The sequence below is a fragment of the Molothrus aeneus genome, chromosome 26 (genome assembly GCF_037042795.1).
Source record: "Molothrus aeneus isolate 106 chromosome 26, BPBGC_Maene_1.0, whole genome shotgun sequence".
Lineage (NCBI taxonomy): Eukaryota > Metazoa > Chordata > Aves > Passeriformes > Icteridae > Molothrus > Molothrus aeneus.
Window position 1 is genome coordinate 1259515 of NC_089671.1, and position 117492 is coordinate 1377006.

Sequence of the window (117492 nt, forward strand, 5' to 3'; positions counted from 1 at the left end):
TTTCCTTCCTCCAACATTATTTCCTGTTTTTTTTTTTTTTTTTTTTTTTCCTAATATTAAAGCAAGATGTTGCTGGAAAAACTCTCTCCCTTCCCCGTTTTTCCATCAAATTATTTTGCAGAGGAACATCTGGCAGCAGCTCACAAATGGGCTGCTCCCTCCTGCCGTGGTGGCAGTGCCGGTTCCCCGCAGCGGCCGGGGCAGCTGGCAAATGCCACCTGCCACCGCGGTGCCCGTCACCCCGTGCCACCCCATGCCACCGGCTGGCACAGGGGGCAGCAGGCACCGGGAGCCATCAGCACCGCGTCCCTCGCAGCAGACGGGGAGCTGGGGAGAGCAGAAACATCTGCCACGTCTCTCCTTGGACTCCGTTCCACCCCGAGCCGCTGTTTGCTCTGGTGTGAGGGGAACGGAGAGCTGGGATCGGATCCCAGCTCTGAGCCGGGCTCAGCCCGCGGCAGCCGGAGCCAAGGCCGGATCCCTGCGTGGGCTGGGAGCCTGAGCAGGGTTTGGGAGCGTTTGGAGGGTGATTGTGCATTGAATCCCCCGCCCTCAGCCGAGCCTGGGCTGAGCTCTCAGTGCTCCTCAGTTTTCCCCCGAACCGAACGGCACAGCCGGGAGCCATCCATCCCCTCCTTCCCCTCCACAGCCCATCCCGGCGATGCAACACCGGAATTGCTGCTCGGAGCCCGTGCTGGAGGATGTTAGGTGGTAACCATGGCAACGGCCAGGTTTCTCTTTCCTTGCCCTTGCCAATCACCTTGAGATGCCACCACGTCCCGGCCACCAAGCGGGCCCCTCGTGTCCCCCCGTGCAGAGTCCCCGAGCTGTCCCGGTGCATGTGGCAGTGCTGGGGATCCCCACCGTGTCCCAAGGGCTGGATCGGGCATCCAGCAGCACCCAGGGGTGCCCTCGCTGTGGGGCTGGAAGGAGGAGGGTCCCCAGCCCGTCCTGTGGCCGTGTCCCCGCGCTGGCAGCGTCCCCTCCCGCAGCCCCGGCGAGGCGCTCCAAGCAACATCTGCAAGTGCTTATCCCCGCAGCCGGCCTGGCCCTTCCCGAAATAGCTCTCCGGGATGGCTGCCCATGCCAGCACTGATGTAATTTGCTTTTATTTCCCTCCCGTCTGCTCCTTCCCCGCCGAGGCTCGGTTCCTGTCGGGCACGCTCCGCGCCGGGGGCTCTGCTGCCCTTGCCAGCCCCGGGCACTCCCGGTGATGCTCCCGGAGCCACGGAGGGGCTGCGGGGGTCCCGGTGTTCCGGTGGATGTGATGCCATGGGAGGCTCCTCATTTCCCTCCCTAGAGCCGGGACGAGCCTTATTTCTCCAGGGTGGGGTGAAATTAGGGAATTCTGGTGTCAGTTGGGATTGGTGCAAATGGGGTGGGACTGGGGGACAGCAGACCCCAAGGAGAATCCTGATGTTCCCACCGCTCCAGGAGCCCTGCAGAGGGGCGATTCCCTGGTTCTTCACTCTGGGACTGCAGGGTTTGCCCTCAGGGTGTCGCTGGGATGGGCACCCTGGCCGTGAGCAGCACCCCAGGGATGGAGCTGCCTTTGCTCCGCAGCTCCCGGCCCCTCTCCGTGCGCGGGGGGTTTAACTTTGCCACTTCCAAACAGGCAGAGACAGCCGGGCGCTGCTCCAGAGTGGAGCCGGCCAGCTGGCGGCCTCTCCTCGCCTGGCTCCGGCACTCCCTGGCTCCGGCTCCGGCGCAGACCTCGGGAGCAGCGTGTCCGTGCAGCTCCATCCCATCCCATCCCATCCCATCCCATCCCATCCCATCCCATCCCATCCCATCCCATCCCATCCCATCCCATCCCATCCCATCCCATCCCATCCCATCCCTCCCCTCCACCACCGTGGGGTCTCAGCCTGGGTCCGGCCTCTGCCTTTCATTGGAGTCACGGAGGAACGGAAATCCCGGGCAAAAACCCGGAGAAAATGGAGAAAATACCGTGTCCCCACCGTGTCCCCATTGTGTCCCCACCGTGCCCTCGGGGGACGGGCGGTGTCCTTGTCCCCTCGGCTCGCACGGCCAGTGCCCGCTGAGACCGTGTCCCCCGTCCTCCCCCCTGCAGGAACACATGGAACCACGTCCTCAAATAATTGCTTCATTACGGGCTAATTACTGCAATTAGCTGAGCAGAGCTCGTGCAAGGCGAGGCACGTCCCTGGCACGGATGGACCTGCGGGTGCTCCCACCTGGACCAGGGGGTGCCAGCGTGGCACCCTCAGGGTGTTCAGTCCCTGGGGAACTTTGGCAGGAGCCCAGGGCTGGGGGTGTGGGTCTGTGCCCATCCAGAGCTGCCCTGGCCGTGCCCAGCACGGGCAGTTTGCTGTGGGTCTGTGCCCATCCAGAGCTGCCCTGGCCATGCCCAGCACGGGCAGTTTGCCACAGGATGGGCACATCCTGATGTCCTGTGCCAATCCACGGTGCTGGTCCCTGGCTGCAGGTGAGGTTGGTGACATCCAGCACCAAGGATTGCTGCTCCCTCATGGCCTGTGGTGGCTTTTCCATCTGCCTGGCTGCTGGTGCTGGTGCAGGAGCCCATGGTGGCTCTGCTGAGCAGGAGCAAGGCCAGGCTCACCTTTAATCCCTTCCCAGCAGAGGCAGCTCCAGCTCTGGGCACTCCTGAGGTCCTGGGGTGGTTCTTGCACCACTCAGCACTGCCACCACCCAGAGCCACTGCAGGAGATGGGGTGCAGAGGGAACAGAGCTGACTGTCCCCATCTGTCCCCCAAACAGAGAGGCTGTGACAGGCAGGATGCACAGAGCCCCCATCCTCATTGTGACCCTGGTGTTGTCACTGCTCTGGTGCCACTGTGAGACCTGGCCGTGCCAGGACAGCCGTGCCCCGTGCCAGCAGTTGTGCTCAGCTCTGCTGTCATTGTCACGGCTGCGCTTATGAATAAATGAAGTGCGAGCAAAGCGTCTGCCTAATGGCACGGTGACAAATGTGTACCAAAACCGGAGGGAAAAGGGAACAATTTGAGGAATTCAATTATTTAACAGAAGCTTGTTACTGCCATTGCACTGGGGACCCTCCTGCAGCACGGCCCTGGCTCTGGCAGGAGGTGGCTGGGGGTGTCCTGGGGTGCTGTGGGGTTGTTGGGGGCCACAGCTCCCTGGGGTTGGGGACACACAGGGGCCTGGTGGCACTGAGGGATTCGTTGGCACCTCGGGAGATGCAGATGGACTCGAACTTTCCTGTGCTCAGCCTGATTCCTGAGGCTGGACATGGCCCAGGGTCTCATCCTGCTGGGTCAGGACCCCGTGGGTCCAGCCCTGGTGATGCCACACTCTAATGTCACATGAAATGGGGACTCACAGAGAGGGACTGGCACTTAAAATGGATTTAAATCAGTCCCACTGTCCCCAGTGCCCGGGGATGTGTGTCCCCATGGCCTGGCCATGGCCACGTGAGTGTGGCACGGGGGACAAGAGGCACCAGCTGCCTGTCCCTGCTGCCTCCAGCTGGGGGCTCGAAGGGTCCGTTCCTCCCTTTTGAGGTCACGAAGACCTCGAGCTCCATCTCCATCCTGCACGGCAGCCAGAGCTCCCTCCCCGCGGCTGTGGGGCTGTGCCAGGAGCCGAGGCCAGCACGGATCAGTGCCCACGTCCCTCCCCAGGCAGCCGGCGGTGACGGATCCTGGCAGGGGATGGCAGCGTGTGGATGTGGGCAGGCTCTGGCAGGGGCCGCGGGCTCAGGGGCAGCTCCCCGTGCCCGCCCCGCCGCTGCCTGGGGACAGCTCGCTCCGAGCTCCATATGCTGGAGGAGATGAGCTTTATCCACCTCCAGCCTCCTCTGGCTGCAGCCCAGGCTCCGGCTGGAGCAGGGATCAGCGGGGATCCTGGGCTCTGGCACAGCTTCCCCCCATCTCTCCTTTCCCTCCCTGCAGCTCCGTGGGGCTGGAGCAGACCTGGCTGAGCCCCATGGGACACCGGTGTCCCCTGCCTGATCACTCAGCCACAAAATCCCACCGGAGCGTGGCCCGTGCCGAGCACCATCCACCACCAAACCTGCCTGGGCCGTGCACCCACAGCCGGCCACACCGCGGTGACAGCCACCGCCCTTCCCGGCCCCAGGGGACACCCAGGGGAGCGTTTGGGGCCCTTCTGCCAAAGGAGCTCCCCAGTGCTGCCAGCAGCCAGGATGCTCTCTGGAATTCTCAGCTGGGATCCTCTCTGGAGCTCTCAGCCAGGATGCTCTCTGGAACTCTCGGCCCTGCCAGCAGCTGGGATGCTCTCTGGAGCTGTCAGCCCTGGTGGCAGCCAGGATCCTCTCTGGAACTCCCAGCCGGGATCCTCTCTGGATCTCCCAGCCCTGCCAGAAGCTGGGATGCTCTCTGGAACTCTCAGCCAGGATGCTCTCTGGAGCTCCCAGCTCTGCTAGAAGCCAGGATCCTCTCTGGAGCTCCCAGCCGGGATCCTCTCTGGATCTCCCAGCCCTGCCAGAAGCTGGGATGCTCTCTGGAGCTCTCAGCTGGGATGTTCTCTGGAATTCTCAGCGAGGATCCTCTCTGGAGCTCCCAGCCCTGCCGGCAGCCAGAAGGACGCCGCCGTTTGCCAGGCAGGCAGAGCTGGCAGGGCCGCGGGGCTGCAGCCGCTGCCAAGCCGGGGAGCTGTGCTGGGTACGAGCCCCGGCTGGTCCGCGGCTCTGGGTGCCCTCCCTGCCGGGCAGGAACGCGGGGAGCAGCGTTGGTGCGGGGCTGTGCGTGCCCGGGCACCCCCTTTTCCAGCACCCAATGCCCCATGGATTGGGGGCCAGCTCGGAGCCCCTCTGTCCCAGCCCCCAGCCGCAGCCGGCGGGAGCCTCTTTGGAGAGGAGAAAAATCGCGGCATCAATCCCAGAGAGAGCAGGGACGGTGATTTAGGGGAGCGGTCACCGCCGGAGCTGATGATGAGCTGCGAATGGAGGGGAGAGAAATCAGGCTGTGACACAAAGTGGCATCTGCTGCACAGAGCCACCCGCCCCGGGGAGGGGATAAATCCTGTCCGGCACGTTCCTGCTCTCCGGAGAGATGGATTTGGAAGGGAGGCAGAGGCAGGTGTGAGTTATTGGCTGAGGAGCACTAGTGCCAGCTGGCAGGGGACCCCAAGGATGGTGGCACTCCAGTGTGGGACGTCAGGGATGGTGGCACTCCAGTCTGGGATGTCAAGGATGGTGGCACTCCAATCTGGGACATCAGGGATAGTGGCACTCCAGTGTGGGACATCAGGGGTGGTGGCACTCCAATCTGGGACATCAGGGATGGTGGCACTCCAGTCTGGGACATCAGGGATGGTGGCACTCCAGTCTGGGACGTCAGGGATGACAGGACTCTGGTGTGGGACCCTAGGGATGACAGGATTCCATCACAGGACCCAGGGGTGCTGCTCTCCACTGTGGAACCCCAGAGATTCCAGGTGTCCTGTGTGAGATCTTTGCACCACACCGTCCCTCCTCTTCCTCCCAGTCCTTCTTCAACTCTCATTTCCAAAGAGGCCAAGATGAGGCAGGAGGAGGAGGAAAAGCAGACTCTGGAGCCAGGGGGTTTGTTGCTGCACATCCCTTCCCTGCGTGCCAGATGGGCAGAAGGAAAGGATCCATAATTCTTTATCTGGAGGTGCTACAGTGGGGCAGAGTCACCTGCTCCTGGTGATTCCAGCTCCAGGGTGGGGGGCTGGGGAAGGGGGGTACCCCCACTCTCAGGCTCCCCATGTCCCCATGTGGATCTCAGAAATGGGATCCAAACCAGGGAGCCTCCTCCCTCCCCTCTCTCCCTGTCTCACCTCCCTGAGCCCGACGAACCATTCACAGGGAGATGATGTACGACTTGCTTGCTCATCTAAGTTTTCCTTTAAATGAGGTTTTTTTTTGGAGCAGCCTCACAGATCGATCCCCTGTCACCCATGCTCTGCTCCTGCCATGGCTAACGGCAGGGAAATGGATCCCTGGGTCCTCAGGAGGGTGGGGGCTCCTCCCTGTGTGTGTCCAGAGGCTCTCTGTGCACGTGTGCCGGGGCTTGTGGCACACGTGGCTGCACATCAGCATTTCCTGGTGTGCACCCCGGCTCGGGCTGTATATCTGGGTGTGCAGAGCTTTATGACAACTGAAATGGAAAAGACAATTGGATGTCAAAACCTATCCCAGGAACCCATTTATACCCACTGACTTTTATGGGATTCCCACTGATTGATTCAAGCACCATAAAACTTCCCCCAGCAGCTCCCAGCCCTCGTGGCCTCGGTTCTGTAGGGATGGGATCGACTCCTCTGCCTGTATCCGGAATTCCTGGGGGTGCAGCTTCTCCCCAGATCATTGTGGGAGAAATTCCAGATCAGGGATGCAGCCAGCTTGCCATCCATCCCTCTGCTGGAGCATCAGGCAGCATGGGGATGGAGGCCTTGGCTGAATCCTGCATGCTTTCCTTGGGAAAATCCCTCCCAAGCCTCAGTTTTCCATTCTCAGTCACTTCTCCTCCTCACAGAGGTGAACTTCACACTCTGCTGACAAGTGACAGCCCTCAGTGCCACCAAGGCAGGAGCTGGGATGCTCCACAGTGTCCTCAGAGGGACAATCCATCACCCTGCACCCTGCACCATGGGCAGCTGGTGGCTCCAGGAAGCCAAAATTCCACGTGTGGGCACAATTCATCACCCCCAAAGCCCAGCAAGGCTCTGGAGTCCTCCAGAGAACGGGACAGCAGGTTCTGCTCACCCAAATCCTAATCAGAATCTCCCAACCCCCCATTTTTCCTTTTATTCCCCCAAATCCTAAGCAGACTGCAGAAATGGAGCTCTTCTGGATAGAAAGGAACGGAATATTTCCAGTTGGAAGGGACCTACATGGATCACCTCCCCCAAACTGGCCTGAGCAGAGGATGTCCTGGGAACCTGTGCCAAGCGAGGCCTTCCCTGAGCTCCCAAAAATAAAATATTTCCATGCCAGAAAGCTTTAAAAAAAGGAAATGGGAACCATAACGGAAAAGATGAGGAGTAAGGAGAAGAAATTGGAAATGTTAAATAGAGGAGAAGCAGCGGAAGGAAGGTTCTGGTGGGGGAAGCAGCGGGGAGGATGGGGGGGTGTCCCCAGGGAGGGCACGGCAGGGCTGGAGCAGGTCCCCAGTGCCACCAGGAGCCATCGGCGGGCACAGAGCCCGGCAGAGCCCGGGGCGCTGCGGAGGGAGGTGGCAGCGAGCCCTTCCCAGCGCCCCTGGAGCCCTTGGCACGGCTGGGAGCGGCTCAGCCGCCCTCCGGCGCTCGTGGTTGAGCGATCTGAGCTTTGCCGGCCTGCCCGGCTCTCCCGCCGGCTGCTGGGGGCGCTGGGGCCCGGGGGAGGCGGCAGCCCCGGCCCCTTCCCCCTCCCAGCACCTCCTGGCATGGAAACCGCGGGTGTGCGAGGAGAGCTGGGACACAATCAGGACACGGCGATGGCAGCGCAGGGACAGGCCGTGGGCGGCTGGCAGTGTCCCCTGCAGTGATGTGGCAGGAGAGGGTGACAGGCAGGGTCAGCCCTCCCAGTCCCTGGAGGGGAGGGGGCACGGCCAGCACTGCCGAGATTTGGGCTGGGAAGGTTTGGGGCAGGTTCCTGTCACAATTCCAGGAGGGTCAGGCAGTGCTGGGCGTGGGGAGCAGCTCTTGCATTGCCATGGCACTGCCATTGTCACACTGCTGTGTTTTGTGGCACCCTTGTGTCACCATTGTGTCACCACTGTAGTGCCATTGTGTCACTGTTTTGTCACCATTGCAGTGCCATTGTGTCACCATTGTGTCACCATTGCAGTGCCATTGTATCACCGTTGTGTCACCATTGCACTGCCATCGTGTCACCATTGTGCCACCACTGTAGTGCCATTGTGTCACCATTGTGTCACCATTGCACTGCCATTGTGTCACCTTTGCACTGTTGTGTTGCCATGGTCGTGTCACTGTTGTGTCACCACTGCATTCCCATTGTGTCACCACTGTGTCACCATGGCATTGCCACGACATTGTGGTTCTGTTGCCATTGTGTCATCATTGTGTCACTGTTGTGTCACCGTTGTATCACTGTTGCGCTGCTGTGTTGCCATTGTTGTGTCACTGTTGTGTCACCGTGTCACTGCCATTGTGTCACCACAGCACTGCCATTGTGATACGTTGTCACAGTGGTGACACAATGGCAATCACACAGTGACACGATTGTGTCACTATTGCATTCCCATTGTGTCACCATTCTGTCACCGTTGCATTGCCATGACATTGTGGTTGTGTTGCCATTGTGTCACCATGGTGCCACTGTTGCAGTGCCACTGTGTCACCATCCTGTCACTGTTGTGTCACCATTGCAGTCCCATTTTGTGACTGCTGCACTGCTGTGTTGCCACTGTTGTGTCACTGTTGTGTCACTGCTGGACTGCCATTGTGTCATCACAGCATTACTATGACACTGTTGTTGTGTCACCACTGCACTGCCATCGTGTCACTGTTGTGTCACCTTTGCAGTCCCATTTTGTCACTGTTGCACTGTTGTGTTGCCATTGTGGTGTCACCGTTGTGTCACCGTTGCACTGCCATTGTGCCACCATTCTGTCACCGTGTCATTGCCATGACATTGAGGTTGTGTCACCATTTCGTTGCCATTGTGTCACTGCTGTGTCACCACTGCACTGCTACACCATCCCCAGAGCACCATCCCCACAGGACCCTCCCTCTCCTGTCCCTCTCCTGTTCCACATCCCCAGAGCCCCCTGGTTTGTCCCGGTGTCCCCACCCCAAGGTCACATCCTTGTGGCTTTCCCCGCTCCCTTCTGGGCTGCTCCAGCTTGGTACAGCATGTCCTGGTGTCCCAGGAAGGGCTGAGCTCCGGTACAGCGTGTCCCAGTGTCCCAGGAAGGGCTGAGCTCCTGTACAGCGTGTCCCAGTGTCCCAGGAAGGGCTGAGCTCCTGTACAGCGTGTCCCAGTGTCCCAGAGCAGGGCTGAGCTCTGGTACAGCGTGTCCTGGTGTCCCAGAGCAGGGCTGAGCTCTGGTACAGCGTGTCCCAGTGTCCCAGAGCTCCTGTCCAGCGTGTCCTGGTGTCCTGGGAAGGGCTGAGCTCTGGTACAGCGTGTCCCAGTGTCCCAGAGCTCCTGTCCAGCGTGTCCTGGTGTCCTGGGAAGGACAGGCACACACCAGCCCTGCTCCCGCCCCTTCCCACCCCTCGGATAAAAGCTCTGCTCCCGGAATAAAGGATTTCAGAACCCGCTGTGCCTGTGTGGATAGAAACTCATTTGTTTAATAGGCAGCAGTTTGGCTTTGTCATGTTCATTTAGTTTTTAATGACGCACAGTTGTGCCAATATTGATTTTAGCTTATAGGGACTCAAAAAATTTACTATCTGGAATTATCTGAAATGTAGCTGTTTCATCCAGAGGGCAGCGAGATGGATCTTTCCCAGCCTCCCTCCCAGCAAGGTGGTGGCACCAACTGGTTGGGAAGGGCTCTGTGTCATCCCTGTCCCCATCTCACCAAGGGTATAGCCAGGCTGGGCCTCTTCCAGGGAAACTGAGGCACCAACGTGGTTCCCCCAAGTCCTGCCTGTGGGGTTGTGCTGGGGATTTGCTCCAGCTGTTGGGTCTTTCCCCCTGGATCCCACAGGGATGTTTTTTGAGGGAAGGAATGTGCTGGGAGAGCAGGGCCAGGGCTCAGAGCTGCCCCTTCACCCCAGCCCAAACCTCATCCTCCGCCAATGCTTAATGAGCCAACAGCTCTCAGGGGTGACCAGAGACAGCAAATCCCACCCAGGGCCCCTTGGAAGCAGAATTCCTCAGTGGGAGCCAGCCAGAATCCATTTCCTGAGTGTCTCCACACTCCCTGGGGTTACACAGGGTGATGTTGGGGCTGTGGGGACCCCAGGACCACCCAGAGCCCCAGGGGGAGCAGAGCAGAGCAGAGCAGAGCTGGGTGGGACAGCAAATCCAGCAGGATGGGTGGGCTGGGTGTGGGGAGGGGCTGGGCAGGGACCCTCCCTTCCTGCGGGTGCCCCCACAGCCCCATCCCAACCCAATTATGGGATAATTCACTTTGAGGTTTGGCTGCTGCTGATGGGATTGATTGAGGAGCTGGTAATTACATCTCCCTAAAAGGCCCCTGGGGGCTTTGTGGGAACACAAGAAAGGCTGATTTTTATGGGGGGACAGGCTTGGGGAGCCTGCCAGAGCCACGTGTCCCCCTCACAGTGTCCTCATTGTGCCCACCCCCCTGCCAGGCAGGGCTCTCTCGCTGCAGCCTGAGCTCGGTGTCATCCATTATGCAGGTCTGTAAATATATTATTTACTATTTCCCCGATTTTCACTCATTATTTATCACCCACAGGCAGGATCCTGTCAGGGACAGGGCTCCCCCCTTCCCTTGGCAGCAGAGGAGGGAGTTGGGAAGCTGCAGGCTGGGGGCCCCAGGTACCCCCTGGGCACACCTGGAGGACCCTCGGGTGCAGCTGGGTTAAATCTCATCCCTGAGCACACCTGGAGGAACTTCAGGTGCAGGGGGTTTAAATCTTCTCCCTGAGCACACCTGGAGGATTTCAGCTTTTCTGGGTGAAATCTCCTCCCTGAGCACACCTGGAGGATTTCAGGTGCTCTGGGTTAAATCTCCTCCCTGAACACACCTGGGGAAATTTCAGTTTTCTGGGTTAAATCTCCTCCCTGAGCACACCTGGAGGATTTTCAGGTCCTCTGGGTGAAATCTCCTCCCTGGACACACCTGGAGGATTTTCAGGTGCTCTGGGTTAAATCTCCTGCCCCAGTGCAGAGCAGAGTGGGGCTGTGGGCTCAGTGCAGCTGCCCTTGGATGCCCACCCTGTGCCAGGCAAGGCAATGCTGGGCCCTTTCCAGGAGGGATGAGCCGCAGGTGATGCCCACTGGGGACTGGCAAGGTGGGGTTTGGGTTCTGTTGCTTTTGTAGGGTTCTGCTGGCAGGAACCCCAAATTATGGGCTGTGAAAAGAGCCCAGGGCTGCTGTGGGCACCCACAGGTGTGTGGGTGCTGCAGGTGGGGATGGCAAGGTCAGGGATGCTGGGAGAGTGAGAGCACACATGACATCTCCTAAAAACTGATCTGGCGTCCCCCCCAAGTCTTTTTGGGTCTGCATTTCCAAAAAAAACCCCACTTCTCTGAGCTTTGGGTGTGGAAACCAGGGATGGGGTCACTGCAGACACTCTGGCTGAGGAGAGTGGGTTTGGGGGGGCTCTGGCACCCCCAGCCTGGCCCTGGCTGCTGAGGGGGTCAGCAGTGAGCGCCTCAGAACCCCCAGCTTCTGGAGCATGTGATGAAGTGAGAGCCTTGGATGCAGCCCCCAGCAAACCTGGCTGGTGCCCAGCTGCTGTTCCCGAGGAACGCTCCGAAGGTGGCCTTTAAATGTTAAGAAATCATGTTAAAATGAGCCAGAGCCTTCGTTTAAATTTTTAATCTCCTGATTTAAAAACTCAGCCCCGAGGTCTGGGCTGTTGCTGGGGGCTGGTGCTGCTCACTGGGTGTCTCTGTGCTGGTGGTCCTGGGCTCTGGGGTCAGCTCTGCAGTGGGGGCTGCACCTTTGCCCTCCTGCTGCTGAGTGGAGCCAGCTGTCCCCATCCTGCCTCATCCTGGGGCTTCTCCCGACCCTTTCCAGCCCATGGGAAAAGGAAAACTCGGCTTTGCAGGGCAGTGGAGGAGCAGTTTGTGTGTCTGGGGCTGGGAGGGTCCTGGTTCCATGGTTCCAGTGTTAGAAATGTTCCTTCCCCCCAATACCTGCAGCCTCAAAGGAGGAAACACCGATGTGAGCGAGGCAGGGAGGGTCTGGAGCAGCCAGAATGGTGTCAGGCCCACCCTCAGCCCCTCTCACTCTCCACCCAGAGAGTGAGGGGCTGTCCTGGGGTGCTCAGAGAGGTTCAGGGCAGGAGGAAGAACCTCAGTGCTGTCCTGGGGTGCTCAGAGGGGTTCAGGGCAGAAGGAACCTCAATGCTGTCCTGGGGTGCTCATTTAGGGAGGTTCAGGGCAGGAGAGGGAACCTCAATGCTTTCCTGGGATGCTCAATTAAAGGGGTTCAGAGCAGCAGAATGAGCCTCAATGCTGTCCTGGGGTGCTCAGAGGGGTTCAGAGCAGGAGGAGGAACCTCAATGCTGTCCTGGGGTGCTCAGATGGGTTCAGAGCAGGAGGAGGAACCTCAGTGCTGTCCTGGGGTGCTCAGAGGGGTTCAGGGCAGAAGGAACCTCAGTGCCAGCACCAGGGTGGGTTTGGGAGCCCTGGTGGTGCCAAACCCTCATTTCTGAAGGGGAACCAGGGCTGGTTGGGCTCAATAAGGGTCCCATGATCCCCACATCCCTCCTGGGAAGGTGGGACTCTTAACCCCCCCATTCCAGTGGTTTTTGGGTTACTTGGGCCCATCTGATGGGTGCAGAGGGGTGGCAGCCAGAGCCACGTCACCCTGACCCTTCGTGGCTCGTCCCCAAATCTCTCCAAGGACGGAGCCAGCTCCTGCTCAGCTGTGGGAGTCCTGCCCCCAGGGCTGGAGATGCTGCTCTGCTCTCTGCCAGCTCAGAGCCCCCTCAGCACTGAGCACGGCCTTGCAGGAAGATCTTAATTGGGCTGAGGTGCCCCAAGCAGCTGCTGCTGGGAGACAGCCCCGGGGCTGGGACGAGGAGCAGCCCTGGCAGGAAGGAGAGGGCGAGCTCCTGGTGCTGCTCCCACCCTCGGTGCTTTTTTAACTCATGAAAGATTTAAGATGTTTCTGTTCTGAGCCGGTTTGGAGGCTCCTTGCACAGCACCCGAGGGCAGCGTGGAGCCCTGTTTGATGCCCTTCGAGGAGAGGCAGCTTCAGCCCTGCCAGAAATGGGGCGTTTGCCTGCGTGTGGCCTCCCAGGGCTGGGGAGGGCCCTGAGGGCCCAGGGAGTGATGAGGTGGCTGTGACTCACCCGAGCTGCAGCTCTGGGGAGAAGGGACCTGCTAAGCCCAGGTTTGAAGAGAGCATTAAATGATTGCAGAGGCTGCTCTGGCCTGCAGCGCTACCCTGGGTTGACTCTTCCAGCAGAGCTGATGCTTCTGGAGAAAAAAGCCCCTTTCAATCTTAATTACAAAGGCAAGAAGGTGTCAGGGAGCCTTGCTGCAGCTGGAGTTATCCTCCCTGTTAGAAACCTGCACGTTATTGCTGGTCTGGATGGTTCTGGCTTCTCCTCCTGCCTGTGGGAGCTCGTTACCCTGCTGCCCGTGAGGCTGCCCAGCCTCCCGGATCCAATTTCTCTTCCCTGCGCCGGTGCTGACAGCCTGTGCTTCCATCCATCTCCTGTGCCCTTTGATAGCCGAGAAGGACTGAGCTCCTGGAGTCTCTCACTCACAGGCAGCGCTTCCGACCTCTCCTTGCGCTTCCCCGCCCTTCCCCGGCTGCCGCTCCGCTCCAGGAGCGGGGATGCTGCTGGGAGTCAGCGCCTCCTCTGAGGAACGCGAGGGATGCTGAGGACAGCCGAAGCTCTTGGCTGTTGTCCTGCAGCCTCTGGATAGTGCTGACGGTCCCCAAAGCTCCTGACAACCCAGCAAAGACTTTTTACATTTCAAACAAAGCCTTGATCTTTTTTTGGAACTTGCCTTGGTTTCAGACAAGAGTTTTTTAATTCAAGCCCAGCGCCGTATTTTGGGTTTGACTTTGATGCGCCCTCTTCAAGCAGGAGGCAAAATAACAGCGTTCACATCCGCAAATAGCCCCGGGCGGGCTCCTGCTGCCCGCGGCCGGCAGCTCCGGGACCGGCCCCGCCTTGGCCGGGCTCCGAGCGCTGCTCGGGGATGCAGAACTGCCCGTGAGGGCCGGAGACCCCCGGACAGGGGTCAGCGACGAGAGAGGAGCTCAAAAACCCCTTTTAGAGAAGCCTTGGAGGGGCAGGAGTCGTGCGATGTGGCTCGCGGTGGTCTGTGGGGATGCGCTGTCACGATTCCTGCTGTAATTATGAGCGGTGCTGCCCCAAATTGTAGGTTAAGTTGGGATTCTCAGAAATGCTGGTGGAGGAGGGGGCCAAAACTCGTGGGAGATGGAGAAACGCCCTGTGTGGGGCAGGGTGGCCCAGCAGCATGGGGAGGACACCCAGACATCACCTGGGATGCCCTCAGGGACACGGGTGGGGGGCAGAGTGGGGCCACGCTGCCCTCTCTGATCCCTGGGATGTGCCAGCAGCTCCAGGCTCTTCCACACGCTCCTGGAGACAGGTACAGGTGTGGTGCTGCCTGCTGGAACTTGCTCCTGCTTGGAGGGCTTTGGGCAGAGGAGAGCTGGCACAGAGCAGGCAGGACGGAGAGGGGAGGACGTGCTCTGGTGGGGGCACTGATGTGAGATCCAGCCTCAATCAGTCTGGGTGACCGTGGGGAGCCAGGTACCTGTGCAAGTGGGTAATAAACCACTCACAGCTCAGCAAGATTAATGGTAATAACCATAAATCAGTGCTGGCACCAGGGTCAGACCCGGATTTATGGCCCTGGAGACAGGAATTCCTGTTCTTCATGGAACAAAGCCCCGATCCTGCAGGGGCCTGGGAGCGTGCTGAGCGTTACTGTGGCTGCAGCGTGTGTGGAGGTGCCTGGGGAACGGGGCTGAACCCCCGATGGGGGCTGAGCTCACCCCTGGCAGGGCAGCCTCTCCCTCTTCTCACTCCAGCATCGGGAAACACCTCCCTGAGGGGTGAGCCAGGATTGCTGCCTCCCACAGCACATTGATCCCGTCATCTCAGCTGAGAATGCCAGCCACGGAGCTGATTAATGCCGGGGTGGGCAAGAGCTGGGTTATTGTTCAGTCTCTCTTCAAGAGGTCGATGGGAAATTTGGCAGTAGCTCTCCAAATACGCAACGTGCTCACAGGCGTTGTCCCCCCCAAGGGCTGAGCAGGATTTCCACGTGAGGGTTCCATTGCAGTGGAAATGCACACCGGGGACGGCACAGGCAGTTCTGTCAGTGCCTGTGGGAGAGTGCTCCCTCTGTCCCTGCCCTGGTGTGACCCGGCACTGCCGGGCTGGCTCCAGGCTAATCTGCTCATGCTTTCGTTTCACCCTGATCCTCGCAGGTCCCTTGGCTCAGAGGTGCCGTGTGTGTGCTCAGGAGGCTGATCCAGAATTCCGGATGGATATTTCCTCCTGTGCAGATGGTGCAGGTCCTTGGGTGTTAATGCTCGGTAGCAGCCGTGACTGAGCTGCTTTCCCCCACCTAATGCAAGGCACTGTGCTAGCAGAAAGCACAGACATCTTTGAAGGATGTGTGATCCTGTTGGGAGCTCTGGGCTTGAGGAATTGCGGGATCAGGCCTGATGAGGTGGTGCGTTGTCAGGGAGGTGCTGCTGGGTCATCTCTGGGGTCAAAGGTTTTGTTGGTTTTTTTGGGGTTTGTTTTTGAGAACCTTGAAACGTTTGCTCTGGTAATCCTGTGTCATTGAGTTCTGCCTTAGAGCTACCTGAGGGATGAGCTGTGTCCCCTTCGCAGGGGTCGGGTGCTGATGCTCTGCGTGCTGTCGGAGGGACTGGGGCAGCGAGGGGCGGGTTAGGGTGGGAGCTGCAGACAGCAGCCGCTGTTTCCACAGCGGGGGCACCGGGAGCGGAGGGGGGGGACCCGCCCGCTCCGCACGAACCGGGGGCGGCCGGTGGGGACGCGCCCGCTCCCTCCGCGGCCGCTGGGTAGCGCTCGGGGCCGCGCCGTCTCCCCGCCTCCCCGGCTCGGGCTGCCCCCGGCTCCGCCGAGCCCCGCCGCCGCCGCTCACTCCGCCGCCGCACAGCGCAGGAGGAGCAGCAGCGGCCGGAGCGCCGAGAGGGATCGGCGCGGCGCCGCCAGCCCGCCCGCCGCGCACCGCCGGCGGCTCCGAGCGGGACCCCGCGCCGCCGCCCGCCGCCGCCGCACTTTCCCCCGTTCCCCGCCAGGGACGAATCCTCTCTCTGTCGCCCGGAGCCGCCTAGGAGGGGATGTCCCTCGGCAAGAGCTGAGCGCTGGGGAGGGGCCGCCCCCCGCCCCCAAACTTTTCGCTCGGCCCCGGAGCGGCGGGGACCCGGCCCCCATGGAGCCCGGGCGGGCAGGAGGGGCCGGGGGCGCGGCGCCCTGCGCTTCCCGTCCCCTTCCCTGACGCGGGGCGCAGCGCTCGGGGAGGGGCTCGGCTGCCGGCTCCGCTCCGGATTTGGTGGTCCCGGCTCCGCACGTCCCTGGGGAAGCCGCCGATGGTGGGGAGCTGCCCGCGGACCGCCCCCAGCCCCACGAGGAGCCCTTCGCCCCGGCGCCTTCGCCTCCCCCTGAGCAGCGCTGCTGCGGGGATCCCTGCGCCGGAGCCGCCCGGATTATAAAGTCGGGGAAGTTCTCCCCCCGCAACCCCCCCAGCTTGTCTCGGCAGAGCCATGGCCCGGCTCCGGAGCTGGGGGCTGCTCTGCTTCGCCGTGCTCGCCCTGCCCGGCCCCCCAGGAGCCGGCGCCCAAGGTAAGGGGATGCGGAGGGCGGCGGGAGACGGGGGGACCCCGCGCTGCACCCCTCAACCGAGCCTATTGCCAGCCCGCGCTGGGAGATCGGTGCGCCAGCCGGGGGATGGGAGCCAGGCGGCTCCGGAGCTCCTACCGGGGGAAGAGCGGCATCCGTGATATTCGCAAAGCCTCCCCGGAGCCAGCACTCGGGGCCCGCCGGTGCCGGGTGCAGCGCGGTGACCGTGGTGGCTCAGGAGGACGAGCAGCATGGCTCTGTTCTGCCTCCCCCTTGCCCATAACTGTCCTCAGGCTGGGGATGGGGCGAACGTGTTGCTCTGAGCATGAGGTAGAGTCTGTGCTGGATCACCTTCGGGAGAGTGGGCAACCCCGAGGGGTGAGCATCGCCCATACCCCCCCACCCTGCCCCAAGGGTACCCCCGTTGTAGCACAAACCCCGGGCTGCGAGGCTGGGGGATTCCCAGGGAGCAGCTCATACCCTGATGTTGGTCCTGTCGACTTCCAGCCGCTGGTACAAACTGGCAGGGGCTGGGGGGGTCTGTACCCCCGAGACCCCCCTGTGGGTGCCTGGGGCTCCCACTGCACCCCAACAACCCCTGGGGGCTGCAGGGCAGGGTGAGCCCCTCTCTGCTGCTCTCCCTTTGGGCTCGGGCACAGCACAGGCTGCTTCCAGCTGCTCCGCTAGCCCACAGGGATATAAAAATAGTTCGTGGCCCTTCGGGGTGCAGCTGGGGTTCAGAGGGGCCGGGGGGACGCTGTGGTCCCCTCCCCTGCAGGCCCAGAGAGGAGGCTCCCGGCTGGCAGGGCTGCGGCGCGGCTGCCTCTGTCCCTGCGCTTGGGCTGAGCAGATCCAGACGGGAAATGGGGGGGCACAGCAGAGCGCAGCGCCGGGGGTCCTCACCCACGACATTTCTTGCCCTTGCTTGTGGCAGCGAGTGGAGCCAGGAGTCCCTGAGCGCTCCCGTGCTCCCGCTTCCCCTGAGCCTCCCCCAGCACTGCTATAATTTCTCAGTAATTAAGTTCAGAACATAACATCTAAAGCGGCAGTATATTATCCGGGCAGGCCCTGTGTGGGGAGCTCTGAAGGTCTCTTTGATTGATTCACTCCCTTGCCGAGTTTCTCTTCTCCTGCCTGGCGTCTCCGGCTGCCGGCTCCCCTGCGATCCGTTTGTTCCGTGCCCGCGGGACGGGCTCCTGGGGTCACCCACCCTCCTTCCATTGATCTGTGGGGCTGTGGGCTGGGAGATGTGGGGCTGCCCGTGCCCCAGCGCTCTGGAGGGGTGGGCAAGGGGCTTTTTTCTGCTCTCCTGGTGCAGGAGCTGAGCTTGGCGGCTCTGGCTCTCTGCGGCGCGTGTCACATCCTCGCGGACGCTGTGACATTGCTCGGTGCCCGGCGTGGCAGCGGCCACCAGCGAGCTGGGCGTGCTGGAGGGATCATTCCCAACGCCTGGCACGTGCCCGCCTCCCCTGCCGCGGGTGGCACTGGGGACACGCCAGCAGGGTCACCTCCCGCCCGCCGTGCCCGTGGGGTGCTGGCGCTCTCCGCTGGCACAGACAGGGAGCAGGGCGGTGGAGCTGGGAGCAGCCCGGCACAGGGCTCCTCCAGGCTCTGGTCTGTCCCACTGCGGTGGGGCAGGCAGGGCTGGCAGTGAGGGCCAGCAGAGCTTTGTGCCAGGGCTATTGATTCTGGCAGCCGAGGAAAACGGGATCAATCGGGGAGGGAAGGAGGAGGCGATGGAGCGAGACCTCCCCGGCCGGGGCGCAGGGGCTGCCCGGGCACGGGGTGAGGCACTTCCATACCTGTGCTTGCTTAAAAAAGGCCCCTTGCTACCTGTGAGAGACAGGATGGAAGTTTAATTACAGCCTGTCTGTGCTGTGTAATTATTAATTACCCGTGGCAAAAAATAACTTATTGATTAGGGGCCTGGCGCTAATTACCCGGAGCCCAGTGCGGAGCTGGGGGAAGGCTCAGCCGGCAGCGCTGCCTGGGCTGGAGCTGTCGCAGTGCGACCTGTGCTGGGCCTGGGGACTGTGCCAGGCCTGGGGGCACCCCACCATCACCCCTTGGGCTGATGAACAAGGCAATAAAGGGATCCCCAAGAGCTGGGGGGAGCCTGGGGGTCCCCAGCCCGCTCCTGCTCACTCTCTGTGAGATGCAGTTTCCCCACGGCCAGTGCTGGGGGCACAGCCCGGGACCCCCCGTGTGGGCACAGCACCTCTAATGGGATTGAGGAGGCTGTGGCCAGTCCCAGGAGGGATTTGGGCAGCTTAAGGTTCCAGACGGGATTTGGGGCAGGGGCCTGCCATGGGCAGCTTCCACCAAAGAGGCTTATTAGAGGTGGCAGCAGGGGAGTTCCAGCATCTTCTGTCCCTGTGTGTGGAGCCTGGGCACGTCTGCACACACGGTGCCCTGTGGGGCTGGGCAGGAGGGGGGCAAGGACAAGCCCCTGCCCTTGCTGGGGATGTAATGCTGGTGTTCACACCAGGACTTTGGTGAAGGGAGCTGCTGGTTCCTCTGTGCCAGTGGCATCAGGGCAGGAGGGGATGGCCCTGGCTCTCCTGTCCCTGCCAGCACTGCCACATTTGCTGGTGGCCTCGTGCAAGGCACCAGCTCTCAGGAAGCAGAGTGGCTTTTAGGGGAGAGGAAGGGAAGATTAAAATTTGATGCTGCTTGGGAAGCCATTAGTGCCTGGGCACAGCGATGATGAAATTTTGATGACCTGATCACCGTGAGGGAGGGGGATACGGTCCTGTCCCAGGCAGGCGGTGTCACTGTGCCTGTCACTGCGCTGCTCCCCAAAGCTTTGGGGAGCCAGCTGAGGAGGAGAACAGGCAGGATGGGAGCTGGGATGGAAATGGGAGCTCGTTCCCACCTCCAGCTGCCGCACTGGTGGGCAGGGAGAGCCGGCAGTGGCTGAGCAGCTCCTGCCCCGGTGCCATCCGGGGACCAGGGTGAGTGACAACGTCAAGTGCTGCTCGTCCCTCGGTGACGGGGACAGGGCTGAGGTGGCATTTCTGCTCAGCAGGAGCACAGGCAGGAGCTCGAGGAGAGCAGCAAGGAGGGAGCAGGCGGATCCTTGGCTGCTTGAGTACCTGGGAAAGCGCCGATAATTAAACCGCGAGGAGGGAGGCTGCAACGAGGGGTCACCCTGCCTCTGCCTCTCCACGAGCCGTGTCCTTGTCCCCAGCCTCTGCCTGTGGCTGGTTCCTGCCTGGGGATGAGCTCCAGCCACGCTCACATCACTGTAGGCCCTACACCAACTGGTCTGGGGTGTGTTGGTTGCAGCAGCAGCAGCACAGGCAGTGCCCAGGGTGAAACGGCCCCGTGGGGCAGCACCATGTGGGAGCAGAACCCGCTGGGTGGTGGAGGGTGCCCTCCCCTCTGAGCCCTCGTTAATGCCCCAAGCTCGTTAACGAGTGGCTGGCGCGTGGCTGGGTGAGAAACGGCCGGGGAGAAATATGCTGCTGTCAGTGGTGATGTGATTGTGCTAACGAAGGGAGAGCTGAGCCCGCGCCATGCCCGCCGCTGTGCCAGGGCTGGTGGCTCCACCGGTGCCTCCTGGCACTGGGCCTTGGACTTCCAAAGCAGCCGAGGGGATCCAGGAGCCCTGAGGGGCTGAGATGGCTCAGGGTGGGGGGCACTGGGGTGTCCTGGGAGCTTCTCTGCCAGTGCAGTGGAGGATGGCACGGAGCTGCTGGGAAGGCCGTGGTGCCAGCATCAATCAGGTGTGGTGGTGATGCCAGGGACCACCCTCATCCTCATGGCTGCTGCTTTGAGTTGGGGTTCCCCCATCCATGGGGGTGGATCCAGCCTCAGGATGTGTTCCTATCACTCTGCCCAGCCAGCAGGCAGGAATGTGCTGGCAGCAGCTCCCTGCTGTGCTGGCCATGCTTGGCATCCCTCCCACCCCACTTGGCATCCCTCCTACCCCACTTGGCATCCCTCCCACCCCCTTGGCATCCCCCCACCCTCCTTGGCATCCCTCACACCCCCTTGGCATCCCTCACACCCCACTTGGCATCCCTCCCACCCTCCTTGGCATCCCCCCACCCTCCCTGGCATCCCTCACACCCTGGGCATGCTGGTGATGCCACAGGCGTGGACACTGTCCTCAGCACCCTCCGTGGGTTTGGGGACCAGCTCTTGGGCGTTCATTTCCCAGTTTTGGGCGTTCATTTCCCAGCTTTGGGGGTGTGCCCTGCACCCCTCTCCCAGGGCTGCCTCACCTCTCCCCAGCTTGAGTCCCAGCACCTGCCTGTGCCCCGGGCAGGCAGTGCCCCCTTGGTGGCCCCTGCCCCACCCTCCCCTCGCCCCCCCAGCCCCGGGGGTGCAGGAATGCCTGCCTGGAAAGCCATGCCGGGCTCGGGTTGCCTGGGAACTGGGAAACCTGATCCCTGGGAACGGGGGCCGAGGGCAGGGGACATTCCCGGGCTGCAGCTGGTCCTCCCCGGCCCCCTTTGTCTCTCGGCTCTGATGGGGCCCCCAGGAATGGAGACTTGGGGTTGGGGGCTCTTGGCTCGAGCAGGGCCACCCCTGGGGACACTGGGGACGATCCGAGGTGTCACCTCCCAATGTGGATCAGTGTCACCACCACGGGCTGGGCAAGGGGACCAGGGCCAGGATGGACGGGGCTTGGAGGAACCTCAAGGTGTCCCTGCCCATGGCAGGGGTGGGACAAGAAGAGCTTTAAGCCCCTTCCAAGCCATTCCATGACTCTCTGAAGGCCCCAGGAGCAGCTGCTGCCCGTGCCAGCAGCTGGGCATCCTGGCTGGCCACAGGGAGGGCACGGTGGCCATTCCAGGAATGCTGGGGTCCCCTGTGCTGCAGCCACTCTCCCTCCCTGCCAGCCCTCATTGTCCCCACCGCCCACCCTGACATTCCAGGAGCTTCCCTCCAGCCTGGGCGGTGCAGGGAAACTGAGGCACAGGGCAGGGGTGGTGGTGGGGACAATGGGGCTGGTGGTGTCCTGCTGCCTGGTGGCACTGGGTGCAGCAGGAAGGGGACTTGGGCACACGTGAGCTGCTCCTTTGGCTCCCATCCCTCCCTCCCTGTCCATGAGGAAGCCCCGGGTGCAGGGAAGCCTTGACGACTTTGACCATTAGCAGAAGAAGCCGCTGAGCTAATTTTAGCCCTGGTAGCTAATTGCTTTCTGCACTGCTGGGTGAGCCCACAACCTGCCAGTCCTCAGCTGTAACCTTGAGCCCTCCCAGCTCCGTGCCCCTGCCAGGGCCGGGAGAGGGATGGGGATTCTTCTGTGGGCCCTGGAGGGGTTTCTCTGGGACATTGGGGTCTCCAAAGCTGGGAGGGGATGAGGATTCTTCTGTGGGCCCTGGAGGGGTTTCTCTGGGACATTGGGGTCTCCAAAGCTGGGAGGGGTTGGGGGTCTGGCAGGGTCCTGCTGCCTGTAGCTTGGAGCAGCGTCCCTTGTGCCTTGTGTGGAACAGGGACATGGAATGTGACAGGACTCTGGCTGTCAGGGGTGGCTGTGAGGTGTGGAGCCCCAGGGGTGGGACTCCTTCAGCTTGTTGAAGGGAAATGCTGGGTTTGGACCCCCTTAAGTGGGAATTGCTGGATCCACAGGGCATTTCCCCAGGGACACACGTGCTCCCTGTTCCTGGCTGCAGGGACAGGATGGCCTGGGGCACCTGTCCCTCTGTCCCCATCCTGCAGGGCCACCCCCAGGAACTTGGGGCACGGGCTGGGCTGGGCTGGGGGTTTGTGGGGACATTTGTGCTCCTTCCAGGAGCCCGTGTCCCCTGCAGGGAGAAACTGAGCGCTGGGTGACCCCAGGGGTCTCTGCAGGGTGGGACGCTCGGTGCTTCCCCTCCTCCTCCTCTTCCTCCCTGCCTGGGCTTATCAGGGGTCAGGCTCAGAGCTCGGAGGGAGGTGATGGGTCCTGCATGGATCTGGCAGAGCGTGAAGGGCTGGCTGGGCATGGAGCAGGACATGGGCACGATGCCAGCTGGGCCCAGCGTGGGGCTGGGATGGACGGATGGACGGATGGACGGATGGACGGATGGATGGATGGATGGATGGATGGATGGACGGCTGGAGGGGGCTGGGACCGGCGGGCACAATAGCTCTGGTTTCAGCACCCCGCCCCCTGCATGCCTGACAAACAGCTGATGGCCGTGCTGGGGATGAAATGGGATTAGCTGCTGCTTGCACAGGGAGCGAGCGCGTCCTGCCGAGGCGGACAATGCTCCCGCTGTGCCCCACCACAGCCCTGCCCCGGGCTCGGCGCTCTCCGTGCCCTGACTGTCCCGGGGGGGCCCTTCCGACCCTCCCGAGCTCCAGCACAGGCTCCCGAGGGTGCCGGAGCCGCTTCCAGCAGCTCCCAGCTCCCAGGGGAGCTGTTGGGGTGGCCGGAGCTCAGAGCTGTCCCGCTCCAGCGGGCACCCGGAGCCCCGCAGTGCAAGGGGGAAGCGAACCGCATGGCACGGAGGGCACGAAGGGCTTTGGCAGGGTGGGCACCCCTGCCCCGGCCCCCCCGGTGGGTGCCGGGACCCGCGGGCTGTCCCGGGGTGCGGCCGCAGCTGCGGCGCTGCCGTGCTCGCTGGAGTGAGCTGATGTTTATTCTGATAATGAGTTCTCAATGCATTCGCAAACTAATAAAATCAACTCATTAGGGTGGGAGGTTTCACTCCGAGCTCTGCCGCCGTCGGGAGAGCCCTCCCCGCCGGCTGCGCACCTGGAAGCGCTCGGCACCCGGCCCCGGCGGGGAGGGAGAGGATGGGTGCCTTCATCGCCTCCTTGTCTCGGTTTTCCTGGCGGTGGAAGCGAGCGGCGTGCGGGGAGCAGGGCACGGAGCTGCCGGAGCCCTTCCCCGGGGGACTCTCGCTCGCTTGGCTTCTCCCCATAAGCTTCACGTCAGGCTGGAATCGCTGGCTCTGGCTGGAAAAGCCCCTCTGGCTGGGAGAGCCACAAGTGTGTGAATAAATGCCATGAACCAGGGTTTGCTGCGCTGCCCTGGAAATTCAGGGCTGTCCGTGGGGGGATGCCAGGCTGTCTGTGCTTCCCCCACCCTGCCAACAGGGCTGGCTGGGAAGGAAAAGCTTTGGAATAAAAAAAAAAAGCAGCTTTTCCAAGGAAAACTCATGTTCGCCGTCATGCTACAGCTATTTCTGTTTCAAGTGAGCAACGCAACGACTAATTAATACTTAGGCAAAAGGATGTCTGGGCAACTCCCCAGTAAATGGGCGAGTGCCCGGGGCCCGCTGGCTCGGGGCCGTGCTGCAGGGAGGAGGACTCCGGCCTCCAGAGCCTTCATCCCGCCTGGCACGGGCAGGGGGGGCTGGCAGAGCCTTTTCCATCCCGCGGGGCTGGAAAAGGGATGGAGAAAAGCGACTCCATTGCGTCAGTGCCCTGGGAAGGGCTGAGCGGGGCTTTTCTTGTGGTTTCTCTCCTCTCTTTTTCTTCCCCCGCCGTTTTTTTGGGTTGGGCCTCGTTGGGATTCTCGGGGCCAGGCTGGGAAGCGGCTGCTGTGTGTATGTCTGTCTGTCTGTCTGTCTGTCTGTCTGTCTGCTGAGCATCCTGCGGGGCTGGGCTGGGGTGGGACACGGGTGTCCCTGGCAGGAGGGACATCTCAGGTGCTGCTGTGGCTCTGGCAGGGCAGGCCTGTGGTGGCTCTGCTTTCCCAGCCCTTCACGGCCGCAGGGCTGTGGTGTGTGTCCTTCCAGGAATTCCTCGAGGATGCGCTCAGCGTGTTCCATGGGGCCAAACCCAGCCCCGGGCTTGTGTGTCACTCCTTGGGGTGGGTGGCACTGGGGACAGTGTCCGGGTTCTTGGGACCTCTGCCTCGTTTGGCAGCTGCGTGTGGAGCTGTTCCTGCCAAATCCATGTGGGGAAACTCCGGGCTCGGCTGGGAATGGCTGGAAGGGCTGGGAAGGGCTGGGAAGGGCTGAAGTGCAGGACGGGGATGCACTTTGATCCCTCTCCTGCCCCGGGACCGTCCGGCCGCTGCCTGCTGCGGGGGGGGGGTCTGGCGGTGATGTCCGTCCATCCTTCCCTTCCTCCGCGCTTTGGAGCCTCTCCCGGGGGAATCAGCCGCAGGATCCGGCCCCTCTAATAGCGTTGAGTCACTCTCCGGGTGTCCGTGACTCACAGCAGTGACCCAGATACGGCGGAGCTGCCTAATCGCGGGCTCCGGAGCGTTTCTGCCGTCCCAAGGAGTTTGCTGGGGAAGGAGTTAAGTCCGGAGCCTCGTTCAACATCCCCAGCTGGGGATGGGGCTCTGTCCTGTGCGGGGATGGGCTCAGCAGGACAATGTCTGTCCGTGCCACCAGCAGCAGGGCAGTCCTGGGGGTGTCCCCAGGTCTGGGGGGATCCTGTCCCTTCTCCCCTCTGGGCTGAGTGGGCTCCTGTCCCATGTCCCCTCTGGGCTGGATGTGGCTCCTGTCCCTTGTCCCTTCCAGCTCCTGGCAGCTCCCCGTGTCTGGTTTGGAGTTCGGTGCCCCGGGGCCAGGTTGGGATCGCACTCCGGTTCCGCGGGGGCTGCCTGGGGCCTCGGAGCACAAAGCTCCTCTTGTGCCCCCCCGGGCCCGGGGCTGGGCAGGCACAAGGCGGCCGTGTGTGTGTTTGTGTGTGTTTGTGTGTGTTTGTGTGCGTTTGTGTGCGTTTGTGTGCATTTGTGTGCGTTTGTGTTTGTCTGTGACTGTTTGGGGTTTCCCGGGAGGGAAATGTTGGTTTTTCCAGCGGCGGGGATGGGCAGCACACAGCCCCGCTCTGTTCCCAGCCGAGGGGGTGAATAAATCCCTGTTTCCCGGCCAGGGCTGATGTTTCTCCGTTGGCTCGGGGAGCGTTTCAAGCCTTACCTTACCCACGTTGTCACCTGGCTGTGTCCCCAGTGCCACAGGGGGGCTGTCCCGGGCTGTGGTCCATGGGAAGCCTGAGGGGATGATGCTGGCACGGCCCTGGCTCTGCTGCAGCGGGCAGAGGAGGGTTTGTCACCAGCTTTGGGACCTCTGATGTCACCAGCTTTGGGACCCTGATGGCCGGGGACGTGGCCTGGGAGCTGCTGAGCTGTTGGGGAAAGGATTGCCAGGATGAGACTGCAGGGGAAGGGGATTCATCTCCAGCACCAGGAGATTCTGAGCCTTTTCCCAGCCCCCCTGGTCCTTGGGGAGCTGGGCTGCCCCCTCCCCACGTCCCCCATCCCTGGAGAGGCTCACCTGGGCATGGTGAGGCTGCCCGTGGCCCCCTGAGCCCGCCAAGAGCCCCGGCTGTGGAAGAAGAGCTTGTTATGGAGCCATCCTGCTTTTAATTAACAAATTAAAATCCTAGTTAACAATCCAGCCCCAGGGCTGTTGGAGGCTGGGAGAAACCGGAGCGTTTGTTATGGAAACAGCAGTTAATTAACAAATAAATAAATAAGTATGGGCCTGGAGACAGATGTGGGAGGAGGAAGGGGAGATGGCAGCGTGGCTGGGGTGTCCCAGTGGCCTGGCCTGGTGGGATGCAGGGAGGGAGGAGGATATCCATCCATCCATCTGTCCGTCCATCCATCCATCCATCCATCTGTCCGTCCATCCATCCATCCATCCATCCATCTGTCCGTCCATCCATCCATCCATCCATCCATCATCCATCCATCCATCCATCCATCCATCCATCCATCCATCCATCCATCCATCCATCATCCATCCATCATCCATCCATCCATCCATCCATCCATCCATCCATCCATCCATCATCCATCCATCATCCATCCATCCATCCATCCATCCATCCATCCATCCATCCATCCATCCATCCATCATCCATCCATCCATCATCCATCCATCCATCCATCCATCCATCCATCCATCATCCATCCATCCATCCATCCATCATCCATCCATCCATCCATCCATCCATCCATCCATCCATCCATCCGTCCATCCATCATCCATCCATCCATCCATCCATCCATCCATCCATCCATCCATCCATCCATCCATCCATCCATCATCCATCCATCCATCCATGGGGCTGCCATGCTCTGGGTGGGCATTCAGAGCCACTGAGTGCAGGTGGCTCTTGCTGGCAGTGCCAGCACAGATCTGGCCATGTTCCACTTGCCGGGGCCACCTTGGCTGGGCTCCTGGTCTCTGCTTGGGCTTTTCCTGAGCACTGCCAGCTCCAGGAATCACCGCCACAGCCTCCACCCCCACCCTGGGAGCAGGAATGCCAGGACAGATCTCCAGCAGAGATGGATGAGGTGTGACACCTGCAGCCCGCAGGTGACACCAGTGCCACGCTGGGGACCGCAGGAGGAGGGGACAGCACTGAGGGGCATCGCTCAGGGGCTGCTCTGCATCCCCAAGCAGGGATAGTGGTCACCATTGGTGTCACCTGTGCCCCAGGACAGGGCTATGGGGAGGCTCTGGGGGGTGCTGGCTGCTGCCAGGGAGGGGGTGCTGAGGCCGTGGCCTCCCTGGCTGTGCCCTGCAGTGGTCAGTTTGGATTAGCCACAGGGCTGTCACCCACAGGGCTGTCACCCACAGGGATGTCACCCACAGGGATGTCACCCACAGGGATGTCACCGAGAGCCCCGGGCGGTGGCTGCTGCCAGCAGGGATTGTCACCAGGGGTGGCTGCTGGGTGCTGAAGGGCCCTGTGGGGGTTTGGGGTCACTGTGCTGCTCCCCCAGGCGCTGTGGGGTCACCTGGAGGTCTCAGTGCCGGTGCCATGGGCTGTGGGATGTGACCCAGTGTCACAGGTTGGGGTGGCTGTGGGATGTGACCCAGTGCCATGAGCAGGAGTGGCTGTGGTGACCAACGTGGGGATGTGACCCAGTGTCACAGACTGTGGGATGTGACCCAGTGCCACGAGCAGGAGTGGCTGTGGTGACCAACGTGGGGATGTGACCCCAGTGCCTGGGTGAGGACGTGGGTGGCTGTGGGATGTCGCCATGGGGACATGACTCCTCTGCCAGCCCACAGTGGGGCCCTGCGGGGTTTTTGTGGGGTGAGGAGGGGGCAGAGCCCACGTCCCTCTGGCAGCTTCACCTTCCCAGAGGCTTAGGGGATGGAAATCAGTTTAAGCTGCAGCTCTGCAAATCCTGCGGTGTCACACGGGCGGGAGCCGTGCTCTGCTGAGCAGCTCCTCCAGGTTTGCCTTTGCTCAGCCTCCCCCTTAATCCAGTTACCACACCTCAGCAATCGGCTTAGGGCATGTAGGGAACCCCAAATCCCCTCTGAGGGAGCGCAGGGAGTGGCCCAGCAGTGCTGGAGCTCTGGGCTCAGCCCAGCTCCTCTCTGGGGTGGTGAGCCCAGCTCCAGCCCCCTCCTCTGCCAGCCCTCCTGGGGTCAGGGACACACATCCCTGCACCCTTTATGGGAGGTGTTCCCACATCCCCAGAGCTCCCCATCACCCAGAAATCCTTTTTCCCGTGTCAGGAGGTGCCAAAGCAGCTGCACAAGTACACGGGGGGGGCTGGATGGAGAGGAGCTGCCCATCTCCAGCTGGGCAGGAGCTGTGACCTGAGCCAGGGGACAGCGTGCCCAGGGCCAGCAGCCCCTGGTGCTGCCCGTGCCCCTTCCCCAGGGCAGAGCAGCAGCTCCCAGAGCTGTGAGCAGCTCCGAGAGGCACCAGAGCAAGGGCAGATGTGTTCCAGCAGCAGGGTCACCACAGGGCACTGGGTGCCAGCCTTGGAGCCTCCCAGCTCTTCCCCGAGCCCCCCGTGCCCCTCTCAGCCCACCGAGGGGCAGAGATCAGAAGGAAAATCATCTCCAGAGCTGTTTTCCACACTGCAAAGGACAGGGCTGGAGCAGCAGCCCCAGGAGCTGCAGGACACCACATCCAGGTCCCCCTCTGTCCCTGCTCTCTGGGAATTCTGTGGGGTCGGGGATTCGGCACCTCACAGGAAGGGCTGGGGATGGGTGGGGAGGAGGAAAACCTGGTGGGACAGGGATGGGGGAATGGCAGCATGATGCTCTCCAATGTTCTGTGGGGAGCAGAGCACCGTGAGCTCACCAGCCCAGGAGCTGACCCCCCAAAAGCTGCGCCCTGTCCCCACCACCTCCCAGCCCCATCCCCGGCAGCAGAACTCCCCGGCACGGCTCTCCCGCCGCCTCGGAAGCGCCGAACCCCCTCCTAAATAATTCAGGCAGCCGAGTGCCGTCCGCAGGGGCTGCGGATAAACGCGGTAAATGGCTGAGAAATGGAGCGTGTCCTCCGGGAGCCACCTCCGCGCAGGGTGGCCGGGCCCCCTCTCCTCCCTCCCGGCCCAGGTGGAGGCTCCGAGCCCGCCCAGGTGCCCGAGCCAGGGAGGAGGGGATGGAGCCGGGCTGCCGAGGCCACTGGAGCATCGGGAATTGCATTTCATGGCTGGGCAGGCTGGGATACCCACCCGGCCCCGCGCTCCGAGAGGAGATAAGATTTGATTAAGAAGGCTGCTATTAATTTATGGCAAGTACACTCACGGCAGTGGAGAGGTTGCTTTTAATTAATAGCCAGAAGGAGAGTTTTAAAGCTCTTGGTCTCAGTGGGGGGAGAAAGGAGGGAGGGGAAAGCAGGGAAGGAAGGGAACAAAGTAAGTTGGGAGGATTTAATGGTCACATCTGCAATTATAAGTCTTTTTCTTAGTAAAAAGGGCAAAAAAAGCCACATCAAAAGCCACGCCGTGGGTGGGGGCGTGTGGGGCAGGCGGGCTGGTCCCTGGGGATGGGATGGGATGGGATGGGATGGGATGGGATGGGTGGGATTGTGCCAGGTGCCTTTGGCACCGCTGCATCCCAGCCTGGGGGGACAGCAGGGGACAGCTGGGTGTCCCTGTGGCTCTGCTGGGCTCAGCACCGAGGGTCAGCGCTGGGAGGGATCTCTTGGAAGAAATTATTTATTGTGAGGGTGCCCAGAGCAGCTGTGGCTGCCCCTGGATCCCTGGCAGTGCCCAAGGCCAGGCTGGACAGGGCTGGGAGCAGCCTGGGACGGTGGAAGGTGTCCCTGCCATGGCAGGGGTGGCACTGGATGGATTCTAAGCACTTCCCCAACCCAAATCCCTCTGGCATTGGGTGACTCTGTGATTTGGGCTGTGGTGGTGCTGGGATGAGGAGGATGGAGCCGTGTGCCCTGCTGGGATCCCCTCGGAGGCTGCAGGCTGTGGCTCAGGCTGCCCTGCCCCTGCCCAGCTGTTGGGAGGAGGGCGAGCAGGGCTCAGCTAAGGTTCCCAAACCTCGCTGACTCATTCTTGGCTTCATCCTTGGCTCCCCCAGCCTCAGCCCTGTCCCCTCGGTCCCTCCTGGCAGCACCGTCGCGCTCCGTGGCTCCCCAGGTGCCGGCGGCGCTCGGCATTTCAATTCCGTGTTTGCTTTTTATGAAGGGGCTGGAGCCGTGTCTCAGGAATACTAATGGCTCTGGCAGCGCTGGAGAGAGCCTCCAACCCCCCCCGCACTGCCACCACCACCAGGGACCCCGGGAGGTGTCACCAGGGGCACCGCGGGGGCCGTGCCCGGCCGTGGCGGTGGCTCCGTGCCCTCGGGGACACGAGGGCCATGGGATCCTCCTGGTGGCTTTACCAGCACCCCCTGACAAATTGATGCTTCCCGAGCTCATCTGGCACCTGACAAGCCAGGAATGGGCTGTAGCCAAGGGGTGGCTGCGTGGGCAGGGATTCACCTGTCCCCAGGGCCACCACATCCCTGTCACCCCTGGGATGGCCATGAAGGATCCCTTGGGGCCACCTCTCCTTGTGCCACCTGAGGCTGTGACCCCCCCGGGCTGCTGGGGGTCACTCTGGTCCCCATGGGTGCTGTTTTTGGGGGGCTGTGGGTGATGCTCCCCCCTCCCCAGCCCCCCCCCAGCTGCGGCGGCGCCGAGGACCCGCGCGGCGAATATGTTCCACAAATGAATAATAAAAACAAAGGAAAATTACCCTCTTATTGAAACCCGTTTTATGAATAAAACAATTATTCTGGTAATTGAAAAAATGTGTCGTTAAATTAAATGCAGTGGTTCCTATTAAAATTTTAGTGGATTTCTTCTTCTCCTCTGTTTCTTTTTCCCCCCTTTTTTCCTTGCCTCCCTCCCTCCTGCCTCCGCTGGCGGCTAAAGGCTGGTAATTATAGCGGAGGGTTTCGCTTTCTCTTTATTGTTTTTTAATCTCTTCGTGCTGCGGAGCCAGCGAGAGCCTGATGCCGAGGAGATTTAGCTCCATCTCCCCGTGCTGGGGGGGGCTGTGGTGGGAGCTGCTTGGTACCAGTACCAGGTGGCAGTGCCACCACTCCTGGAGGGGTTGGCACGTTCTTTACTGGGCTGGCACCTTCCTTACTGGGCTGGCATCCTTCTTTATGGGTGATGGTGCCCTGGGAAGGATGGGGGGCTCTGGGAAGCTCCATCTCCCCGTGCTGGGGGGCCATGGTGGGAGCTGCTTGGTGGCAGTGCCACCACTCATGGCACCTTCTTTAGTGGGCTGGCATCCTCCTTCCCAGGCTGGCATCCTCATTTTTGGGTGGTGGTGTCCTGGGAAGCTCCATCTCCCCATGCTGGGGGGGGCTGTGGTAGGAGGTCCTCAGTGCCACTGCCAGGTGGCCATGCCACCACTACTGGAGGGGTTGGCACCTTCTTTACTGGTCTGGCATCCTCCCTTCCAGGCTGGCATCCTCATTTTTGGGTGATGATGCCCCAGGAAGAATGGGGGGGCTCTGGGAAGCTCCATCTCCCTGTGCTGGGGGGTCTGTGGTGGCAGTGCCAGCTGGCTGTGCCACCACTCCTGGAGGAGGTTGGCACCTTCTTTACTGGTCTGGCATCCTCCTTTTCAGGCTGGCATCCTCCTTTTTGTGTGGTGATTGTTCCCAGGAAGGATGGGGGGCCCTGGGAAGCCGTGGGGGCAGCAGGGACATGGCTCTGTCCCCTCTCTGTGCCCCAGGCAGGCTGTGGGCAGTGCAGGGGACACTTCCAGGGCTGCATCCTGGTGGGACCAAAGAAGGGTTGTTGGGAAGGAGGAAGAGGATGGAGCTGTTTTCCCTGAGGCAGGTGCTGGTGCCTGGTGTTGGCTGGGCTCTGCTGGGTACCTGGAGCCTGCAGGTGAAGCTGGGCTGGCTCCAGGACATCCCCCAGGTCCTGCTGGGCATCAGCTCCGTTGGGATTCCTGGGTCGTGGTGATCAGCAGGGACAGGCCGGTCACCTCGCCGTGGGTGGGACTGGATGTCACCCCAAGGGGGGCTGGCACAGACATGGGGACTGTACTGTCCCCTGCGTGGTGGTGCCAGGCAGGAGGGGACCCGGCTGTCCCACAAGCTTCGGGGGTGGCCAGGGGCGCCTGAGGGATTGGATCTCCTGCCCCCATCTCCTGCCCCTGAGAGGGACGGGAACAGGAGGAGGCTGCACCCCCCGTCCCCACCACCCCCTGGCAGCAGCTGCCGGGCAGAGCCGAGCCCTTGGCAGCCCCTCCGGGACCCCTCCCGGCTGAAAGCTCCCCGTCCCTTCCCATCAGGAGGGATTTGGAGGCCGAGAGAGGGGAGCTTAGTGCCCGGCTCGCCCATTAGGGCCGGGAATTAGGATCCATTACGGCTCTTAGGGAGCCCTGCCCTACATCCCGGCTCCAAACCCCCCGGCCCTGATGTAACTAAAGCGCGGGGGCCAAGGCTGCGATCCCATTAGGCGGGATTAGTGCCGTGCCAGGGCCTGGCATTAAAGGCCTGGCATTAAATTGTCATCGGCAGGGGAGGGAGAGAGCCGGGCCTGTCCCTGTCCCTGTCCCTGTCCCCCTTCCCTTTGCCAGCCCAACCCCGAGGGCAGGATGGGGACAGAGGGGTTTGGTGGCGCCTTTCTTTGCGGAGGGGACACTGCTGGCGTGGCAGGGGGTGGCAGGGGGTGGCACAGGAGCAGCGCAGTGTCCCGTGCCTCCGGCAGATGTGCAGATGTTGCCGGAGACGCCCCTCGCTGCCGCCTGTGTTTGGAAAGTGATGAATTTCTGCACCAACTAATTAGCCTCTAATTAGCAAGTGGAGTGTAAACAGTCACAACAGATGGGGGAGAGGCGGAATGAGCAGTAATGACCCTTCCGTGTTGGGGGGGACGTGGCTGTCATCCACCGCCAACCCTCCCCCAGGGCCAGGGCAATGGCAGCCCCGGTCCGTGCCAGCTCCGTGGTGACACGGTGAGAGCTCCATGAGCCTGGATTTGGTGGTGCCAGGGCCTGCCAGGGGTGGTGGGAGAGTGCAGCTGTCCCCAGGGAGCAGAGCTGGGACGGCTGGTGCAGCTGGAGAGGGAAACTGAGGCTGGGGGGCTGCAGAAGGGGCTGGTGATGAGGGGAACGGCCCTGCTCAGCACTGGGGCTCCTCACTCTTGTCCCCTCCAAGAGCTGGTGTGGCACCCCCTGGGGACACCAGGAACACCTGGTCTTGTCCCTGGAGACCTCTCTGGAGACCTGGAATTAAGGAGCCACCTTCCCCTCCCAGGATCCCTCCTCTCCTCCAGCCACCCCTGGCACTGGGTTGGGCTCCCAGGAGGATGAGGAGGATGAGGAGGGTGAGGAAGATTCCACCCGAGCTCCGTGCCACCTTCACCCCTCCCAGGGGACCCTCAGGACCCCCGCCCCGCTGTTCCCTGCCGTGGCTGGGCTGGGTTTGCCTTTTTGGGGGCACGGCCGGGGCCGGGGCGGCCGCTCCGCTGTGCCCTTGGCGGGCGGATCAGCACGGAACGATCCCATCCGTGCGGATTTAGGAGCCGCCTCTCCTCCTCTGCGCCGTTTTTCACCCCTTAATGCAGAACAGATGGCTCGGGCGCTTCAAAGCGTGATGAGCCTTAGCTGCTTAAAATCAAATTAGGATGGATGCAAGCGGCGGGCGGGCCCAGGGGAAGGTGCACCAGCAGCACCCTGATCCCAAACGCTTCCCAAATGCCTTCAGGACACCTCCCAGGGGCCTCCCAGGCGCTGGGTGCAGGGGGTGCACTGGGCACACCAAGTCTCAGTCCCACTGTGCCCTTGGAATGCTCAGTTGGGCACTGGCAGCACAGCCTGGTGGTCCTGAGGGATCAGAATTCCAGCACAGCCTGGCGGTCCTGAGGGAATCAGCATTCCCTGGGGACCAGAATTCCCTGGGGATCAGCATTCCCTGGAGACCAGCCCGTGGTGCCGTGCTTGGATGCTCCCTACAGCTGCATCGTGCCCAGTGGATGCCAGTCTGGTGCATGGCTCATTTACTGGTTTCATGCAGGAGGTGTTTGGATCCAGAGCTGCCATCTGGCTGTGCCACGTCCCCATCTGGGCACTGCCATAATCCCAAAGTCTCTGGGGTGGCGTGGGCGATGCCCCGGCCTTGCAGGTCAAGCTCTTCCGTGGTGTGGGGACACGTGGCGTGCACAGGTGGCACAGGTCCTGCTCTGGGGGGTTCCTGTGTGCCCTGTGGCACCTCTGTCCCCACTCCTGGGCACCCTGAGGGTGGCAGGGCTGCCCTGAGCCCCCCAGGCCAGGGAACAGCATGGCCACGGGTCAGGCTCACAGCAGTGGTGCCAAACCCCACAGCCAGGGCACCGAGCTGCCCGTGGGCATCGCTCTGCCCCTGTGCCACCCAGGACGTGCTGGGCTGCCATGCCCTGATGCCCCAGTGCCTGGATCCATCCTGGATCCGAGGCAGGGACACCAGGAGGAGCGAGGGCTGCCCCTTCCAGCTGGTGCTGCTGAAGGTCAGAGAGGAAGATTAAATGAACGAGCCACAAGCTGCTCCTTCCCTTCCTAATGACCCGCCTGGCATCCAGCACCGCCGTGCCTGCCCTTTGCCAGGCAGGATGGTGTAAATCCCCTGGGCATTTCCATGTGGGTGTGCAGGAGCCAGGAGCGAGGAGAGGGACCCCCAGTGCAGCTCTGGGGGTGTCTCTGGCTCCCACAAACTCCTGTCACACCCCCAGGGTGGTGGGCACTGCCTTGGTGCCGCTCACAGGGATCCGCGGCAGGAATTCAGCTCGAGCAGACAAGAAAGCAGAGCCCTACCCCAAAGAAAAAACCCAGAGCTGTGATTGAACGTGCACTTGAAAGCTGCTGGGGAATATGAATGTGCCTTTGAAGTAAAAGGGCTTCCATTTGTTAAGCAGAAAATGGAGCTGTGTGGTTCGATTTATAGTTTTACTTAGCAAATAAAACAGGAGAGGAGTAAGTGGTTGTGCCTCGCTCGGCTCGCAGCCCCTCCGCCCCTTCACCCCCCGAGTTAAAAGCTCCGAGATGCTACAAAGGGAGCTGGGAATAAAGCAAAGCAGCAGCTTAGATAAACCTGCAGCGAGCTGAGCCCTTGTGGATGGGCTGCTGGAATGGTTCAGGGGGGGACAAGGGACAGGGAAGGGGGCTGGGGTGGCCAGGTGACAGCAGGGTGATGCCAAGGGAATCATGGAATGCTTTGGGCTGGGAAGGATTAAATAATTAAATTTAATAATTAAATTAAATACTTTTGCTCCATGCCCTGCCGGGGGCAGCAGTGCTGAGTGCTCCATGGGTCTGTGGGATGTGGGGCCCTGATCCCTCTCCCTCCTCTCCCCACAGACGATGTCTCCCCGTACTTCAAGACGGAGCCGGTGCGGAGCCAGGTGCACCTGGAGGGGAACCGGCTGGTGCTCACCTGCATGGCCGAGGGCAGCTGGCCCCTGGAGTTCAAGTGGCTGCACAACAGCCAGGAGCTCACCAAGTTCTCCCTGGAGTACAGGTGAGTCTGGAAAGGGTGGTCAGGCCTCGGCAGGGGCTGCCCAGGGAGGTTTGGAGCGCCCATCCCTGGAGGAGAACTGGAGCTGGCACTCGGCTCTGGGCTGGGGACGAGGTGGGGATGGGGCACAGCTGGGACACGATGACCTTGGAGGTGTTTTCCAGCCTCGGTGACTCTGGATTCTGAGCGTTTCCAAGCATCCGTGGCAAATCCTGCCTGTCATGCTGGTCCCTGGCAGGTGCCAGTGCCAGGGCTGCCATCCTGGGAGGTGGCACAGAGGCAGCTCCTGGCAGCCCCGGAGCTGTGGCTCTGTTTGCAGAGCAAACGGGACTTTAAGCAGGTCAGCAGTGGGGAGGAGGTGTTTGCACAAGCAGATTAACACCTCAACACTGGGCTGTGCATCACAGCCCCCGGGGCTCCCTGTGGGAGAGTGCCCAGCTCCAGCCCCCTGTGCCAACTGCTCCTGGCACGGAGAGACTCTGGCCCCTTGGAGATGGCCTTTAAATCAAGGCGGGCACCTCTCGCCGTCTCCCGTGAGTGTGTGTGTCATCCTCTCTGTTTTAATCAATAATTCAGGTTGAGACAAGCCGTTCCCCCTTCCCAGCATCGAATCCAAAGGCTTCGTGTTGCTGTAGCAACGCTGGGGCTGCTCTGGGATGCTGGGAACGCACAGAGCATGGCTGGGTGATGGCTGTGCCCTGCTGGGATCCTGCAGCCAGGGCCCTCCTTGGGGACTGTCCCCTCCTGAGCGTGGTGGCTGCAGCTCTGCAGTGCCCTGAGTCCCTGGCTGGGGGCCCTGTGGGACACCCTTGTCCCTTGTCATGGTGTGGAGGTTCGGGGACCTGTTGAGCCCCTCAGTTCCCTGTTGGGGATGCAGCTCTTTCCCAGGCAGGGGAAAGGAGTCAGGACCTGGATCCCCGGCCCTGCTCTGCCCTGGGAGTGAGCTGGGATGCCTGAGGGTCACCTCCAAACCCAGAATGGGCATTCTTGTGGTGTCACATTTTATTTAAATGGTACGTGGTGTCAAAATGTAACACCACACATTCTGCCTCCTTTTCATGAGTTTCTCCTGGGTTTGATCTGTGCCTCAGTTGACCCTTCAGAAGGAAAGGGCCCAGCAGTGGTGTCTGTGCTCTGAGATGCCAGGCAGCTCCACATCCCTGCATTCCTGAAACCCTGCATCCCTGAGTTCCTGCATCCCTGTATTCATGCATCCCTCTATCCCTGCATCCCTCCATTCCTGCATCCCTCCATGCCTGGCATTTCTGAATCCCTGTATCCCTGCATCTCTGCATTCCCACATCCCCTCATTCCTGTATCCCTCCATCTCTGGATCTCTGGAGCTCACTGCATCCCTGCATCCCTGCATCCCTGAATCCATGCATTCCTGCATCCCTGCATTTCTGAATCCCCTCATCCCCACATCCCCTCATCCCCACATCCCCTCATCCTCACATCCCTGCATTCCTGGATCCCCACATCCCTGAATCCCTGCATTCCTGCATCCCCTCATCCCTGCATCCCTGAATCCCCACATCCCTGCTCCAAGGTGCCTCCCCTCCCCTGGAGCCCCGAGCTCCAGCACTCAGGCAGAAAGGATTAAGGAAGGAAGCGAGAACCCAAGCAAACAAACACGTGGGGAAAACCCAAAACCCAAACAAACCCAGCTCAGCCAACGGAGCAGAGAAGGCACCGTGCAAATCCCAAATCCCTGCTGGGCCCCCCTGGACCCTGCCAGCATCCCTTGGCTCTGCCCGCGGCTCCGTGGGGATTTGGAGAGTGGAGACGAGGGCTTGACTGTCGTGCCTGGCACTGGAGGCTGCTGGTGAGAAGGAGAAGGACCAAAATTAGTTATGATGGGCAGAAATTGAATTTTAATAGAGCTGTCGGTGGCGCGAAGCCAGCCCGCTCAGGCAGTGGGAAGGTTGTAATTAAAAGTTAACGAGTTTAGAAACAGAGTAATCCTTGGAGAGGGGAGGACTGGTGCTGATGGCCAGGGAGGCTCAGGGATGGTCTTGGCCATGTGGGGCTGAGGATGGCTCTGGGTTTGGGGTGCACCAGTCCCTCCCAGCTCGGTGCTGCTGTGTGTCCATCAGTCCAGGGACAGGAGGACATTCCCAGAGTCTGGCTGTGCCCATGAGGAAGGGTTTGGAGAGGACACTGTGCTGTGGGGGCTGGCTGGGCTTGGTGGCATCACTCATGGTCCCCAGCCAGCCTTGGTGGCATCAGCTCCCAGCTCCCAGCCAGGCTTAGTGGCTTCACCTCGTGTTTCTCAGCCAGGGCCGTGTCTCCAAGCATTCCACCCTCATCATCCTCACTGCTGCTCCCCAGCCCCTCTCCTGAGCAGGGCATCCCTCCGGCCCCAGTGGCCTTTGTGCATTTCCAATTTGGGGGGCTGTGGGCAGGGGCTGGCTGTCCCCCCGTCCCCCTGGAGCTGCCCTGCTCGGTGCTCAGGGTGGTTGGGGGAGCTCAGGGTGGTTGGGGGAGCTCACGGTGGTCAGAGCAGCTCGGGGTGGTCGGAGGAGCTCAGCCACGTTTCCAGGGAAGGAGCCGCTCTCCCAGTTTGGCAGCGTTTCCATGGCGACCGCCCTTTCCTTCCCGCAGCGGTTCCGCCGCCACCGGAGCGGCTCCCGGCGTTCACCGAGGGCCAGGTGGGCACCGGGCCGGGTCTGCCCCTGGCCCCGAGCCGGGCAGGGCAGCGGCGGTGCCTGTGCCTGGAGCTGATCCCTCAGGAGCATCCCCAGGAGCACTCGGCTCTCTGAGCATCCCGAGCCAACCTCCCCGAGGAGCATCCTGGGGGATTCGGAGACGTGAGGGATTCCAAAAGGCCTGGGGAGCAGCCCGGGGCTGTGTGCTTGTGGAGCCATCCCCCCTGGAGGACTGGGGGGATTGGGCACCAGCCTGGCTCTGTGTGTGACCATGGGTTCACCCCCCGGAGCATCCCTGGGGATGGAACATCCCAGCTTGGATCCAGGAGCATGCAGAGCTGCTTCCCTCAGGAGGATGCTGGGGGATGGAGCAGGATGAGGGAGCCCCGAGGGACTGAGCAGCAGCCTGGTTCTGTGTCTGTGTGTGTGTGTGGAGCCATCCTCCCCTGGGAGCATCCTGGGGGCTTTGGGGGGCTCAGGGATCAGCCTGGCTCTGTGTGTGTCTGTGTGTCTGTCTGTGTGTGTGTGTGGAGCCATCCTCCCCTGGGAGCATCCTGGGGGCTTTGGGGGGCTCAGGGATCAGCCTGGCTCTGTGTGTGTCTGTGTGTCTGTCTGTGTGTGGAGCCATCCTCCCCTGGGGGCTCAGGGATCAGCCTGGCTCTGTGTGTGTCTGTGTCTGTGTGTCTGTCTGTGTGTGGAGCCATCCTCCCCTGGGAGCATCCCTGGGGCTGTGGGGGCTCAGGAATCACCTGGCTCTGTGTGTGCCCATGGATCTGCGATCCCAGGAACGTTTCTACTGGATGGGATGGGATCAGGGACCACCTGCCCTCCCCTCCCTCCATTCCCTGCTGCTGGCACGGGGTACACGAGGCTGTTTTGCCATGAGATCCCTGCTCCCTCCCACAGGGACTCCCCTCTGGTGCCCATGAGGTGACAGCAGCCTGGGTGCCCACGCTCTCAGCTGGGTGCCCTGGCCCAGCTCTGCTTGTGCCTCCAGGATCTCTCCTGTGCTGGGCTCTCTGGAGCTGCTGGGATGAGGAATCACAACATGCAAATCAGGCAGCTTGATGTCTTTAATGAAATCCTCGGAAGGGAAGCGCTTCTCTGGTGAATTGAGGATATTTATTTCTCATACAAGAAATTTAACATGCAGATTAGTTGGGGCTGGTAATTTATCACATGAGATTGTCCTATTAAGGGCTGCATCGAGTCCTGCTGCCTTTGGAAATTACCTTACACATAGATTACCTCTGGACAGACTCCCATCCGTGGAGATGCATCCTCTGGCTCCTAAATCAGCCCTTGTGCCTCCCCTCATGGCCTCCACAGCTGGTGCAGGAGTCCAGCAGCGACTGAAGGATTCCCTGCCTCCTCTCAAGAGCCCAGCTCCCCTTTGCTGGAGCTTGGAACAGTGGCATTCCATCTCTGACTCGGGCTGGCTTTGCCCCAGCTCTGCTCTGCCAAGCAGGGCTGGCACAGCTGAGCCTCCCCATGCCATCCCATGCCAGCCCTGGGGTGGGTTTTCCAGCACGTGGTGCCTCTGATCCAGCTCCTTCTCCTTTCTGTGGGGGCTCACCCAGATTTGGGGCAGATTTGGGGCTCTTCCAAGCCCTGCTCCTCCCTTGGGCTGTTTTGGGGTGTCCCCTGGGGGTACAGGGACACAACTGGCTGCACACACAGCACTCTGAGGTGCCTTTATGGCCTGGTGAGGATCCCAAATGGGTTTGGTGCCCAGAGTTTGTCCCCAAATTATGTAAAATACGGAGGCAGGAGCCTCTGAAAATGCTAGGCCTGGGGCAAACAGGATGGATCGCCCCTGATTGCTGCTGGGAGCTCATCCCTGCTCTGGTGGGCCCAACCCTTTGCCAGCCCAGGTGTGAAGCCCATCCCTCTGCCTTGGGGAGCTAATTACCATGCAATGTGTTAATTAACGGCAGCTGAAGAACATTGGAAGGGTTGCAGCCAGGCTGGGTGGGAGTCCAGCAGGGCTTTCCTGGTTACTGTGGCTCCAGCCTGGCCTGTGTCACTTCTGGTGTCACCTCTGGTGCCACCACAGGCGGCAAAGCCCCAGGAGTGCTGGTGAGGAGCATGGGCAGCATGGGGGATGATTTTCCTGGGAATGTTTGTGCTCCAGGGGAGGCTCCTGCCCGTCTCTGTGCCTTGTTTGGAACTTTGGGGACACTTGAACGTTGGCATGTGGGCACGGGGCAGTGGTGCCAGTGAGAGGCAGCAGTGTCAGGGCTGGCAGGGGTGGCAGAGGAGGGAATCTCCGTGCTGGGATCCTAGAGGGGAGAGGACAGGGACTGCCGGAGCGGGAGATGCCCCCGGGGCTGGGAGGTGGCCAAGCTCGTGCTCAGCAATGCACCAGAGCCCTCCGGATGCCGCAACACGGATCGAGGCTCGCTCCGTCCCTGCTCTGCAGGAAGGAGGCTGATTAATACACGGGCATTAATTATTAAATGGCTCATTGTTCTGGCAGGGCCAATTGAGGCAGCGATTTACGGCGCTGCCAATTCCCACGGCCGAGGGAGGGAAAACACTCCCGGGCAGGAGGAGAGGCAGCGGCCACGTGGATCCAAAGAGAATCCGTTCCAATCGGGAGCTAATTGAGATCCAATAGCCCAGTTCAGCCGGGCTGATGGAGCTCCAGGGGGGCCTCGCAGCCTCATCGAGCGCTGGCCCGGAGCAGGGGCCGGGACACTGCTCGGATGCTTCGAGTCGTTAAACCTCTGCTAAGTGTGTTTTAATGCTCACTTGACATTTCATTATCCCACAGTAACTATTCAAACACGCGTCCCCTCCAGAATTAATTAGTCGTTATGCAGGATATTAATCAAAGGGGACTGTGGCAGTGCTGCTTCCACCCCAAATCCGATCCAGCTGTTGCTGTTCCTGGGCGGCATTGGAGGAACCTCACAGATTTCTGCGCTCTTCTGGCTTTCAATTTGATGGATCAAATCCTTTGGCTGCCGCTTTTCCCGGCCCTTCTCCACCCCCTCAATCTAAGAATAATTCGGCAGCGTCAGCCCCACGCTCCTCAGCAACCCTACAACAACAGAGCCACGGCAGCAGCCGGGGCTGGGGCACGGCTGGCATGGGGGCAATCCTGAAGGATGGCACGGTGAGGAGCTGGGCACGGTGAGGAGCTGGGCACGGTGAGGAGCTGGGCACGCTGCTGTGCCCTGCCCGGCTGAGGGACCGGGATGGATGGACGGACAGACGGACAACCCTTCAATAACAGAGCCACGGCAGCAGCCGGGACTGGGGCATGGCTGTGCCAGAGGGACGGGGGCAGTCCTGAGGGATGGCACGGCCAGGAGCTGGGCACGGTGAGGAGCTGGGCACGCTGCTGTGCCCTGCCCGGCTGAGGGATCAGGGATGGATGGATGGACAAAAGGATGGACAACCCTTCAATAACAGAGCCACGGCAGCAGCCAGGACTGGGGCCCGGCTGTGCCAGAGGGATGGGGGCAGTCCTGAGGGATGGCACAATGAGGAGCTGGGCATGGCCAGGAGCCGGGCACGCTGCTGTGCCCTGCCCGGCTGAGGGACCGGGGATGGATGGATGGACGGACGGACGGACAGGTTGTCATTCCCAGCGTGCAGCCATCCATCTGTCAGACAGATCCGGTGCCAAAGCTGCTGTTGCAGACCCGCAGCTCCCCGGGCACGGGGCTCCTGCCCCCGGAGCCCCCTCCTGACCGCGGGGCTGAGCGGGGCGCAGCCGCTTCCTGCCGGGGCAGGGGGGGTCAGCGCTCGCTGCTCCCCACGGACCGTGCCCTGTCAAGCTCCGTCTTCACAGAGAAGCCAAACAAACCCCTGGAACAGCGGAGTCAGCAGCGAGGGCTGCGCCGGGAGCCGGGCCAGCTTCACCTCGGTCCCGGCTGGAGCGGGGGCGGGGGGACAAAGCCACCGGGAGCGGTCCCAGCTGGAGCAGCTCCTTCCTCGCGTGGAACAAAGGCCCTGGAACCCCTGGCCACGAAGCCGTGGCACGAACTGGGGGTGGGGTGGCATCCCCCCCTCCTGCCTGCAGCGCATCCCCTGTGAGGGGTGACAGGAGGGCGACATTGGGGGTGAAATCAATCCCCGGCCCCTCCCAGCCAGGAGCGACGGGGGAAGGAAATCGAAGCCGAGCGCTCCTGGATGAAAGCCTCGGTGGAAGGCGAGCGGGGAGAACAAAGTCTGTGCCGGTTTGGTTGATGACTGCGGGCTGGGCTGCGCCGGGAATTGATTTCCTTTCTCCGGGCTATTTTCAGCTGCTGAGGTGTGTGTGCGAGTGCTGCTGCTTCAATAACTCCTCCAGCTCCCGTGTGTGGGGACCAGGCCCCCTAAATTGGATCTGCTGGCGTGTCCTGGGCTGGGGACAGAGCTCCCTGTGCCCATGGAGTGTCCTGCCCATGGGGACAGAGCTCCCTGTGCCCATGGAGTGTCCTGGGCTGGGGACAGAGCTCCCTGTGCCCATGGAGTGTCCTGGGCTGGGGACACAGCTCCCTGTGCCCATGGAGTGTCCTGGGCTGGAGACACAGCTCCCTGTGCCCATGGAGTGTCCTGGGCTGGGGACAGAGCTCCCTGTGCCCATGGAGTGTCCTGCCCATGGGGACACGGCTCCCTGTGCCCATGGAGTGTCCTGCCCATGGGGACACGGCTCCCTGTGCCCATGGAGTGTCCTGGGCTGGGGACAGAGCTCCCTGTGCCCATGGAGTGCCCTGCCCATGGGGACACGGCTCCCTGTGCCCATGGAGTGTCCTGGGCTGGGGACACGGCTCCCTGTGCCCATGGAGTGTCCTGCCCATGGGGACACGGCTCCCTGTGCCCATGGAGTGTCCTGGGCTGGGGACAGAGCTCCCTGTGCCCATGGAGTGTCCTGGGCTGGGGACAGAGCTCCCTGTGCCCATGGAGTGTCCTGGGCTGGGGACACGGCTCCCTGTGCCCATGGAGTGTCCTGGGCTGGGGACACAGCTCCCTGTGCCCATGGAGTGTCCTGCCCATGGGGACACGGCTCCCTGTGCCCATGGAGTGTCCTGCCTGTGGGGACACCGTGCTGCCAGGCCTGTGCTAAAGGTGCTCCCTATGACCCCGTTTGTGTCCCTCGGGCTGTGCCAGCGCTGGTGGCTTTGCGTTGTCCCCATCTGGAGGGGACACGGCAGCGAGGACATGAGTCTGTTTGGGGCCACACGTGTCCCTGTGCTGCTGTGTGTCCGTCCATCCATCTGTCCGTGGGCGTGCGTGTGCTCGGGAGTCACGGTGTGATTTATTAACGAGGACACGGCAAGGAGAGCGGGCCCATTACTCCTGGCGTCTGCAGCCCTTCCTGACAGCTCCGTGGAATTGAAATATCTTATTTAAAGCCTCTGGGGAGCGTTTTTAAATATCAGCCGTGACACTCAAGGTCTCGTTCCCAAAGGGCACCTCCCTCCTCCTCCTCCTCCTCCTCCTCCCGCGGGGACGGGTGACCCCGGCACGCCGCGTGGGTGGGTGGGCGGCCGGCTGGTGTCACCGCGGCTTTGGTGACAGTCCCGCCGGGCCAGGGGACAGCCCCGTGTCCCCTGTCACCCTCTGCCATGCGCAGGGAACGCGCTCCTCAGGTCTTATGAAAGTTTAATTTACGCTCGGCTCTCAGAAGAGCAAACAAAGCTCTGCCGAAAGAGCCCGCGGCGGGTTTTAACGCAAGATTAGATTTTTGGGCAAGGAGGGCTGAGCTTGCTTTATTTATTCCCTCTCTGCTTTATCTCGCAGCGCTCCCCGTCGGGGGCAGCGAGGCTGCAGCGCCTGCCCGGGCCCCGGAGGCTCCCCCGGCTCTTCCAGGGGGATGAAACTGCAGCTCCAGGGCTGGGGACAGCGCTGGTGGCAGCAGGGTCCGGCTTGGGGACCGCGGCGATGCTCGGGGGGCAGTCGAAGGGAGATGTGGTGATTTCCTTTATCTGCTCACCGGCTGCTGGCGCTGGCCGCTGATAAGAGCAGGCGGGAGGGTGATAAGGGGGGGTTCAGCCGGGATTCACCGGAGCAGTGCTGGACTTGGCCACTCTCAGATCCAGGCTGGGTGACACCAGCAGAACGCAGCGTCACTGCTGGGGCAGGGGCAGGGCTCAGGACAGCCCCTGCACCGGGAGGGTGACGGTCACCAGCTTGTGCACAGTGGAAGCACGGCCAGTGTGGGTGGCCGCGAGTCCCTGTGTGGCAGTGAGGGACACTGGGGTGTCCCCCAGCCTGCACGCACATCCATGTCCTACATGCACCTCCTCGGGGAAAGGAGCTCCTGGCACATGTGCAGTAAATCGGGAGGGTGTGCAGGACCTGCAGCCTCGCCGGGGGCTGTGACAGTGACACGGATGTCCCCTCACGGCTGGTTCCCCTCCCGCAGGTACATGATCACCTCGCTGGACCGCACCCACGCCGGCTTCTACCGCTGCATCGTCCGCAACCGCATGGGAGCGCTGCTGCAGCGCCAGACCGAGGTGCAGGTGGCCTGTAAGTGACCGTCCTGCCCCCGGCGCTGGGGGACAGCTCCGCTGTGGGTGCCAATCGTGGCCAGCACATGCAAACCTGCAGCATCCCCGGGGTGACGCTGGCAGGGACATTGGAGCATCCCTGGGGTGACATCCAGAGTGTCCCTGGGGTGGTGCTGGTGAGATTTAAGGAGGAGATGGCAGTGCTGAGGCCTGGGATGGTGGCTCTGTCCCCCAAAGGGACCTGCCCCTCTCTGTCACCCCTTGCTTCTGGGATATCCCCAGTCCCATCCCCTCAAACACCTCCTGAGGAGCAGTGACAAATCAGGAGGATAATGAGAAATTAATAAGGCAGCTGTGCTAACAACTAATGATAATGGCAAAGTCGTTAAAAAAGGATTCTTTACATGTTTTTAATTACAGCAATTAAGGAAGTCAATAAAAATCATCCCCTCTCCCACCCCCCCCTCCTCCATGCCCCCTGCTTCCCCCAGTCTCCCACAGCTGCTGTGTGCTTCCAGCTGGGAATGGCAGGGGGGATGGAGGCAGCTGTGCCACACCTTGTCCCTGGAGGCAGGGCCGTGCTGGGATGCTCCTGGCATTGGGACATGTGACGGTGTTCACAGGGGTCTCAGGATGAGGGAAGAGATGAGGATCTGACTCCATGTTTCAGAAGGCTTGATTTATTATTTTATGATGTATATTACATTAAAACTATACTAAAAGAATAGAAGAAAGGATTTCATCAGAAGGCTGGCTAAGAATAGAAAAAGAAAGAATGATAACGAAGGTTTGTGGCTCAGACTCTCTGTCTGAGCCAGCTGGGCTGTGATTGGCCATTAATTAGAAACAACCAACAGGGACACGCCATAGGGAGCAGAGAGAGGCTGGGGAGCCCCGAGACTGAGCCCTCCCTGCTGTGGCTGCAGCCTGGCTGTGGTGGGGACACCCGGGCAGGGGTCCCTGACCCAGCACAGGGGGGATGGATGGATGGATGGATGGATGGATGGATGGATGGATGGATGAATGGATGGATGAGGGATGGATGGATGGATGGATGGATGGATGGATGGATGGATGGATCACCACGAGCAGCTGGTGGCATCTGAGCCATCCCCCACCCTGAACCCCCAAGGAGGGAACCGGGACCACCCCTCTGCACCATCCCATGGGAGCCCATCCCACAAACCCCGTCCTGCTGCTCAGCCAGACCTGGCTCTGCACTCCTGGGCTCAGCCCCAGGCCTGGCACGGTTCCCTGCCCTGTTCTGCAGACATGGGGAGCTTTGAGGACAGCGAGGCGCAGCAGAGCGTGTCCCACGGCGAGGCGGCCGTCATCCCTGCACCCCGCATCGCCAGCTTCCCACAGCCCCAGGTCACCTGGTTCCGCGATGGACGGAAGATCTCCCCCAGCAGCCGCGTGTGAGCACCCCTGGAACCCCCCTGGATCCCTCCCCAGCATCACAGGGGCTGTATTTCCCCTTGTCCCCACACTGAGGATGTTTAACCAACATTGTGCTCAAGCCCAGGGACAGGCCCGGTGACTAATGGCTCTGTTTGTCACCAGAGAAGGGGATTTCTTAACAAAAGATGAAAACAAGAGGAAGGAAGGCGGGGGAGAGGGTGGGAGAGAGCCAAACATGGCACACAGGTGTCCCCACGGAGCTATGGCAGATCCCGGTGCTGCCAGAGCCCTGGGCAGCCGCAGGCAGCAGGAATTGAATTTGTAACCCCCATTATGCAGGAATTGAACTGGTCTCCTTTCCATTTGCAAAGCAGGATTGAGGAGATAAAACTCCTTTATCTCATATTTAATGGTAAAAAAAAAACATATTCCCCACAGCATTTTATGTTTCCAGCAGATTAGATTGTTCCAATAAGTAAAAAATGAAAAAAAAAGAGAAATCCTCAGAATCTTCACTGTCCCGTGGGCTGTGCTTGGACAGAGGGGTGCAGGGCTTGGTCCCCCCATTTTGGGGGGAGGCTGGGGGTCCCACGTGGGTGCTGGGTGGGCTCTGAGGGTCCCAGCTCGCTGGGTTCAGCCCCACCACGCTGCTCTCCCAGAGCCATCACGCTGGAGAACACCCTGGTGATCCTGTCCACGGTGGCGCCGGACGCGGGGCGTTACTACGTGCAGGCGGTCAATGACAAGAACGGGGACAACAAGACAAGCCAGCCCATCACCCTGACGGTGGCCAGTGAGTGTGGGGGGCACTGGCCCCCTCTCCCCAGCCCCTGCCTCGCCCCCAGGTTTAATTTGCAGTAAATCTCTTCGGAGGCTCCGGCTTCTGCTGACTTAACACTTCAGCTGCCTCAGAATTTATTTAGGTGCTTGTGGCCGTGCTGCAGGCGCTGCTGTGTCACAGGCAGAGCATCACCCTGCCATGCCCCGGGATGGCTGTGGAATGGGGGCTGCAGTGTCACCCCATGGACGTCCCCCCACCCCTGTCTGTGTCCCCCTGTCAGCTCCTGGTGCTCTGGAGCAGCCCCTGCCTGGGGGCCACCCCTGTGGCTTTGTTCCTCCAGTTCCTTTTGGTCCCCCAGGACTTCCAAGGGTCCCTCAGCCCATTTGGGTGGTGACAGCCCCTCCCATGGGACATGCCCTGAGGTGACATCAGTCCTGTCACACTCTCCCCCTCTCCCCTCCTGCTGCTCCACAGGGTTAGGATGGGTTATCCCTGTCTGTCTGTCTGCCTGTCTCCCATCCCCATCAATCTGTTCTCCCGTCCCTCGGCGTCCTGGAGCTCCATAAACATCCCAGGCCCTGTTTATGGATTCAGCTCTATCAGCAGCTTTCGAGCCCATCGCGTTTTTACAGCGCCTACATGAGGGTTTTTTATTGTTGCCATCATTTTGCTTTATGGACTCCCTGCTCCCTCCTCCCTGCTGCCACCAGCCTGGTGGCCCTGGTGGCGTGCCAGGGCTCCCACGGGGGGACACAGCTTAGGGTCACCCTGGTGCCACCAGGTCCCTGTCACCCTTGTCTCCTCCAATCTGGGGATTTGGGTGCCCTCTCTGGGGACACCCCGGGGTGGCAGGGGGTGCTCATGGCTGTCCCCCTGGCCTCCCTCTCCCCAGATGTGGGTGGCCCAGCTGATCCCATCGCACCCACCATCATTGTCCCTCCCAAAAACACCAGCGTGGTGGCCGGGACCTCGGAGGTGACCATGGAGTGTGTGGCCAACGCCAGGTGAGCCCTGGGGTGGGGATGAGGATGGGGAATCTCCCCGTTGGCATTGCCCACGGGAGATTTAGGGGCTGGGTGCTCCTAAACCCCTTCCCACCACACTCCTGGGACCTGTGGGATGGAGGGAGGCCCCTTCCCACCGGAGTCCTGCGGGATGGAGGGGGTGGGATCCTCCAGGGAAGGCTCTTGACACGCCCTGGCCCCCCAGGCCACTGATCAAGCTGCACATCATCTGGAAGAAGGACGGGGTGCCTGTGTCCAGCGGGATCAGCGACTACAGCCGGCGGCTGACCATCCTGCACCCCACCCTGAGCGACAGCGGCTTCTACGAGTGCCAGGCTGTGCTGCGCAGCAGCAGCGTCCCCGCCGTGACTGCCGGCGCCTTCCTGTCTGTGCTGGGTGAGCTCCTGCCCCTGCTGGGTCAGCTCCTGCCCGTGGGCACCTCCCTGTGTCCGTGCTGGGTGGGCTCCTGCCTGTGGGCACCTCCCTGTGTCCGTGCTGGGTGAGCTCCTGCCCATTGCCACCTCCTTGTGTCTGTGCTGGGTGAGCTCCTGCCCCTGCTGGGTCAGCTCCTGCCTGTGGGCAGCTCCCTGTGTCTGTGTTGGGTGAGCTCCTGCCCGTGGGCACCTCCCTGTGTCCGTCCTGGGTCAGCTCCTGCCTGTGCTGGGTCAGCTCCTGCCCATTGGCACCTCCCTGTGTCTGTGCTGGGTGAGCTCCTGCCCCTGCTGGGTGGTGTCCTGCCCATAGACACCTCCCTGTGTCTGTGTTGGGTGATCTCCGGCCCATGGGCACTCCCTGTCCATGCTGGGTCATCTCCTGCCCGTGGGCACCTCCCTGTGTCCGTGCTGGGTGAGCTCCTGCCCCTGCTGGGTCAGCTCCTGCCCACCAGCAGCCCAGACCACGCGTGCCATGAGCTGGGGCAGGGCTGGGAGGTGACAGGAGGGGCACTGGTCATCCCAAGGACCCTGGGGAGAGGCTCTGTCCCCGTTCCCATTTCCCGGTTCCCTCGGCAGAGCCCCCTCAGTTCGTCAGGGAGCCGGAGAGGCACATCACAGCCGAGATGGAGAAGGTGGTGGCCATCCCCTGCCAAGCCAAGGGTGAGCTGCTCCCCGGCACCCTCTGTGCGCCACCACCAGCCCCTGCCTGACGTGCCCGTACCCCTGCAGGTGTCCCCCCTCCCGAGATGGCCTGGTACAAGGACGCTGCCCTCCTGCAGCTGGAGAAGCTGTCCCGTTTCCAGCTGCTGCAGGATGGCAGCCTGCAGATCAGCGGGCTGCTCCCTGATGACACTGGAATGTTCCAGTGCTTCGCCCGCAACGCAGCCGGCGAGGTGCAGACCACCACGTACCTGGCCGTGACCAGTAGGTGCCACCTCCCCTTGCCCTGGGGGTGCCGTGTCTGGGCGGTGGGCCACGGACAGCTCAGGGAGCCCAGGAAACTCTTCTGGGTCAGGTCCGGGCTGGGCACAGCACAGGGAGGGGATTCAGGGGGGCTGTGCACCTCTGTGCCCACAGGCATCGCCCCCAACATCACGCGGGGTCCCCAGGACAGCACGGTGATCGATGGCATGGCCGTCATCCTCAACTGCGAGACCTCGGGGGCGCCGCGCCCGGCCATCACCTGGCAGAAAGGTACAGGGCTGGGGAGGAGCCTGGAACCCGTCCTCGCTGCCCGGCGGTGGCTGTGGTGCTGACGGGCCCTGTGTGTCCCCAGGGGAGCGGGTCCTGGCCAGCGGCTCGGTGCAGCTGCCCCGTTTCACCCTGCTGGAGTCAGGCAGCCTCCTGGTGAGCCCCGCACACCTGCCCGACGCTGGCACCTACACCTGCCTGGCCACCAACTCCCGCGGCGTGGACGAGGCCTCTGCTGACCTGGTGGTCTGGGGTAAGGGGTTCACAGTGGGCCAGGGAAAGGAGGGACCCTGCACCAACGGCTGTGGGGCCAGCCCGGTGCTGTGGGATGGAGCTCTCCGGGGATGGGCGCTGGGTTTTGGGGGTGCAAACGGGGGCTGTCCCTGCTGGTGCCACCCCCACAGTGCTGGTGGGTCATTGTGTCCCCCCCACAGCAAGGACACGGATCACAGACCCGCCACAGGACCAGAGTGTCATCAAGGGCACCAAGGCTGTCATGAGCTGCGGGGTCACCCATGACCCCAGTGTGGACGTCAGGTGAGGGAGAGGTTTAGGGAGTCCAGGTATGCCAGGTTGCCCACCTGGCTGCTGTCAGTGCTGTCCTGGGGAGGGAGATGGGGGTCTCCTTCCTCAGCCCCGCGCTGGTGGTCCTGCAGTGCCACCTGGTGCCCTGTGACAGCGAGACCGTGTCCCCTGTGCTCTCTGGGGGGCTGTGGGGCACCAGCACACCTGGCTCCCCCTGGCACAGGTACGTCTGGGAGAAGGATGGGGCTCCACTGGGCCCTGAGAGCGGCCCCCGGGTGCGCCTGGACGAGGTGGGCACCCTGCACATCTCCCAGACCTGGTCGGGTGACATCGGCACCTACACCTGCAAGGTGATCTCGGCCGGGGGCAACGACTCTCGCAGCGCCCACCTCCGTGTCCGGTGAGACCCCCCTCATCCTGCCAGCACCCTGGGGCTGTGCCCCCTCCCTCCTTCCCTGCCTAACCCCCCTGTCCAGGCAGCTCCCCCACGCCCCCGAGAGCCCCGTGGCCGCCCTGAGCCCGCAGGAGAAACGGGCCATCAACCTCACCTGGGCCAAGCCCTTCGACGGCAACAGCCCCCTGCTCCGCTACGTCGTGGAGGTCTCCGAGAACAGTAAGGGGCTGCTGCCACCCCCTGGCACCGCTGGCACTGGGGCAAGTCCCCAGTGTCACCCCTGCTGCAGGGGACGCTGCTTGGGGACCCTGGGACGGGTCAGCCAGGCTGGGGACCCCGGTGTCCTGCAGGCCAGGTCCCTACCCTGCTGTCCCCTCTCCCCCCAGACGCGCCCTGGACCGTGCTGCTGGCCAGCGTGGACCCCGAGGTGACATCGGTGACAGTGCGGGGCTTGGTGCCCGCTCGCTCCTACCAGTTCCGCCTGTGTGCTGTGAACGACGTGGGCAGGGGACAGTTCAGCAAGGACACGGAGAGGTGAGTCCCGGCCTGGGGGGGTCCTGGGGGGGCTGGTGACCCCAGTGCTCACCCTGCCCTGTCCCTGCAGGGTGTCCCTGCCCGAGGAGCCGCCCTCTGCGCCCCCCCAGAACGTCATCGCCAGCGGCCGCACCAACCAGTCCATCATGATCCAGTGGCAGCCGCCCCCCGAGAGCCACCAGAACGGGGTCCTCAAGGGCTACATCATCCGGTAGGTGCCAGCAGGGGTGCCCAGGGGCCCACACCTGGTGCTGGTGGGGACAGTGGCAGCTCTGATGGCCCCTGGTGCCCAGGTACTGCCTGGCCGGGCTGCCCGTGGGGTACCAGTTCAAGAACATCACCAACGCCGAGGTCAACAACCTCCTCCTGGAGGACCTCATCATCTGGACCAACTACGAGATCGAGGTGGCCGCCTACAACAGCGCTGGCCTGGGGGTCTACAGCATGAAGGTGACAGAGTGGACGCTGCAGGGAGGTAGGCAGGGGCAATCAGGGGCGAGCAGGGGCTTGGTGGGCACCCTGATAGCATCAGGTGCCATTGGTGGGGTGGGATGGGAGGGAGGAGGATGGGTGTGGAGCCCCAGGGGGACTGGGATGTGCTGGGCAGGGATGACCCGGGGGTGGGCACCCAGCTGATGGAGGGGACCTCGTGGAGCTGTCCCTGTGAGCTGTCCCTTCATCCCGGCAGTGCCCACGGTGCCTCCAGGGAATGTGCAGGCTGAGGCCACCAACTCCACAACCATCCGCTTCACCTGGAACCCCCCCAGCCCCCAGTTCATCAACGGCATCAACCAGGGCTACAAGGTGAGGGTGATTCCCAAAACCATAACAGCTTGTGGGGAAAACTTGGTCAACCCTCACAAACTGTCTTGGCTCCTCCTCGCTGAAATCCCCGATTTTAATTGGCTCACTCCTGACTGTTAAAATAATATTTACTGTTATTTAACACTTGCATGGGCTCGGAGTCTCCCATGCTCTGTAATTAATTCCAAATTGCAATTAATTCAAATTTACATTAATGAAATTGAATTAAAACATTAAACTTGTGTTTTAATCCACTCGAAAGAAGTTCGGGAATTTAATTGCCGCTGAATGAGATAACCAGCGTGAGTAGGATATTTAACATTCCTATTAAACGCCACTTAGTATTTTTGATTAGTATTTTTAGGGCCTAATTAGTGTTTAATTAAGTTGCTAGAGGCTATCTTGCACAATACCAATTAAATGCCCAGCCATCCCTCCTGGGTGCGGGCAAGGGGGGGATCCGTTATCGATGGAGTTAATCACAGCTCCGTAAACAGCGCCGGCATCCAGCGCTCCCCGCACCCTTAATTGATCGTTAATCAACGCCTAATTAATAAGAGGAGGCCGGAGGCGATGGTTTTGGCGCGGGGAACCTTCATGGCAGCTCCTTCCTCCTTTCTCGCCCAGCTCATCGCCTGGGAGCCGGAGCACGAGGACGAGGCCACGGTGGTGACGGTGCGGCCCAACTTCCAGGACAGCGTGCACGTGGGCTACGTGCCGGGGCTGCGCAAGTTCGCCGAGTACCTGACCTCGGTGCTGTGCTTCACCACGCCCGGGGACGGCCCGCGCAGCCCCCCTCAGCTGGTGCGCACCCACGAGGACGGTACGGGGAGGCTCCCGGCCCCCGGCATGGACCCTGCCCGCCCCCCGGCTCCGTCCAAGGGGGTCCCGTGGGTGCCGAGGGTGCTCTGCGCTTGGGTGTTGAGTGTTTGGGTGGTTTTGGGCAGTGCCTGGCCCCGTGGGACACCTGAGCTTCAGTGACATCCTGGATACGTCCCTGAAGGTCAGCTGGCAGGAGCCGCTGGAGAAGAATGGGATCCTGACGGGTAAGGGAGGCACCAGCAGGTGCTGGCTCTGCCATCGGTGCCTTTCCCACCCTGCAACACCTCCCCCTTTTCCTGTCCCATTCCCACTCTGCAGCACTGTCCCCTGTGTCCCCATGCCACCCCGCAGTCACACTCACATCCCCTTTTCCTCCCCCACAACATCTCCCCTTTGTCCTCTTCCCACCCCACAGCATCTCCCCGTTTTTCTGTCCCATTCCCACTCTACAGCATTGTCCCTTCTGTCCCATTTCCACCCCACAGTCACACTCATGTGTCCTTTTCCTCCCCCAGAGCATCTCCCCCTTTTCCTGTCCCATTCCCACTCTGCAGCACTGTCCCCTGTGTCCCCTTGCCACCCTGCAGTCACACTCATGTGTCCTTTTCCTCCCCCACCTGCCCTGTCCCACCTGCCCTGTCCCCACACAGCCCGTGGGGTGCGCGATGCAGGGGTGACACTGCAAGGGTGGCACTGCAGGGGTGACACGGCAGGGGTGCATTGCAGGGTACCGGATCTCCTGGGAGGAGTACAACCGCACCAACACGCGGGTGACGCACTACCTGCCCAACGTCACCCTGGAGTACCGCGTCACCGGCCTCACCGCCCTCACCACCTACACCATCGAGGTGGCCGCCATGACCTCCAAGGGACAGGGACAGCTCTCCTCCTCCACCATCTCCTCAGGGGTCCCCCCAGGTGAGCACTGTGGTGTTGGGGTGCTGGAGGGCTGTGCGTGGTGCTGGGGGCGAGTGGCTGGTGCCACCCACCCTGTCCTGTCCCCACAGAGCTCCCCGGTGCCCCCTCCAACCTGGGCATCTCCAACATCGGCCCCCGCTCCGTCACCATCCAGTTTCGCCCGGGTTACGATGGCAAAACCTCCATCTCCCGCTGGCAGGTGGAGGCACAGGTACAGGGGGGCTCAGGAAGGGGCTCAGGGGGTGTTTGGGGGTGTGGTGGTGCTCGCTTGGGTCCCAGGGTGAGGGAAGAGATGAGAATGTTGAGTCCATGTTTCAGAAGGCTTGATTTATTATTTTATGGTATATATTATATTAAAACTATACTAAAAGAATAGTAGAAAGGATTTCATCAGAAGGCCAGCTAAGAGTAGGAAAAGAATGATAACAAAGGTTTGTGACTGACTGAGACAGTCCGAGCCAGCTGACTGTGATTGGCCATTAATTAGAAACAACTACATGAAACCAATCCCAGATGCACCTGTTGCATCCCACAGCAGCAGATAACCATTGTTTAACCATTTGTTCTTGAGGCCTCTCAGATTCTCATGAGAAAAAATCCTAAGGAAAGGATTTTTGTGCCATGGGGGCAGCTCACCCCGCTCACCCCACTGCCACCCCACAGGTGGGCCAGAACGGCGAGGCCGGCGAGTGGGGGCTCGTGCACCAGCTGGCCAACGAGCCCGACACCCGCTCCATGGAGGTGCCCAACCTGAAGCCCTACACCTACTACAGGCGAGTGCCAGGCTGGTGCCATCCCTTGGCCCCTCACTGTGACCTCAGTGTCCTCCCCAGGGGACTGGAGCCCTCTTGGCCCACACCGTGACCCCCCTCTCCTCTCCTCCCTCAGTTTCCGCATGCGGCAGGTGAACATCGTGGGCACCAGCCCCCCCAGCCTGCCCTCCAGGAGGATCCAGACCCTCCAGGCCCCCCCGGACATGGCCCCTGCCAACGTCACCCTGAGGACGGCCAGTGAGACCAGCCTGTGGCTGCGCTGGATGGTGAGGGGGGGCCGGGGTCTGTGCCTGCGTGGCTGAAGGGGGGGATGGAGCCGGAGGGGCTGTGGGACATCAGGAGTGACAGTGGCTGTCCCTGGCAGCCCCTCCTGGAGCAGGAGTACAACGGGAGCCCCGATTCGGTGGGCTACAGGATCCGGTACGCGCGGGCAGACGGGCGGGGGCAGCCGGCGCTGCAGCTGATCCGTGACCGCGTGGAGAGGGAATTCACCATCGAGGACCTGCAGGAGTGGACCGAGTACCGGGTGCAGGTCCAGGCCTTCAATGCCATCGGCCCCGGGCCCTGGAGCCCCCCGGTGCTGGGGCGCACCCGGGAGTCAGGTACCGCTGTCCACCTGGGCACTGGGCACCCACCTCGGCCAATGTGGCCACTGACCCTCTCTGTTGCCCCCCTCCAGTGCCCTCCTCTGGCCCCAGCAATGTGTCAGCAGTGGCCACCTCCTCCAGCAGCCTGCTGGTCCGATGGAGTGGCATTTCTGAGGCTGACTGCAACGGGCTCATTCTGGGCTACAAGGTGAGCTCCTGCCCGTGGGCAGCACAACTTTCCCTGGGAGAATCACCCTGCAGGCTGTGGGGCTCCTAACTGTGCCACCCCCAAAGTGTGACACGGGCTGTGTCACACAGGCTGTGTCACACTGACTGTGTCACACTGGCCGTGTCACACGGGCTGTGTTTCAGGTGCTGTACAAGGAGAAGGGTTCGGAGGCACGTGCCCGGTTCTGGCTGGCAGAGGGCAATGCCTCCCACAGTGCCCAGCTCACCGGGCTGGCCAAGTACACCCTGTACGAGATCCGGGTGCTGGCCTTCACCAGGATGGGCGATGGTGTCCCCAGCCGGCCTCCTGTCCTCGAGAGGACACTGGATGATGGTGGGTGACAGCACCTGGGGGGGCTGGGTGATTGATCCCGTCCCATCCCTGGGTAATTGATCCCGTCCCATCCCTGGGTGATTGATCCCACCCTATCTGGGTGATTGATCCCATCCCATCCCTGTTCTCTGGGGTGATCCCTCTCCCCCTGCCCAGGACACCCAGGGCTCCCAGGGCATGGGGTCTTTTCCCCACTCCCCAGTGACTCCAATCTGTCCCCCTGCAGTGCCCGGGCCCCCCGTGGGGCTCCTCTTTCCTGAAGTGAGGACCACCTTGGTGAGGCTCATCTGGCAGCCCCCGGCAGCCCCCAACGGCGTCATCCTGGGTAGGTGGGGAGCACCCGGGGTGAGCCACTCTGGGATGCTCTGCAGAGGGATGCAGAGGTCCTGGGGGGGCAGGGATTGTCAGAGAGCAGCTCCCTGGGATCCCCTGAGCATCTGGGAGCCCTCAGGGATGCTCTGCAGAGGGATGCAGAGGTCCTGGGGGGGCAGGGATTGTCAGAGAGCAGCTCCCTGGGCATCTGGGAGCCCTCAGGGGTGAAATTCCCCGCTCGCTCGGATGTTGGTCCCGGGCTGGGTGTGAGCAGGTTGGGATGGAGGGGGCGGCACGGGGAGGGGTCCTGGCTGGTGTCCCCTCCCTAGCGCCACCCCTCCACTCCCTCCCCGCAGCCTACCAGGTCAGCCACCGCCTGAACACCTCGGCGGTGACCGCGGCCGCCGTGGAGGTGCTGGATGCCAGCGCCCGGCAGTTCACGGCCACCGGCCTGCAGCCCGAGGCCACCTACCTGTTCCGTGTCACCGCGCAGAGCCGCAAGGGCTGGGGCGAGCCGGCCGAAGCGCTGGTGGTCACCACCGAGAAGAGAGGTAAGGATGGGGGTCCCGGCCGGCGGCGGGGGGCTGGCGGTGCCCTCGCAGTGCTGCCAGCCCCTCGCCTCCCCCAGCCCGGCCGCAGCCCCCCGGGAAGCCGCTGGCGCAGCAGGAGGAGGTGCGGGCGCGGAGCGTGCTGCTGTCCTGGGAGCCGGGCAGCGATGGGCTCTCCCCCGTGCGCTACTACACCGTGCAGAGCCGCGAGCTGCCCGACGGAGAATGGGCCCTGCACTCCTCCCCCGTCAGCCACAACGCCACCGCCTTCGTCGTGGACAGGTGAGGGGCTGGGGATGCGGTGGGGGGTGATGCTCCGGGTGGTTTCCCCGCGCCTCGGTTTCCCCATGGCGTGAGAGGTGCTGTACGAGGCCAGAGAGCGATGGCGCGGTGGGAGGGAGTGGCTCGGGGGTGACCCCCTGGCTGCCCCGTCCCCATCCCGCTCTGCTCCCTGCAGGCTGAAACCCTTCACCTCCTACAAGTTCCGTGTGAAGGCCACAAACGACATCGGGGACAGCGAGTACAGCGAGGAGTCGGAGTCCCTGACCACCCTGCAGGCAGGTCAGCACCTCCTGGGGCAGGGACAGCAGTTCCGTGCCCAAGGGAACAAATCCTCCTTTGTCCTGGGCGTCTCCAGAGCCTCACCACCCTTTTCTCCCCCCCAGCCCCCGAGGAGGCTCCCACCATCCTCTCCATCACTCCCCACACCACCACGTCGGTGCTCATCCGCTGGCAGGTACCATCCCCTCTGCCCTGCCCTGCCCTGCCCGGGGAGGTGGCACCAGGTGGCACCTCAGGGTGCCAGGGAGCCCTGGGCCAGAGCAGCCCCTGACTGCCTTCCCTCCCTGCCCTGCAGCCCCCGGCTGAGGACAAGATCAACGGGATCCTGCTGGGCTTCCGGCTGCGCTACCGGGAGCTGCTGCACGACAGCCTGAGGGGCTTCGCCCTGCGCGGCCTCGGCCACCCCGGCGCCACCCGTGAGTGCCCCCAGGACAGGGGCTGGGGCGGCCTGGGGGTGGCAGGTGGGATCTGAGCAGTGCAGCATCCACAGCATCTCCCCGGTACCAGGGTCAGGCTGTGCCCCCTGGAGCTGTCACCAGTTCCCCCTGTGCCACCAGGTCTGTGGTCCCTAACGTCCTTTTGTGTCACTGGCTCTGTCCCATTGTGTCCACCAATCTGAACCTCCCAGGGGTGTCTGCACCTAACACAGGCTGTGTGACATCCTGCTGGGTGTCATCCTGCTGTATGTCCTCAGCCCCTGCAGGCAACAGGGTCACATCCACTCTGGTGGCAGCAGGGACACGAGTGACATGGGCAGAGCCAAGGCAGGACCTGGCCCTGTCCTCTGTGGGGACCCCAATGCACAAACCTGGCTGGTGGCACTCAGGGCATGGGGCTGGAGGATGGAAATGCTCCTCAGTGCTGTCACAGCCCCGTTGGCACCTGGGGGTGCCAGGGCCCTTTCTGGGGACCCCTGGCCCGTGGTGGGGTGGGGGCTGTGTGGGGATGGGGACTCAGAGGCAGGAGCCCCCCCTGCCCTGCACTAAGCCCCCCCGTTCTCCTGCCCAGCTGTCTATGCCGTGCACAACCTCAGCGAGGTGTCCCTCACTCAGTACGAGCTGGACAGTAAGTCACCACCCCTGTGTGTCCCCCAGTGCCACCCCTGTGTGTCCCCCAGTGCCACCCCTGTGTGTCCCTGCACTGCAGGGCCAGCTGGAACCCCTCTGCCCCATCCAGCTGCTCCTTGGGGACACCCCCTTCTTCCCAACAAGGGGGGCTCTGCCAGGTCCCCCGGGGGTAGCGGGGCTGCCCCATCCTGGGGAGGGTCCCACTCGCCCTTTGTCCCCCAGACCTGAGCAAGCACCGGCGCTATGAGATCCGGATGAGCGTCTACAACGCCGTGGGCGAGGGACCCCCCAGCCCCCCCCAGGAGGTGTTTGTGGGGGAAGCAGGTGAGTCCTGGCAGGCTCTGCCTCTCTTGGGGCTGCGGGAAGGGGGCTCGGCTGTCCTGGGAGCCCGAACCAGCGCAGTGACCTCGTCCCCTCCCTGGGCACAGTGCCCACCGCAGCGCCCCGGAACGTGGCCGTGCAGGCGGTGACGGCCACGCAGCTGGATGTCACCTGGGAGCCGCCCCCCTTGGAGAGCCAGAACGGCGACATCCAGGGCTACAAGGTACCTCCTGTCGCCTGGGGGCTGGCACCCGCCCGGGGGGCTCTGGGGAGGGGCTGAACCCCTGGGCGGCACAGGGTGGGGGGCACTGGGGGTGCTGTGCCTGATTTCGGGGAAGGGGCTCTGGGAGGATGTTGGGGTCCCGGGGAGATGCCGGGTGTCCCAATCCGGTGCCGAGCGGCGGCGGGGCAGCAGATGGCGCTGTCGGCCCTGGAATGCGACCGGGATGTGTCGGGCTATAACTAGAAATTGTCGGGATGCAGCTGGGATTTGTCGGGATACGGCTAGAATGAGTCGGGATGCACCGGGATAGAGCCGGGATGTGTCGGGACAGAACCGGAATGCATCTGGGATGTGTCGGGATGCACCGGGATAGGGCTGGGATGTGTCGGGATAGAGCCTGGATGTATTGGGGTGTGTCGGGATGCACAGGGATAGAGCCGGGATATATTGGGGTGTGTCGGGATGCGCCGGGATAGAGCCGGGATGTGTCGGGACAGAACCGGAATGCATCTGGGATGTGTCGGGATGCACCGGGATGCACAGGGGTAGAGCCGGGATGTGTCGGGATGCAGCCCAGGTGCTGTTGGGATGAATTAGGATGCAAGCGTGGCACCCAGCCCCGTGCTCCAGACACCTCCTGGTCCCCATCCATTGTGATTCCTCCTGCTTGTCCCCATCCCGTGGGAATCAGGCACGGCTCGAAGGCGATCTCAGCACACCCTGGCGATGCCAACCCTGCCTGATGCCCAGCACAGCCTGGAGCCCTCCTGGAGGAGAGGCTGTTCTGTTCCCTCTGACCACTTGGAGCCCGGGCAGGGACATTGGAGGGCTCAGGGAAGGCGAGCTGGATGGGACCCGCGCCCCATCCAGGTCCCCATGCCCCATCCTGCAGATCCACTTCTGGGAGGAGCAGCGGCAGAACCAGAGCACGAGGGTCAAGACCCTTTTCCTGCCTGAGACTGGCGTGAAGCTGAAGAACCTGACGGGCTACACCTACTACTGGGTCAGCGTGGCCGCCTTCAACGCGGCAGGTGACGGGCCCCGCAGCGTCCCCGTGAAGGCACGGACACAGCAGGCAGGTGGGGCCCGTGGCACGGCTCCCCCTGCACTCTCCTGCCCCTGGGCTCCCTGGGGAGGTGTCTCCGTGGCTCCAGCTGCAGGGATTTGTGCTGCAGTCCTGAGCAGAGCATCGCTGGGCTCACCCCAGTGGGTTCTTGGCGTGGGGTCACACGGAGGTGAATTTTTAATCTTGAGGATGGCGAAGGTTTTGGGAGGACACAAGGAAAGTCATTCCCCTGTGGAATCTTTGCTGCAGCAGGGATGGGGCCCTGGGGGTGTGAGCTGCTGATCAATCAGCATTAGGGTGGAGGCAGGGACAGGGGCTGGCTGGCGCTGGGGGTGTCCCCTGGAGCACTGAGCTGCCCCTGTCCCCCGGCAGCCCCCAGCGCTCCCGGCTCCATCCGCTTCAGCGAGCTGACCACCACCTCGGTGAACGTGTCCTGGGAGCCACCTCCGCTGCCCAACGGCGTCCTCGAGGGCTACAGGCTGGTCTACGAGCCCTGCACGCCCGTGGATGGTGAGGGCACGGCCAGGGGCAGCGGGCAGGGCTGGGGGGGACCCGGCTCAGCCTCTGTCCCTGCAGGTGTCAGCAAGATCGTGACGGTGGATGTGAAGGGGAGCAGCCCGCTGTGGATGAAGGTCAAGGACCTGGCTGAGGGTGTCACCTACCGCTTCCGAATCCGGGCCAGAACCTTCGCCTACGGGCCGGACGTCGAGGCCAACATCACCACGGGGCCTGGGGAAGGTACGGGGGACAACTGGGGACACACAGGCTGAGGAGATGGGCTGGGGGCTGGCCCGGCTCTGGGCCAGTTTGTGCCCCTGCCTCCAGCTGTGCTCTGGTGCCCAGGTGCCCCCGGCCCCCCTGGAGAGCCCTTCATCTCCCGCTATGGCTCGGCCATCACCATCCACTGGTCCAGTGGGGACCCTGGCCAAGGTCCCATCACCAGATACGTCATCGAGGCCCGGCCCTCAGGTACCACTGCTGCCTCTGCTCCGTGCCCAGCTCACGTGGGGATGGGTGGTATTTGCTCAGGTGGGGTCGGGTGTGGTGTGTGCTGGGTCCCCAGGATGAAGGAGGAAATGATGAATGTGACTCCATGTTCTTAGAAGGCTGATTTATTGTTTTATGATCTATATTATATTGAAGAATGCTACATTAAAACTATACTAAAGAATAGAGAAAGGATACAGACAGAAGGCTACAAAGAATGAAAACTTGTGGCTCTGGAAGGAGTCCCGACACAGCCTGACCATGATTGGCCAATAAGTCAAAACAATTCACATGAAACCCATCAAACAACAACATGTTGGATAAACAATCTCCAAACACATTCCAAAGCAGCAAAACACAGGAGAAGCAAATGAGATAATATTTTTTGCCTTTTTCTCTGAGGCTTCTCAGCTTCCCAAGAGAGAAATCCTGGCGAAGAGATTTTTCCAGAAAATATGATGGTGACAGTCAGGAGAGGGGAAACTGAGGCAGGGAGTGCTGACCTGGGTTGGGCGTTGGGACGCGGTGTCTGGGGGTGTCTGTGAGGAAAATGCTGCTGAGTGGGGCTGATGGCAAGGGCAGCACCTGCAGGGCTGGTGGATGGAGGGACAGCACCCCTGGCCTGGGGTGTCCTGCAGAGCCAGCCCCAAAATCCCAGCCCTAAAATCCCAGCCCCGTTGTCTCTTCCAGATGAGGGGCTCTGGGACATCCTCATCAAAGACATCCCCAAGGAGGTGACCTCCTACACCTTCAGCATGGACATCCTCAAGCAGGGGGTCAGCTACGACTTCCGAGTCATTGCTGTGAATGACTACGGCTACGGCACCCCCAGCACCCCTTCCCCCTCCGTGTCAGGTGGGTTCCAGGGCCCCCCTGTGCCAGAGGGAGGCTCCTGCTGTTTCTCTGCTCTCATGGCCATCACTGAACCCACCCCTGGCTCCTACTGCCAGCACCCCCTTTCCAAACCCCCCTCCCTTTCTGGGGATCCAGGCCTCCCCAGGTGACCCCGTGCTCTGCAGAGGGCTGTCCCCATGTCCCTGTCCCCCTCTGACCCTCCCTGCTCTGCCCTAGCCCAGAAAACCAACCCCTTCTATGAGGAGTGGTGGTTCCTGGTGGTCATTGCCCTGGTGGGGCTCATCTTCATCCTCCTCCTCGTCTTCGTGCTCATCATCCGTGGGCAGAGCAAGAAATACTCCAAGAAGTCGGACTCAGGTGAGCAAGGGAGTGTGGTGGGTGTGACAGGACCCTCCTGCTCCTGGGGGAGCCTCTTGGGGTCTCTCCCTGCCTTTGGGGGTCTGTGTGGAGTGGTGGGAGCCTCCCCTCCTGCCCGCCTTGGAGCAGCTCCTGCAGAGCCCCAGAGCCACCCCATAACCGTGCTGTGGTGTCCCAGAGAGCACTGAGAGCTCGAGATGAAATGAAGGGCTTGTCCCACAGGCAGCTGTGGAGGCAGAACAGCCCGGGGGCTCGCAGAGGTCACTGGGATTAGCCAAACACTGCTCTGTTTTCTTAGCTCTGTCAAGGGCTCAAATTGTGGGGAAAATCCAGAGCTCCTCGTTAAACAAACAGCTCAGAGTGAGGAGCTGGGGGCACTGGGGCAGGGCAGGGGGCTGAGCCAGGGCAGGGCTGGCACCTCCTGCCTGTCCCCAGGCCCTGGTGACTCTGCAACCACCACAACCCCCAGCCCCTGGGGCCATTCCCAGCCCCTCCCGGGCCCATCCCCATCTCCCCGGGCCCATCCCCATCTCCCCGGGCCCATCCCCAGCCCCACCCGGGGCCATCCCCAGCCCCACCCGGGGCCATCCCCAGCCCCTCCCGGGGCCATCCCCAGCCCCTCCCGGGGCCATCCCCAGCCCCTCCCGGGGCCATCCCCAGCCCCACCCGGGGCCATCCCCAGCCCCACCCGGGGCCATCCCCAGCCCCCCGAGCCCATTCCCAGCCCCCCGAGCCCATTCCCAGCCCCCCGGGCCGTGCTGTGCTGCCTGCAGAGGGGCTGGGGGAGGCTGAGCATCCCATCCCCCAGGGAACAGCTCCAAGGCTGCCGCCCTGAGCCACGGCGAGATGGTGAGCCTGGATGAGGGCAGCTTCCCCGCCCTGGAGCTCAACAACCGCCGCCTGTCGGTCAAGAATTCCTTCTGCAGGAAGAACGGCATCTACACCCGGTAGGGACCCCCCCACAGCCCCCTCCCCGGGCAGGGGGAGCATCTTTGCTCATCCCTGCTCTGTCATGGGGTGAGGAGAGCTTGGATCCCCAGGGGTGACCCCGATCTGCTCGATGTCCCCCCTGGAAGTCCCTGACAGTGGGATTGGGGTTCTTGGGAGGGGTTGGCACCGCTGAGGGTGCCCCCTGACGCAGCCCTATGGATCCTCGGGGTTGTCCCCAAGTGGCCCAACCCCGCGTGGCGGTGACCCACGCTGACCACCCCTCTGTGTGTCCCCAAGGTCCCCGCCCCGGCCCAGCCCCGGCAGCCTGCACTACTCGGACGAGGACGTGACCAAGTACAATGACCTGATCCCCGCCGAGAGCAGCAGCCTGACCGAGAAACCCTCCGAGGTCTCCGACTCCCAGGTGAGCCCCGGGGCCGCACATGGGGACAGGGACCAGGTTGGGGGGGTCTGGAGGGTGCTGGGAGCCCTCGCTGAGCACCACCAGCCCGTGTGGGGCTGTTCCTCTGTCCGCCCCGAGCAGTCCCGGGGCGCCTTCGGTGCTGCTGCTCCCGCCCCATCCCGCTCTGCAAGCAGCGGCATCCCCGCGGCTCGGTGGAAGCTGGCACAGCCCCCGGCCCCTCTGCTGGGGATGTGACGCTGCTGGGGACAGGGCACAGGGCACAACGGGTCACCGGGGGCTGTCGCGCTGCCCGGTCGCTGGTGGCAACGCCCGCGGCTCTGCCAACTCCACAAAATGCCACCTTTGTTTCGCCCCGGGGCCACGGGCAGCTGTGGAGCCCCGGGGAGGCCGCGGGGCTGTCACCCCCAGGATGGACCCCGAGGGGCTGACACCCGGGGGAAGGTCCTGTGGGTCCCTAGGGCTGTCCCCGAGCGGGAGGGGACCGTGCCCAGGCTGTCTCCGAGTGGGAGGGGACCGTGCCCAGGCTGCCCCCCCGCCCCTGCCCGCACCGGCTGTTCCTTGGCAGATACCGGCTCCTCTCGCTGCGGCCCGAGCGGGGCTCGAGTGGCTTTTGAGGAGCTGTGAAGAGCTGCGGGAGCTGGCGCTGGCGCGGGGCAGTTCCCACCGCTCTCAATGGGCCCTTTGTGCGCCGCCGGAGAAGCTGAATCCAATTACCGGCAGAGCCCAAAAACACCCTCCCCGCCAGCCCCGGGGGCATCGCGGCCTCGCCAGCGCTTAGGAACCTTTTGTAGGAGGTTTTGTTTTGTTTTAGCAAGAGGCAGAAACCCCCCAGCGATGCTGCAGCCGTCCCAGCCATTAAATACTTTAGGGATGCAAATACTTTCGGGGTGTGCTCGCCAGGGTTCCCAAAAGAGCACTGGGAAAGCACCGGGAAAGCGCTGGAAATCACAGAATTGTTCAGGCTGGAAAAGACCCTCTGAGATCACCGAGCCCCAGCTGTGCCCCATGCCCACCTTTTCCCCAGCCCAGAGCTCTGAGTGCCACCTCCAGCCCCTCCTCGGGCACCCCAAACCTCTCTGGGCAGCCCCTGCCAATGTCAGGCCACCCTTTCCATGTGGAAATTCCTCCCGAATTCCCCTGGCACAGCTTGGTTCACTCTGTTTGGATGACAAGTAAAGCCATCTTTCCAAGGGGGTCTTGGAGATGGAGATTCCCCAAGATTTAAGGTTTAAGAAATTAGGATTTCTCATCTTTAAGGTTTAAGAAATTAGGATTTCTTCTCTTTAAGGTTTAAGAAATTGGGATTTAAGGAATTGGAGCCCTTGGGCTGAGCTGAGGTGCTGTGTGCCCCTGCAGCCCCTGTGACACTCAGAGTGCTGGCAGAGGGGCAGGGTTGGGACAGGGAGGGACAGAGAGGGCTCAGAGCTTGGCAGTGCCAGCACTTTGTGCCCCCACGATAGGGCACAGGCTGATCCTGCTCTTCTTCCTGCAGCCTGAATGCCTTTTATTTACACTGGGGTTGTTCCCTCTCATTGCAGGGAGCAGAGCCCGACCCCATTGAATTTTGGGGCTGTTGGGAGCTGTCCCCTGTCACTGAAGGATATGAAAGAGCACAAGCTCACACCACTGTTCTCAAAGTGAAAAAAAGGAGAAGTTTATTTTCTGACTCTAACATTTATAGATTTCCAAAAGCGACAGTGGATTGGAGGGTGACAGTGCCACCTCTCCAGTGACACTGGACAAACCAACAGCCCATCAACTTTCTCTTCCTCCATAAAAGAATGCAAAACAATGAGTTATTTATGGAAAGGGTGTGAAAAAGTTCCCAACAAAAATATCAACATCCAAAAGCTTAGAAAAATCTTAAAAAACCAAAGCACCAGTCCCCACCTGAGCACCTTGCCCTGTCCTGTTTTTCAGGGCAGCGACAGCGAGTACGAGGTGGACCCCGGGCACCAGAAGGCGCATTCCTTTGTTAACCACTACATCAGCGACCCCACCTACTACAACTCCTGGCGGCGGCAGCAGAAGGGCATCTCCCGTGCTCAGGCTTACAGCTACACCGAGAGCGACTCGGGCGAGCCCGAGCACACCCCGCTGTCCAACAGCGCCTCCACGCAGCAGGGCAGCCTGTTCCGCCCCAAAGCCAGCAGGACTCCCACCCCCCAGACCCCCGGCAACGCCCCCAGCAGCCAGCCCGGGACCCTGTACCGCCCGCCCAGCAGCCTGGCCCCCGGCTCCAGAGCCCCCATCGCTGGCTTCTCCTCTTTCGTTTGATGTTGCAGCAGAAGAAAAAGAAGGAAAAAAAAAACCAAACAACAACAAAGAAACGAAACAGGAGAGGCGGGGGGAAAAATTAGGAAAAAAAGAAAAAAAAAAAAAAGAAATTGAAGAAAAGCCCCAAGAATTAAGAGAAAAGGACGAAGAAGAGGAGGAGGAGGAGGAAGGGGAGCAGCCCCAGGCTCCAGGGATTTGTGCTGGATGCCAAGCGCCATCCCTGCGGCTGGGAGCAAACCCAGGGCCCCTCCTTGGCCAAAGCTTCTGGGTCACAGACTCCTTGGAGGTGGGGCAGGGGGCTTGGGGTGCACCCACAGCACCCCTGGCACCCCTGGGGGCTGCCCCGGAGCTGCTGCTGGACCCCAGTGGGTGCTGGGGGCTGGGGAAGGGGCTCCTGCTGTGCCAAACCCCGGTGACTCCCCCAGGACATGGGGACAGAGACAGGGCCAGAGGAGCTCTGCTGATCTTAAACCTCTGGACTCGAACCCCTCGCTCTGGACGCCCCCAGAAGGATCCCAGGGGATGATTCATTGCTGCCCTCCTTGGTGCCTGGCCCAGCACAGCCCCCAGAACAGGAGAAGCCAGGACTGGAAGCCCAGGACAGCCCCAGTAGGGTGCACGTGGTGCTCAACCCCCAATTCTGCACCTCGGGGCTCTGGGGAGGACTCGGATGAGGCAGCTGGAGCCTCCCCTTGGCATTTCTGCTGGTTTGGGGCTTTTTCACGGGGTTTTGTGCAGGGCCCTGAGGGTGTTGGGGGGTGTTGATGCCCAGGGGGGGCCGTGGCTGTTTTGGGGGTGTCTGCACAGCCCAGCCCAGCCCAGCCCAGCCCCTGCAGTGCCTATGGGCGAGCCAGCACCAGCCTGGCAGGGCCAGGGCACCCTGAGCCGAGGGAGATGCCAATAAACAACCTGAGGACAAGTGTGTCCCCTCTCTGTCACCTTGCTCTGCCATGAAAGGCCCAATGCCATCTGTCCGTGTGTCCTGCTGTCCCTCTGGGCCTGTGGCAGCCCTGTGGCACCAGGGAGGAGCTGGGCAAGGGGTGCCAGAGGTGCTGGGTACAGCCCAGAAGGGTGCAGGGGCCTGTGGTGTCCGTGTCCTGCATGTTCCCATCGCAGAGGGATCTGGAAATGGGGTGGTGGCACAGGAGACCCCCCTGCACCGTGCTCTGGGCACTGCCAGCAGCAGCCCTGGCACTGGGGATGGCTCCTGGGCTCCTCACAGCCGCCCTCGCTCGCTCTGCCCTTCAGGCCTGGCAGGAGAATCCAGGCCCAGGTGCTGTGTTCAGGTTTCATCAGGTGCCAGCAGCAGGGCTGGCGGTGGGGAGGGCTCTCAAAGGGCCAGGTCAATGCTGTGGGGGCTGCACAGTCCCTGTCACAGCACCTGGGAGCCCCTGGGACCCTGGCCCTGGCGTGGGCAGGGGGTGCCAGGGGAGCCTTGTGTGCATTGGGCACCCAGTGCTGCAGCTCCTCCTTGGACTGGGAGAACTGGGCTGCAGTGCTGGCGAAGGATACATGCAAGGCGCTGCAGTTTTCCCCTGCTGTGGTGTCGTGTATAGACGCAGTGGCGGCAGAAGTGGCGTGACAGGGCACAGGGATGCCGGCTGTGGCCGGACAGCGGCACGCAGCGCCTCGGAACTGGGACTGCGCTGTATCAAAGCTGCGGCGAAAGCAGTGGGGGGTGGCGGCGGGGCCGTGGAGATAGAACTGCGCATGCGTGCGGCCGATCCCGGAAGCAGCGCTGTGGTTCCATGAGTCGGCGCGGAGTGATATCGCTGGTGCTGGGGTTGTAGCAACTGCGCGTGCGTGGGTTCCGCAGCGCGGGCAGTCATCATGGTGGCGGGCAGGCCGGGGCGTGCGGGAGGCGGCGGAGCTGTGGGAACGGGAACGGGGCTGCGGCTGCGGCTGTGGAAGGAAACACCGGGGCGTCCGTGGTTGCAGGAGGCGGCGGAGCCACGCCATCCAGCAGCTCTGAAGCGGGAGGGTGCGGTGGGGAAGGCGCGGCTCGGCCCGCCATGCAGCGGCGGCGGCAGGAGAGGGGAAGCGACCACGGGCGGCGCTGACGGGAGCCTGGGCTGGAGCGCCGCGGCGCTGGCATGGGGTGCCTCGGGTGGCTGGGGCGCCCCGGTAAGACAGTCATTAAAACACCCTAAAAATTATTTTAAAAGCCCTGAAAAAGCCCTAAAGGTATCCTAAACATTTCCAGAGAATTCCTAAAAAACTCCTGCAAAAAAACCCCTAAAATATCCCTAAAAATCCCTGAAAAATCACCTGAAAGACCCTAAAAAACTGTTTAACCCCTACCTGTAACACTGTGGCCACCAAACATCATCTCTACCTATTAATCGGGGTAACTACAAGACCCTCAAACACCACCACAATCACCAGCTTGAGTTGGTCTGGACAGCACCAAATAAAATGAAATAAAAAGCTTTATAAATAGAAAAATTAAAAATAAAAATTAAATAAAAAATAAAATTAAAAAAAAAGCTTTAAAAATGGGAAAATAAAAAAAAAATTAAATAAAATAGAAAATTTAAAAAATAAAAAGCTTTAAAAATAGAAAAATTAAAACTAAAAATTAAAAAAAATTTAAAAAATAAAATAAATGCTTAAAAAAATAGAAAAATTAAAACTAAAAATTAAATAAAAATGAAATTAAAAAATTAAAAGAAATGCTTTAAAAATAGAAAAATCAAAACTAAAAATAAATAAAAATAAAATTAAAAAATAAAAGAAATGCTTTAAAAATAAAAAAAATTAAAACTAAAAATTAAATAAAAAATAAAAAATAAAACAAATGCTTTAAAAATAACAACAACAAAACTAAAAATTAAATAAAAAAATAAAATTAAAAAAATAAAATGAATAGTTTAGAAATAAAAAATTAAAACTAAAAATGAAATAAAAACATTTAAAAAATAAAAGAAATGCTTTAAAAATAAAAAAATAAAAACTGAAAATTAAATAAAAAATAAAATTAAAAAAAAAGAAATGCTTTAAAAATAGAAAAATCAAAACTAAAAATAAATAAAAAATAAAATTAAAAAATAAAAGAAATGCTCTAAAAATAAAAAAACCCTAAAAATTAAATAAAAAATTTAAAAAAGCTTTAAAAATAGAAAGATCAAAAATAAAAATTAAATAAAAATAAAAATAAAACAAATGCTTTTAAAATAGAAAAATCAAAACTAAAAATTAAATAAAAAATAAAATTAAAAAATAAAATAAACGATTTAAAATAGAAAAAGCAAAAAATAAAAATTAAATAAATAATAAAATTAAAAAATAAAATAAATAGTTTAAAAATAAAAAATTAAAACTAAAAATGAAATAAAAAATAAAATTAAAAAATAAAATAAATGCTTTAAAAATAAAAATTAAATTAAAAATAAAATAAAAAAATAAAAAGCTTTAAAAAAATATAAATCAAAAATAAAACTTAAATAAAAAATAAATGCTTTAAAAATAAAAAAAACTAAAAATAAAAATGAAATAAAAAATAAAATTAAAAAATAAAATAAAAAGCTTTAAAAATAGATAAATCAAAAATAAAAATTAAATAAAAAAGAAAATTAAAAAAATGAAATAAAAGCTTTAAAAATAGAAAAATTAAAAATAAAAATTAAATAAAAATTAAAATTAAAAAAATAAAATTAATTAAAAATTAATAAAAAACAAAATAAAATCCGTAAAGTGCTCTAAAGTACCGTAAAAGTTCCATAAAATGTAGTGTCGTAAAGCGCGACTGTCGTAAAAAGTTCGGGATTACGACAGTCGCGCTTTACGGCACCTTTTACGACAGTCGCGCTTTACGGCAGTTTTACGACAGTCGCGCTTTACGGCACCTTTTACGACAGTCGCGCTTTACGGCAGTTTTACGACAGTCGCGCTTTACGGCAGTCGCGCTTTACGGCACCTTTTACGACAGTCGCGCTTTACGGCACCTTTTACGACAGTTTTGCTTTACGGCACCTTTTACGACAGTCGCGCTTTACGGCACCTTTTACGACAGTTTTGCTTTACGGCACCTTTTACGACAGTCGCGCTTTACGGCAGTCGCGCTTTACGGCACCTTTTACGACAGTTTTGCTTTACGGCAGTCGCGCTTTACGGCACCTTTTACAACAGTTTTGCTTTACGGCAGTCGCGCTTTACGGCACCTTTTACGACAGTTTTGCTTTACGGCAGTTTTACGACAGTTTTGCTTTACGGCACCTTTTACGACAGTCGCGCTTTACGGCAGCTTTACGACAGTTTTGCTTTACGGCACCTTTTACGACAGTCGCGCTTTACGGCACTCGCGCTTTACGGCACCTTTTACGACAGTCGCGCTTTACGGCAGTTTTACGACAGTTTTGCTTTACGGCACCTTTTACGACAGTCGCTCTTTACGGCACCTTTTACGACAGTTTCGCTTTACGGCAGTTTTACGACAGTTTTGCTTTACGGCAGCTTTTACGGCAGTTTGGCTTTATGCCACTGTTATGGAATTTTTACGGCACTTCACTTTACAGCACTTTACGGTTTTTCTTTTGTTTTTCATTTATTTTTAATTACATTTATTGTTAAATTTTAGCTATTTTATTTTAGTTTTTATTTTTAATTTTTATCTTTTTAATGCTTTGTATTTTATTTTATTTGGTGCTTCCCAGACCAGCTCAAGCCGGTGATTGTGGTGGTGTTCGAGGGTCCCCAGGACACGCGGAAGAGATGAGTGTCTTGACTCCACCTTTCAGAAGGCTGATTTATTATTTTATGATCTCTATTATATTAAAAGAAAATGAGATCTTAGAACTATAGTAAAAGCCTCGCGGTGGGGGGAAGAGAGGGATAGGGCAGGGTGAGCTGGGGAGTGGGAGGGCAGAGAGAGGGATGGGGCAGGGGCAGGCTGGAAGTTTGAGTAGGGGTGGGGGGCTGAGAAGGGGACACGACAGAAGAGGGCTGAGGGGAGGAGGTAAGGGTTAGGAGGGGGCAACTCCGTATCTCCCAGACCAAAGCTGCAGTGAAGTAAAACTCTGGTTGCTCTGGCAGCGCCAAACGCCTCCTGCAAACTGAATTCAGGAACTGGCATTCAGTTTTTAAACAGATTCTCAGTGTACATATCAGTTTTCCTTCTGCTTTATTGTTCTACAATATCCAGAATGTGCTGGCCTCATCAAGTCATCCCATGCTATGCACAGAAAAACTGGATTAATGGGGCTGAATCCTGGCAGCTAGCACTGAAACCAGTAGGAACTGGTGTGGGACATCAAGCACTAAAGCCATACAAGAGCTGCAGCTAGTACTAAATTGTTTACAGCTATTTTCTATACAAGGAAAAGTTGTGAGATATAAAAGGAGACGACAATTTTATATAGCAAAATGTACAAATAAACCTACAGGACAAGTACTTCATGACTGTACTGTTTTGACAGGACTTAATGGTTTTGATACCGTCTTTGCTGAACATTTGTTTTTTGAACAGGGGATCAAGGACTTCCAGTGAGAAACTGCATTCATTTTCCAGAAGAGTAGCATGTTTGTGGGTAAAACCTGCATGACACCCCTGATAGCCAAGCAAAAACCTGGTTTAGACAGTGCAGAATCAACAGGCCATGAACTGGAATTTGTTTTTAATATCTATATAAAAAACAATGAGCGATTTTCAGGTCTCTCTCTAGTCAGAACCTCAGAAGTCTGTATAAAGGTGCTGTACAATATATAAACATTTACACCCAGTAGATCCATACATTGCGTAGCGTTCCAAGGCCACATGGCTAAGTCCGATACAGGAAGTACAGATACAAGGTCTATGGAAGGAGAAATCACACACAGGTAAGACATTATCAGGTCACATGAACATATAGAAAAATACAGTTGATGGCAGGGAAATAATTTCAGTGGGGCTAATTCATCTGGAATTAAAGGACTGGATTTTTCACTATACTCAGTGGTCAGGCCAAGTGCACACAGCTCAACATCAGCCAACCTCTGGGGAAGAACACAGGGCATTTTCTACACAGGCTACTTCAAAGTATTAAATTTTCACAGTCATATTCCACCCAGGGAGTATTTGTACGTGTTATGCTACATAGCAACCCTGGTGTCAAGCAGGTGAGCACAGTTCAGAGCTGCTTTAAAGCCTTTTGCATTCCCAAAGTCTTTGTTTAAAAGCTGTTTGAGCACTCAGCTGTACTCGTGAAGAATTCCACTCAGAACTGCCTCACTGTGCTTTGTTAGCCTTCAAAAACATTTAATGTTTCAAAGCCAAAATGAGATATTCACTTGCAAAGAGCAAATTATGTTTGTATTTTAAGTAAGTAAAGCTCAGTGATTTACTCTTCTTTCTCCAGCAAAGGGCCTTCTTTCACCACTTTTCTCCAGTCATTAAAAATCTCAGATGTCAGGAAATAATCACTAAAACTGTGAATAAAATAAACCCCTTCCATTTCTATTGTTCTTACAGCTGTAGGACTGATGTGACAGTAGGTTCTGGTGGTAACATCCCTCTTTAAAACATCTCTGCCAGCCCAAACCATAGATGGGATGTCTCCTGTATCCTGTTTGTCACCAATGCTCCTTGATCACACATCCATAGTAAATAGGGGAGAGTTCTAAAATATACAGGCAAGAACTTCACTGAAAAAGCTGCTCTGGTAGCTGAGTCTGTCCTAAGGTCGGTTCTTACCTCTACAGAGGGGAAAAAAACCCCAATTCCTAACTAGCATTAAATAATTAAAGATGGGACTTCAGTATGAACTCCACACTGAGGCTGAGGGTGTCATGGTGCCACAAGTGAAACCAAAGGAATTGTGTTATTTAACAGAACTCAGAATCTTCTTTCCTCTCATGGATGTTTGCAACCCAAATCCCTGTGAATCAAGGAACTAAAGTGATTCTGCTGTGTCAGAAAAAGCAAAATTACAAAATTGTGTCAAATACATATACCAGGGTTTTGTACTAGGTATAAAAATTCCAGGAAACATATGAACTGAGCAGCATCAGCAGCTAATTTGCTGTCCTGGAACTGACAGAACCAACTCGCCTGTGTTCTCCCTGACCCAGCAAGAACACGTGGGTTTCCTGAAGTAAACATGCAACCTGCTCTAGAGAAAACACCTAAACCTGCCTTGTCTCTGACTGGCATCCATGTGGGAAGGGTTAGATTGACTGGATTCAGTAGATAGCTTGGCACAACAACAGCAAGTGAGTCAGGATCACATTGGCAACAGAGGCATTAAATAACTTTGTTCAGAGTTCACAATACTCGGGGAAGCTGCAGCAGTGCAACACTGGGAGCAGCAGACATGGCCTGCAAAGGGACATGGGGACAGCAGCTCAGGAAGGGTTTTACTTAAGCAATCTGAAAATCCTTCATGGAGTTTAGATAATTTAAGAACAAATCAAATACTTCCCCCCCACAACCAGTTTCTGAGGAAGAAAAAAAAAAAAAAAAAGACAACTGTGTGAGAAAAACCAATGCTTTAAATTACCCTTACTGGAAAATTAATCAAAACATGTTTGTTCTCAAAAAAAAAAAAAACCAAACAGCGTCTCTCAGTCTGTCACACCCGTTTTCCAGGCACCCCTGCTGCTGGGGTGCCCTTACAGCCACTGGGGACCCTCCAGGGCCCAGGAGTTATCAGTATTTTCCTTACCGGAGAATTCTTCTCAGGTTGGGAAGTTCCATCTTTGGTTTCATTGTGTCTCTCCATGTGTCTTTCTCCATGGTGTCTGTTCAGCATAAGAGCTTCCTATGTTTCCACCCTCTTTTGTTTCTCCATGGAAAGCAGTGGGATATTGGAAAGGCTGGAGGTTTTGAATCTGCTGGAACTTGTGTCTCCAGAGCTGGACTTGGTTAATAAATCATCCTCAGAGGCATTTCTCCTGGAGTCCCTAAAGAGGAGGTTATTCCCACTAAACAATGGCTCATGTTGGTCTGCAGAACACCCTTCTGTCTTTCCTGGGGTCTTCTGCTTCATTTACTGGGGGTGTCTGTGGGGTTACTGGGGGGTGACTGTGGGGTGACTGGGGGGTGACTGTGGGGTGACTGGGGGGTGTCTGGGGGGTTACTGAGGGATTTCTGTGGGTTTGTTGGGGGGTGTCTGGGGGGTTACTGGGGGTGTCCGTGGGGTTACTGGGGGATTTCGGGCAGCAGCCAGCACTGGCCCCTGGGGATGGAGGGATTTGGGGTTACTGGGGGGGACAGTGCTTTGTCCTGGCGCCCTGGGGTGTCCGGACAGTGCTCCCCAGCTCGGGGGGAGCTCCCTGCTGGCTCGGCAGACAAAGCTGGCAGGAGCCTGCAGCAGGAGGAGGGGATGGGGCTGCCCGGGCGCTTCTCCCTGCTCTGCTTTTCCAAGTGCTTTTCAAGCCTTTTCTTTTCTTCTTCTGTGCTTTCAAAAGCTGCTGAGAGGCAGCAAAAGGAGCCGGCGGTGGCTGAGGAAGGGCGGGAGCGATCCGGGCTCCCTCCCCAGGGCCGGCTGCAGCCGCGAGGCTCTGCCGGCACCCCAGGGGAGGGCTCCGTCTGTCCCGGGCAGTTTTTCGAGTCGAGTGAGTGCCTGCTCTTCCCAGCCCGAGCCAGGCCAGCCCTCGGGGGCCTTCCCACCAGCCGGGTGATGCTAATCCCCGCCGACTGCGCTGTCTCAGCCATCTCCACGCTCCCGTGACAGCGTCAGGTGAGGCGAGCAGCGCTCCCAGCAGCCTGCCTGGACCCACTTTGTCTCACGTGAGAGGGTCGAGATGCCCCGGGGGCTGGGGCAAACCCTCCTCCTCTTCCTCACCTACCAAAAACCCGCTGCTGCATCCGGAGCCGGCCCCCTCCTCTACTGCCTCCTTTGCCTCTGGCCTCAGCTTCTCTGTTCGAGAGAAAGGAAAATAAAATTTGCCAATAAAATGGGCCATGAAAACGGCGCTGGAGGAAGCAGCACAGCCCAGGATGGAGACACAGATGTGAGCTGGGCAGCCGGGCTGGGGGCAGAGCTGTGCCCTGGGTGCCAATGCCAGCATCTCGCAGTGCCTCGCTGCCCAGCTCCGTGGTGACACCACTTCCTTCCGACTTAGGGAAGTGTCGGCCCCACCCGAGCCATCCCGGTGCCCGGCGCTGCCCACCCGGTGCTGTCACAACGGCACCGATGACACGAGAAACCTCCGAACCCCACAGCATTGCGTCCCAGCACCCGAGATCCCACGAATGGCGCGGCCAGAGCATCCCAGCACCCACTCGCCACCCCCTCCCTCCCTCCCTCCCTCCGCGGAGACGCCAGACCTCCAGAAGAGCGAAGAAACGCTGCATTAGGCAGGTTCGGGATAATCTGGGCTCTCCCGCCCCTTTTCTCCCACAAAGGTCTGCTCTTAATCCCCTCGAGCGAGCGAGCGAGCGAGCAGCGGCTGTGAGAGCAGCGCTCTCCCTGGCAGTGGGGCTGGGATGAGCTCGGGATTCACCGCCAGTGCCGGGGGGGCCGCGGTGGCCGTGGAGCCCATCCCGGGGGCCGTGGAATCCATTCCGGGGCTGTGGAGCCCATCCCGGGGTGATGTGGAACCAATCCTGGGGGCCGTGGAGCTCATCCCGGGGGATGTGGAGCCCATCCCGGGGGATGTGGAGCCCCGCACCAGCACCCACGCTGGGCTCCTTGGGTGAGCACGGTTTCCCTGCCATCGTGTCCCACCCACCCACGGCCTGGAGGGACCCCAGGGCCCCCCCAAAAGGGATCGAGCAGTGGGACTGGCTGGGGACAAGGAGATGGGGCAGCGGAGGGATGTGGGTGCAGCCTCGTGGGTGTCACGGTCACGAGTGGAACGGGGACATCGCTGCTGCCCTGCGGCTGAAGCCGCCTCCTCCTGGCATCTCAGCGCGGTTCTTAATTCCCCGTAATTAATTAGAGTCGGTCACCCAGCAGCACCTCAACCCCGCCGCTCTGCCAGGGGTGCGGCCAGGTCTGAGCTCTGCCCATGGGGATCCCACTCGTGACCCCCGGCGGGGAGGGACCTGTGAGCCCCCGGCCCCTCCATCCCGCGGGGGTGCCGAGCCCCCGCTCCTGACCCCGCTCCTGTCCCGGTCCCTATCCCTGTCCCGGTCCCCCCACCCCGGGATGCCCCGGGCGGGGCCCAGGGTTCCGCCCCACTCGTGTTTGAATGGAGAGCGTGGGTCCGCCCCGTGACGTGGCGCTGTGCCATTGGTCCGGGCGGGGCGATGATGTCATCGCCGGGGGGGGGGGGGGCGCGCTCCGTTCCGGCGCGGCGCGGCCATGGACCGGCGGCGGCGGCGGCGGGGCCCGGGCGAGCAGGTACGGGAGGGGCGGACACCGGGGGCTGCGGGGTTCGCGGCGGCCCGGCGAGACTCAGCCCCGCTTGGCCAGGTCCGGCCCGGCCCGGCTCGTCCCGTCCCGGTGTGGCGGGATCCCGCCGCGCTCAGCTCGGCTATTGTCCGGCGGGCGGGCGGGGTCCCCGGCGCCGCCGCGCTCCGGTACCGGGCAGAGGGGCGGCCGGGACCCCCCGCCTCATTCCCCGCCGGGCCGTGGGGCCGGTGCGCGGCGCGGGCGGGTGAAGGGGTTAACAGGATGCGGAGCGCTGTTTGCCCAGCGCGGGGCACCGGCCCGGCTCAGCGCACCCCGCCCCACCGGCCGTCGGCGCCCGTTCGCTCCGCCGAGCCCCGCGCGGGGGTGGCGGTGGTCGGAGCGGGGCGGTGGCTGCCCGCGGCTCGTGCGGGGAAGGTGGATCCTCGGCGGCTGGAGCGGGTCCAGCGGCACCCGGGGCTGGGCGCCGGCGGGTGCTGAGTCAGAGCCGCCCGAAATCCCCGTCCCGTTCATTCCCCGGTGTTCCCGGACAGGGGTCCCGGCTGACCGCAGCCTGCCCTCCGCCCTGCCGGGGCGGCGGGGTCCCCACCGCTGCCACGGGTGCCCGGAGAGAGGCAGTGCCCGGTTCTAGCAGCGCTGGGCACGGGGCTGGCTCCCGGAGCCGCTCCGGTGCCCGCAGAACCGCGGGGCCGTGGGCAGCGAGCGCTCGCGGGGCGCTGGACTCGTCCCACGCCGCCCCGGTTTGACCCCGCTCTGGCAGCAGCAGTGTGGAGTATGGATGTTTCCAAGCGCCGAATCTATGGATCAGGGAGGCTGTTCCAAAGGCAGTTGGGATCTATAGAGCAGGAGAGCTGTTCTAAAGGGATCGTTAACGGGCTCTGGGGGGAAACTGAGGCACAGCGTGCCATCTCTGCCGCCAGGACAGGGCTCGTTCCCCAGCCTGGGCACGCAGTAAACAAATCTGTTTTGGACGCAGCTCCCTCGGAAACCGTGGAGCGACTCCAGCTGAGCTTTAGCACCGAGGAGGCTCAGCGTGTTTGGGGGTGCAGAGCGAGCCTGGCCGAGCCCCGATCCCCGAATATTCCCCGGCTCGGTGCCCGGGCTGAGCGGCCTCGGGGCTCCATCCCCGGCCCCCAGCGCCAGCCCCAGCGCCGCAGGCGTTGTGCTGACCGTGCCGCTCGCTGCCTTTGTTCGCTGCGTTTTGTCCCGAGCAGGAACAGCCGCGCAGGGCCCCCCGAGCCGGGCTCCGGGCCCCCGGCAGGTAGGGAGCCGTGGGATGTCTGCCTGCTCACTTCCCGTCCAGCCCAGCGAAACCGCAGGAATCCGGAGCCCGGCGCTGGTCGGGAGGTCTGTTCAGCCCCGGGATCCTGTGGCAGCCCGGCCAGAGCCTGTTGCAGAGAGACAGAGCCAGGAGATAACCTTTCCCCCCCGGAAAAGTCCCCTCCTGGCCCTGCAGAGCCGCGGGCTGGTTCGTGGCCCCGGAGCTGGAGGATTTATGGCCCTGTGCGTGTTCTGGCGTGTCCTGCCAGCGGTTCCTCGCTGAACTCTGGCTACCTCCCGGCTCTTGGCAGTCCCCTCCGGGAGCGCTTCTCTGCTTTTGGCACCGGCCGTGAGTTCCCAGCCTGGTGCTGATCCGTGTGCCGAGAGCCCCGGTGGGGGCCAAGCTTCTCCTCCCTCCCCGGGTGCCATCTCTCCATCCCCGGCTCTGGAGCTGGCTGCCAGGGCCTTTTCCACTTACAGAGGCCGCTCGGTGCATCCCGGGGTTGCTGCAGCAGCGTGCCGGTGCCAGGGACAGGACCAGACCTGTCACCGCGCCGGGGCGGGGGCGGTCACCGACAGCACCGCCTGCCCCCGGGCCCTGGGAAGAGTCGCTGGGGAGCCGAACCGAGGGTGTGACAGCGGCTGTGTCCCCTCCTGGGCCGGCGGTGGCGGGGTGTGAGCCGTGCCCTGTCTCCGGCTGCCGTCTGCCAGGCTCCAACATCAAAGCATCAAAGGATCCCCGAGGGGCAGCGCACCCCAGAGCGGCGCTGAGCGGGCGGGGCGGCCTCCCTGTCCCGTGTGTGGGTTCTCCCTGGCCCTGGGCAGTGTGGGGGACCCGACCGGTCCGGCAGAGCCCCTGCCCCAGCGCTGGCAGGGCGGGGAGAGCACCCTCTGATCTCGGGGTGCTGCCTGGGGGGCTCTGCTTGGGGAAGCTGGGGAGCTCGTTTGGAGCCGGCTGGGCCGGCCAGGAGGCTCTCCCAGCTTGGCTCTCCCAGCTTGGCTTTCCCAGCTTGGCTCTCCCAGCCTATGAGCGGGAAGAGCTGGGGGCAGGATGCATGGGAATGTGGCTAGACTTGGCGTTTCTCCTGTGTGCACTCACTCGCTGGCCTCCTTCTCTGAGCCACTTTCACTCTGCTTCCCATGGGTGACTGATGCTGAGCAGGATGAGATGGAGAGGATGGGGCAGGGGGGGGTCTCGTGGGAAGCCTGCACCATCAGGACACGTGGGCCTGGCCAGGGATGTCCCAGTTCTGCACTGTCCTACAAGCAGTCATTGACAGGGACAATTGTGTCCCTGGGCACCTCAGATTCTCACTCCCAGAGCCACAGGGCTCACAGGGCAGGGGGGAGGCAGCACAGGGCTGTCAGTACCAGTTATCCCTCTTGTCCTCGAGCCGTGTGTGCAGGTCCTGTCCCCTCCCCTTGCCCCAAAGCCCTGCTGGGGCTTGGCCGCGCTCTGGGCAGCGCTGCCAGGTGCCTGTGAAGTCTCTCCGGTTACCAGCAGCTTCCCCTGGTAGGTGGCTGGAAAGGCAGCGATGCCTCCCTGGCCTGGTTTCCTTTGTGAAAGCACCAGCAGCAGCGGGAATGTCACAGGATCTGCTCTCCCTGAGCGACAGGAGGAGAAAAGGGCTCTGTGTCCAGCTCCCCAGGCCGGGCTGTGTGGGCAGCACTGTCCATCTGTGCTGCCATCGCCTCTCGGGGCGAGCCGGGAGCGAAGCATCGAGGGATGGGGGGAGATTTTGGCTGCTGTGAAGGCTGGAGCGTTTAGGGGAGGGGGCCACGCTGTTCCTGTGGAGGCTGTGAGGGTGATGGAGCGCTGCTGGCCCGGCTGGGACCGCTCCAACCTCCCGGTGGCCCCTTTGCAAAGTATCTCACAAATGCTGAACTTGGCCCCGAAATCTAAATACAAGGGAGGGACAGTCCCCAGATGGCCTAAATCAGCAGCACGGTTGCCTGGCCCAGCTGGGGAGCTCGCCGGGAGTGTTTGTTTTATGGGAAAGCAGAGGCTGCAGGAATGCTGGCCTGGAAGGAGACCTTGGAAGGGGAAAGCGTTCGTGCCATGCACACGCGTGAGGGAGATCCCAGAGAGGCAGCGGGGCCCAGTGAGCTGCTCCTCTCTGCTGGGATGGGCTGAGGGGGAAGGAATTCCCCTGGCTGCTGGCTTGAGGTGCAGGGAAGGAGGTGTGGCTGCTGGGTGGCTTCTCCTGCTGCTGGGGTGAACTGGGGGCTCCCCAGCCGGTCCCCATGTGCCATCATCCCCCTGGGGGCTCAGGCTGTGCCTCCCTGGGCTGCTGGGATCTGGACAGGGAGTGTGGCCATGTGCCACCAGCACCGTGCCACGGGGCACTCCTGCCCTGGCCAGGCCCATGCCAGAGCCAGGCACGGCAGGGTTGGGCAGGGAACTTTGCCCCAGCGTGGGGCCAGAGTCCATCGTGCCCTGCCTGTGCTCCTGCCGCTGCTCTGGGGGACAGCGGGGTGTCACAGCCTGGCTCTGGGCACGGAACGGGGTGGAGGTGTCCCCTGGCCCTGCTGGCACCCCTGGCTGGGTGCTGTGGCTCCCGGGGGTGGTGTCCAGCCGGGCAGGACTGGGCTGTGCTGGGACCATCGCTGCCCGTGGGCTGTGGGGCCGGGCTCGCTGCCAGCTGAGCCCCGGGGCCGGGCGGGCACCGGCGGGGATGTGGCCCCTGTCGCACGGCTCGTTCCGAGGCCACACGTCCGTGTCCCTTCCTCGTGCGTGTCACGGGGCGCGGTGTCGCCGGCCGTGCCCGGAGGGAGGAAGAGGGCGGCCACGGGCCCTTCCTCCCCGGCTGCCTCTGCCGGGACCACCTGGGGCTGCCTGGCGCCACGGGATGCGGCCACACGCTCGCTGTCCTTGTCCCCTCCTGCACGGATGGCTTGGACGGCTCGGCTGGTGGCCCCGAGGTGGCGAGGGAAGGAGGAACGTGCCCGCTTGTGCCTGTTGCCATTGCGGTCGGGCAGAGCCCTCGTCATTTCTGTCACCTCTGAGTCACAGCGGTGACCATGACAAGGCTGGGGAGGGTGGGGATGGTCGCACATGGGCTCAGCTCCGAGGGTTTTGGGGGCTCCAAGGCGGCAGCAGAGCAGTGTCCCCGTGTCCCCATCCTGCCGAGCATGAAGGGGTCCCCGTGCTGGTCCCCCCGTCCCCCTGCTCGGCTGGCGGTGCCTCCCGGGGGCTCTACGCCCTCCTCACACACTTCCTGCCGTCTGTTTCCAATTCCTCCTGGCGTCTGCTCCTCCCCGCTTTCTTCCAATTAGGAAAAAAAAAAAAAATCCCAGGCATCTTCTCAGCGTGCTGCTCGCAGAGCCTGGAGCTGCTGTGCCCTGCTCGGGAGGGCTGGGGCTGCACGGGGAGGGGCAGAGGGTGCCCCTCTGTGCCCCCCATCCATGGGGACACAGAGTCAGGGATCATCCTGAGCGATTTCCGTGCCCAGGGCTTTCTCCTGAAGGTCTCTCTGCTCCGGGGTGGGTCTGGGGGTGTGGGGATGTGTCCCATGTGGAATGATGCCCTGCGTGGAGCCAGCTCCTGGGAGAGCCAAGCAGCTGGTGGGCACAGGATCACATTTTGCTGCTTGGTGGGATCTCCTGAGGGTCTCTCTGCTCCAGGGATGTGTCTTGGGGTGTGGGGAGCCCAGAGGGGTCTGGGGATGTGTCCCATGTGGAATGATGCCCTGCATGGAGCCAATTCCCAGGAGAGCCAAGCAGCTGGCGGGCACAGGGTCCCATTTTGCAGCTTGGTGGGATCCTCGCAGCCTGACCGTGTCCCTCCCTCCTCTCCCCTAGGAGTGACCCACCGGTGACACCAGCGGCATCCCGGCTGCGCAGCCCCATCCGTGAGCACCGGATCCAGGACCCAGCGTGGCACAGCCTCCCCTGGCTGCCACCATGCCCATCCTCAAGCAGCTCGTGTCCAACTCGGCGCACTCCAAGCGCCGCTCGCGGGCCGACCTGACGGCCGAGATGATCAGCGCTCCCTTGGGGGACTTCCGCCACACCATGCACGTGGGGCGCGCTGGGGACGCCTTCGGGGACACCTCCTTCCTCACCAGCAAGGCCGGGGAGCCGGTGCCGGAGGCGGGAGAGGAGCCTGGAGCCTCCAAGCCCGGCCTGCTGTCGCGGCGCTTCCGCAGCAGCAAGCGCTCGCAGTCGGTGACGCGCGGGGACCGGCGGGACATGCTGGGCTCGCTGCGCGACTCGGCGCTCTTCGTCAAGAACGCTGTGTCCCTGCCCCAGCTCAACGAGAAGGACGTGGACAGGAGCGCGGGGCAGCTGCCCAAGAGCCTCTCGTCCAGCCCCGTGAAGAAGCCGCCCGAGGAGGGGAGCCCCGAGGAGCAGCAGCGCCCCAACGGGGCGGCCGCGGGGCCGCTGAGCCCCGGCCTGGATGAGCGCGAGTTCGGGGACATCACGGACCTGCCCGTGGGGCTGGCCAAGGGCAGCGCGGGCTTGAAGCACGCCGAGTCCATCATGTCCTTTCACATCGACCTGGGGCCCTCCATGCTCGGGGACGTGCTGAGCATCATGGATAAGGATCAGTGGGAGCAGGACGAAGATGCCGAGGCGGAGGAGAGCCGCGAGGAGGAGGAGGAGGAGGAAGGGGAACCTGCCCCGCCTGGCTCCCCGCTGGCGGCCCCGCCGAGCCAGAGCCCGGCCCGTGGCGCCGGTGGCCGCAGCCCCAGGGACAGCAGCCCGGTGTCCAGCTGCCCCTCGGAGCGCAGCCCTGTCCCCAGGCCACCGAGCCAGCGGGGAGGGGCCCTGAAACGCCCCGACAAGGAGTTCTCGTTCGCCGATGAGGATGACGACGAGATCCGGGTATAAAGCAGGGCCGAGCCCAGGGTCTGGTTCTCGCTGAGCTTGCTTGGACACAGGGCTGGACACCCCAAGAGGTGGCACTGGGGAGGACTCGGCTCCTGCCTCGTTCCCTCCGTGTGCTGCAGCAGGACAGAGCTCTGCTCCCGGGGCCGGGGCGTTTCTGACAGCCCCAGGCAGCTCCAGCACTTCCTGGGAGGGGGAAGCAGACTCGATTTTGGTTCTTTCTGTTGGACTTTGGATATTAGCTCCTTTCTCCTGCCCCCCCTGCCCGTGTAAAGTGATTTAGGATCCAACGAGACGAGCCTTTGGAGTTTTAGCCCTTTTAGTAATATATATATATTTTCCACCGTACAGTTTTTACTGTTTTCTGATTTGTACTTACCTTTCTCTACTCTCTTTTGGTTTTAACTGAGGGAAGATTTCCCATGAGGAAGAACTTGGCTCTGGAGCAAGGAGGTGGCCTGGGACTATGGGCAGCTCCATCTTCCTGGGTTTTTTGGGGACAGAAAAGCTTTTTTCTGCAGACCAAGAGTCTCCCAGTGCCGTGGCAGGTGCTCGCTCCCCATCCCTCGGATGGATGGATGGTTCCATCCCAAATGCTTGACTCTCCAACCAGCCTGGGGGTCACAGGGATGCTCCCAGCCAGCTGCAGGGACGCTGATGGAAGTGTGGCTCTGTCCCCCTGTGGGAGGAGCTCCTGGAAGCCACCGGAGTCCTGGTGGGGCCGGGCAGTGGCGGGAGCAGGCGGCTGGAACAGGAGCTTTTATACCGTGTATGTACAAATGCAAGGAATAAAAGGAAATGGTAGTGACTGCAGTGGCCTGAGTTCCTGAGGGGTGACACGTGGGGGGGACCCTCTGCCCAAGCAGGACCCGTGTCCCTGTGCTGCCCCCACCCCTCTGCCCGTCCCTGGCTGCAGTGTGGGCACCTGCCGGGGCCCAGCTTTCTCTGCCCGTGTCCCGAGGAAGCAGCAGAGCCCCTGCTGGCCGGATCTGGCTCGGGGCTGGGACCCTCGGGCCAGGCAGCTCCTGCCAAGGGCTGGCCCTGCCAACGCTGCCCTCTCCTTGCCCAGCCCTGCTCCCTCCAGCCGGGGAGGAGGGGATGGGGCTGGGGGGGCAGGACTGGCTGTCCCTGCTCCCACGGGCTGGGGGCCAAGGGGTGCCCTGGGGGTTCCTGGCCCTGTGGGGTTGCCCTGGCCCTGGATGATCCCAGCAGAGCGAGCAGGAGTCGCTCTGATCCCACAGCTCAGCCACTGGGGAAATGGGGCTCTGCCAGTGCTGGGGGTGACCTCCCCCTCCAGCCCCTTGGGAGGGGGCAAAGTGCCAGGAATGGCCCCACAGCCTTTCCCTGAGCAGCATCCTCCTCACTGGAGAGAGGGAATGATTTATCCCCCAAACATCTCCCAGGCCTGGGAGGGGCTGGATGCCCCTGCCCGCCCAAATGCATCTCCCTGGAGAAGCCAGGGGAGCGGGCAAACGCCGTGGGGACACAATGGGGTCCTGTCCTGTCACCCCGGCCAGGGGACATTGGGCCATTGTCTGGGACAGGGAGAACAACAGCAGCTGCAGCTGGAGGCTCTGAGCTCAGCAGGCTGCCTCTGCCCTGGTCACTGTGCCAGGGTCCCGTGTCCCATCTCCTCAGCCAATGACCCTGGTCTCTGTCACCTGGGGGGTCACCAGTGCCTCCTCCTGTCCCTTAGGGATGCTCTGGCACAAAGCAGCGAGGTTTGGTCCCTGGGCTTGGCCGTGCTCCCCGGGGCTGTGGGGCGGGGAGCAGCCCTGCGGTGACACTTCACGGGCCGCCTGCCACTGTCACTCGGCCGCCCTGATCTTTGTGACGCCTGTCGGCTCCAGGCTGGGGCTCGGCAGCGCCGCGGTGCCTCGAGCTGATGGGGCAGAAAGTGCGAGCGGGGCTGCTGAGCATGAGCACGGCCGGGACACGGGGACAGCGACAGTGCCACGTGTGCTGGGCTGCTGGGGAGTGACACCAGCACCGCCAGCCAGGCTGCACCCCCAGCCTCCCCAAAGCCCCGGGGGTGGGCACAGTGACATTTGTCACATCCCTGGGATGGGCACGGTGACATCTGTCACACCCCCGTGTCGCAGACATCTTTTCTGAAAAATCCTTTCCTTAGGATTTTTTTCTCCTGAGAAGTTGAGAGGCCTCAGGAACAAAATGTAAGCAATGGTTATCTGCTGCTGTGGAATGCAACAGGTGCATCTGGGATTGGGCTCATGTGGTTGTTTCTAATTAATGGCCAATCACAGCCCAGCTGGCTCGGACAGAGAGTGAGCCACAAGGCTTTGTTATCATTCTTTGCTATTCTATTCTTAGCCAGCCTTCTGATGAAATCCTTTCTTCTATTCCTTTAGTATAGTTTTAATATAATATATATCATAAAATAATAAATCAGCCTTCTGAACCATGGAGTCAGATCCTGTTCTGTTCCCTCATCCTCGCACCCCTGTGAACACGGTCACACCCCCGGGGTGGGCACGGTGACATCGGTGGCACCCAGGGTGTCCCACACGGCTGCAGGGTGGGCAGTGGGTGCCCAGCACCCTGCAGCACCCACGGGCAGTGCTGTGACAGTGCTGGTCCAGTGCTCTGATGGCAAGTGACAGAATGGGAGCAGGGCTCCATGCGCCGTGGCAGCCCCGGGCGCTGAGCAGGGATGGAGCTTTGGGATAAACCCAGGGATAAATCCTGCCCCAGGTGGGCTCCAGCAAACCCACGGAGCCCTGGTCATGCCCAGAATGTGCCACTGGAGCCTGGCACTCGTGAAAGCCCCATAGCTTTCATGGCAAAAGGTTTTTGCCCTTTGGGCACAGCAGCTCATCCCATGGAGTTTTCTTCCCCTGAAGTGGGGGTGTTGTGGTCTGAGCTGCTGCTCCAGTGCCTTCACACAGGTCCTGGCCAGTACCACCAGCACAAACTGGGTGAGGACAAACTGGGCTGGGCCAGGCACAGCTCTGAATTTAAAGGGAACAGTTCTTGGGGTTGGAGTGCACTCGGGGATGGAAGGGGCTGCTGGGCAGCCCAGTGGAAGCGTCCCTGCCTGAGGATGGAACAAGGAGGGATCTGAGGAGCATTCCACAAGAAACCATTCCATGATTTGTTGGGATGCAAGGTGTGGCCCCTTCCAGGAGCCCAGGGGGGTGGGTCTGTCTTGCCAAGCACTGGAGAGCAGGGCTGGGGCTGGTGCTGCTGTGCCCAGAGCACACCAAAGCACTCCCAGCACCCACCCCGTGCTGTTGGAATGCTCAGTCCCAGCACTCTGGCCATGTTTGTCTCCATGTAAGGCCTCGAAGTGAGGGGTTAACCCAGCTCCCAGGCAGCCCCAGCCCCTTTGCTGGAGGAGAAGCAGATGTGGGAGTGGGGAGGCTGATAGGGGCTGAGCTCCCCAGCTGAGGCATCAGGCGATCAGGGCTGCAAATTGGGATCAGATGTGGGCAACTCCCCCCTCTAAATGCAGCACTCCAGGGCTGCTGGGGCTGGTTCTGCTCTGCCTGGGGAGGAGGAGGAAGAGGAAGGTTTTGCTGGGGCCTGGGGCGGCTGCAGGGACCTCCAGAGCGTGCTGCTCCCTTTGGAGGGCTCTGTGTTTTCCCTGGAGAGTGCCCCTGCCTATTCCCTTGCCTCTTCCCCTTCCCCTGCTGGGCTCTCCCGCAGCAGGGATGATGCAGGAGCTGGTGGCTGGCGTGGAGAAGATCAGCTTTGACTCGGAGGCTGATGTGGAGGAGCTCAGAGCTCGGTCCCTGCCCTTCCCAGGGGTGGACAGTAAGTTGGGGACAGGGCTGTGGTGTTTTTGGAGGGTGTTGGGGCTGCGGGAGCTTTTGGGGTTCTCCTTTTGCTGCCCTCCCACAACGCCTGGGTGGTTTTTGTCCTGGCTCTGGGCATTGCTCCCTCAGGGGTGCAGCTGGCAAAGCTCTTGGGGAGCTGCCAGGGTCCCCAATGTCCCTGTGGGGACAGCACTGGGGGTTGCAGGTGAAGCCCTCCCCACCCTGGGCCTGGGGCGGTGGGACAGGCTGGCAGTGCCAGGGCTGTGCCAGGTGAGTAGGGACACTGGGGACAGGCTGGCAGTGCCAGGGCTGTCCCAGGTGAGCGGGGACACTGGGGACAGGCTGGCAGTGCCAGGGCTGTGCCAGGTGAGCGGGGACACTGGGGACAGGCTGGCAGTGCCAGGGCTGTGCCAGGTGAGCAGGGACACTGGGGACAGGCTGGCAGTGCCAGGTGAGCAGGGACACTGGGGACAGGCTGGCAGTGCCAGGTGAGCAGGGACACTGGGGACAGGCTGGCAGTGCCAGAGCTGTGCCAGGTGTGCAGGGACACTGGGGACAGGCTGGCAGTGCCAGAGCTGTGCCAGGTGTGCAGGGACACTGGGGACAGGCTGGCAGTGCCAGGTGAGCAGGGACACTGGGGACAGGCTGGCAGTGCCAGGTGAGCAGGGACACTGGGGACAGGCTGGCAGTGCCAGGGCTGTGCCAGGTGTGCAGGGACACCCCTGGGGCTGTGGGCGAGGCAGGGCTGGGACAATGGGACAGGCTGGCAGTGACAGAGCTGTCCCAGGTGTTCAGGGCCACCCCCGGCCCGGCAGGGCCAAGCCCGCCGTGTGCAAGCATTGGCTGCGAGGGCTCTGCAAGAGGGGCGACGGCTGCGACTTCCTGCACGACTACGATGCCACCAGGGTGCCCGAGTGCTATTTCTACTCCAGGTTCGGTAGGTGCGGGGCTGGGCATCCCGGGGAGCCCCTTCCCAGCCCTCGCTCGCCCCTCGGGGCTGGCCTGGAGCGAGCGGCTGATGCCACCTCCTGCCTGCGGGAAGAAGTGCCACTGTCACACAGCCAGGGTCACTGTCCCCCCATCCCCTCCCAGCCGAACCGGGCTGTTCCAGGGTACCCCAATTCCTCTGATCCAGCCCATCCTGGCGGGATTCATTCCCTCTGCATTGTCGCGACTGTCGCACGCCTTGTTCCCGCAGGGGAGTGCAGCAACAAGGACTGTCCCTTCCTGCACGGGGGTGCCAGCACCGGGGGCTGTCCCTGGTACGACCGGGGCTTCTGCTGGCACGGTGAGCTGGGCCAGGGCAGGGCTGGGTGGGCAGCGGTGCCCAGCGGGGATGGGACGGTGTGGTGGTGTTCACGGGGGTCTTAGGATGAGGGAACAGAACAGGATCTGACTCCATGGTTCAGAAGGCTTGAGTTATTATTTTATGATATATATTATATTAAAACTATACTAAAGGAATAGAAGAAAGGATTTCATCAGAAGGCTGGCTAAGAATAGAAAAAGAAGGAATGCATAACAAAGGTTTGTGTGTCGGACAGAGAGTCCGAGCCAGCTGGGCTGTGATTGGCCATTAATTAGAAACAACCACATGAGCCCAATCCCAGATGCACCTGTTGCATTCCACAGCAGCAGATAACCATTGGTTACATTTTGTTCCTGAGGTCTCTCAGCTTCTCAGGAGAAAAAAATCCTAAGGAAAGGATTGTTTAGAAAATATCACTGGGCTGGGATGGGGCTGGAGGTGCCCATGACCCAGGGAGGGTGGATTTGGGCTCGGGGCTGCAGGGAAAGCAGAGCTCTCACAATCTCGTGTCCCTGTGAGTGTCCCCTCTGCCTGGCAGGTCCCCTGTGCAAGTACAAGCACACGAGGAGGGTGATGTGTGCCAACTACCTGGTGGGCTTCTGTCCCGAGGGACCCAAGTGCAAATTCGTGCAGTACGTACTGGGGGGGCTTGGAATGTGGGTTGGGGGGGGCTAAAATCCCCTCTCTGAGGTGGCTGTGGCCATTGCAGGGTCAGGGACAAGGACACAAAGGGTCTGAATTAACCAAACCCCACGCCTGAGCTCTGCTGCTGACAGCAGGGGCAGAGGTGGGTGGGCAGGGGGAACAGCCCTGAGGGGCTGGGGGAGCCTCAGAGGGGTCTGGGGACAGCCCTGAGAGGCTGGGGGAGCTTCAGGAGTGGCTGGGAACAGCCCTGGTCCTCATGGATGTGCCCGTAGCAGCTCCAGGACATTCCTAAAGGCCTGTGGGAGCCTCAGGAGGGTCTGGGGACAGCCCTGGTCCCCATGGAGGTGCCCCTGAGGGGCTGGGGGAGCTTCAGGGGGGTTTGGGGACAGCCCTGGTCCCCATGGAGGGGCCTATACCAACTCCAGGATATCCCTGAAGGGCTGTGGGAGCCTCAGGAGGGTCTGGGGACAGCCCTGGTCCCCATGGATGTGCCCGTAGCAGTTCCAGGATATCCCTGAGGGGCTGGGGGAGCCTCAGGAGGGTCTGGGGACACCCCAAGCAGTAACTGCCTGTCCTCTGTGTCCCCTCCAGCCTCAAGGCCGGGCTGATGACGAGCAGCACAGACCCATCCAAGGTGAAGCTGCTGTCCCTGTGCCCACAGGGGTGATGCCCCAGCTGCCCCCCAGCTCCTGTGGGGCAGCAGATGCCAAGTGCCCCCCTGCCCCCTTTCCCCCAGGGAGCTGGATGCCCGTGGGGGCTGGTACAGAGGGATCTGGCTGCTGCAGAGGACAGGGGAGGTGAGCACGTGCCAGCCAAGGAGGCAGCAGCACGTGGCACCCAGCGCCTGTGGGACACCAGTGGCTGCCCCCCGAGCCCTCAGAGCCTGCTGGAAGGAGGCACCTGCTCCAAGGTGAGAGATTTTGGGGAATGGGAGGGCTGGGAGCAGTGGTTTCACCTTGGGGGGAGGATGAGGGGCAGCAGGTGCTGTGGGGATTCTCAGAGTGCTCCCAAACAGCCTCTTTGACTGGAAATGTGTCTTTTCCTTGTGGCATTTGGAAGCTGGGGTGGGAACTAGCAGGGGAAGGGATTTCAGAGGTAAGAATCCTGGGAACAACAAATCCCTCTGGCTCAGAGGTTTGGTGTAGTTGGAACTCTTGGGGTGCTGTTTCCATGATCCCATTCCTCTGGAAATGGGGTCAAAATGACTGTGTGGGAACGTGGCAGGGGCTGATCCAGCACAAACCCTTTCCCTGTGCCCCCAGAGAGGATCAGCCACTCCCTGTGCCGGCCAGAGCAGGAGGACTCAGCTGGAAATGCTGCTGGGAAAGTGACTCCAGTGCTCCACACAGCTCAGGAGAGGAGGAGGGGAAGGACACACACCATGGACACGGCACCAGGGCAGCTGCTGGGCAAGGACAGCCAGCAGGGTTTGCCCAGCACCAGCTCACAGCTGGCACAGAAATCACTGCATGCAATGGAAATCAGGGCCTGGCACAGCTGGCTGAGGGCAGGCAGGGCAGCAGCAGCATTGCCAAGGAGTGAAGGGGTGCAGGACTGGCTGGGGCCAGGATCCTGAGCACAGGGAGGTGTGGGGATGTGCTCATCCCTTGGGAAGGGGGCACAAAGCACCACGTTTGAGATCACAACCCAAGCAGGAAAGGAAAATCCACACAGGTTTTTATTGCTGGTGAGAGTTTTTGGTGCAGCACCTCTGTCACTGCACTCTGCAGAATAAAGAGCTCAGACTTTTAATTCTTGCCTCTTTTTTTTTTTGCTCTTCATGCCTGGAACATGAGCAACCCTTTCCCAGACATGTCTGGGAATGGCAGGCTCCAACTAGCACTCCTGACTGCCCTGGTTTGCCCTTTGGGCACAACAGCTCATCCCATGGAGGTTTCTTCCCCAGAATTGGGGTGTTGTGGTCTGAGCTGCTGCTCCAGTGCCTTCACACAGGTCCTGGCCAGTCCCACCAGCACAAACTGGGAGAGTACAAACTGGGCTGGGCCAGGCACAGCTCTGAATTTAAAGGGAACGGTTCTTGGGGTTGGAGTGCACTCAGCTACAGCAGAATTGTCAAATAATCTCTAATGACAGCTCAGGACAAGGTGCTGTCCCCTGTGCCAAGCAAGGGATCTGGGACTCTGCAACCTCCAGGAGCTCTCCTGCCCCCATAGATCTCTCAGGTGCCTCCACAGCTTTCTCATTTCACTACTAAAGCTGCCTGAGCACGGAGGGGTGAGCAGGGCTGTCCCTGTCACCTCTGTGCCACACAAGCCGACCTGCAAAGCAGCTCCTCCTCCGCTCCAGCCCCAGCCAGGCCCCTGCTGCTGGGAATTCCTGCTGGGATCCTGCTCCTGGCAGCTCTGCTGCCTCTCCAGGAGCTGGGGCTGTTCCCTGCCTGCTGCTCCAGCTCCTTCAGTGGTATTTTCGCCAGCGGTGCCGCTCTGGAAGAACAGGGAGGAAAAAATTCTGAGGTCAGCTCAGGGATCTGTTTGAGGACTCCAGCCCAAGTGCAGCTTCTCTGTTTCTGTGCTGCCAGGGGGAGCCACCCAAACACCAGCAAACCCCTTGTCATCTGTCAGGAAATGCAGCTCCTGCTGGAGCTTCTCCTCCCTCTGCCCCGTGTGGGCTTTTCCAAGTGCTCCTGACAATCCTGGTGCTCTCCAGGGAGAAGCTGTGAGTCAGCAACTGCTATCAGCACTTTTATTAAGCAAATTCCTCTGCCCACCTAGAGAATGCTGCTCTCTGAGCTCTGGTATTAAATGGGGAGTGTTTAAATAATTATTTCAATTATTCCAGAGCTTTAATTAGCAGGGATGCTAAACAGACTTTCCAAGTGTTGCAAAAGGAAGAATTCCTGAGATAGGAAGCCTTACTGAAGTGCTGATAGTTCCAGCCATAGCTGAGCAGGCAGTACCCAGCCAGGAGCATGGAGATTCCAGCAGGTCCCCCCTGCTTCACGTGGATGTACTTGGCACAATAACTGCCCCAGGCTGTTGGGAGAGAAAGGAGAGGGATAAATCATGGGCTGCTCTTGGGAATTCACTGCTTCCCTGCAACTTTACAGAGCCAAAATGTTGGGGGTGTTTGTTGATTCCCACTGCCAGAGGGCAGGGATTGATGGGATGATGGATGGGAAGGAATTGTTCCTTTTGTGAGGGGGGTGAGGCCCTGGCACAGGTGCCCAGAAGAGCTGTGGCTGCCCCTGGATCCCTGGCAGCACCCAAGGCCAGGCTGGATGGGGTTTGGAGCCACCTGGGACAGTGGAAGGCAGGGAATGGCTCTGGATCATCTCTATGGTCCCTCCCAGACCCTTCCACCACTCCATGATTTGTGCTTTGTAAAGATCCAGGCTGGCTCCTTGGCCCAGCAGAGTCAGTCAGGGAAGTGGGATGGATCAGCCCCAGAAGTCAGGAATTCTCACCTCTCTGCACGGCTCCCAGCAGCCCCTGGGCAGAGAAGCTGCAGGTGCTGGCCCAGGTGTGCAGCTCGCCCAGCCTCACCTCCATCAGGGGCCTCTCGGACAGGGGACCTGCAGGGTGACACAGCCTGGTCACAGCCTTGAGGGCTCTGTGCTGCCAGGGCAGCTGGGATGGGATGGGATGGGATGGGATGGGAGGTGCAATCTGGGCTGGGAAAAGGAGAGGGAATCACCTCTCCCACAGAGATTGGGCTCTGTCCAGCCAAGACTCCATGAACACATCACCCATTGGCTTTGCAGGCTGGAGGAGGCCCAGTTAAAGCTCCTTGGATTCTCCTGGATCCTTCCCTGGGCAAGCCCAGCATTCCCTGCCCCTCCTCTCCCGTTCCCTACCCCTCCTTTCCCACTCCCTGCCCCTCGTCTCCCATTCCCTCTGCCATTCCAGCACATCCCAGCAGGGAGATTTTTATTACCTTGCTGCCCCTGTGCCAAGCCACCCCTGGGTGTCTCCACCGTGATCCTCACATCCTCGTGGAAACACTTCCCTGGAAAAATCCTCAGCCCTCCCGACTCGGGATACAATTCTGGAAACCACTCCAAGCCCTTGGCTGAGCAGAGGGGCTGGGTTTGGGGCATGTCGGGCAGTGCCAGCCCTTGGCTGGGCTGGGTTTGGGGTGTGAGGGGCAGAGCCAGCCCCGGGCTGGGCTGGGTTTGGGGTGTGAGGGGCAGAGCCAGCCCCGGGCTGGGCTGGGTTTGGGGTGTGAGGGGCAGAGCCAGCCCCGGGCTGGGCTGGGTTTGGGGCGTGTGGGGCAGTGCCAGCCCCGGGCTGGGCTGGGTTTGGGGCGTGTGGGGCAGAGCCAGCCCCGGGCTGGGCTGGGTTTGGGGCAGTGCCAGCCCCGGGGCTGTGCCCGGGCTCAGGACAGGTTGAGTTTGGGGTGTGAGGGGCAGTGCCAGCCCCGGGGCTGTGCCCGGGCTCGGGACGGGCTGGGTTTGCAGTGCCAGCCCCGGGGCTGTGCCCGGGCTCGGGAAGGGCTGGGTTTGCAGTGCCAGCCCCGGGGCTGTGCCCGGGCTCGGGAAGGGCTGGGTTTGCAGAGGCAGCTCCAGGGCTGTGCCCGGGCTCGGGACGGGCTGGGTTTGCAGTGCCAGCCCCGGGGCTGTGCCCGGGCTCGGGACGGGCTGGGTTTGCAGTGCCAGCCCCGGGGCTGTGCTCACGGTGGCCTCGGGCTCTGCCTCCCCCCGCAGCCCCGGCAGGCTGAGCTCGTTCCTGGCTGTCCCCCGGCCGTGAGCTCCGATGGGCTCCGCCGCTGCCAGCTGGAGGCTCCGGGGGTGCAGAGCACACACGGGGGGTTCAGATCCCACCCCAGCTTCCATCTGCACCCGCTCCCCTCCTGCCCGGGATTTGTCTCTTCCCTTCTTCTGGACGAGGTCACCGGGGCTGTTGCTGCTCGCCGCGGGCTCTCCAAGTGTCTTTGTCGCCTTTAAGCTGCTTTTTCCTCCCTTGGAGCTCGCAGTCCCGCTCCCCGCGGCTCCCTGGCTCGGCGGCTCCTTGCTCCGGGATTTTGGGGCAGATTTGCGGAGAGCGGGGCCGGGCTCCGTCCGTTCCCCGCGGCTCCGCGGCTCCTTCTCCCGGACCACCCTGGCTCGGTGCTTCTCTATCACCACCTTCACCCCCTCCCGCAGCCTCTGGGGCACATCCTCCACCTCCTCGGGGTGCAGGTCCAGGCTCCGGGCCACGTCCTGCACCGCGCCGGGGCCGCTACCGGAGGCGGCAGGGCCGGTACCGGGGGCCGGGCGGGGAAGCGGCGCTGGGCTGGGCTCCGGGGCGCTGCCGGTGGCGGCGGAGGGCTGGGGGTTGGATCCCGGCGCCGATCCCGGTGCGCTGGCGGGGCTCGGGCGGGCCCCTGAGCCTCGGGCACTGCTCGGGACGGGCCGCGCGGCGCTGCCGGGGCTCGCTGCCGGTGCTGCCGGTGCTGCCGGCGCGGCCTTGCAGTGCGGGAGGTGCGCGCGGAGCCGCTTGAAGGGCCGCCCGCAGTGCGGGCACAGCTCCGTCCCCGCCGCCATCACCGGTACCGGAACCGCCCCGGTGACGTCACAATGTCCGCCCTCGCGGCGCGCTGTAACGTCACAATGTCCCGGCCCGCCCCGCCCCGGCGCACGCCGTGACGTCACGGGGGCGAGGCGGCGGAAGCGGCGGAAGCGGCGGTCGGGGCCGGGCAGGGCCGCGCTGCCGCCCCTCAGCGCGGCCTCCGCTCCTCGGCGCGGCCTCCCCCGCTCCGCGCGGCCCCTCCGCCCGCCCCGCCGCGCTCCCGCCCGCCATGAGCTGTCGGCAGCCGCTGCCGAGCGAGCGGGGAGCGAGACAGAGGTGGGTGAGGGCGGCGAGGCCTGAGGGGGGCAAGGAGGGGCCGCGCTGAGGGGAAGGGGAGAGCGGGCCCCGAGCGCTGGGAGGGTTCAGTAGGGGCTCGGGGAGGCGGGGGGCGCTCCGGAGGGTGAGGGGATGCGGGGGAGGAAGCTGAGGGATCGTGGAGCGGGTGGGAGCTGAGGGGGATTGTGGAGTCGGGAATGGGGTGGAAGGGACCCCAAAGCCTGTCCCATGCTCCCACTGCCACGGGATGCGAGGGAGGAAGCTGAGGGATCGTGGAGGCCGGGAATGGGGTAGAAGGGACCCCAAAGCCCGTCCTGTGCCACCCCTACCACGGGATGTGGGGAGGAAGCTGAGGGATCCTGGAGCGGGTGGGAGCTGAGGGGGATCGTGGAGTCGGGGAATGGGGTGGAAAACCCTAAAGCCCATCCTGTGCCACCCCTGCTGCGGGATGTGAGGGAGAAGCTGAGGGATCGTGGAGTGGATGGGAGCTGGGAGGTTGTTGTGGGGGATCGTGGAGTCGGGGAATGGCGTGGAAGGGACCCCAAAGCCCGTCCCGTGCCCCCCCTACCACGGGCACGGACACCCAGGGTGCCCCAAGCCCCGTCCAGGCTGCCGAGGTCACTGCAGAGGTTGGGGAAAGGAAGGAGCCCGAGGCTCCGGAGGAGAATCCCTTCCCCAGAGTGTTCCCAGACAGACGGACAGCGTTCAGTGCCTGCCATCCCAGGGATGGGGAGCAGGGAGGCAGCTCCGGGCTGTAGGCGTGGGCCAGAGCCTGCTGCACAGAAAGGAGCCGCTTATAAATACCTATAAATACCTCCCTCGAGTGTGTTTTGACTCATCCGAGCACGGGTTAATTTTAGGCACACCAAAACAGCTCCATCCCGTGTTTTTTTGGATCCTGGCTGACTCGTCGTGTTTGTAGGGTGGGGAGGAGTCGTTTGATGTTTGTGTGGGAATTCTGGGAGGCTGCTGGGGAGCAGCTGCTGTGTTGGTGGCACAGAATCACCAATCGTGGGCTGGGAGTGACCTTCAGTCCCATCCAGTGCCACCTCCCACTGCCCCAGGCCGTCCCAACTCCTGTCCAGTCCAGGTGGTTGAGGTGTTCCCCTTATCTCCTGGAATCTGGGAATATCAGCACTGCCCCCACCCCACTGTCCTCCTCCAAACTCTGCTCTGCCTCGATGCCTGCAAAGATCTGGATAAAAATTGGGTTAAAACCTGCACCCACCGTGCCAGATAGTGCAAGGTGCCATGAGAGGGTGGCAGATACATCAGAGACAGGGAAGAGTTTGTTTTCCACAAGATGTTTCCTGACAAAACCTCATTTCCACCTGGGAAATGGGGTTGTTTTGGAATGTGACTCCAAACACCGTCAGAGGGGAGAGGCTAAGGAGTCCTCGTGGGCTGGTGAGAGCAGGTGAATAATTGGAGATGTGGCCAGTGCCACTCGTCCCAGGGCTGTCCCCAGCCTGTCAGGTGTCACTCTGAGCCCAGGGATTATTTTTACCTCTGCAGGGCTGGCAGTTGTTAAATGAGTTTATTTCGAGGGATGGTTTTAATCCAGTCCCTTCAACTGATGGGAAACATCTTGTGAGGAGCAGGATCCTTTTCTCTGAGAAATGGGAGAGCCCAGAGCACCTCAGGGGGCTGGGGACACCCTGCATTCATTTATCAGGTGTCCCTGCCCTTTTTGGATCCATGAGCTGATGATTTCTGCTCCCCTGCAGGAAGAGGAGGAGGAATGGCAATGAAGAGGATGGTCACGTTCCCCAGAGCAAACGTAGCACCAGGAACTCTGTCCTGCAGGACTCGTGGGACACTGAGGTGAGAGCCCTCCCAGCCAGACCCAGGCTGCATTCCATATCTGTGCTTTTATTTTCAGTTTTGTTTTGTAGCTTTGCATTTGAGGTGGTGAGGTTTGAATTGGTGACATCAGAGATTGAAATCAGTTTGGAAATCAGCACTTCCAATGAGCCTGGTTATGCCTGGCCTGAATATTTCTGGGAAGAAATTTCAAATCCTGCCTTGCAGCACCCAGGGAAAGAATTTCCAGGTTGTTGGGTTTGGTTTGGGCTGAGCTGTGCCCAGAGCTGAGGGGATGCTGGGGGTGGATGTGACCCTGTGCTCACTCTGCCTGACCATCAGCTTTGCCTTGCCTCACAGAGAGGTGATTATTTGTGGGAGAAAGACAAAACACATTCCAGGCAGGCCTTATCTGATGTGCAAAAAATGCTCTGATAGAGCTGCTCAGTGTAAGCAAGACAATCTCAAAACTCATTGGGTTTTTTTCTCATATTTTCCTCTTTTTTTTTTAATTTTTTTCTGGGTGTGGGATAAACTCTCTTGTTGTCTTACCCCTCACCAGCCAGGTGTTCTCTCAGTGCAATTTGAGATTGTTTTTCTTTTTTAAAAAAATAAAAATTGCTGATTTCCCAACTGCTGCCAGATTTTCTGAGATGTCACCTGGGTGAATCACCTGAAAATTCACTGTGAGCCACGTCCTTGTGTTGTAAAACATTCATGGAAAAAGGGTGCAGAGTGCAGGCTCCCTCTCTGAAGTTAATGAAATTAATTTCTTTGAATGTTTTGGAAATATCCTCAGTTTTTTAGAACCTCCTCACTTTGAAGGTGGATTGGAATGAGCAATTACAGTCTGAATTATTACAGAATTAACTCAATTATTCAACTGTTAATTGTACTTTGCAGAAAACATTCAGTCGCTGTGTAACTTGGAGCTCTTTTACAATCTGGAAATGGATATTTCTACATTCCTATTGTGAGGGAAACTCTCTGTTAACCTGGACAAGTAGATGATGTGCCAGGAATGCTGGAAATGCCCTAAGAGCTGCTGTCCATCCCAAAGGAATCCCCTGGGGTGAAAGCTGCTGTGTTTACAGGAGGGAAATTTTGCATTTTGGGCTTTGCTGGGGAGCAGCAGCCTGGTTTGTGCCACCTGACCCTGAATCATTGTCCCACAGGTCAGAGCCCTCCGTGTGTGTAGGGTAGTTAAAGCTAAAGCAGCTTTGTGGCAGGAGGAGCACGGATTTAGTGTGGAACAAGGGATTGCAGTAGGACTAATGAAATTAAGGAGATCAGGAAAACCCCCCCATGGTGAGTGGCAGAAGCAGCACCTTTGCTTGGAGTGTGCACACCTGGTGCTGGGGCAGAGCCACAGGGCTGGCAGGGGCCACACACGAGGGGTGACAGCAGCCCTGGCCTGGTTCCTGCCAGGGAACAGCACAGGCAAGGTCACAGCTCAGCCTAACACAGACTCTGCTTCTTGCATGCACTTGCCTGGCAAAGTCTGGTTTTAACCCATTAAACCCTGGTGTGATGTGGAATCTCACATCACTGCTGAGGAATGTGGGCACAGCTTCTCAAACAGCACAGAACAGAATTCCCAATGTTTTCTCCTGATGAATGGAGCTTTTTTTTTTTTGCTTTTTGTTTTTTTGGCTTGTTTTCTTGTCAGATCCCTCAACTGAGCATGCCCAGAATTTCAAGCCAGGAGATGAAATCTGTATTATTCCAACATTTGGTTAAGGACTTCCTGTGCCCAAGGGAGGAATCCTTGTGCTCATTGTGCACTTGGTGCTGCTTGGAAAGTCTCAGCCAGTTTGCAGCACTTGCATTTATTTCCCTGACCCTTTGCTGTGTGCAAAGACACCTCTGGCTGGTTAAAACTCCCCCCTGGATTTGGGATATTGCCTGGAAAGGGGGAGTGGGAGCAATCTGTGACTTCCAAGAGCACAGGAGAGCTGCTTTTCATTGCAGGGCGTTGCAAACCTGCTTTTTGTGAGACATTACCCAAAGTCCTGATTCCCCTGGGCTGTTTTGGTTCAAACTGACTGTTCCCTCTTGCAGAGCGAGGCCTCTTTGAGAACACAGCCTCAGGATGGCAGTCAGGCAGTGGTTTAAACCTGATGGCAGTCAGGCAGTGGTTTAAACCTGATGGCAGTCAGGCAGTGGTTTTTGCCAGGATCTCTTCCCATTGGTTTTGTCTTGCATGTTTTGCTGTGGAGAATGAGGTGAAGGGAGGTTTTTCTTTAGTGGCAGTTCTGTGATGTTACCCCTCAGTCCCTGACTTTGCTCATCCAAATCACATCCAATTCCAAAGGATTTGCTGTTTTCTCCCTCTGGATTGTCCACTCACCCAGGACAGGCAGCACTTCCAGCTTTGACAGGATGGAAACAGATTCTCTTTAATCTACAGCAGCACAGAACAGAATTCCCAGTGTTTTCTCCTGATGAATGGAGCTTTTTGGGCTGCTGCTTTTTGGGCACTTGCTGTAAGGATGTGCCACTCCTGGTGCTCCTGGAGCAGCCACTCACAGGTGACAGCCACCCTGAGGGTGACAGAAACCTCTGTCCTGGGCTCAGTCCATGGCCAGGCACAGCCACAGGGCTGCAGCTCCAGCCAGGGTTAAACATTAGCAAGGCAGAGCCTTTGCCACTGAATTTCCCTTCCTGTTCAGCCTGTCCTCCCTTTTCCAGGAGCTCAGCTGTGTTGTTTGCCCTGCATTTGGTCAGAAATCCTTTGCTTGTCCCCAGATCAAGCCAGGAGAGGTTGCAGTGGATCCTCCAAGGGCAGTGCTGAGGTTGCAGTGGATCCTCCAAAGGCAATGCTGAGGTTGCAATGGATCCTCCAAGGGCAATGCTGAGGTTGCAATGGATCCTCCAAGGGCAATGCTGGGGTTGCAGTGGATCCTGCAAAGGAAATGATGGGGTTGCAGTGGATCCTCCAAGGGCAGTGCTGAGGTTGCAGTGGATCCTCCAAGGGCAGTGCTGGGGTTGCAGTGGATCCTGCAAGGGCAGTGCTGGGGTTGCAATGGATCCTCCAAGGGCAGTGCTGGGGTTGCAGTGGATCCTCCAAGGGCAGTGCTGGGGTTGCAGTGGATCCTCCAAGGGCAGTGCTGGGGTTCCCAGCTGAGCTCTGCAGCCTGGGGAATCAGCAGTGCAAACCCTTTGCTCTGGTTTTCCCAGGGAAGGAAGCGAGTCTGAGTGTTCTGGCTGACCCTTTCCTTCCTGAACAACTTCTGCAAACCTGAATTTCTCACAGCTCCTCTCTGTTCTGGGCAGGATTGAAACACTGCTGGGTTCTTGGCACAGATCAAATCAAAGTTCTTGTCCCCCACTATCCAGGGAAGGGCTGCTCTTCAGTTCTGACTAAAACCAGGTCGTGGCTCTGTTAAACTCCTCTTGGAAGGCATTGAGAGCAGCAGGGCTTGAGTGGCTCTTTCTCCAGTTCCTGTCCCGAGGGATTGTCCCAGATCTGCACATTTAACAGGACATTTGTTTGTTTTAAAACTTGAAGTGTGATGTTAAGGGTAAATGAGCCCAGTAAACCTTGAAGATGCCCTTTTGATAGCTAAACTATTCATAAATATCACTGGGCTGCTTTCCTTTGGCCCTGTAAAGCTTTGTTGATGCCTGCCTTGCTGACTTGATGGCTTTAAGGATTCTTTTCTTGTCTGATTGTAGTCCAAATGCCTTACAGAATGTGCACCACAGCCTGGGGACATGGTAGGTGTTCCATGTGAGGTGGGCAGTGATGAAGGGGTGCCAGTGCCAGTGAACCTTTGCCTTGGAGAACTGGAAATAAAGAGGGTCTGACAAAGGCCATCTGTCACCAGGCTGAGGTGTCAGAAGCACGTCCCAGGACACGCTGCCAGCTTTGAGATGCACAGAACACTCACTACTAACAGCTGGAAAATGTTTGTTGAGATGTGAAACGCGAGCAGCCAGCCAGGCCAGGTTCTCATTTGGATTTTTACCTTGATTTGCAGAAGGTGGCTGTAACGAAGCTCACTAAGGAGCGCAGACTAAAAGGAAACAAAGTGTCCTGTGCGGTGGGTTTGTCTCCGAGGCTGCTGGGCCCCCTCAGCATCGCGTGTGACTCTTTGTGCTGCTCTGCCACAGCAGCTGCGCTGCCCAGCACCACCCCCAGCTCCTCCCTGTGCTGCCGGGCTCTCTCCCTCTCCAGATGGAGGCAGAGGAGCTGCTTGCCCCCGTGGTTCCAGCTGTGCTCCCTGGGCAATGACCCCGCTGGGTGTTTTTGTCCCCTCGCAGCCCGGGGCCCTTGGCTTGGCTTGCTGCGCTCCCACAGAGCTGAAGCGTTTTTGGTGCTTAGCAAAACAAAGGAATTTGTCAGGGTTGGATGGTCAGGATCGATGGTGGATCAGGGGAGAGGGAGAGTTGTGTTCCACCCAAATATCCACAGTGCCTCCCTGGGCACTGCACACTGCTGGGTGTGTGATTTACACAGACACACAGACACACACACACACTCTGCTGGGTGTGTGATTTACACACACAGACACACACACACACTCTGCTGGGTGTGTGATTTACACACACAGACACACAGACACACAGACACACACACACACTCTGCTGGGTGTGTGATTTACACACACACACACACACACACACACACTCTGCTGGGTGTGTGATTTACACACACACACACACACACACACACACTGCTGGGAGTGTGATTTACACACACACACACTGCTGGGAGTGTGATTTACACACACACACAGACACACACTGCTGGGAGTGTGATTTACACACACACACACACACTGCTGGGTGTGTGATTTACACACACACACTGCTAGGTGTGTGATTTACTGCACACACACTGCTGGGTGCAGTTTGTACCATTCCTGATTTACACACACACACACTGCTGGGTGCAGCGTGCACCATTCCTGATTTACTCCAGGTGAAGCCCTTCTGGAAGTGGTGCTGACTGGTAAATCCCTGAGGATTTAATGAAATTTGTCCTCTTCTGATGTGGCCACAAAGCTGTTACTTCTGTGGCTTAATCCTTACAAAAATATTGATTTTTTTTTAGCTGCTGTCACTTGCTCTGCTTTTATGAATCATTTATGGGGTGGCAGAGTAGCCACTTGCTGATTGACTCACCCAAATATTTGCAGGTCCTGACCAGCAGATCAGACAAACTAAAACTGGAACTAATGGAACCTTTCCTTAGCAGCCCTTAAAATGGTGTTTTATGTCTTTGAATCCCTTATGATGATGGCAAATGCTCTTCCAGCCATTCCCATGAAATGTGGTTGTCCTAAATGCTGGCAAATGAGCCCTGGCCTCTTATCCCAGTCAAATGCTGAGTTCTTTTCCCTGCATGAGCAATTCCTCAGTGCCTGTTGCCCTTTCACTGTCATGTCAAGTAAATTGGTGTGGAATTGCTATGGACCAGTTCCAGTTATCACTGCCATGGGGTGCTTCACTGGGAGAGGAGTACTTGATGGTAGGGTGTTCAAAGAACTTACAGTGGGTCTGGTGTGCGTTTGTTTCTCACAGCCTCTTGCTTTGGACGCTTCAGATCTCACTTTAGGATTGCCTTGTAGGAAAGTGCTTTGCATGGTGCTCCCTCAAACCTGTGCTAGAGCAGAAGTGCCAGCGCTGCCCTGCCTGCACTGACACTGCAGCTCCCTGGGAATGTTCTTTATTTTCCAATTCTTGGATCACCCCAGCAAACTTCACTAGTGCAAACGTGGGCTTGGGGGCAGAGCTGAGGGTTTCACTGGGGAGGATTGAAACCCAACACCCTGGATGTCCCTGAACCCTGGGTGAAGGCTTGTCCCTTCAGCTCTGGGACACTGGCGTGGCCAACAACAACCTCTTTGTGCCAAGGGGGATTTCATCAGTCCATCGGGCTGGAAATGTGGAAGGGGGAGGGATTTATCCTAAAGCTTTGCTTCTGTGGGGTGAGGAAGAAGTGTCTGATGTTGCTGTTCACCCTCTGTGTGTCCCAGTCCTCCAGCAGTGACAGTGGCAGCAGCAGCAGCAGCAGCTGTAGCAGCAGCAGCATCAACAGCCCCGACAGAGCCGAGTCCAGCCTCAACCCCAGGATTGCAGGATCCAGCCCTGTCTCCTCCCAGCCCTTCCACGAGCAGTCTGCACTAAGCCAAGGTCCTTACTTCCACATCAACCAGATCCTGAAGGAAGCCCACTTCCACAGCCTACAGAGCCGGGGACGCCTCCCTACATGATGACCCAGCAGCTCCCTGCCTTCTGTGAAGGGACAGCACTGTGTAGATTTGATATTTCAACTTCAAAGTTTGTTAAAATGGAATTGCACAAAATGGCCTGTTGCCTTTTCAGTCTATATTTGAAATAACAGGTTAACAGGAGATTGTTTACTTGTGGTTTGCTGCACTATTGCAATGCAAAAGGGGCTTTGAAGCAATTTTTATAGGATTCTTTTTGGGGTGGTTCTAAAGTACGTGGCAAGAGGAGACTGAGGAGTCCACATGTGTGTTATAGGATTGCAAACTGTCCAATTCCAATTGACTGCCTAATCTGTTTGTTAGCAAGTTGTTGCTTTCTGTAAAGTTCTCTTAAGCGTTCCTCTTCAGTTTTATAAGTCTTTTTTTAATTTCAATAAACTAGTTACAAAATGATTTGGCAACATAAGTTTTTGAGCATTTAGAGTTAGTGAGAATAGGAGCAGTGAGTGCAGGTGCTTAGGCCTCTGTGAGCTCCTACCCCGTTCAGGGTGATGAGGCTTCTCTCATGAGCTTCACTGCTGCAGGACTGCAAGGGAAATGTGAAATTAGAGCAGGACAGGTCGGGCAGGTGCTGCAGGGGCCTCTCAGAGCAGGGTGGTGGTGCCTGGAGGACACAGGCGTCTTACCCTGCTCCAGCACCCCTTCCCAGCTGTGAAATGTTTTGTTTTCTGTTAGTGTCTAGGTTGTTTTGGCTTTTTGTTTTTTTCCCTTTAATTTGACTTTAACAATGTGAGGATAGGAGGTGAAAGAGCAGCTCCACCTCTGTTGCAGCAGCCAGGGGACAAGGACAATCCAAGCTGTGCCTGCTTCCCGTGCCACGCCCTGCTCTGAGGATGGGAAGTGTCACCGAGGGGACAGACAGACACATCTCAGTGAAGACAAACAGCCAGAGCATTTTATTGGTTGCTGCCTCACTTGGTCATGCCCGAGAGCCAGCCCAGCTTGAAGAGGGACGGGGCCGCCGCGTCCTCGTCGTCGGTGAGGAGCTGCCGGAACAGCGCGCCCGGCCGAGCCTCGTCCTCCCTGGGCAGCACAGCAGCTGCAGCCTGGCCCTGTGGGAACACAAAAGTGACTCTGACTCCCACAGCACCCCCGGGGCTCCCTCTGTGCCCTCAGCAGCACAGGGCACACAGCCAGAGCGGTGTCACTGCTGGGGGAGTGACAGACGCACAGCGCACTGCTGGGAGCAACAGGCACTCAATGCTCGTAAAACCCCGAGGAACACTCAGCAAAACCCTCTGAGCAAGGGATCACAGCGTGGTAGAAGCACAGCTGGTGCTCTTGCAAGAGCTGTTCTTGGAGAACTTCAGATTTTAACCTCTCCAGAAGAGTTTTAGCATTGAAGGAGGAGCAAGCATCTGTCAGGGATCCTGGCAAGTGTGGCTAGCACAGGACACGGGTGTGCTGAGCACAGCACAGAGCTGAGGGGACTGACACAACGAGCCAGACATCACTGCACACTTCTATGCTCTAATCCAGCTGAGCTGTGAGAGGTAAGGAATACCTTTGCTGGGAAGTTTTGGGCTTTTAAACACCCCTTCTGCTGGGTCTGGTCCTTAAGGGCTGCGAGAACTGGAGAAGCAGAGTTGCAAATTGAACATCATCTCAAATGACACTGGTAAAACCAGGCCTTGACCTCTTGGTCTTGGCTCTTGTCAACTCAACAACTTGTCCCAGTTGCCAAGACCACCAGGGACAGATTGGGCTGGTAATAAGTAAAGGAAACATTAATTGCTGCTTCCCACAGCAGTGAGGTGTTCCTTGGCTCTCACCCAGCACACAGAGCTCCATCTAAGCAGATGTTTTAAACTGGGGGAAATGGAGCAACAGAAAGATTGGCTGCTACAGCTGAGCACCAGGGGAGCAGCAGCAGGACACTCCTCACACAGCTGGGGTACCTGGCCAGGCCTCCTCGGGGTTACAGGGCAGCATCCCACTGCAAAGGAGTTCAAGCATTAGCTGCTGTCCTGCAGCCTTTCCTGCAGCCCTCTTTCATGAGCTTTGATGCATTGCCCTCATCCATGTCAGCCCTCACTGCCTCTGCAGTGGTTTTTGCCTGCCACAGAGCAGTGGCCTCAAAACCACAGGGGCAAAGGGTGGGTGGGGTTTTGGAGGCTCCTGCAGGAATCCACCCCATCCCCTGCTGTGCTGCCATAATGATTCCTTTTACTGAAAATAAAAATCAGGTGAAATCATTTTTGGCTACTTTCTTCTTTGCCCATAAACTCCAGTGTCAGGGGGACAATGAATAGTAGGAAAATATTCCTGTTTTTACAGCTCAGTTCAAACACCAACCTGGACTCTTTCTGTGCTCCTGGCAGTGGACTTGCTCTTCCGTGAGCTCGACATGCTCAGTGGCAGGAGTCCAAACCTTAAGAGATGGAAGAAAGAAAGGTGGGAAGCAGCAATTCCACAGCAGCTTCCCAGAGGCAGGAGGATGCCTGAAGAGCTGGGTGCCTCACCTGATCTGGCTGGATGCTAAGGGCAGGATGTTGTGGAGCTCCTGCGAGCTCAGAGTGCCGCCCCTGCTCGTGTACTGGTTCTCTGTCCCAGTCAGCAGCCCAAAGAGAACCTGCAAGGCACAGGAGAGACTTGGATTTGGGAAGGAGAAGCTCGAAGGCACCAGGATTTGGGGAAGAGGAGCTGGAAGGCACCGGGATTTGGGGAAGAGGAGCTGGAAGGCACCAGGATTTGGGGAAGAGAAGCTGGAAGGCACCAGGATTTGGGGAAGAGGAGCTGGAAGGCACCAGGATTTGGGGAAGAGGACCAGGATTTGGGGAAGAGGAGCTGGAAGGCACCAGGAGCTGTTTGGATCTGGGGTTCCTGCAGAGCTGACCCCACAGTACGTGGTAAATCCACTGGCACACCATCAGCACTGAGTGTGAACAGGAAGTGCCTCCCTCCCTCCTCTTAACTCTGGTGTTTAATCATTCCCACAGCTGAGTCCCAGACCTGTTTCAGCACTACTTAACCCAATTAGTGTTGCACAGGCTCCAGTGAATCCTGTTAGATAAAGCTCAGGCAGCCCCAGAGCAGGGCTGTGCAGCCGGCTCAGCCAGCTCCTCTTATCTTCAGCTGGCACTGAGCACTCTTCCCCTTTCCAGGCAGTGCCAGTGCTTATCTGGAGGCACTGAGCATTCAAGAGCAGCCCAGCTGCCCTGCTGAAGGCCTTGTGAGGGTCCCTGCTGCTCCAGCCCTGCTCCCTACCGAGGTTCTCTGCACCAGGCGGTTCAGGTTGCTGTTCAGGTGTGGGGTGAAGACATCCAGGTCAAAGGGGTCGATGTGTCCCTCCAGGAAGTCGATGACCTTCTCAATCCTGCAGGCAGAGCAGAGAGCTCCTGTCAGGGGTGACATCCTGGTGATGCCAGCTCTGAAGCAGCCAGGGATTTCCTGTCTGGGGTGACTGAGCACAACAGGAATTACTCAGCACAACAGCAGCTGCCCCAAGGCTTTCCAGCTCTTACACAACCCCAGGAGCAGGAACTGCTGCCCATGGTGCTCCCCAAGGGCTTTAACTCTTGGCTGGAAGCTCAACTGCTCTGTCCAGGGGCACCCTCTGAGGGTATCCTATGGACACAAGGAGGGGAACCAGCCCCAGACCCCCAGCCCTCCTCTGGTTTGAGGATGAGCTCAGTGTTTGTGCAGTGCCAGAGTTTGGAGCTTGCACTGGTTCAGGGCCCCCCAAAGCCCTGCTGGAGGATGTGAGCCCCAGAATGAGCCATACCCGGAGTCCTGCTTGATCCTGCTGGGTTTTGTGTCCTCACTCTTGGCTGTCAGGATGATGCTGAGGTACCTCAGGTCGTAGAGTAACTGCAGGGCTCTGCTCTGGGTCAGGGGGAAGCTGTCTGGCCTCTGCAAACAGGACAGGCAGGAATGGGGCACCTCCCTGGCACAGGGCAGGCTGCCCAAGGGCCAACATTCAACAACACCAAGGCACAACCAGAGTGTGAAATCTGGTGTCTGCCTCAGCTGAGGGGGAGGCAGGGTGAGTATAAGGGTGTTCCCTTTCCAGCTGTCAGGACAGGCATTGTCATGCTGTTTTTCTGTTCCAGGAGCTGGATGTGCCCCTGCATTCCCAGCCACCTTCTCCCTCCCATCCCACACCCAGGTACCTTCTCCTGCTTCTGCTCCACCAGCTTCCCATAGGCAGCCAGCACCTCTGCCATGCAGCTCCTGAGCAGCTCCTGCAGGGTCACCTTGGGCAGGGTGTGCCCACCAACCCTGTTCACCTCCTGGCACAGGCTGAACAGCAGGCACTGCACGTGCCACGAGGGCTGGGCAGCAGAACAGAGTTTATTTGCAGCTGCTCTGTAAACTCCATTCCCCTCCACATCCCTTCAGCTGGCTGCTGGGAGTGCCCCACTTCCACAGCAGCCACAAAGCTCTGCCCCACAGCTTGGCTTGGCCATCTCACAGGGTCTGAGCTACTGACACCTCAGATTTTGGGTTACAGCAGCTCCCAAAGCCCCCAGAAGATTTTACCAGACACTGGGTGCAGTGAGAAAAGAATTCCCTGTTAATCTTGTGTCAGCACAGACCCTGCTCTGCCCACCCACTCCCTGGGGCTGTTCCTCCCTCACCTCCTGGGCCTCCTGCATTCTCACCCAGCTGCTTTTCCCCTCACATAACAGAATTCACTGGATAAGGCTCATGCATTTCCCTGTCCAGCCTCTCCCGTGCTGTGCAAACACAGAACTCACTCCAGGCCTGGCCCTCCTCCCCCTGTCACCTGCTCTGTCCCTGTGAGGTCCTTCCTGTGCCACCACCACACCCTTGGGAAGCCACACGCCTCAGTTCCCTCAGGATTCCACAGTCCCACTGCTGCAGCCCTGTCCTTCAATGTATCCAACTCCCATGGAACCTCTCTCCTGGGACCTCTGTGTTTAAACCAGGCCTAAGTCCTCCTCTGGCTCAGTTTTACAGGATCTGGGCCAACCTTCCTCACAGAGACAAACAGCAACAATGACCCATTTCCTTCCTCTGGCCTCTGTCCTCATGAGGTGAGTGTCTCAAAGAGCACCACAGAGTGTTTGTCCCCTGCTGGTGACCCCAAACACCCTCCCCAGCAGCTCAGCCAGGGGTTCTGGAGCCAGTGCTGGGCTCCTCCCACAGGCTGTTCCCCGTACCTGCACAGGCAGCCGGATCTTGGAGGTCACACTGCTCCCAGACTCGGTCTCCTCCTGGATTTCAATCTCGTCCCAGTTGGTGGCCGTGGCCAGCACAGAGCCGGCTGTGTCGAGCAGCAACGTGTGGGTGAAGCACTGAACCAGACCCTGGAGCACGACAGTGAAAGCCCTGATCACAGGACACTTCTAACAGGGCCAAGAGCAGCCAGCCCTCCCTGCCCGTGACCTGCTGCACCCCTGCAGCTCCCAGAGTGACCCTCATGGACACCAAGGCCCTGGAGCCACCCCTGTGACCGGGCAGCAGCACAGGGAGCTCTGGGCAGCCCCAGTGACCAAACCCTCCCCAAAAACCACCTCTGAGGAGGGAAACTGCTTCTTACTTTGCTGACAGCCGAGCTCCAGAGCTGATAAGCCACCAGGCTCTGCTGCAGGAGCTCTGCCTTCACCCCCTGCCACTTGGCCAGCTCGGGGGACACTTCCTGGGCCTTGCCCTTGCCCAGTTTCTTGGCAGAGCGCGGCTCCTTGGGCTCGGCGCCGCCCGCCCGGCCCAGCACGCAGCGCTGCAGGTGAGGGCACAGCTCGGGCAGGGCCTGGCACAGCCTGGCCATGAAGAGCACAGCGTTGAGCCTGGCATCCCCAGGGGGGTCCAGCTGGCTCTGGGCACTCTGGAGCTGCTCCTGGACGCAGCCCAGGAGGTGCTGGACGCAGGCGATGCAGCGGTCACGGAGCAGCCCCTGCACGGTGCCAGCGTCGGCGAAGCGGTCGAAGGCGGAGCGCGGTGGCTCCTTGGGGACAGAGTCGTCCCCAGGGAGGTAGGACAGGACATCCTCCAGCCTGGCCTTCAGCTTGGAGTCCAGCGTGGAGCAGAAGCTCTGCACGCACGGAGTGAGCGCCTGTGCCCTCATGGCCAGCCCGCTCCTGGCGAAGGGCCCGCGCTGCCCCACGCTGACCCACGCCGCGTCCCCGGGCAGGTCCCCGGGGCTCTCCGACCACAGGAACAGGGCCACGTTGTGCTCCAGCTGCATCTGCTTGCTCAGGGCACCGCTGCCACCTTTCACTTCCAGCTCCTGCAAGGCTGCAGCCAGCAGCTGCTTGGAGCTGTCTGAAATGGAGTCGAAGCCTTCTTTGGTCAGAGTCTGCAACAGAACCAGGAGAAAAAACCGATTTCAATGTGCCACTACAACCCAGCCTCAGTGCACTCTGAGCTGGGTGAGACAACACCTGGGGGTGCAGAGCAAGGCTCCCCAGGGCACAGCACCCACCTGCAGCCTGTCCAGGAAGAGCTGCTGCAGCAGCTCCTCCCAAAAGGACACAGGCCTGCCCAGCAGGCGCCGGCACACGGCCTCCCAGTTGTGGCTGCTGGACTCGCTGGACAGCAGCTCCCACACGGCATCACGGATCCCTGCCAGCCCCTTCATGCTCTTCACGTACACCAGCAGCGTCCTGACCCCTGTCCTGATGTCTTCACTGCACCTGGAGGCAAAGTTTCACCCCTGTGAGGGGGGTGAGGCCTGGCACAGGCAGCTGGATGTGCTGTGCTGCCTCTGGCTGCTTCAATCAGGCTGAAGGATGAGGAGGATGAGGGGATGAGGAGGAAGGCAGCCAGGCTGGGATTGCCCTGTCCCACTCACATGTTGATCCACTGCTGCAGGGTCTCCCTGAGGTACTCCTGGCTGATGGGGTGTGCCAGGGTCCGCAGGGCTGGCTGGAATTCCACCACGGACTCGGGCAGGTACTTGAACCACCTGCTCAGCTTCAGATCCTCCTCCAGCACCCCTCCTCTCCCTGCAAGCACAGCCAGGGCTCAGCACGGGGCACCCAGCACGGGGCACCCTCCTGCCCGCACACCTGGGCAGGTGCAGGCCTCACCTGCGGGGTTCTGGCCTGTGCTGCTCTCCAGGGTGGAGAAGAGCAACCCACAGGGCAGGGCTGGCTCCGGGGCCGCCCCCTCGGGCACGGTGTAGAACAGAGCGTGGGCCTGGCACAGCGTGGTGGTGAGCAGCTCCATCAGGGAACACACCTGAGCTTTGATACCTGCGCCTGCAGAGAGGTGACTCTGAGCCAGGGCAGCCCCTCAGCACAGGCCAGCGGCACTGTGGGCCCTTCCAGGGAAAGGCTGGAGGGCAAAGGACTCAGCCTCATGCCCCACCTGCTCCCCCATTACAGCTCAGCTTGGCCTAAGCCCCTGAGAACTGGTAACTTTTGTGCTGTTTTGCAGTGTCCCTGTCACCATGAGGTTTATGGGAATCTCCCCTCTTCCCACTCGCCATCTTCCCAATTTCTGGGAATCTCCCATCTTCCCAATTTATGGGAGTCTCCCATCTTCCCAATTTATGGGAGTCTCCCATCTTCTCATTCACCATCCTCCCAGTTTATGGCAATCTCCCATCTTCCCATTCACCATCTTCCCAATTTATGGGAATCTCCCATCTTCCTGTTTATAGGAATCTCCCCTCTTCCAAGATTCACCATCTTCTCAGTTATGGGAATCTCCCATCTTCCCATTCACCATCTTCTCAATTATGGGAATCTCCCATCTTCCCATTTATAGGAATCTCCCCTCTTCCCATTCACCATCTTCCCAATTTATGGCAATCTCCCCTCTTCCCATTCACCATCTTTCCCAATTTCTGGGAGTCTCCCATCTTCCCAATTTCTGGGAGTGTCCCCTCCCTGCTGCGGGGCAGGCTCCCCCCGTGGCACTGACCGTGGTGGGGCTGGTTGAGCAGCTGCTGGATGGCCATTTTCCTGGCCAGCAGGAAGTCAGCCAGGGCCTGCCGTGGGGAGCTGTCCTCCAGCAGCATGATGGCACACAGGGCTTCTGCCACCGCCTGCTCCGAGCCCGTGGGGCAGCGCAGCAGGGCCTTGCTCTCCTGCAGGATGGTGGATCTGCCACAGGAACCAGCTGGGAGTCACTGCCTGAGCCACACCAGGGCTGGGCTCGTGTGCTGCCTGCCAAAGTGGGACTCTTCCCACTGGAATCTGGGTGTTACAGGACTGGGGAGATGGTTTATGTGCCAGGCTCATGGAATGGTTCAGGTTGGAAAGGAGCTCCCTAAATCCCTGTCAGTCCTGTCCCGTTACCTGACAGAGCCCCCAGGATGTGCTGCTGGCCATGGGAGATTCCCTCACATCCCTCTGTCCCTGCCTGCCAGCTTTCCAGGGCACTGTGCTCCCAGCCTGGCACCTGCCCTGGGCTCTCCTGTGGGATCCACGTGCAGCTGCCTCAGGCAGAGCCTCCTGGCACAGGTGAAGAATTATTCTCCCCCCTTGCTGCAGCTGATTTCTGTCCTGCCTTCCCTGGGCTGAGCAAGTCCCACTGACAGGGAGTGTTTGGGCTGGGAGGGAACTTCAGCATTCAGCACTTCCCAATCCCTAAACCAGGCAAGTCTCATCCACCATCCCACCAGGATGGGCCACTGGGACATTTCCAGGGATGGGACGGCCAAAACTTCTCTGGGTAACCTGACCCAGAGCCTCATCCCCAAACTTCTCTGTGTAACCTGTGCCAGGGCTTCACCCCCTCTTCACCCAGCCCTTCCCAATCCTAAACCAGGCAAGTCTCATCCACCATCCCACCAGGACGGGGCACTGGGACATTTCCAGGGATGGGATGGCCAAAACTTCTCTGGGTAACCTGAGCCAGAACCTCATCCCCTCTTCATCCAGCACTTCCCAATCCCTAAACCAGCCTGCTCTGAGTCTCATCTGCCTTCCAGGACAGGGGACTGGGAGGATGGGACAGCCAAAACTCCTCTGTGGAACCTGTGCCAGGGCCTTGCCCCCTCCTCACCCAGCCCTTCCCAATCCCTAAACCAGGCAAGTCTTGTCCACCTTCCAGGACGGGGCACTGGGAGGATGGGACAGCGAAAACATCTCTGTGGAACCTGAGAAGGGGGCTCTGCCAGGGCTTTACCCCCTCCTCACCCAGCCCTTCCCAATCCCTAAACCAGCCTGCTCTGAGTCTCATCCACCATCCCACCAGGACAGGGCACTGGGACACTTCCAGGGACGTGACAGCCAGAACATCTCTGTGTAACCTGAGAAGGAGGCTCTGCCAGGGCTTTACCCCCTCCTCACCCAGCCCTGCCGTGCCCGTGCCCGGCTCACCTGAGGTGGCTGGCAGCCGCCACCTGCCGCAGCAGGATGGGGAAGCGGGCGAGGACGGCGCTGGAGCGGGCTCGGGGCGTGTCGAGCTGCAGCTGGCGGCGCAGGTGAGCCCCGAGCAGGTGGAGCCGGGCCGCGGGCAGGTACCGGCCCCCCTCCACCGCCCCCCAAACCTGCTCGGGAACCTCCAGCAGCAGCTTCAGCTGAGCTGCTGCCCCATAGAAACTCTGGTGAGCCGGTGGGCGAACCTGGAGAGGGAACACGGGGGGATGAGGGGATAGACAAGGGGATAAAGAGGGGCTACAATATGGGATGAGTGGAGAGAAGAAGGTGGGACAGGGGTGAGAGTGAGAGAAGGGGCCAGGCAGGAGTGCGGGGAAAAGAGTGGCTCCATGGGGGAAAGAGGGGATGGAGGAATGGACAGGAGGATAAAAAAGGGGCAAGAATAGGGGATGGGTGGAGAAGAGAAGGTGGGAAAGGGGTGAGAGCAGGAAAAAGGGCCCAGGCAGGAGTGGGGGGGAAAAGAGTGGGTCCAAGAGGGAAAGAAGGAATGGGGGAATAGACAGGGAGATAAAAAAGGGGCAAGAATGGGGGGTGAGTGGAGAGAAGAAGGGATGCAGGATGAGAGGAAGGTGGGAAAGGGGCCAGGCAGGGAGATGGACTGGGGGCAAAAGAACGGCTCCAAGGGGGAAAGAGGCCCCGAGGGGTTCCGTGGCCGCCCCGCTGCCCCTCACCGTGCCGGCGGGGCCGGGCCGGGCGGTGCCGCCGCGCTGCAGCCCCCTCACGGCGCCCAGCAGGCGCTCGGCGCTCCGCCGCATCTCGGCGATGGTGTCGGCCGCCTCGATGAGGTCGCGGTAGCGCTCGCCCACCATCTGCCGCAGCTCCTCCCGCTTCTGCTCGATGCCGGCTCGCAGCCGCCGCTCCACCGCCCGCAGCTCGGCCGCCGTGTGCGCCTCGAACAGCGCCTCGGCCTCGGCCATCGCCGCCACGACACCGGCACCAGCACTCACCGGCGGGGCCGCCGCCGCCATCTTGGGCACCGGAAGGGGACGGCGCTTCCGGGCGTCACTGCGGGGCGGTGCCGCCATCTTTGTGCCGGGCACGCGGGAGTGTTGCCACGGCAGCACCGCCATCTTTATGCCGGGCACAGCCGCACCCGGGTGCCGTTACCGTGGCAGCCCCGCCATCTTTATGCCGGGCACAGCCGCACCTGGCTGTGTTGCCACGGCAGCACCGCCATCTTTGTGCCGGGCACAGCCGCACCCAGGTGCCGTTACCGTGGCAGCACCTTCATCATTGTGCCGGGCACTGCCGCACCCCCTGTGCCGTTACCGTGGCGGCACTGCCATCTTTGTGCCGGGCACATCCAGGCCTGGGTGCCGACGGCAGCGCCGCCATCTTTGTGCCGGGCACAGCCGCACCCCGGTGTCGTTGCCATGGCAGCGTCGCCGCCATCTTTATGCCGGGCACAGCCGCGTTGCCACAGCGACGCGGCCAGAGGGGAGCAAACGCCGCTTTGTTTATTTTATTTATAGTTTGTTTATTTATTTTATCGCGTTTTCTTTTTCTTCCCCGTTTCCCGGGAAACGGGTCGGGCTCCGCGGCCTGCGGGTGCCGCTGTCCCTCCACACACCCCGGGACGTTTCGCCCTCGGGGCACTTTGGGTTGCTTGGTTCGAACCGGGCTGGGGGTGTTTACCCATCCTTCCCTTCCAAAAACACCGCTCTGAGCAGCGGGATATTCCCCCAAAATCCATCCAGGATGGGGTGGAATGGGATTGAGCTTTAAGGTTCCTTCCAGCCCTGAAGGGAAAGGCAGATCCAGAGCCAGGCAGGATCCAGCTCTGCGGGAGATGCTCTGCAAGCAGAGCAGGTGGGCTCGGATGTTGTATTAAAATCCTGTTTGTGCTGGAAATTGAGATGGGAAGAAAAAGAATCCCAGGTGTTTTGGAGCGGTTTGGTTTATTTGTGTGGGCAGTGTTGGTGCTGCTGGGCTGCACAGCTGCTCAGAGCTGAACTTTTTGTTTATAGGAGTTGATATATTCTGCTCCCAGGGACAGGACAGGGGGAAACTGCCTCAAACTGTGCCAGGACAGGGGCAGGATGGACATCAGGAGGAATTTCTGCATGGAAAGGGCAGTGGGGGGAGTCCCCATCCCTGAATTAACGGATTTAAAGCTGTGTGGATGTGGCACTTGGGGACAGGGAAATTGGGGATTCCCCATTGCTGGATTAAGGGATTTAAAGCTGTGTGGATGTGGCACTTGGGGACAGGGAAATTGGGGATTCCCCATTGCTGGATTAAGGGATTTAAAGCTGTGTGGATGTGGCACTTGGGGACAGGGAAATTTGGGATTCCCCATTGCTGGATTAAGGGATTAAAGCTGTGTGGATGTAGCACTTGGGGACAGGGAAATTGGGGATTCCCCATTGCTGGATTAAGGGATTTAAAGCTGTGTGGATGTGGCACTTGAGGACAGTCCCCATCCCTGAATTAAGGGATTTCAAGCTGTGTGGATGTGTCACACCTGGGGACAGAGGCAGTGGTGGCCTGGGCAGTGCCAAGGTTGGACTCAGATCTTTGAGGGGTTTTCCAGCCTGAACAATTCTGGGATGCCCTTGCAGGGAGATGCCCGAGCCTGGCTCATATCCCACTGCTCCAACACACGCAAACAACCAGAAACTGTAGGAAAATCTTTTATTTCCCTCCCTGTGGCAGTCAGGAACCTTTGCTGCAGGGAGGCTCAGTCCCACACTGGAGCACTGAGGAATGATTGCCAGGGAGGAAAACGGGGCTGGGAGCAGGGACACGGCCTGGGCACGGCCTGGTCACCACAGAGCCACTGACAGGACACGGACACAGGGGATGGACAGGGCTGCTGGGGGCCCTGCAGGGAACAGAGACCTCCCTTCACCCCCCTTGCCCTGCAAAAGTCACCTGGCAGAGTGGCAGCAGCCTCCGTGGTACCTCCTGGTGCCACCAACCCCCTGGCACACGGGGAGGGAGCCAAGGGTGCCCTGTGGGGCTGTGTGAGTGAAGAGAAAACCCCCCTGGGCACACCCAGAATATACAATTTACATGTATTTACAATCAGACATGGTGTGGGGTGGGGTGGAGGGATGGAATCCATGGAGGGATGGATGGAATCCATGGATAGAGGGATGGAATCCATGGAGGGATGGATGGAATCCATGGATGGAGGGATGGATAGAGGGAGTGGCCAGGTTTTGCATCCCTCAGCATCTCCTGGTCAGGACAGAGCCGGAGGAGTGTTGGAATTTTAAGTTTCGATTTTTAGAAATACTAAATGTTTGTACAAGAGGAGGATCCTCCCAGGCTGGCTCTCCTCTCCTGGCTTTTCGCAGTCCAGGCCCTGCAGCAGGCAGGGAGTGGAGCTGGAATCCCTCAGGCTGGGTGTCAGAGGCTGGCAGGGAAGGGCAGGGCTGCCCTGGGCTGGGCAGCAGCAGCAGGAAGGCAGCTCTGGGCTCTGCTGTGTCCTTTGCTGGTGATTCCCCCTGGGAGCAGCAGCAGGGAGGGGATGGAGGCTCTCCCTGAGCAGTTTGGGATCAGTTCTGAGGCTGGATCGGAGTCTGGGAGCTCTCCTTGCCTGGGATGGGGAGCTGGGCATTTCTGGAGCTCTCAGTGTCCCACAGAGACAAAGCTCTTCCCATCGTGGCAGACACACAGACACGCAGCAGTGCAGGTCAGGAGATGATTTCAGTCCAAGGCAACGTGGAGCCAACACAAGGAGCTGCAGAGATGCTCTGGGAAGGCTCCGGGTTCAGCCCCAGCCCCTCCTGCCCACCTGAGCAGGATTTGGCTCTGGAGCACAGGCTGGGTCCGAGGGGACACGGGAGCGAGGGAGGGGACAGCAGGGATGTCCCCATGCAGGTGCATCCGTGGGACTGGGCGGCTGTGGGGCCACCCCTCAGCCTCTCTGGGGAAGCAGTGGTGAGGAAGAAAAGGGAATTGGTTCCCACAGGCTTTGGGGAGGCCTCGCTGGGACTGGAAAGCTTCAGGAGTGACCCAGCCCCTGCTCCAGGCTGCTCCAGGGAGCTTGTGGCACCCTGAGGAAAAGGGGAATTGGTTCAGGAGTGACCCAGGCCCTGCTCCAGGAGCTTGTGGCACCCTGAGGAAAAGGGGAATTGGTTCAGGAGTGACCCAGCCCCCTGCTCCAGGCTCCTTCAGGGTGCTTGTGGCACACTGAGGAAAAGGGGAATTGGTTCAGGAGTGATCCAGCCCCTGCTCCAGGCTGCTCCAGGAGCTTGTGGCACCCTGAGGAAAAGGGGAATTGGTTCAGGAGTGATCCAGCCCCTGCTCCAGGCAGCCCAGGGAGCTTGTGGCACACTGAGGAAAAGGGGAATTGGTTCAGGAGTGACCCAGGCCCCTGCTCCAGGCAGCCCAGGGAGCTTGTGGCACACTGAGGAAAAGGGGAATTGGTTCTCCCAGGCTTTGGGGAGGCCTCGCTGGGAATGTCAGGCTGGTGCTGGAGTGAGCCAACTCCAGGCAGCCCAGGGAGCTTGTGGCACACCCCAATCCGTGCTTCCCAACCCCTGGGATTTGGGAAAACGCCCTCCCTGCCTCTCCAGGCAGGAGCTGCCACCACTCCCTGCTGCCCAGGGCTGCTCTGTGTGTGGAGCACTTGCAGGCTCAGTCTCTTGGCTCCGCAGTCACCAGCAGAGATTCCTCATCCCACCAGCAGCAGCCTGAGCAGAGCAGATCCAATCTGAGGTCAAGTTCCCACTAAAATCAAGTGGCTGGGAAGAAAAACTTCATTACTGGCAGCAGCAGCAGCAGCAGCAGCAGGGCTGATGTTTATTAGTCAGCAATGAACAGCAGAAGGTTTTATTTTGCTGCTTTTACAGCACTGCTGGGCCGTGGCTGCAGCTCCCTCTCGGCACATTTTGCTTTCCTGCCCTTTTTTCCTCGGTGAGCTGTGGAAAGGTGGCCAAGGAGAGCCCTGGTGCCCCTGCCCCGCTGCATCCTGCCTCGGTGGCCTTTGGGATGGTGGTGGCAGTGCCCCATGCCCCTCAGCCCTCACTGCAGCCCCTGATCCCCATCCCAGCAAAGCGGGGACACATTTCAGATCCCACTCTGAGCACCCAAAGCGTCACTGCCTGGGGCTTTGCCGGGACAGAGCTGACCTGGGCAGGGAATTCCCAGGGTTTCTGCATTTTCCCGGGGTTAATCACAACAAACCAGTGCAGAGGGAGGTGCAGATGCTGGGAACAGGGGTCCCCCCCTCATCCGTGGGGATTTTGGTGGCAGGGCTTGCATGGACACGGCTGGGATGGGGTCAAATCGGGTTTGGCCTGACTGCAGGTGAGTTCTGGGGGCTCCACACATCCCCCTCCACATCATGCATCCCCATCACTCACACATCCCCCTCGTCATCACTCACACAGCCCCTGCCCATCACACAGCCCCCTCCTCATCACTCACAGAGCCCCACCCCATGGCACAGCCCCCTCCTCATCACTCACACAGCCCCTCCCCATGGCACAGCCCCCTCCCCAGCACTCACACAGCCCCTCCCCATGGCACAGCCCCCTCCCCAGCACTCACAGAGCCCCCTCCCCATCACTCACACAGCCCCTGCCCATCACACAGCCCCCTCCTCATCACTCACACAGCCCCTCCCCATGGCACAGCCCCCTCCTCATCACTCACACAGCCCCTCCCCATGGCACAGCCCCCTCCCCAGCACTCACATCCCCTTCCCCATCACTCACACAGCCCCTGCCCATCACACAGCCCCCTCCTCATCACTCACACATCCCCTCCCCATCACTCTCACATCCCCCTGCCCATCGCACGCCCGCCCTCGGCGCACACACCGCCCCCTCCGAGTGCCCACGGCGGCGGCACTGACGCATCGCTGCGGCGATAACACCGAGCCCAGCCCCGCTCCCGGCCCTCCCGGAGCTCTCCCCGTGCCCCGGAGCTGCTGCAATTCCTGCAGCCGTGCCCCGAGCCCGGGCTCAGCCGCGCTGCCACCTCCGTGCCCAGCCAGGGGACAGGGAGGTGCCACACGCGGGCACCTGAGCGCTGGCGCTGTTCCTCGGAGGAGCAGGAAAGAGTTAAAAGCAAACAATTGCTCACATGGCTCTGCTTTGTCTTGCAGTAAATGCAGCGTCCAACAGAGCCGGGAGCAGGTAGCCTGGCACTGAGCCCTTTTTGGGAGCTGGCAGGGGTGGCACAGCAGGATGGGGTGGCCCAGGCTGGCATCTGCGGCACAAGCTGGGCACAGCCATGGGCAAATTCCAGCCAGAGCCGAAGTTTGGGACGGAGCACGGCCCGGCTGAGCAAGTGGCACCGCAGGCAGGTGGCCCCTGCTGCTGCAGCCTCTCCTCCCACCCCGTTTGTGCTGCGGGCTGCAGGCTCCGTTCTGCCGGCGATGGTGGCACCAGGGCGGGGGGCACGGGGCAGGGCGAGCCAGCCCCGGCTGCTCTCTCCACCCAAACCCCCGTTCCCACGGCTCGGCTGTGCAGCAGGGGCCTGCGAACGGATCCGGCCTCTGGCACAGCCCCGCGCTGCTGCTCCGCCAGGAAGCCGCCGCTTCTCCCTCTCCCCTGGGCTTTCCCTGCAGCTCCCGCCGCGCTGGACAAGGAGGGGCTTGGGGAGGGGTCAGAGCCCGGCTTTGGGGCTGGGAGGGCAGCCAGGGACAGGACAGGGACAGAGCTGAAAGCTTCGGGACAGTCTTGGGAAGGCAAATGGAGCGGGTGTGGGGCCGGCCCCGCCGCCCCTCACACAGCGCAGGATCCAGGGGATGGATCCGTGCTGCCCTGCCCCATACAGGATCCAGGGGATGGATCCGTGCTGCCCTGCCCAGTGCAGGATCCAGGGGATGGATCCGTGCTGCCCTGCCCCATACAGGATCCAGGGGATGGATCCGTGCTGCCCTGCCCAGTGCAGGATCCAGGGGATGGATCCGTGCTGCCCTGCCCCATACAGGATCCAGGGGATGGATCCGTGCTGCCCTGCCCCATACAGGATCCAGGGGATGGATCCGTGCTGCCCTGCCCAGTGCAGGATCCAGGGATTGGATCCGTGCTGCCCTGCCCCATACAGGATCCAGGGGATGGATCCGTGCTGCCCTGCCCCATACAGGATCCAGGGGATGGATCCGTGCTGCCCTGCCCAGTGCAGGATCCAGGGGATGGATCCGTGCTGCCCTGCCCAGTGCAGGATCCAGGGGATGGATCCGTGCTGCCCTGCCCCATACAGGATCCAGGGGATGGATCCGTGCTGCCCTGCCCCATACAGGATCCAGGGGATGGATCCGTGCTGCCCTGCCCAGTGCAGGATCCAGGGGATGGATCCGTGCTGCCCTGCCCAGTGCAGGATCCAGGGGATGGATCCGTGCTGCCCTGCCCAGGGCAGGATCCAGGGATTGGATCCGTGCTGCCCGGCCCCATACAGGATCCAGGGGATGCATCCCCGGCTGCTGGCAGCCCCGTTGTCTGCTCCGCCCGCTCCCTTCGGCTCGGACAAGGGTGGGGAGCGAGTCCCCAGCCCCCCCTGCCCCTCCCCATCCTCTCCATCGCCCCTGCCTCCGGCGTGACTTGCCTGGAAGGAG

The 117492-nt window shown here is 60.2% G+C and overlaps 6 protein-coding genes and 1 long non-coding RNA gene across 12 annotated transcripts; 4 read left to right on the forward strand and 3 right to left on the reverse strand.

Moving 5' to 3' along the window:
• The first annotated feature begins 16141 nt into the window (after nt 1-16141).
• Nucleotides 16142-65683, forward strand: SDK2 (sidekick cell adhesion molecule 2). The gene is made up of 45 exons (XM_066565927.1): nt 16142-16398; nt 34853-35012; nt 44019-44125; nt 45377-45524; nt 46167-46300; nt 47181-47292; nt 47498-47688; nt 48303-48386; nt 48456-48650; nt 48804-48920; nt 49003-49170; nt 49352-49454; nt 49666-49842; nt 49919-50055; nt 50223-50370; nt 50441-50581; nt 50664-50845; nt 51059-51174; nt 51802-51997; nt 52122-52220; nt 52723-52914; nt 53004-53125; nt 53578-53687; nt 53803-53953; nt 54052-54289; nt 54367-54482; nt 54647-54836; nt 55063-55161; nt 55505-55699; nt 55777-55978; nt 56154-56257; nt 56362-56432; nt 56553-56673; nt 57266-57322; nt 57547-57648; nt 57753-57868; nt 58761-58947; nt 59307-59444; nt 59511-59672; nt 59778-59903; nt 60612-60776; nt 60993-61133; nt 61942-62080; nt 62361-62487; nt 64408-65683. Exons 1-45 carry the CDS (start codon nt 16320-16322, stop codon nt 64762-64764), a joined length of 6522 nt encoding a protein of 2173 aa, XP_066422024.1. The 5' UTR covers nt 16142-16319; the 3' UTR covers nt 64765-65683.
• A 4183-nt stretch (nt 65684-69866) lies between these two features.
• Nucleotides 69867-73809, reverse strand: LOC136566770 (uncharacterized). Of its 2 annotated transcripts, XR_010785070.1 has the most exons (3): nt 73528-73809; nt 72402-72639; nt 69867-70553 (listed from the first exon to the last, which is right to left on the reverse strand). It is a non-coding gene; the product is annotated as an uncharacterized lncRNA (long non-coding RNA). The 2 variants fall into 2 exon arrangements; XR_010785069.1 differs by lacking the exon at nt 73528-73809 and having other exon boundaries at nt 72402-72783.
• A 1146-nt stretch (nt 73810-74955) lies between these two features.
• Nucleotides 74956-81934, forward strand: CDC42EP4 (CDC42 effector protein 4). The gene is made up of 2 exons (XM_066565967.1): nt 74956-75026; nt 80097-81934. The coding sequence occupies exon 2, from the start codon at nt 80199-80201 to the stop codon at nt 81126-81128; it is 930 nt and encodes a 309-aa protein (XP_066422064.1). The 5' UTR covers nt 74956-75026; nt 80097-80198; the 3' UTR covers nt 81129-81934.
• Nucleotides 81935-85654: 3720 nt separating this feature from the next.
• On the forward strand, nt 85655-87522 carry CPSF4L (cleavage and polyadenylation specific factor 4 like). The gene is made up of 4 exons (XM_066565889.1): nt 85655-85838; nt 86100-86189; nt 86749-86842; nt 87447-87522. Exons 1-4 carry the CDS (start codon nt 85655-85657, stop codon nt 87520-87522), a joined length of 444 nt encoding a protein of 147 aa, XP_066421986.1.
• Nucleotides 87523-88515: 993 nt separating this feature from the next.
• On the reverse strand, nt 88516-92337 carry MTNAP1 (mitochondrial nucleoid associated protein 1). Its single transcript, XM_066565890.1, has 4 exons — nt 90750-92337; nt 90280-90387; nt 89732-89848; nt 88516-89299 (listed from the first exon to the last, which is right to left on the reverse strand). The coding sequence occupies exons 1-4, from the start codon at nt 92335-92337 to the stop codon at nt 89271-89273; spliced, it is 1842 nt and encodes a 613-aa protein (XP_066421987.1). The 3' UTR covers nt 88516-89270.
• A 168-nt stretch (nt 92338-92505) lies between these two features.
• VCF1 (VCP nuclear cofactor family member 1) lies at nt 92506-101073 on the forward strand. 2 transcript variants are annotated; one of them, XM_066565916.1, is made up of 4 exons: nt 92506-92638; nt 94366-94462; nt 98425-98487; nt 100426-101073. In XM_066565916.1, exons 1-4 carry the CDS (start codon nt 92592-92594, stop codon nt 100660-100662), a joined length of 444 nt encoding a protein of 147 aa, XP_066422013.1. In that variant the 5' UTR covers nt 92506-92591; the 3' UTR covers nt 100663-101073. The 2 variants fall into 2 exon arrangements, with proteins under 2 accessions (XP_066422013.1, XP_066422014.1); XM_066565917.1 differs by lacking the exon at nt 98425-98487 and having other exon boundaries at nt 92519-92638.
• Nucleotides 101074-101553: 480 nt separating this feature from the next.
• COG1 (component of oligomeric golgi complex 1) lies at nt 101554-111001 on the reverse strand. Of its 4 annotated transcripts, none has more exons than XR_010785057.1 (15): nt 110648-110936; nt 109917-110161; nt 108514-108695; nt 107676-107846; nt 107438-107591; nt 107069-107279; nt 106187-106942; nt 105807-105953; nt 104793-104954; nt 104405-104532; nt 103888-103996; nt 103143-103252; nt 102976-103051; nt 102579-102849; nt 101554-101732 (listed from the first exon to the last, which is right to left on the reverse strand). XR_010785057.1 is itself a non-coding variant. In XM_066565914.1 (15 exons), exons 1-14 carry the CDS (start codon nt 110891-110893, stop codon nt 102599-102601), a joined length of 2715 nt encoding a protein of 904 aa, XP_066422011.1. In that variant the 5' UTR covers nt 110894-110936; the 3' UTR covers nt 101554-101732; nt 102579-102598. The 4 variants fall into 4 exon arrangements, 3 of the variants coding, with proteins under 3 accessions (XP_066422011.1, XP_066422010.1, XP_066422012.1); XM_066565914.1 differs by having other exon boundaries at nt 102579-102616; XM_066565913.1 differs by lacking the exon at nt 102579-102849 and having other exon boundaries at nt 110648-111001.
• Between the last annotated feature and the right edge of the window lie 6491 nt (nt 111002-117492).

Excerpts from the sequence above, each read along its gene's own strand:
- CDC42EP4 (XM_066565967.1), top strand. The coding sequence starts at position 80,199 with ATGCCCATCCTCAAGCAGCTCGTGTCCAACTCGGCGCACTCCAAGCGC.
- COG1 (XM_066565913.1), bottom strand. The coding sequence starts at position 111,001 with ATGGCGGCACCGCCCCGCAGTGACGCCCGGAAGCGCCGTCCCCTTCCG. Across the intron at positions 107,280-107,437 it reads CTGCAGCAGTGGATCAACAT|GTGCAGTGAAGACATCAGGA; the intron begins GTGAGTGGGACA and ends CTTTGCCTCCAG. Across the intron at positions 104,533-104,792 it reads TGGAGCAGAAGCAGGAGAAG|AGGCCAGACAGCTTCCCCCT; the intron begins GTACCTGGGTGT and ends TCCTGTTTGCAG.
- VCF1 (XM_066565916.1), top strand. The coding sequence starts at position 92,592 with ATGAGCTGTCGGCAGCCGCTGCCGAGCGAGCGGGGAGCGAGACAGAG. Across the intron at positions 92,639-94,365 it reads GAGCGGGGAGCGAGACAGAG|GAAGAGGAGGAGGAATGGCA; the intron begins GTGGGTGAGGGC and ends GCTCCCCTGCAG. Across the intron at positions 94,463-98,424 it reads AGGACTCGTGGGACACTGAG|AAGGTGGCTGTAACGAAGCT; the intron begins GTGAGAGCCCTC and ends CTTGATTTGCAG.
- CPSF4L (XM_066565889.1), top strand. The coding sequence starts at position 85,655 with ATGGGACAGGCTGGCAGTGACAGAGCTGTCCCAGGTGTTCAGGGCCAC. Across the intron at positions 86,190-86,748 it reads CCGGGGCTTCTGCTGGCACG|GTCCCCTGTGCAAGTACAAG; the intron begins GTGAGCTGGGCC and ends TCTGCCTGGCAG. Across the intron at positions 86,843-87,446 it reads CCCAAGTGCAAATTCGTGCA|CCTCAAGGCCGGGCTGATGA; the intron begins GTACGTACTGGG and ends TGTCCCCTCCAG.
- SDK2 (XM_066565927.1), top strand. The coding sequence starts at position 16,320 with ATGGCCCGGCTCCGGAGCTGGGGGCTGCTCTGCTTCGCCGTGCTCGCC. Across the intron at positions 55,979-56,153 it reads ACCGCCTTCGTCGTGGACAG|GCTGAAACCCTTCACCTCCT; the intron begins GTGAGGGGCTGG and ends TGCTCCCTGCAG. Across the intron at positions 56,433-56,552 it reads CGGTGCTCATCCGCTGGCAG|CCCCCGGCTGAGGACAAGAT; the intron begins GTACCATCCCCT and ends CCTGCCCTGCAG.
- MTNAP1 (XM_066565890.1), bottom strand. The coding sequence starts at position 92,337 with ATGGCGGCGGGGACGGAGCTGTGCCCGCACTGCGGGCGGCCCTTCAAG. Across the intron at positions 90,388-90,749 it reads CTTGGCACAGGGGCAGCAAG|GTCCCCTGTCCGAGAGGCCC; the intron begins GTAATAAAAATC and ends GTCACCCTGCAG. Across the intron at positions 89,300-89,731 it reads CTGGAACTATCAGCACTTCA|AGCGGCACCGCTGGCGAAAA; the intron begins GTAAGGCTTCCT and ends CTGTTCTTCCAG.